This window comes from Hakea prostrata, chromosome 6 (assembly GCF_041222555.1).
Source record: "Hakea prostrata isolate BN-2017 chromosome 6, UWA_Hpros_2, whole genome shotgun sequence".
Lineage (NCBI taxonomy): Eukaryota > Viridiplantae > Streptophyta > Magnoliopsida > Proteales > Proteaceae > Hakea > Hakea prostrata.
The window spans coordinates 10,322,036-10,466,214 of record NC_142605.1 but is presented as its reverse complement, the minus strand read 5'-3'; the positions used below and the strand labels follow the sequence as shown (position 1 = coordinate 10,466,214).

General features: G+C 39.3%; 2 protein-coding genes and 1 non-coding gene across 4 annotated transcripts; 1 reads left to right on the top strand and 2 right to left on the bottom strand.

The window, feature by feature from the left end:
• Positions 1-26,890: 26,890 nt before the first annotated feature.
• On the bottom strand, positions 26,891-28,274 carry LOC149012224 (uncharacterized). The gene is made up of 3 exons (XM_089157922.1): positions 28,020-28,274; positions 27,560-27,932; positions 26,891-26,920 (listed from the first exon to the last, which is right to left on the bottom strand). The coding sequence occupies exons 1-2, from the start codon at positions 28,074-28,076 to the stop codon at positions 27,561-27,563; spliced, it is 429 nt and encodes a 142-aa protein (XP_089014048.1). The 5' UTR covers positions 28,077-28,274; the 3' UTR covers positions 26,891-26,920; position 27,560.
• Positions 28,275-73,769: 45,495 nt separating this feature from the next.
• Positions 73,770-73,876, top strand: LOC149012223 (small nucleolar RNA R71). Its single transcript, XR_016174179.1, has one exon. It is a non-coding gene; the product is annotated as a small nucleolar RNA R71 (small nucleolar RNA).
• Positions 73,877-84,770: 10,894 nt separating this feature from the next.
• LOC149012222 (uncharacterized) lies at positions 84,771-127,338 on the bottom strand. Of its 2 annotated transcripts, none has more exons than XM_089158238.1 (7): positions 127,009-127,338; positions 126,571-126,712; positions 109,408-109,509; positions 96,820-96,953; positions 90,668-90,951; positions 90,488-90,578; positions 84,771-85,645 (listed from the first exon to the last, which is right to left on the bottom strand). In XM_089158238.1, the coding sequence occupies exons 1-7, from the start codon at positions 127,117-127,119 to the stop codon at positions 85,178-85,180; spliced, it is 1,332 nt and encodes a 443-aa protein (XP_089014364.1). In that variant the 5' UTR covers positions 127,120-127,338; the 3' UTR covers positions 84,771-85,177. The 2 variants fall into 2 exon arrangements, with proteins under 2 accessions (XP_089014364.1, XP_089014365.1); XM_089158239.1 differs by having other exon boundaries at positions 90,668-90,948.
• Positions 127,339-144,179: the final 16,841 nt, after the last annotated feature.

Genomic DNA, 144,179 nt, shown 5'->3' with positions numbered 1-144,179 from the left:
AACAAATCCAAAAGATTCTAATATAGAAACTAAAATCACACAATCTATGCTATTATAGAAGTAACCATCCTTACCTTATATAACTTGAAGAGAATCTCCAAGGGTCAAGGAGAATCTTCCCAAACTTGGCAAGAAGGTCCTAAACAAGTATATATATATATATATATACATATTAGGAAAGAAACCTAGAAGGTAAGAGATCAAACCATCCAAAACAGACCAAATATGAGGTTGCTATCCTCATTGGTTGATTGATTGGTCTACTGACCCAGTCGACCAACAGGGTCAGTGACAAACAAAAACATGGATTTCTGGTCTGAAATCCAAATTTTGTGATTCGAATCGCCACCAAACAAGAAAGGAATCATCATGATAGTATTCTAGTGCTAAGGAACAAACCTAACACTATCATTGATAAAAAATCTAAAGACACAAATAAGGAAACAAAACTTACCATAAATGTATCAGTCATGGTTTTTGGAGAAAGCATGGTATGATCAAGAAGAAAGAACTAGAGATTGATAGATTACAACTCTTGTAAAGAAAACACAGCGATTGACTACTAATATGATCAATAAAACAGATCTAAGAAGATCAAAATTTGAATTAAAAGATGAACGAAGACAAGATCATGATTTAGATCATGATTCCTTCAAAGGCTTGCAATGATCTTAATCATGATCATTGCATTAGCCATTAATCCTTAGGAAATCATGAGAGACGAGTAGAGGGATGCTTACAACAGAGAATGCAGCATCTTCTCTACTATCTCAGCCCAAAAAGGAAAGAAAAACTAAAGAAACTAAAGATGGAGAAGAAGAAGAGAGCGTAACATACCTTTCGATGCAAGAAGAGAAGAAACGCAAGAGTCCTTGCAAGAATCCAACCTTGGATGCAAAAGAAATAGTTGAAATGGAGCTTTGGCTCGTTCCAGAGGCTTAAGAGGTAGAAAATACGAAGTAGACTCGAGATTAGACTTAAATAGAGCAAGCAAAGACTTAATCAGCAAAACAGATCTTATTGGTCGATTGATTGGTCAACTGGCCCCAATCGACCAATCAGTCGACCAATGGAGACAGCAAGGTACATAAATGTATTGTTTTGGTCATAACTTCTTCGTTTGAAGTCCGACTGATCTGAAATTCGAAAGGGAACTTCACACAAACATACTAAGACTATCTAGAATGAATTGGACATCATCCATGGTCCAAAAATCAGTACTTTATAAATTGGGAACATGAGTTTCTAAATTGGAAACAATATGATTCTCATAGCAAACTCACCATGGATTCAAGGGAAGAATTAGAGAGAACAAGGCTAGAATGAGAGGAATCAAAATAGAAACTTACTAGAATGCTTATATCAATGGTCAACATAGAAGGCTAAAATGGCTAGAAAGAAAGGGGAATTGATTCGAATAGATGAAATACATTAGAACAGCAGTAAAGGCTAAGATCAAACATGTTAAATATCAATTAGAAAAGAAGCTACAGTAGAATGATCATGCTTTCCAAAACTCGATCAAAATCAATGAAGAATTGAAGAGATTCACCATGTGGTTTCAAGGAATGCATAGAGTGATTGGGGGTTCACTCTAAGACATAAAGAGATTAGAGAATAGGTAGTTATTGTAACATCCAGCCCAAACCTAGCCCGGACACCCTATTTATTTTGGGATATAAAAAGACTTGTTCAATGTTAGACCTTAAAAGTTGGACTTTAATTTCAATATTATTATCTTTGAAAACCTTAGGAAGCCATGTCAGACCTTTCCCTTAGGGTAGATCTGTAATGTCTGGCCTTATCCTAACCTTGGCCCGGCCCGGGACTTGTTATGTTTGTAGGTCCGAAAAACCGAAGTGGGGGAAATGAGACTTGTGGAACCTTTTGGTTGATGTTTTGGTGTCGGAACCCAAGCCCGTGGACATTGACGATGATGCCCCTCCCTTGAGGGCATTGTCAATGTTAGTTTTGAATCTGCGCACCGAAGAGGGGTGAATTAGTTGAAATACCAAATGAACTCATGTGCTCAATCCAAATATATTTCCTGAAACTAGACTTCTTGATGGACTTGTAGGAGAAAACCCCACTCCATTTGACCCCATATAGCCCTCCAAATCCCTGTCCGAAGTTGCTGAACTGTGTCTTGCAAATCCTGCTTGCGCATCATAGAAGGTGAGATTAGTTGGTGGACCTAATGACCTCCCATGCTTGATCCAAAGGTATTTCTGGAAACTAGACTTCTTGATTGACTTGTAGGAGAAAACCTCACTCAATTTGACCTTGTATAGCCCTCCGAATCCCTATTCGAAGTTGCTGAACTATTTCTGGATTTCTGCTGAAACCTGTTACCTGTTTTGGTCGATCATTTTGGTCGATACCATCAACCAAAACCAACGACCAAAGTTGCCCAGAATCGTGAAAAAGATGCTTTTTGGATATTCCTTCCTCTATTTAAGTGAAATCTTGGGCCTAGAACCATATTTTACTCATTTCAACACCTGAGAACGTGGAAAGGCTCCTCTTAGGCTCCTCCTTAGCTTGGGTGGTGATCTTCTACAAGAATCTTTGTCTCTTCTCTCCATCTATCATCTTCCAAGGTATGATTCTTTCTCTTGCTCTCTATTCTACTCACTTCCCTTCTTCTTTTACTGATGAGACCATGGCCAAGGTGCTGCAACCTTGCAAACACCTTGCCATGAACGTCTCTTCCCATTTATACTTGCTTTTCCTTCATTCTTGCTATGCTTCACTTGCATCTTGATCCTTACATATACATTACCATGATTCCTTGCTTAACAACTTGATTTCTTATACTAAACTGAGATGTGGAGTATGATTAGTCTAATCTCTGGCTTGCAAATGATTGTAATCATGTTCCTAACCTATTCCCCAACTAATTCTCTAGCTTCCCTTTCAATTACATCAATTTCTCATGAATGCTAGGATTCTTGTCTTTAGAACATAGGACCTCAATTTGGGGGTTTTCATTTGGACCATTGGATTGTGATAATACTTGCTAGGTAGTGTTCTTACATTGTTATTAATCATCCCTCCAAGTTTCAGATCGATCCGAACCCCGGAAGACCCATTTCGGACCAAAATCCCCAAAATCCACTATTCTGTCCCGAAGACAATTTTGGTCGATCCTTTTGGTCGATACCATCGACCAAGACCATCGACCAAACTTGTTGCTGACAGCAACCTTGCTCCGTTTTGATCCGTTTGACATCCGATCTTCCCGACTTCTTCTCTAACATATTATTGATGTTTGTTTAGGGCCTTAACAATTATTTTGGACTATTTCTTGGTACTCTCAATTCATCATCAACTCAACCTAAGGTAAGGATGGTTATCTCCATAAACATATAGATCATCAACTTATGATTTATGTTCTTATTTATGAATAGAATCTCTTGATTTCTTTTAATCGTTATAAGACTGTGATATACGTGTTAGAACAATAGTATTGAAATCTTTATACTCTTGTCATGTTACATTACTATTCTTGTTTACTTATGTCTATGATGATTCATTTCAATATCATGATTTAACTTGTATTATGAAGATATATTGGATGCATGAGAAGTGATGAACTTGAATATGTGATTGTCTAGGTATAACTTGGGATTGGGGAGTGTCCTATTGACACTTCTATCCTTGGACACCGGAGGGAATAGTATGGGATGTTCTCCGAAGGTGCCTATCGACTCTTTCCCTAGTTATTGGATGACATACATAGGATTGTCTAGTTGTTTGGCTAGGATGTCCCTATCGTATCAGACCCGAATCGGAAGGGCATTGAGACCGAACGACCCGTGGTAGCAATGGGGATTTGTGGGCACTCAAGACCGGTAACCAATCCGTGAGAGGTCATAAATCTCATTGTGGGGGCCATTTATTGGTAGGGTTGCATATGGATAGACTTGGGCTCACGGGCGCTCAAGACCGGTAACCAACCCGTGAGAGGACGTGAGAGCTTCCCGTTTACTATATGTGGATGACCAATAGGGTTGATGAGTCCGTAATCCGGGATTACGCTGACTCTAGTGTGAAGGATACCGGAAAGTATCGCCGGGGGCGAGGAATGGACGTATCTGGAACTGAGATGATATGACTGAGTAGATGACTTGCATTGGGCTAGGCTTTACTGTGACATGCGCCAGTACTTGACCAAATGGTGATGTGAGAGAGCGGTGACCGATCCCCTTACCACGGCTTTTGATGACTTTACCGATCTTCCCCGGGCATTCCCAAGATATGGAAATGGGAGAGTGACTGACGACCCAGAGAAGTACGGTGCTATGACTTAAAGCATGTCTACCCTAGATGACCAGCATACTTAGAGTTAGATTCATATTTGCATCATATGTCTCATATCATATTGCATCATGCTATGCTGCGCATCATATGATTTATGTTATTATGGAATAACTTTCCTTGATGAGTTCTTTCGAACTCACTCCTTTTGCAACATACTTTGTTAGACTTTCCTGCAGGTACTACCACTGTTGACTGTGGCAGTCAACCCTCTGGAGGCCGAGTTGAAGACTTGTATCATACTGGTGGCGATGAACCAGTTGATAAAGACGAGTAGACCGAGATCGGGACTTTTTGTAGTAGTTCGGTTTTATATTGTGTGTTAGGGATGGGATGTCACCTCATTCCCTTTTCAACCTTTTATTTGAATTGTCGGGACTATAGTTTAGTTGTTTAACTCGTTATTTGGTGAATCGGTTGTAACCTTTACTTTTAGTCGTTTCATCTTCTGCTAATATTATAGGACGGGTTTCCTCCCTCCATTTTACACTTGATTGTTTATACTAATAAAATCCTTTCCACACTCTGATGTTATTTGTGAATCCTTCTGAGGTACTTTCTCGACTTTTATTATTAAATTATTTGGATACAAGGAATTGTTCTTGCTTTTGATTATATTATTGTGCTAAGTGACTATGATCGTTCCTAAACTTGATCGGCGGGACAGTAATTCACTCCCCGGGTAATCCAGATAGGGTTTCCCCTTGGTGGATTTAGGGCGGGATGTGACAGTTATAGTAGTGTAACACCTTCTCCACAATCAAAACATCAAGATAGAACAATAAGAAGAAGAAAATAGAGAAGAAGGAGATAGAACACTGAAAATCAAGGTTCAACTTCAAGGTGTAACATTAAACTAACCTTTCTTCACCCAAAACAGATAGGGTGTCCTAGCTAGGTTTGGGCTGGATTTCACACTTCTCATACAACTCCTGAGGCACCAGACATGTATGCTCAGATGCTTGCTATGACTTCCATTCTAAAGAGGGTGGAGGTCAGATAGGAGCAGATGCATAGGCAGGAGAGAATGGAGACTCAACTCACACAGGTCATGGAGGATGTTAGAGCCCTCAGAGATCAAAGATAGTCTCCTAGATAGAATGTACTAGGATTTCCTTTTATGCTTTTATTGATGTAACTCTTTTGTAAAAACTTTCTAGAAATTAATGAAGTTCCATGTTGTTTCATTTTCTTACTGTGTATTATGCCTTTCTTTTATTGCATTAAGTTATATTTGTTCAATCATAAATATATTATGCTTCATTATTTATGTTTCTAGTCCAAAGTTCTCTATTATTTTCTTCTAAGAAAATTTGAGTCACTTCTGGATCTATGACTCAAGGATGTTCCATTATTGTTTCCTATGGTTAGGATTGTCCTTGAACTTGGCTTTGATACCACTTTGTCACATCCACCCAGCTGGTATCTGGCATACCCGAGTGTGTGATCCACAACCCCAAAGTTCAGTTCAAGGAAATCAACCTCCCACATTTACAATAATAAAATCAAGAACAAGACTAAAATCAATGTTTAACTATTTATACTGAATAATCAAGATAAGATTCAAAGAGAGTGTAAAGTATAATCATAGTGCGAAAAATGATACCAATAGAATAAATCAATGTAGAGTGTAGCGAAAAATCACTCTACAAAAGCAGCGGAAAAGTAGCTCAAAACTAAACTAAGATTACAACCGATTCCCAAAATAAAAGGGAAAGAAGTAAATGAAATCTAAACCAATATCTCTTTAAACTTGAACCAAATCCTTCAATGAGTATAAGTCTCAATATCCCAGTGCCGCTGCACTAGCATTAGAGTTGGACTAACTTTGATACGCTCCACAGTCACCTTGGTAGTCCTCACCGTCGTAGTCATAACAACTAGCACCTGGGGAGTAGTATGAATCATCCGGGGCAATCTTGTATAATTGTCCTTCATAGTCTTTAGAACCTGTAGATAGATCTAACAAATATGTTGCAAAAAGGAGTGAGTTCAAAAGAACTCAGCAAGGCAGTTTATTCCACATTAACACATATAACATGATAGCAAAACATAAATGATGCAATATGATATGAAACAGTCATGCAAGTATGATTCTAACTTTATGTATGTTGGTCTCTAGTGGCATACATGCTTTAAGTCATCGCACCATACTCCTCTGGGAGGGTCTCAAATCACTCTCCCTTAACCATCTCGGTATCTTGGGTTCTCCTATGGTACTTGGGTCTTGCATCCCTCTCGAACATTCCATGGCTGGGGTTTAGGTCATCGCTCTCTCACATCACCGTTGGTCTGAGTATTGGCGCATGTCAAGGTTAAACTTAGCCTAATGCAAGTCTTCTACTTAGTTATATCAAGTCAGGGTTAGATACTTCCATTCCTCGCCTCTCGTGATCTTTTCCAGTATCCTTCCCACTAGAGTCAGCGTATCCTATGGCTACAACCAACTTGAACTACGTACTCATCAACCCTATTGGTCATCCACAACTAGTAAACGGGAAGCTTTCATGTCCTTTCACGGGTTGGTTACCGGTCTTGAGCGCCCACAAATCCCCATTGCTGCCATGGGTTACTCAATCTCAATTCCCTTTCGAATCGGGTTTGATATAACAGAGTAATCCTAGCCAAACTCTCTAGACAAGCCCTAGGTATGTCAACTAATAATCAAGGAAAGAGTCAAGGGGCACCATAGGAAAGTGTCCCATACCACCTCCACTAGTGTCCAAAGACAGAAATGTCAAAAAGACATTCCCTATTCCCAATTACACTTAAACAATCACATTCCAAATCATTCATTCATAAGCACAACTGACTAATCAATATATAGGGAAATACCCATTCATACATGATCAAAATAATAATTGAATTACATGAGCAAGTCCTACTATAGTTACAGTACTTACAGCAACAATATAATCATAAAAAAATTATAGAACAGCAGTATGATCATGCTATCCGAATCAAATACAAGTAAACATGCCTTTTAGGTTATTAGGGAACAACTGTCCTTGCCTTATTTAACTTTGAAGAATTCCGGAGAAAAGAATGAGGATAGGTCCAAAGTTAGCAAATATACCCTAAAGAAATATAGGTTAAGCATTAGGAACAAACCCTCGAAGATTGGAAGTGAAACGGACCAAAATAGACCAATCTTGCAGCTACTGACATTGTGGGCAGCTCATTTGGGTCGCTCAGTCTGATCGTGATCAACCCCAGTGTTCTGTAAGGACATAAACCCTAAATTTTGATCCGAAACTCAACTTCCGGGATTTGAAACACTCCAAAATTTTAAGGGAAACTCTAGAATAATATACTAAGACTATCTAGCATTGATTATGCATCAACAATGATCAATAGAGTAGAATTCTAGATTAATCAAAAGCTAGGTTCTACCGAAATCAATCCTTGAATTTTACGGAGAGGCTAGAGAGAATGAGAATTCACTGTAGAAAGAAAAGAACAATAGATCTTAGATAGAAATAATCATGGGAATGATTTTAGCATGCTTTAGAAATCAAAAACCTAGAATGAATATTCAATCATGAATATCACACTTGATTTCTCTTCGAAATCATCATGTGGAGATTCACAAGGTTATAGAGTGTATGGAGATCCACTCTAGCACGACAGAGATTGGAGGATCAATTATGGGAATGACATAAGATCATCCTCCTAATCACAAAGAATAGAAAAATTCAATAGGAGAGTATATAAAGTGAGAGTAGGAGAGAATACCAACCTTAAGGAAGAAGAATCGCAGAAAAAGCTTTGAGGATTCGATGAGGATCTTCAAAATTCCAATGTGAGTGCTTGAGAGAGGCTTCCCACGTTCTCTAGAGGCTTTCGAACAATGTGGGGCTGATTACCACGAGTTCTATTAAATAGAGTTTAGAAAACCTAAAATCCAACAATTTACACATAAGCCCCTGTCACTGTGGGTCGCTCAACATGATTGACCCAGGTGATCGACCCAGGCTGAAAGCAAGCCCAAAAATAGGGAATTCAAGCTCCAAACCTCAAAATTTTCAATGGGGCTTCTCCCAACTCAACAAATGACTTACCTAGCATTGAGGGACCTTCCAAAACATGTCCAACGAGGCCTCAAGTCCATCAACCAAGCTCTTCAACACCAAGATGCAGTTTCTTCTCCAATTCAGACAAGGATTCCAAGTAGGGAACTCCGTCATAAATCTCCATGGGTTTTGGGTCAAACACCATGCCTCCCATTGAGATGGCCCACAATTTCCTTCTACCTTCACTTTGGGTCTTCGGACCTACAAACAAATGGGTTCCGGGTTAGGGTATGATTTCACAATTAGAGCCACGAGAGGAGGTTGTACGTAGAGATCTATTTGACTCTCCACGGGCAAAGTTTCTCTATGAGGCCTACTTCGAGGGTTCACCGATTGAGTACGGAAGGGTCTTACAATTACGACAACTTATGACCTTCCGTATTCAAAAGCGGTTTGACACCTTAGACTGGAAACATCTCTTCACAGAGAGACTTCTTGTCTACCCAGATTTAGTGAGACAGTTCTATAGCAACCTGGAGCACCACCGGGAGGGACCTGGGTGACTGGTCATTGAGTCACGAGTTCGCGATATGCATATTAGATTTTCCACTTGAGTATTGGCACACATACTACAGGTTCCACACTGTGCAGAGGATTGTTGGTGTATACCTGTGGGTATTGATGTAGACTTAGTCCTTCTTCCTTATGAGCTTCACGAGGTCTGTGCCACACTCTGGAACAACATTAGGTGTCATAGTCTGCGGAACAGCGCTAGGATGACTTTGTCAGCTAGAGTCATCGGCCGCATTGTCAGGTGGAACATCATTCCCAAAGCTGGACATCATAATCGGGTGACACAATGGAGGCCTTGGTCATCTACTACATTTACATGGGACATTAGATAGACTTGTCCTACATCATTCAGAATATCATGATCGATAGGGTTGAGCATCCAGGTGTTTGGAATCTTTTCTTCTGTCGCCTTCTGACACTAGTCTTCAGGCACTTCGATGTGGACTTGGAGAACACATAGATGCTTACTCAGGATTTAGGTAATGACATCAGGATCAGGACAGTCGGGGCAGATGCAGTGAGGTCCGAGGGTGAGGTTGATAGTGAGGATGAGTCTGAGGAGGATGAGGCTGCAGAGGATGATGAGGATGCTGGTCCAGATAGTGATGATCAGGCATGTGGGGATGCTGAGATGCACGAGGTTGATCTGGGTCATGAGGAGATTCGTGTGCCACCACACTTCGAGATTGGGGGTCCTTCTCATGCTGCTCTTGAGGCACCAAATATGTATGCTCAGATGCTTGCTATGACTTCCATTCTAGAGAGGATAGAGGTTAGACAGGAGCAACTAGAGACTAGGCAGGAGAGGATGGAGACTCAGCTCACACGAGTAGAGGAGGATATTCTAGTCATCAAGAGTCAGAGATGCTCTTCTAGATAGATTGTACTAGGATTTCTTTTATGCTTTTCCTAATGTAACTCTTGTATAAACTTCCCTAAATATTAATGAAGTTTCATTTTGTTTCACTTTCTTATTGTGTATTATGCATTTCTTTTATTGCATTAAATGTTCAACTATGGTTATTGTGCATTATTCAACAAAACATATTATGCTTCATTTATTTATGTTTGTAGTCTAAGGTTTTTTATTATTCACTTCTAAGAAAATTTGAGTCACTTCTAGATCTGACTCAAAGATGTTCCATTATGTTTCCTGTGGTTAGGATTGTCCTTGAACTGTGGGCTCTGATACCACTCTATCACATCCACCCAAAGATCAGTTCGAGGAAATCAACCTTCCACATTTACAATAATATAATCAAGAACAGGACTAAATCAATGTTTAAGTATTATAAATGAATAATCAAGTAAAGACTCAAGAGAGATTACATAATAATCAGAGTGTGGAAGATGATACCAAAAGAATAAATCAAGTGTAGAGTGTAGCGGAAAATTACTCTACAGTAGGAGCGGAAAAGTAGATCAAAACTTAAAAGGAAATTACAACTGATTCCAAAATGTAAGGAAAAAAAAAATAAACTAAATCTAAACTAAAGTCTCTTCGAATCTGTAAACAGTATGTCTAAAAGTAAAAGCTTCGATGCTCCATCGCCAACACATGAGCACTAGAGTTGGACTAATCTTGATAAGCTCCAGCTTTGTACTGGTAGTCTTCAAAGTCGTAGTCACAGTAGTTGGTACTTTGGGTACAGTATAAGTCATCGGCTTGGGCTTCGTAGTATTGGCCCTCATAGTCATCAGTACTTGCAGATAGATCTAACAACATTGTTCCAAAAAGGATGAGTTCAAAAGAACTCAGCAAGGCAGTTTATTCCACAATAATGCATATAACATGATTACAAAACATAAATGATGCAACATGATATGAGACAGACATGCAAGTATGCTTATAACCCACTTAAATTATGCAATTATATAAAAAAATTATGCAATGACCTCAATGCATGCAAGATATATATATATATATATATATATATATATATATATATATATATATATATATATATATATATATATAATATATATATATATATAAAAATGATGGAAGCAAATAGAGGAAAGAGTGTACCCAATGTATGAAATCGTGATAGAGCACGTAACAGTAAAATTTAACGACAAACAAAAAAAAGAAAAGAAAAAGAACAAGAAAATAACTATAGCAAAAGAGAGAGTTTAGGACGTATTTGAAGTGCAATCCACGTGATCTTTAACAAAAATTACACATGTGGGATCGGAGGGATGGGGATTTTTAAAAATTAACCTAAACAACCCAACCCAATCTAATGCAAATATTACAATTGAAAAGTCTTAAATACAATTATATCTAAGAAATAAAAAATAACAACCTAAACTAATTATCAAATCGCTACTCTTGTAGTTACCTACAAAACAAAAGAAAAAGAGATTAGTTAAATAATCAAAGAAAAAATAGGAGTTAAAAACTCTAAAATTACTCTAAAAATTATATTTAATTGACAAAAATCAATCCTAGCAACCATGCTTCGGTTCCCCGGCAACGGCACCAAAATTTGATCATGTCACTAACCAATCAAAAATAAAATCCTATACTAATCTAGGTAGCAGAAAGTACGGGGTCGAACTATGGGGAACTAAAAGGCTAAGTTACTAAGATTGAATTCAACAAAGCTAAATTTAAATTAAATTTATTAATTAATGCAAACACTTAAACTATGAATACATGAAAATCTTTGGGATTTCGAATCCCCAATGCTTTTCACTAACTGATATAACTCTACACTTCAAAGAAAATTAAGGATGGTCTTTCTAGGTATGACCTATCTTCGCAAGACTATCTGTCACATCCACCCAGTCGGTATCCTACCTGGTATACCCGGGTATGTGATCCACAGTCCCAAAGATCAAGTATCGAGCAACCATGCCTCCCACATACGCGATAACACAATCATGAACGATAAGTAATCAAGGTCAAAGCATATAATCAATGAAATCATGATAAGGATAAGAAACAATATAATCAGAACGTGGAAAATAAACGATACCAATGTATAATATCCAAAGGAGAGAAAGTGAGCGGAATTCTCTCCCTCAGTAGCAGCGGAAAGTATGATCAAATCAAAGCTAAGGTTTACAGATCCAAAACTTAAAAGATAAATATCTAAACAATCGTTTCCTCGGTCTTACACAAAATATCTTCATAAGTATAAACATATGAGACCAAGCACGGCCGCTCCCACACCAGTGTCGAACTAATCCTGGTACAAAGCGTAATCACCCTAGGTATCTTCACTGTAATCTTCATGGTAGCTAGTACCTTGAGGGTAGTATGCCTCATCCAGGTTCGTCTTTGGGTAGATGCCATCAAATCCTTTCGTACTTGTAGAATAGTCTATAAAACAATTGCACAGAAAGGAATGAGATCAAAAGAACTCAGCAAGGCAGTTATTCCATAATAACACAGATACATGATACAAAACATAACATGATGCAAGATGGTATGAAACAAATGATGCAAATATGATTCTAACTCTAGATATGCTGGTCTCTATGGTAGACATGCTTTAAGTCATAGCACCATACTTCTTTGGGTGGGTCTCCATCACTCTTCCCTCAACCATTTAAGATATCTTGGGTTCACCATTGGTAATTGGGTCCTACATCCCTCGGGACAATCCCTGGCTGAGGTTTAAGTCACCGCTCTCTCACATCACCATTGGTATAAGTATTGGCGCATGTCATGGTAAAGCCTAGCCCAATGCAAGTCATCTACTCAGTCATATCATTTCATATCCGAATACTACCCCTATGACTACAACCAACTCAGTTCAATATCCTTCACACTAGAATCACATATCCTATGGCACCAACCAGCTCGGACTATGAACTCATCAACCCTATTGGTCATCCAAAAATAGTAAACGGGAAGCTCTCACGTCCTCTCATGGGTTGGTTATCGGTCTTGAGCGCCCTTGAGCCCAAGTTTAGCCATTTGCAACCCTACCAATAAATGGCCTCTTTTGAGTATCCGCAATGTGATTTATGTCCTCTCACGGGTTGGTTACCGGTCTTGAGCGCCCATCAAACCACATTACTACCACGGGTCATTCGATCTCAATGCCCTCCCGATTCGGGTCTGATACAACAAGGACATCCTAGGCAACACTTCTAGGCAAGTCTTATACATGTCATCCAATAATCCGGGAAAGCGTCGATGGGCATCTTCGGAGAACATCCCATACTATTCCCTCCGATGTCCAAGGAAAGAAATGTCAGTAGGACATTTCCTAATCCCAAACCATACTTATCCAGTCACATTCTCAGTTTCATCATATCATACATAAGTAATTCTTCATCATATCGAAAAGTAAGTCATAACATCACATGATCCATCATTTGTAATTGACAAGAATGAATAGTCATGATAAGCAAGAGTATATAAACATGGTACTACTGTCCTAAAGTAAGTGCAATAGTCATATGATGTTCAAATACAACAAAGAAGCTGAGCCTACTAAGTTGCCAACATCAGTGTAAGATTCATATAGTCTATGTAATATGGTGATAACCGTCCTTACCTTGAGTCGAGATGAAGCTAATCCAACAATCACAAGAGAATGATCCAAAGGTAGTATATAGACCCTAGACAAACATAGATGAAAGATTAGAAAAGAAATTGGAAAAATCGGAGGTCGAACGGGTCAAATCAGCGAGTACACAGTTCAGCAACCAATTGGTTGACTGACTTGGTCGACTGACCTAGTCAACCAAGCAGTCGACCAAGTGAATAGTGCGGGGTTGAATAGTGAATTTTGATCTGAAACCTAGCTTCTGGGGCTTGGATCAATCCGAAATTTGGAGGGAGTGATAGTAATAGTATAAGAACACTATCTAGCAAGTAATTAGCATAATCCAATGGTCTAAATAGGAATCCCCAAATTGAAACCCTATGTTCTATATGCAAGAATCATAGTCTTCAATTGAAATCAAATGCAATTGTAAGGGGAATTAGGGAATTAGCTAGGGGAATTGATATGCAATAGATTAGGATCATATGCTATCATAGAAATCAGACTTAGCATGCTCTATAAATCAGTTTAGGATAAGATAACAAGATGCTAAGAAGAAAATCATGGAAATGCATACACAAGAATCAAAATGAGAGTATAGCATAGGTAAGAATGGAAGAAGCTTAAGCTTTAGCAAGGAATGAACACTTGAAGTGGTGGTTGCAAGGTTGCAGAATCAACTATAAGGTTACAACAGCAAGTAAGAGAAGGGATTAGAGTAGAATAGAGAGCAAGATAGAGGAATCACACCTTAGAGGTGATCTTGAAGACAAGATACAATGATTGGCAATGACTCATGCAATATTCCTTCACCACTACCAAAAGAGTGCCTTGGGAAGCTCTCCCCTCATTCTTGACAAGCTAAATGAGTAAAATAGGGTTCAAGTCACGAGGCTCACTTAAGTAGAGAAGAGAATATCCAAATCCCATGATTTAAAATCCTCCAATATTTAATATATTTGCCAACTTTGTTCTACATTATCTCTAATAACCAAAATCACCTTATTCTTGAAAAATACACAAAAATAATCAATTAGCTCTCTTTTTTTTTTTTGGTTTGCCAACCCCGGTTTATAAACCGGTGGTTCGACCCGCGTCGCACACCTGGCTGTGGTGGGTGAGTCTCCCAGTGGGGATTTTTTGCATCCACAAGGATTCGATACTGGAACCTTGCTTAAGCAAACCAAGCTGCTTACCACTTGGACCAACCCCCGTTGGTAATTAGCTCTCTTTTAATTAAATAAGTATGGGAAAGTAAATCAAATAAATAATGATAAATGCATGCTTATCATACAAGTATGTCCATACAATGTCTTAAAAGGAGCCATGCCTAACGTTAATTGGTAACTGTTGTTATAGGCAAACTCCACCAAGGCTAGGTGTTTATCCCAATTTCCACCCACTGCAGGGCAAAGTCCTTGGGTCTGAGCAATAGGATGCCATGACCAAGTGATTGGGGGCTAGTGATATGGTTGGACCGAACAAAAGACCAAATCAGACTGACCAGATTGTGACTGAGCCAATGTTGTCTCGTGCGTAGCAAGCAACATGTGCAGGTAGAACTGAAACTAACCTCCTCGTAGTGTGGAATCCCACCTAACCCTGACTTGGACACCCTATTTGTTTTGGATGAAGAAATGACTTGATTGATGTTTGACCTTGAAGTTGGACCTTGAGTACAGTGTTGATATATATGGAAGGTCCTAGGAAGTCAGGTTAGACCTCTCCCTTAGTATAGATCCAAAGACCCGAAGTGAAAGAAGAAGACAATGTGGGCCATCCAATTTTGAACCCATTAGGTCTTACCCAGAACCCATGGAGATTGATGATGGAGTTCCCTATTTGGAAACCTTACCTGTTTTGGAGATGAAACTACATCTTGGTGATGAAGAACTTGATTGATGAACTTGAGCCCTAGCTTGACATATTTTGGAAGGTCCCTTTGTGAAATCCCTCGGATTTCTACCCCTTTAACCCGTGGCTTTGAAACCGAGAAAACCGGGCCTCGAGTTGATGGCAAATGTGGGCCATTTAAGTGGAGCCCGAAGGGTTGGAAATGGAACCAATGTTGGTGGATGACCCTTGTGATGACTCATCAACTCTCCTAAAGTTTAATTGAAGAGAGAAGATTAATCATGATGGTGTAAAAAGGGTGATCTTGGAAGGGCCATAGATCGGTGATGGAGAATCCGATTGACGCGAATAAGGTATCAAAAAGAAGAGCATCCAAAGACCTTTCCAGCAAGCCAAAGATCTTCCAAATTTGGATCTCATTTGGCCCCTCAACCAGGGCCGGTTGGTCGGGCCGGTTGAAAGGCCGGTCGACCGCCCCTAACCCAGTTCGAGGCAGAATCGGGTTTTACCCTTTAAAACCGTATTTTGAAGCTCTCTTTCACTCATACTCGCATTTTATGTTGCTAGTATGAGGCTGAGGCTCAAGGAGGAGGAGGAGAAACCAAGGAAGAGGAAGGTTCCTAACCGTTTGGACGCGTGCCGGCACTCGGATCATTGCGAAAACGTTAGGAAATGTAAGAATCATCAAACCCTGTTCTTTGGGCTTTGTTTTAGGAGTAGTTCTTCGCTATAAATGTTGGATTTGAGTAGTTGTAACATGATAGGTGTTTGTAATGCTTGCAAATAGTTTCATTTATGTTTCCCTTTTGTTTGTGAGTGGTTTGTGCGAATCGTTGCAAACGATTTTGCATTTTGGCTCTCAGACTCAGCCGAGAGCACTCGCAAGAGCCCAAAATTGGGGCTTTTTGATTGAGATGGAATTAGATCAAATTGAAGGTATACTTAAGACCCTATTTCTGTCAATTAGACATTCCCAAAGTTTCTTTTCGATTCGACTTCGAATCGATGGTGAAATTTGATTTTTGCCGAAACTAGGTTGAGAAAGGTGGGTTTGAAACTAGTTGGCAGATTAGGCTTTTGTTGGGTGATTTTGGGAACTTTATTAAAACCCAATTGACTTCTAATTTATGTCTGATGATCCTCTTACATGATTAGGCTTATTTTGATTATAATCACGAACTCGTAAGTGTGACTTTGTGGAACTTTGGAGAGCTTATGCTAACTAAAAAGGTGAGGAATATACTCAACTTTATCTTGCATGTTTAATTATGTAATTAAATTTCATTATTGATATATTGCCTTGCTTTAATATTTATTATCTTGTGATTATGTGTGGGACTTTGCACGAATGAAGGGTAAGCTAGTATCTTTGCTTCTATTTTCAATATCTTTGAAAACACTATGAGAATGTATGAGATGGATGAGATTGAATGGATTGAGTGTTTTCTTTTCTTTTATTTTCAAATTCTAAATTATTGATATGAAGATATATGGATGATGTTGAATTAAATTACTCTTTTTGTTTTATGTTTCAAAATAAGGTTGTGGGTTCGCCCATTACCTTAGTGAACTTACATGAGTATGCATATAGACTTAAGTACATGAATGCTAAGTGTCTAGAAGTGTTTGGCTAGGTAACCTCATGAGTACTACTACCCTTCCGGCAGGGGTATTGAAGCCGGTTAACCCGTGATGTTAGTGGCTGGGTCCTGAGCGTCAAGCAGGCCCACTATCATCATAGAGAGGTAGGGTTGCATATAATAGATAAGGGCTCCTGGGCGCCCAAGACCGGTGAAATGATCCGTGAGAGGACATGGAGAGCATCATGTCCATTATATGTGGATGACCACTAGGTTAAGGAATGGGGATCCAAAAGATGCCTCTCGTTGAGGATTCCATTCATAGGTGGAAAGGTATTGAACCAAAAGGGCACTAGGCATGAGGGGAGATATTCGGACCATATGTAGTACGAGACCATATGACTTTGCACTGGGCTAGGATTATCCTTGACACGCGCCAATTTCATACCAAACGGTGATGTGAGAGAGTGGTGACCTATACCCCAACCATGGCTTGACAGGACTTTACCCAACAACCACGGAGAACCCAATAGACGTCTCTTGTTGCGGGAGAGTGACTGAGACTGCCCAAAGAAGATTGGTGTACAAAATTAATGCGTGTCTACCATAGAGACCTCATGATAGAGTTAGGAGCATAATATCATAATCATTCATACTTCATATCACTATCATTAATTACATTATCGATACTTAAGCTATTTGTGTGGTGTGAGACCCTGTGTACAAATGCATGATATGATATGGAATCTTGTGTACGAATGCATGATATGATGTGGAATCTTGTGGACGAATGTATGGTAAGATTTTGAGCTGACCTCACTGAGTTCTGTTGAACTCATTCCTTTTTATATATCTATTTCTATTAGAATATTTTGCAGGTTATGAGGACTCCTTCCAAGTGGAGGATTCGTCGCCGGCAGGCTTTCTTGAAGGAGTGACTGAAGAAGATGTAGACTTGCATGGAACTTCATGCCCATGCAAAGACTGTTCTTATGAGGTTGGATTCCATTAGGGAATCAGTTTAGTTTAAATTCCGCTATGACAATCTATGCTTCCTTCAAGCTCTGATGTCCATTTTGATTAACTTTAGATAATGGATGATTGTAACCTTTTGATAATCCAGATTTCATAACTTATTATTAGAACTTGATTTATTCTTGTCCTTTTAATTATGCTATATCCTGTGTTGTATGGAATTGTCGTCTTGCAGTGTATCACCCCCACAGGTATTCGGGTATGGCCGGATCCGGCTGGGTGGGGTGTGACAGAGGTGGTATCGAGCCTTGGTTCATCTCTGTGAAACCCATCCCTAACCTTGACCCGAAAACCCTGTTGTTTGTAGGTCCAACAACCTAAAGTAAGGCAAGAAGTCAACTATGGGCCATCTCAGTGGAAGACTTGGTGTTTGGCTTAGAATCCATGAGTGTTGATGATAGTGTTCCATTTATGGAAACTGCTCCCTGATGAAGATGGATTTAGTTGATGGACTTGGAGTACTCTTTGACTTGGTTCGAAGGCATTTCTACATACTAGGTAAGCCATTTGGTGTGTGTGCTAAACCCATTCATGTTTGGATTTGATCTGAGCCTTCATTTCCCTATTTTGGACTTGCTGTCCTGATTGGTCGACTGGGCCAGTCAACCAATCAATCGACCAATGAGATCTGTTTTGCTGATTAGGTCTTTGCTTGCTCTATTTAAGTCCAATCTCGAGTATACTTCATATTTTTTGCCTCCAAACTGTTTGGAACAAACCAGAGCCCTCTTCAAGTCATTTCCTTTGTATCCTTGGTGATTTTCTTGACGGATCTTCGTCAAATCTCTTGCATTTACACAAAAAGGTATGTGATCATCCTCCTTTCTTCTTCATCTTTGATTCTTCATTGTTTTTATTTCCTTTTCTGTTTGTGGATAGTAGAGATGATGTTGCATCTCTGTTGCAACCATCACTCTACTCATCTCCTCTCTTTTCCTAAGGATTTAAAGCTTGATGGATGATCTTCATCAAGATCATCACTCGCTTTTGAAGGAAAACCATGTATTCATCTTCTTTCTTTTTTAGATTCAATGTTCTTCAGTCTTAGATTTGTTTTTCTAGAAGATGTATGCATGCTTTCCTGAATCCTTTATTAGATTAGTAATCCATCATCCTATAGTTTCTCGTCCATGATTTTGCCATGATTTCTTCAAGAACCATGATTGATCTAATTATGGTAAGTATTTGTTTCCTATTTTGTAACATGAAGACTTGATATTATTAGGGTTTTGAAGTCCTCTATAGACCAACATACTATCCTTGCATATTCCCTCTTGTTTGAAGTCCTTTTGAATCACAAAATTTGGATTTTTAATCAGAAATCTCTGATTTTATCAGTCACTGACTCAGTTGGTCAACTAAGTCAGTAGACCAATCAATCGACCAATGAGGACAGTAACCTCATATTTGGTCTGTTTTGGATGATTTGATCTCTTTCCTTCTTGGTATCTTTCCTAATATAAAATATTTACTTGTTTAGGACTTTTTTTCCAAGTTTAGACAAGATCTTCCTTGATCCCCAAGATTCTTTGCGAGTTATATAAGGTAAGGATAGTTATTTTCCTTAATTACATGGATTGCATGATTTAGTTTCCATATTTGAATCTCTTTGATTTACTTCCATAAATAGATTCTTATATTGGCTTAATACTGATGCAACTACTTTGATTACAGTAGCATTACTTGTTTATGCTAATTAGTTCACATATGATTTACTTGCCAATCATATACAAGTTGGATGTTGTTATTGATTTCTTTCCATATATGAAGTTACTATATTTGTGATATGATTGATTTATGGTTGTGAATGATTAGGTATGGTTTGTAAAGGAGAGGTGTCCTTTTGACACCTTCGGGAATATTCTGTCCTTGGACACCTACGGGAATATTATGGGATGTTTCCGGAGATGCCCTTTGAACACCTTCCTAAACTGTTGGTTGACATACCTAGGGCTGTCTAGTAGTGTTTGGCTAGGATGTCCTGTTATATCAGACCCTAATCGGAGGGGTATTAAGACCGAACGACCCGTGGTAGCAATGGGGATTCATGGGCGCTCAAGATCGGTAACCAACCCGTGAGAGGACAGGAATCACATTGTGAGGGCCATTCATTGGTAGGGTTGCATATGGATAGACTTGGGCTCATGGGCGCTCAAGACTAGTAACCAACCCGTGAGAGGACGTGGAGGACGTGAGAGCTTCCCGTTTACCATATGTGGATAACCAATACCGTTGATGAGTCCGTAGTCAGGGACTATGAGGACTCTAGTGTGAAGGATACCAGAAAGGATTGCCAAGGGCGAGGAATGGACGTATATGGATCTGAGTTGATCTAATTAAGTAGAAGACTTGCATTTGGCTAGGCTTTGACCTTGACATGTGCTAGTACCTAGACCAATGGTGATGTGAGAGAGCGGTGACCTAAACCCCAGCCATGGAATGTCCCTAGGGATGCCGGACCCACTACCAAAAGGCGTTGTGTGATGAGACCTTCCTAAAGAAGTACGGTGCTATGACTTAAAGCATGTCTGCCAATAGAGACCAGCATACATAGAGTTAGAATCATATTGCATCATATGTTTCATAACACATTGCATATTACTTTGTTTGAAATACTGCTTTTTATGTTATTATGGATTAACTGCCTTACTGGGGTTTCTTTTGAAACTCATTCCATTTGTGCTATGTATTGTTAGATTTCTCTACAAGTTTTGAGTATCATGACTTCTCGTATGAAGAAGCACAAGGAGAAGAGACATATCTCCGAGAAGGTGATTGCGGTAACGACAATTACACTGAAGATTCCGCGGGTGGTTATGCTGCGTACGATGCTTAGTCCGACCATAGAGTGGAAGCGCCCTTGCGCCATTTTTTGAGATTTATACTTATAGAGATGTTCTCTATAAGATTGAGAACGATTTAGTCACTCATTGTACTTGCTATTGGGATTAGTTTTCATCCCTTTTCCTTTTCTTTTTGGAACTACTATTCCGCTGTCGGTAGAGTGAGATTTCCGCCTCACTTTACTTTGTGATTTGGACATTTTGATTGTCTTTCGTACTCTGATGATTTATGATTTATTCCTTCCTTATTTGGATCTCTTATTTATACTTTGCACATTGATTATTTATGTTCATGATTATGTTATTGTCTATGTGGGAGGTTGATTACCTTGATACTTGATTTTCGGGGCTGTGGATCACACACTCGGTCGGGTATGCCAGGTAGGGTACCGGCTGGGTGGATGTGACACATACAAGTCCTAACTCCATGTGATATAGTAGGGGCATCCTTGAGTCATAGATCCAGATGTCACTTAAATCTTTCTTAGAAGTGAGTAATAGAAAACTTGGATTATAAACTTGAATAAATGAAGCATAAAATACCAAGTTTGAATAATGCACGATAATTAAAGTTTACGACTTGTTCTTGGCTTGTAGTCATGGTTAAAGTTAAGTTTGTCAGTTTTAAGTTATTGTGTATGTGTGTTGAGTTGTGAGTTGAGTCTTGAGTTGAAAATTGTTGTTGTGAGTCGTCTTAGTTAGTGACTCTTTGTTGTGAGGTATTGTCGAGAGTAAGTTCTCATGAGTCTGAGTCGTGTTGTCGTATGAGTCTGAGTTGAGAGTCGTTGTTGGGAGTAATGGTCGTGAGTGGTTGTTCTGAGTTATAAGTCATAACTAAACATTTACAATTACTAATACAACAAAAGAAATGCATAATGTACAATAATATAAGTGAGACAAACTGAATTTCATTAATCACATAAGAGGTTTTTACAAGTCTGAAAGGAAATACATCTGTGAAAGCGTAAAAGGAAACTCCTAGCACTATCTATTTAGGTGATTGACCCCAGTGATCTGTCTGGTCCCTCCTGGATCTGAACTCCTTCTCCAGTCGTCCAAATCGTTCTCCCAAGGTATACATATAGGACCCTATCCTCTCCTATCGAGCCTTTATCCTCTTAAGCATGGAAGAAATCGATGACTGATGAGAAGCCACACCTGGAGTCTCAGAAGTCATATGGTATGGAGAGCATCTAGCCGAATTGTGTTGAAATCTCACAAATGGTGTGTCGAGAGAGCCTACCTTTGGTTCCATGGAAGAGATTCCTGTACCCAAGGTTGCATATCTCGGAGTGCTGCACGTAGAAGGGTATGTGTGAGATCAATGAGATACCCCGTATATAAAGCAAAGATTGTGTGTGGAGAAAGTTTACATTGATTTTGCGAAGAAGATGTCGTCAAATCTCGCGTTAGAGCGTCGCACATGGTTAGATTTGAGTTAGAAGTGTAGAAGAACCACCCCAAGATAAGAGAGAAGGTGAAAAGATGGAAAAAGGGGTGAAAAATATGTTTTTGGGGTTGTGGGCGCACTGACGCACGCAACAGACGCAAACGACCATGCCAGCACGCGCGCCGCACAGGTTGGCAGCGCAGTGCGGGTTGGCCTGCGTGGCCCTTGTCTCTGGAAAACAAAATGTTTACCAGAAACAAGGGACACCCGGTCGGACGGGCGGGTTTGACGTGCGATCGGCCCGACCCCCTGCCCCGAGTTTAAAAAAAAAATTAAAAAAAAATTTGCTTATTTTTTCTTTTCCTTTTGGGCCCCTGATTTCATAGATCCTCCCGGTCTCCTTTAAAAAAAAAATTTGAAAATTTCTTCTTTTGGGCATTTGATTTCAAAAACCCCTAGTCCCCTTGAAAAAAAAAAAAAGTTGAAATTTCTTTTTCCTTGGCCCCTTATTCCAGAGACCCCTTGAAGTAGAAGGAAATAATGATAATAATAATGATAATAATAATAATAATAATAATAATAATAATAATAATAATAATAATAATAATAATAATAATAATAATAATAATAATAATAATAATAATAATAATAATAATAATAATAATAATAATAATAATAATAATAATAATAATAAAAGTAAAAAAAATAAAATTTTGGGGGCCCTTTTAAGGACTTCAATTGGTATTTATGTTTGCTTTAAGCTCAAATGGATGGTTGGCTTGAGGTTAAATACAAGAGATGGATGTATTGGACTCATGCACTTGTGAAGTTGGATATGAAAGATTTTAGTGCAATCTTTGGCATGGATTGGCTGGTAGCTCACAAAGCAGCCATCTCATGTCTTGATGGGGAAAGTCCAATTTCATTCCTTTGATGGCCTTGTTTTCGAGTTCCTGGTGATGCGGGAAAACATCGTGGAGAAGACTATAGTGGTGGCGCTCCAGACAAAGGAACTAGTGGGGGTGCTAAACTATGGGCTTCCATAAGAAAAGAAGGAAGTGAAGTCCATTGAAGACATTGAAGTGGTGAAGAACTTCAAGGATGTTTTCCTGGCAAATTACCTGGAATACCCCAGGAAGGGAGTTAGAGGTTGTCATTGAACTAGTACTTGGAGCTGCACCTGTATCCAAAGCACCATACAGGATGGCATTGATGGTGTTGAAAGAACTTGAAGGCCAACTAAAAGAGTTACTAGGGAGAGGTTTCATCCAACCTAGTGTATCTCCTAGAGGAGCTCCGATGTTGTTCGTGAAGAAGAAGGATAGAAGTATGAGGATGTGTTTCGACTATAGAGAGTTGAACAAGCTTACTATCTAGAATTGATATCATCTACCGAGGATTGATGATTTGTTTGATGGGTTGAAGGGAGCCTCGATATTCTCTAAAATTGACTTGCGGCAGGGATTTGTAAGGTCGAATGGCATCACCTGGACAACTGGCTAATGCACTAGCTGCTTTCATGGATTTGATGAATAGGATATTTCATGATGTCTTAGACAAATTTATAATAGTTTTATTGATGACACCTTGAATTATTCTAAGGATGAGAAGGAGCAGGTTGAACACTTGAGGTTTGCTTTGCAAAGGTTGAGAGAGAAGAAGCTGTATGCGAAGTTTTCCAAGTGTGAATTTTGGTTTCACAAGAAATGTTCTTGGGTTATGTTGTACCTACAGATGGACTCAAAGTGGATCTAGATAAGGTCTAAGGCAATGGCGGATGGGGATCAACCTAAGTTGGTTACCTAAATTAGAGGTTTCTTGGGACTTGCCGGATACTATAGGAGGTTGCAGGAAACTTCTCTAGGTTATTCGCCCTGGTGACAAGGTTGACGAAGAAAGGTATCAAGTTTGTGTGGAGTATATCATGTGAAAAGAACTTCCAAGAGTTGAAGAAGAGATTGACCAATGCACCGGTTTTGACTGTACCTGATAACTTTAGAGGATTAACGGTCTACACGGATGCATCAAAGATCGGCCTTGGTTGTGTTTTGATGCAACACGGGAAAGTGGTAGCTTATGCATCACAACAACTCAAGGTTTATGAACACAACTATCCCACTCATGATCTTGGGTTGGTTGCGGTGGTTGTTGCTTTGAAATTATGGTGCCACTATCTTTTTGGAGAAAAGATAGCCATTGTTCACCGACCATAAGAGCTGGAAATTCAGAAGGAGTTGAATGTGAGACAACGCCGGTGGTTGGAGCTAGTAACATACTACTATTGCGATATCCAATACCATCTGGGTAAAGTAAATGTAGTGGCTGATGCCTTGAGTAGGAAGAGCACTCAAGGAGTGAATGATCTTAATGTTATTAGTAAGCTTTTGCTGATCTCTATTATGAAGTTGGAGTTGGAGATTGTGCCGAAAGGTTCTGAGGTAATCTTTACCGCTTTGACAATAAGGCCTACCCTAAGAGATAGGATCATTACCTTACAGCCTTCAGATCCTTTGTTGCAAGAGAAGTTAGAGATGATTTCTTCAGACCCTCAAGAGGTGATTGATTTTCTTTATCCTCCGACAATGCTCTAATGTACAGAGGAAGAATGTGTACCGGTGGATGAAGGCTTAGAAAAGAGATTTTGAAAGAGTTTGCAAAAGCTTTGGGTACCCAGTTGAGTTTGAGTACAGCTCATCATCCCCAAGTGGATGGACAATCTGAAAGAACCATTCAAATCTTGGAAGACATGCGTTGTGCTTAAGTAGTTGACATGAGTGGAAGTTGTGATGAAGCTAGAAAACAAAGAGTTTTGGGCCCTGAGTTGATAGAAGCTACTAGAGCTATGGTTGACTTGATCAGAGAAAGAATCAAGATAGCTCAGTCCAGGCAGAAGTCTTATACAGATAAAAGGACATACCTTGAATTTCGAGTAGCGAAAGGGCTTTTCTAAAAGTCTCACCAATGAGAGGTGTGATGAGGTTCAACGTCAAGGGGAAGCTTAGTCCAAGATATGTTGGTCCTTTTGAGATTATAGAGAAGGTGGGACAGGTTGCATATGGGTTGGCATTTCCGACATCTTTGGCAGGTGTACATAGTGTGTTCCACGTTTCAATGCTTCGTCAATGCAAAGAGAACCCGGAACACCTATTACCACAGGAACCTAAAGTATTGAGTGCGGATTTGTCTTATGAAGGAGAGGCTGCCAAGGTAATGAACCGAAAGGACAAGCAACTCCAAAATCAAACCATTCCTTTGGTGAAGATCCGGTGGAAGAATCACAAAGTAGAAGAAGCCTCGTGGGAGACAGAAGATGAAATGTGGGAGAACTATCATATCCACTTTGGCACCTCAGGCACCTCAATTTCGAGGACGGAATTTCTTTTAAAGGGGGAGGAATGTGAAATCCCCTGGATTTCTACCCCTTTAACCTATGGCTTCGAAATCGAGAAAATCGGGCCTCGAGTTGACGGCAAATGTGGGCCATTCAAGTGGAGCCTGAAGGGTTGGAAATGGAACCAATGTTGATGACTCATCAACTCTCCTACAGTTTAATTGAAGAGAGAAGATTAATCATGATGGTGTAAAAAGGGTGATCTTGGAACGGCCAAAGATCGGTGATGGAGAATTCGATTGACGCGAATAAGGTATCAAAATGAAGAGCATCGAAGGATCTTTCCAACAAGCCAAAGATCTTACAATTTGGATTTCATTTGGCCCCTCAACTAGGGCCGGTCGGTCGGGCCAGTTGAACGGCCGATCGACCGCCCCCAACCCAGTTCGGGGCAGAATTGGGTTTTACCCTTTAAAACCGTATTTTGAAGCTCTCTTTCACTCATACTTGCATTTTATGTTGCTAGTACGAGGCTGAGGCTCAAGGAGGAGGAGGAGAAACCAAGGAAGAGGAAGGTTCCTAACCGTTCGGACGCATGCCGACACCCGGATCATTGCGAAAACGTTAGGAAATGTAAGAATCATCAAACCCTCTTCTTTGGGCTTTGTTTTAGGAGTAGTTCTTTGCTATAAATGTTGGATTTGAGTACACTACAAGAAATAAGGGCTTTTGCCACGGAAAATTACCATGGCAAAAGCCCGTAGCAAAAAAATAACCCGACGGTAAAATTTCCGTTGGTTAGGGAGCCGTCGTAAAGAGATACGACGGTAATAACGGGGGGTCGGTTCTGCTCCCTTTAGCTACGGTAATTCCTTACTGTGGCAAATACTTACATTTATGCCACGGTAAGTGCTTACTGTGGCAAATACTTATATACACCACGGTAATTATGGATCCTATTTTTTGCTACGGTAATTTTGTACCGTGGCAAATACTTATTATTATTATTTTATTATTATTTTTTCCTTTTTTGGTGGGTTTATATTTATAAATCCAGCACAACAGAAAGGAGAAAAATAGAAGAGAAAAGAGAACTTCAATTGATTGGCTGGTGATATATTTTCAGAAAAGAGAATGAAAAAGAGATATTGTAATCAACATTTCTTCAAAGAACGCCTATACATTTCATGTAACTGAAGACTACATGACTTTGAAAGAAGGGAGAAGATTCTCTTCTCTTTACAGGATACCCAGAGATCAATTTCACAAAATGATCAAGAACAAATTCCTATCAGCTGCAGCATGCTCCCCTTTGAGAAACAGTTCCATCTCAACCTCTTGCTGACCCTTGTGGACGTCCATAGCCAATATTGATGCCAGATGACTATCATCACAACCAATAGGATCAGATACCAGGCCTTGTTCTGATTCTATGGAGCTTCTTTGAATGTTTGCAGTTGAGATCATTGGTGCTACCTGACAGATACATTGATCATGGTTCAGCAAAAGATCAGATGGAAGAAGCAGGACTTACTTCAAAACACATATCTGCAACTGTATTGTCTCTCATGGGAAGGGCTAAAGAAATACTTGGGCTGCAGTGATTACAAATAGAGATGTAGGCATAAAGAAAACAAATTGTCCTATTGATTTCCCTAGCTTTAATCTCAAGTGAAAAAAAGAAGTTTTAGAATGAATATCAAACGCACATAATAAAGTGAAACTGTGTCAGCAAATAAGAACCATCTGTTTTCCTTGCACATAAAATATGTGCTAGGCATCAAAGATATAAATCATGTATTTGAGTGGACAAGGTGGTGCCTTGGTCCACGCATCATCCAACTCCTTGGGGGCAGCTAGACCCAGTGACAGTCATGCTGCCAATGATTCTATAGATAGTTATGACAGAATTGGCATCTAAAACTACTGATTTAACTAATCAAGATATAATTGCAAGCAGAATGATAATGCATGATTGACAAAGGCACCCAAAGATGAAGCGGAAGGACATTCTATCCATGGAACTTGAACCTAAAGATAATGTTTCAACTAGAGAAAAATCAAAACCAAGAATAGGGATCAAGCAAGGATATTGAAAGTAAGAACCATACTCACCTCAAGTACGTCGTCGGTCTTGCATTAGGAACTCTATGTCAGCCCTGAGCGAAGAGTAGCCACCCTGGAGTGAAGATATCTCTTTAGCCTGACTAGCTAGCTCTTTAGCCTGACTAGCTATCTCTTCAGCCTGTGCCGATGTTGTTGCCTCTAATGTGTGTATCTTAGCCCGCAATTGTGTATTCTCTTTAACATATGACTTGTTGAGCTCTCTTGCTGTCCCATGTACTTGTGTTGGAGTTATTCCAACTCCACACATCCATACTCGACCATGGACATCTTCACCTACACAATCTCTAAAAACTTCATCTTGCACGGCAGGGTCCCCTCGCATTTCTTCAGGCAGTTCATTGAGTTGTTTTTCCATATTGGCCTACATTTGAAACACAAAAATCAGTTACAAGATATATTAATTGAAGCTATAAAATGATAGTACCTCATTTATGATTTAATAACTTACAATGATCAAGTTAGCAACCTCGTCTGTAGGGTCACGTGTAATCTTGAACATTTCCATACGAGTGGGAGGTTCTTTCTCTGGGTGCTCCTGACGCTAAATAATTAAGAAACAATAAAATATTATAACATGTGAACTTCCATAAACAACATCTGAACTTCCATAAACAACATTTATACTTTCAAATTACATCATATACCTTTTTCTCTCGAATTATAGCAAAAGAAGTCTTTCCTGTGTTGTACAATGATTTTAAAATTTTCCTATTGTCAATATTGCGGGCCGACACAACCTAAAATATTTTGAAACACACAGAATTAGATTAGAAATATTATTGCTAACATAATTTACTATTTTGTCACAAGATGAGCTAAATTCTAGGCATCATACTTGACTAGCCTCTTGGCCCCATGTCTCGAGGAGTATATTCCATTGTTCTAATGGAACACGCTTATCTAAATGGGCTAACCTCTCCTCATGTGTTCCGTACTTGTTGAACACATTTACCTTAAGCTCATGCTTAAAATCCTTCCATCTTTCATTGAGCTTAATTTCCACCCAACTCCTTAAACCATCAGGGAGATTGAATTTTTCCTACAAATATAATATGGTAAAAGTTAGTCTAGCTCTAGGCAATATATGAATACAAACATCTAAATATAGGTAAGAAATATGATATGGGAAATATATCTTACATATATCTTATCCACCGCGTCATCTTTCAGAGGTTGTGGGATTTTCCTCCAATCAGAATAGGATAAAGGAAGTAGGTGTGCATCCCTTGCTTTAACTCCAACCCAAGTCATTAACTTTGCAGTTGTTTCGTTGCAAGGTTGACCATTATCATCAATTTGTACATCAAGTTTGCCTACGAGTTCTTCAATCGCCTTCCCTCGAGCTGGCCCTCTTCCAGATTTCTTGCCACCTAAAAATATTCAATTCTAGTGAGATACACATATTAACTATTAGTTAAACAAACATAAATTTGCTAAAGATGTTTAATCTCTTACCTGTAGACCCTGAACTCGAAGATGGAGGAGAGAACTCATTGTCACTCATGTTTGGCAACAACCTGCATGAAGTAGCAAATAATTTAACAAGAAAAGGAAGAAGTACATCCACATATGCTGATGGAACTCTGATCATGACTGTTATTTAAGACTTTTATTTATTGACACAATATGCTCAAAAGCTTCAGTGAAGACCCCAGAATTACTAACATTAGAAGAGAAATTTTTGAAGATACAATTTTGATAGACTGCCATATTGTCTTGAAAATGCGGATAAACGAGTTTCGTTCATTAACAATAACTCTCTTTCGTAGGCGGGCTTTCAACAGCTTTCTTTTTGCTAATACCATAATTGTCATTAGTCGGGGCCAGCAAGGTGACTCTTGCTCTTATCAAACAGGTAGGAAGTTCATCTCCTAGTCTATGACCAACATGGACTGACTGGAATGCCTCCACATGGTCATCGACAGAAGGAAACAAAAAATAAAGAATGATTAATGACTACCTTAGTCTTTATGCTAGTGAAGGTCACCCATCAATCTTATTGTTTGAAATAGAAGTATGGAATACCTGATTGAGCAACCACAAAACCAGTGACCTCACTCACACAAACACTTCAACAGAGGAACACACATAAACACAACTATGGTCATATTAGGAAAAAATAAAATACAATATAAAACCAAGAATAGAGTGGGCAAAGAATTATCATAATCTAATTAAACCAATCATCTAATCCAAATAGAAATATTTCATGATAGGGAAAATAGAATGAAGTTGGAAAATATGTAAATCTGCTGCAAGGTCATTTGAAAGGCACCATCAATGATTCACATCAACTCATACAGCTGATCAGCTTATATTACTCTGTTTCCCGGAAGGAAAAAAGTATTATTATCTGTAAGAGTATTAGAGTACCGAAGAGGCAAGATGATCTTCCATACTCATCTATAACAGTGTTATCATAAACCTTTCTGCTTTCACGGTGGAGAAAGTCCTCTTATTATTCCTTAAGTGGTAGGTAATACAGACTCAAAAACAATTTCAGCTACAACAGGGGATGTCAAGCATGAAACTCGAAACCACATTATACTTTGGCTCGTGTTGATTGAGTCAATAAACCAAAACTGAACCAATATACAGTAGTAATCACGATGCTAAATACAAGGAAACACTTATCGAGCCAAATCTGCAAAAGTAAATAGTTTAACAAAGGTATTCAGACATCACCGTTACTACAGTATCCAATATTTGAACAGAAGAAAAGAAATGGACAATTACTAAACACCAATCACGATTACTCCGTTTTCAATTAAGAAAAGACGTGGGAACCACTGTTGGAGAAACTTGAGTTGATGAAATAGTAAGTGGAAACAGATAATATAGATCTAAGGGAAAACGAAGCAATGCAATCACCGATGGAAGACGAATACTAACAGTTGAAACGAAGAAAATATAGATCTCAAGCAATGCAATTGGTTGAGCATATGAGAGAGAAATCGAAGACTAACCGTTGGTTCGCTGCAATCACCGACGGAAGATGAAGCTTGCGTCAATCAACAATCACTTCTTGCAATCACCGACGGAAGACGAAGCTTGCGTCAATCAACAATCACTTCCTGCAATCGCTGCAATCACCTATGCTTCTCAGCTTCGTGCGCTGCTGCTCCGCTGGAACCACTAAAACCCTAGACTCTAATGCGGGAGGAAATTCCTTAGTCCATCAAAAACCGCAAATCAAAAGTTGTAAATGCCTCAGCTATGTGAGCAGACGGGTCAGATCTCCCAATATTTCCAAGGATTCGCGGTCATTCATCACTTCTGCTCAGAGAAAGGTCAATCTGTTCTTCACTTCTGCTCAGTGTATCGTAAGAGAGGGTTTCAAGACATTTGAGAAAATTATTAGGAGAGCTTAATTCAGATTTAAGGTTTATCACAGAGAAATAAAGTCATATTAGCTTCGCGCGAGAATAAATAAAAAGCGCGTAAAATCATCTTTTTGAAATAAAATGAATACATATACTACGGTAATTAGTTACCGTGGTACATATTGTACTATTTGTATAATTGATCTTTAGTAAAAACTATTACCACGGTAAGTACCAACCGTAGCTTCTGTATTAAACGCTAAAATATTTACTACGGAGACCAATTCCCGTAGCATATAAATTACTAACATTACTAAGCACAAACTATTGCTATGGTAAGTACATACCGTAGCTTATATTCTAAATATTAAACTATTTGCTAGGGGACACTGTCTAAATACTAATATTTTAAGTGGTCCAAGTGTTATCGACTTAATTATTCTATTTGAAAATTACCGTGGTAAATGATCTAAGCAAGGGGTGATAATCTATTTGCCACGGTAATTTAGTACCATAGCAAATGTCTAAGTATTCATACCATATATGAAGTTTTTGCCACGGTAATTTTTTACCGTGGCAAATAGTGTACTTGTTATATACAATTATCACAAACGTGGTATATATTGAATTTTTGCCACGGAATCGTAAATATTACGTTTATGTGGAATCCGTGACAATTACATGGCCTTTTGCCACGGTTACAATTTTCCGTGGCAATTGCCACTTTTTCTTGTAGTGGTTTGTGCGAATCGTTGCAAACGATTTTGCATTTTGGATCTCAGACTCAGCCGAGAGCACTCGCGAGAGCCCAAAATTGGGCTTTTTGATTGAGATGGAATTAGATCAAATTGAAGGTATACTTAGGACCCTATTGCTGCCAATTAGACATTCCCAAAGTTTCGTTTCGATTCGATTGTGAAATTTGATTTTTGCCAAAACTAGGTTAAGAAAGGTGGGTTCGAAACTAGTTGGCAGATTAGACTTTTGTTGGGTGATTTTGGGAACTTTATTAAAACCCAATTGACTTCTAATTTATGTCTGATGATCCTCTTACATGATTAGGTTTATTTTGATTATAATCACAAACTTGTAAGTGTGACTTTGTGGAACTTTAGAGAGCTTATGCTAACTAAAAAGGTGAGGAATATACTCAACCTTATCTTGCATGCATAGAACAAAATTCCATCGAAAGTTGCGAAATTTCCACCGAAATTTCCCATTTTGGAAAATGCGAAACGAAACTCATGAGGACCGAAAAAAAGTCCTCAGTTTCGATCGAAACTGTCGAAATTTTGTCGAAACCTCGAAACCTGTCGAAACTTGGTTCAACCTAGTTGGATCAACTGGTTTATGAGGGAAGAAATTCCCAAATTTCGTGGGAAACTTGAGAAATTTTGTGGAAACTTGGGAAATTTCGTAGAAACTCGGGAAATTTTGTGGAAACTTGGGAAATTTCGTGAAAACTTGGGAAATTTTGTGAAAACTTGGAAAATTTCGTGAAAACTTTGGGAAATTTCGTGGAAACTTGGGAAATTTCGTGGAAACCTGGGAAATTTTGTGGAAACTTGGGAAATTTTGTGGAAACTTGGGACTTTTTCCTGTAAATTTTGTAGCTTTCCCAAATTTTCAATTTTTTTGTTTATTTCATGTTTCCCCAAATACTCACGACAAATACCCCCTCCATCAGGACTTCCCTATCCAAAGTTGGTATTCCCTCATGTTGGTTATCTTAAGCATATTGATGACCAGACTCATAAAGTTACAGTTGTCGATTAACTTGACAACCATAGGCATAAAATGTCATGGGATGTCTATGTTCGTTGGTTGGAGGAGAGGATGTTACAGGCATAGTACTACTCAGCTCACAAGATGACTCCACTCCTGGCACCCCTCTTAACACTAAGTTGTATTTTCCTTTTATTGTCAACTATTTTGAAGTTAGAAATTATATATTGAATGTTATGTGCTAGTTAAGTTTATAATGTACTTTTTGGACAACTCTACATTGATGTTATGTACATTGAATGACATATCTACATTCATTTTTTTAGCACAATACAACAAATGTATTCTTTATACTCTAATTATCTTAAATACAGGATCCCACCCCAAAATACTCTCTAAAACCTGTCGGAACTTGATGTCGAAACTTGTACGGAAAAGTCCTCGGTTTCCTCGAAATTTCCCAAGTTTCCACCTAAGTTTCCCATTTTCACCCGGTCAAAACTTGAGTTTCCCTCAAATTTTTTACCATGCTTGCATGTTTAATTATGTAACTAAATTTCATTATTGATATATTGCCTTACTTTAATATTTATTATCTTGTGATTATGTGTGGGACTTTGCACGAATGAAAGGTAAACAATTATCTTTGCTTCTATTTTCAATATCTTTGAAAACACTATGAGAATGTATGAGATGGATGAGATTGAATGGATTGAGTGTTTTCTTTTATTTTCAAATTCTAAATTATTGATATGAAGATATATGGATGATGTTGAATTACATTACTCTTTCTGTTTTATGTTTTAAACTAAGGTTGTGGGTTCGCCTATTACCCTAGTGAACTTACATGAGTATGCATCTTGTCACGTCCTCCCAGCCGGTACCCTATCTGGCATACCCGAGAGTGTGATCCACAGCCCGAAGATCAGGTATCGAGTGATCAGCCTCCCACATAAACAATAACATAATCATGAACAATCATAATAAAAGTGCGGAAGATAAACCATAGATCCAATAAAGAAAGAATGAATCATAAATAAATCAGAAAGGTAGATATAATCAGAGTATCAAACAGATAAGTAAAGTGAGGCAAAAATCCCACTCCACAACCAGCGGAAAAGTAGCTTTAAAAAGAATAAACTAGACAAAATCTAATCCCAGTAGCAAGTACATTGGGTAACTAAATTGTTCTCCACTTTATAGACAACATCCTTATAAGTGTAAATCTCATAAATGGCACAAGGACGCTTCCACTCAATGGTCGGACTAAGCATCGTACGGAGCATAACCACTCGCGGGATCTTCAGTGTAATTGTGGTAACCGCAATCACCTTCCTGGAGATATGTCTCCTCGCCTTGCGCTTCTTCATAGGGACCGTTATAGTATTCAGTACTGCAGGATAGTCTAACAAACATTGCACAATAAAGGAATGAGTTTCAAAGAAACTCGGTAAGGCGCTTAAAATCCATAATAACATAAATGGCAGGATTCCGGAACAAACATAAATGCAATATGATATGAGACAAGCAATGAATGAATGAATCTAACTCTATGTATGCTGGTCTCTATTGGCGGACATGCTTTAAGTCATAGCACCGTACTTCTTTAGGAAAGTCCACTCACATCCTCAACCATTTAAGATATCTTGGATTCTCTCACGGATCATTTCACCGGTCTTGAGCAGCCGATTGGTAATGGGTCCTTCATCCCTCGGACAAACCATGGCAGGGGGTTAAGTCAACACACTCTCTCACAACCATTTGGTATAAGTACTGGTGCATGTCGTGGTAAAACCTAGCCAAATGCAAGTCTTCTACTTAGTTACATCAAGTCGATCCAGATACGTCCATTCCTCGTCCCTGACGATCCTTTCCGGTATCCTTCACACTAGAGTCCTCATAGTCCTTGACTACGGACTCATCAACCCTATTGATCATCCACATATGGTAAACGGGAAGCTCTCACGTCCTCTCACGGGTTGGTTACCGGTCTTAAGCGCCCGTGAGCCCAAGTCTAACCATATGCAACCCTACCAATAAATGGCCCCCACAATGTGATTCCCTGTCCTCTCACGGGTTGGTTACCGGTCTTGAGCGCCCATGAATCCCCATTGCTACCACGGGTCGTTCGGTCTCAATACCCCTCCGATTAGGGTCTCGACATAACAGGACATCCTAGCCAAACACTACTAGACAATCCTAGATATGTCATCCAACAGTTTAGGAAGGTGTCCGAGAGGGCATCTCCGGAAACATCCCATAATATTCCCGTAGTAGTCCAAGGACAGAAGTGTCAAAAGGACACCTCTCCTTTCCAAACCATACTTAAGCATACACATGCATCAATTCATATCATCACATATATGGTAACTTCATATATGGAAAGAAATCAATAAGTACAATCAACTTGTATATAATTGGTAAATAAATCATTCATGAATCAATTAATCATAAACAAGTAATGCTACTGTAATCAAAGTTATACAACAGTAGTATATCATTGTAAGAATCTAATTTAGGAAACATGTCATTGATATTCAAATATAGAAACTAGATTCATGCTATCTATGTAATTAAGGAAATAACCATCCTTACCTTTTATAACTTGCAAAGGGATCCTAAGAAATCAAGTAAGATCTTGGCAAACTTGAGAAGAAGGTCCTAAACAAGTATATACAACATATTAGGAAAGATCCCTAACAGAAAAGATACCAAAACATCCAACACAGACCAATTCTGGAGTTGCTGTACTCATTGGTCGAGTGGATTGGTCGACTGGCCCAGTCGACCAATCAGTCGACCAATGCAGACAGTAGCCTAAAAAAACAGAGTTTTAAGATATGAAATCCGAATTTGGTGGTTCAAAAGGGTACTAATCAAGGGGTAAACTACATTAGTAGTATTCTAACATATAGGGGACCTCAAAACACCAATCAAATCAAGACATCAAGATCCAAATTAGGAAACAAAAAGTTACCATAATTAGATCAACCATGGATCTTGATGAATTCGAAATAGAAATCAAAGACAAGAACAATAGGAGGATGGATCATTGCTTCAGGTAAAGGTATCATGAAAACATACTTAGATCTTCAAGGAAAAAGGCTTAGAAGCATAAATCTAAATAAGGAAATAAAACCTACCATATATGTAACTACCATGCTTCATGAAGAACACATAGTATGGTAGAAGAAAACAACTAGAGATTGATAGATCATGGATCATGGAAAGAAAACACAGTAATTAACTACTAACATGATCAATATAGAAGATCCAAAGAGATCAGAATTCAAATCAGAAGTTTAACAAGATTAGATCATGGTTTGATCATGATTCCTTCAAAAGCTTGCAATGATCATGGTTAAGATCATTGTTCTAGCCTCAAATCCTTAGGATGATCATGAGAACATGTTCAGAGATGTTTGCAACAAAGAATGCAGCATCTCTTCTACTGTCTCAACTCAAAAAGGAAAGAAAAACAAAGATGGAGGAGAAGAAGAGAGAGTAGACATACCTTTTGATGCAAAAGGAAGAGTTTCGACGAAGATCCGTCAAGAAAACACCAAGGATGCAAGGGAGATGACTTGCAGAGGTCTTTGGTTTGTTCCAAAGAGTTTGGAGGCAGCAAATACGAAGTGGACTCGAGATTGGACTTAAATAGAGCAAGAAAAACCTAATTGCCAAAGACAACACTCATTGGTCGAGTGGATTGGTCGACTGGCCCAGTCGACCAATCAGTTGACCAATGCTGACAGCAAGTCCAAAACAGGAATTGAAGGCCCAGATCAAATCCAATCCTAAAGGGGTTTTGCACACAAGTCAAGTGACTTACCTAATAGGTAGAAATGCCTTCAAACCAAGATAGAGAGCACTCCAAGTCCATCAACTAATCCGATCTTCATCAAGATTCAGTTTCCATAAATAGAACTTCATCATCAACTTTCATGGATTCAAAGCCAGACACCAAGTCCTCCATTGGGATGGCCCAAAGCTGACTTCTTACTTTACTCCGGGTCATCGGACCTACAAATAACAAGGTTTCCGGGTCAAGGTTAGGGCTGGGTTTTACACATCTAGACTTAAGTACATGAATGCTAAGTGTCTAGAAGTGTTTGGCTAGGTAACCTCATGAGTACTACTACCCTTCCGGCAAGGGTATTGAAGCCGGTTAACCCGTGATGTTAGTGGTTGGGTCCTGAGCGTCAAGCAGGCCCACTATCATCATAGAGAGGTAGGGTTGCATATAATAGATAAGGGCTCCTAGGCGCTCAAGACCAGTGAAATGATCCGTGAGAGGACATGGAGAGCATCCTGTCCATTATATGTGGATGACCACTGGGTTAAGGAATGGGATCCAACAGATGCCTCCCGTTGAGGATTCCATTCATAGGTGGAAAGGTATTAAACCAAAAGGGCACTAGGCATGAGGGGAGATATTCGGACCATATGTAGTACGAGACCGTATGACTTTGCACTGGGCTAGGATTATCCTTGACACGCGCCAATTTCATACCAAACGGTGATGTGAGAGAGTGGTGACCTATACCCCAACCATGGCTTGACAGGACTTTACCCAAACACCATCGAAGATGATGCTGATTCTGTGACTACCAAGTGATGAATCAATCTCTCTCTCTTTTTTTTTTTTTTTGGTTTTGAATGCACCAAACTTTGTAGTTGCTTTTTCTCTTTCTTCTTCTTTTTTTTTTTTTTGATACACTTTTTCGTACTTTGGATCAGATATGAATGAAGAATACTTTGATTCACTAAGGCATGAGTTTGCATCGTCTTTTCTTATAGAATTTGTCAAGTATGGGCTCTTGGAAGCATTAGATTGATAATACATACTTCTTAGAAAAATGTCTAAATGTAGGTTCTTGGGAGAGGTTCCCAGCGTAGGTACTCTCCCCAAGAAGTGCACATGAATAACCTAAGAAATTACCAAGTAAATGACTAAGTATGAGCTCTCAGGAGGAGTTCTCTAGGAACATGCCCTCCTTATGAGGAGCAATCACTAAAGAAGGCAAACACTTAGTTATTTGTATGAGTTGGTAATTCTTACTTGTCTTATGATGTTGTTCATTTATTGGTAGAATCTTCTTAGATGTACAATATTCCATGCATAAGCAAGCTCTCTATTAGTCCCCATGTCCTTGAGTCTATAAGTTCCTGGCTGGAGTTCACGCAGCACAAGTACCAGATGAATCTCCTTAGGCCAAATTAGAACCCTTTACTTGGTTCAAACGGTCTGCTCTAGTTCATTGGTCTGAACCGCAATGACGATAACGAGCCTGATTTGATCATTGCTTCTGTTCTTATTTCCCCTTTGTTGCTTGGCATGAGATGGGAGAGATTGATTGACTATATTGATAGAGAGGGTAGCTGGAGGTGGGAGTGTTTCACACGTTACCTTCCTCCAGAGGTTTGCATTAAGACTGTAAGTCATAGGCCTCTAAGTTTGATAGATGGCGTGATGTTTGAATTTAGAAGCCTTCGAGTAATGGGATCTTCTCGGCCAGAAGTTTCTATGAGAGCATCATGGATGAACAAAATTCTCGATTGTCCCATTGAGTAGGTGCAGGGCTTCGGAAAGCCATTTGGAAGTGTTATATACATTATGGTTCAAGCCATTAAACCAGTATGAATCATACAATTGAGAACACTTGGGCTAAAACTCGATTCGAAGGGTTTGTCTAGCACTTCTCGACATGGCACTTCTAGGAAGAACACTGGATTTGAAGAATACTTCTCCGTGAATGCCATGTGGCGTATCGGCCTTCTCGGATAAACCCTTGTCAAGCATCCGAGATGCTACATCTGGGCAAATGTTGTAAGGGGATTTGGCTCATCTTTATCCAAACGTCCATCAAGGCATTAAATTCAGCATTAAATGCTCTGGGGCACATTAAATGTCCAACGCTCATCAGGAAGCCTCTCATTCGCTCAAGCTTTTTCAAGTGTTGTTCCCTTAAGTTTTGTTTGCGGATTAAGGGATAGCTGTCACATCTGAGCCCATGTGACTTTGAGCTTCTGATCAGTTTGGGATAAGGTGCAGCTACCTTGAAGATTCTCTAGGAAGATTGAGTTATTAACTTGGTGATTAAGTAATCCATCGTGCATACCTCAACCCTTCATCCTGATCTGGAAGATTGGAGGGCTATGATGCATATTTGCCACATCAGAGGTATGGAAATCGTATATAAGCAATACATTCAGCACAAAGATGGGTAAGCCTAGTTACAATAACTCTGGCATTTTTCTCCTATAAGTTCTAAAGAAGACATTCCTTCTTGGAGCATTTATTCCCCTATATGAGGATTTGTGTTTCCTAAGTTTGACTAAATCATTGGAGGTGGCTTCTCATCCTCAGAGGCAGCCCACTCTCTGTCACATCCTCCCAGCCGGTACCCTAACTGGCATACCCGAGAGTGTGATCCACAGCCCAAAAGATCAAGTTTAGGAACGATCATATCCATTTAGCACAATAACAAATCAAAAGCAAGAACAAATCATTGTATTCTAATAAGTTAATAATAAAATTCAAGAAAAGATCTCAAAAGAATCACTAAGAATATCAGAGTGCGAAAACATGATACCAAATCAAAAAGACAACTGTAGAGTATAGCGGAAATATACTCCACAACATATGCGGAAGGTAGATCGAAATCTAAGTAAAGCTCTAAGCTAATACAAGTAAAGTAAAAGATAAGTCTAGAAGAAACAAGAGAAATCTAATCCACATCTTCAGTCGGCTCGTCTTCATCTTCTTCACCTTGCCTTTCCTTATATGGACCGTCATCATATTTCAAACCTGTAGAGAAGTCTAACAAAAGATATGGTACAAAAGGAGTGAGTTTCGAAAGAAACCCAGTAAGGTAGTTAAATCCATAATAACATAAATGGCAGGATTTCAGAACAAACATAAATACAATATGGTATGAGACAAACAATGAATGTATGAATCTAACTCTATGTATGCTGGTCTCTATTGGCAGACATGCTTTAAGTCATAGCACCATACTTCTTTGGGAAGGTCTCATCACACAACGCCTTTTGGTAGTGGGTCCGGCATCCCTCGGGACATTCCATGGCTGGGGGTATAGGTCACCGCTCTCTCACATCACCATTGGTCTAAGTACTGGCGCATGTCAGGGTAAAGCCTAGCCAAATGCAAGTCTTCTACTTAGTTATATCAAGTCAGATCCAGATACGTCCATTCCTCGCCCCTGGCGATCCTTTCCGGTATCCTTCACACTAGAGTCCTACATAGTCCCTGACTACGGACTCATCAACCCTATAGGTCATCCACATATGGTAAACGGGAAGCTCTCACGTCCTCTCACGGGTTGGTTACCGGTCTTGAGCGCCCGTGAGCCCAAGTCTATCCATATGCAACCCTACTAATAAATGGCCCCCACAATGTGATTCATGTCCTCTCACGGGTTGGTTACCGGTCTTGAGCGCCCATGAATCCCCATTGCTACCACGGGTCGTTCGGTCTCAATACCCTTCCGAATCGGGTCTGATATAACGGGTTATTCCTAGCCAACACTGCTAGACAGCCCTAGGTATGAAAATCAATAATTCAAGAAGGTGTCAATGGGCATCTTCGGAGAACATCCCATACTATTCCCTTCGATGTCCAAGGACAGAAGTGTCAAAAGGACACCTCTCCTTCCCGAACCATACTTAATCAATCACAATCACAAATCAATCATATCATACACATTTACAGTATATAGAAAATATACCATAATAAGATTCATCTCATATACAATTGACAAATAAAGACATTCATAAACTAAAGAAAGCAAGTAAATAATGCTACTGTAATTGAAGTAAATACAACAGTAATATATTCATAAAAGAATCTAATTATGGTAACAAATCCGAAAGATTCTAATATAGAAACTAAAATCACACAATCTATGCTATTATAGACGTAACCATCCTTACCTTATATAACTTGAAGAAAATCTCCAAGGATTAAGGAGAATCTTCCCAAACTTGGCAAGAAGGTCCTAAACAAGTATATACAACATATTAGGAAAGAAACCTAGAAGGAAAGATATCAAAACATCCAAAACAGACCAAATCTGGAGTTGCTGTACTCATTGGTCGATTGGATTGGTCTACTGTCTCAGTCGACCAATGAGTCGACCAATGGAGACAGTGGCCTACAAAATCAGAGTTTTAAGAATAAAGAACCGAATTTGGTGGTTCAAAAGGGTACTAAACAAGGGGGAAACTACTATGACAGTATCCTAGTATATAGAGGACTTCAAAACACTAATCAAATCAAGTCTTCAAGTTACAAATTAGGAAACAAAAGTTACCATAGTTAGATCAATCATGGTTCTTGAAGAATTCATAGTAAAAATCATGGACAAGAACGATAGGATGATGGATCATTGATTGTGATAAAGAAATCATGAAAAGCATACATAGATCTTCAAGAAAAATAGATCTAAGACTGAAGAACATGAATCTAAATAAGGAAACAAAACATACCATAAATGTATCAGTCATGGTTCTTGGAGAAAGCATGGTATGATCAAGAAGAAAGAACTAGAGATTGATAGGTTACAACTCTTGTAAAGAAAACACAACGATTGACTACTAATATGATCAATAAAACAGATCTAAGAAGATCAAAATTTGAATCAAAAGATGAACAAAGACAAGATCATGATTTAGATCATGATTCCTTCAAAAGCTTGCATTGATCATGGTTAAGATCATCGCATTAGCCATTAATCCTTAGGAAGATCATGAGGGATGAGTAGAGAGATGTTTGCAACAGAGAATGCAACATCTTCTCTACTATCTCAGCCCAAAAAGGAAAGAAAAACAGAGATGGAGAAGAAGAAGAGAGTGTAGACATACCTTTGATGCAAGAGGAAGAAGATTACTTGAGTTCTTGCGAGGGATCAACCAAGGATGCAAGGAAATTGATTAGAATGGAGTTCTAACTCGTTCCAGAGGCTTAGGAGGCAGAGGAGACGAACTAATCCCAAGATTGGACTTAAATAGAGCAAGAAAGACCTAAATCTGGAAAACAGATCTCATTGGTCGATTGGATTGGTCTATCGCCCAATCGACCAATCAGTCGACCAATGGAGACAGCAAGGTACAGATTGCACTGTTTTGGTCATAACTTCTTCGTTTGAAGTCCGATTGATCCGAAATTTGAAAGGGAACTTCACACAAACATACTAAGACTATCTAGCATGAATTGGGAATCATCCATGGTCCAAAAATCAGTACTTTATTACTTGGGAACATGAGTTTCTAAATTGGAAACAACATGGTTCTCATAGCAAACTCACCATGGATTCAAGGGAAGAATTAGAGAGAACAAGGCTTCTCTCTAATGGAATATCAAGAACATATCAGAGGCAAGAATAACTAAATAGAAAATCAAAAGAATACTAATCCTAGAATGAGAGGAATCAAAAATAGAAACTTACTAGAATGCTTATATCAATGGTCAACATAGAAGGCTAAAATGGCTAGAAATAAAGGGGAATTGATTCAAAGAGATGAAATACATTAGAACAGTAGTAAGGCTAAGATCAAACATGTTAAACATCAATTAGAAAAGAAGCTACAGTAGAATGATCATGCTGTCCAAAACTAAATCAAAATCAGTGAAGAATTGAGGAGATTCACCATGTGGTTTCAAGGAATACATAGAGTGATTGGGAGTTCACTCTAAGACATAAGAAGATTAGAGAATGGGTAGTTATAGTAGTGTAACACCTTCCACAATCAAAACATCAAGATAGAACAGTAAGAAGAAGAAAAGAGAGAAGAAGGAGATAGAACACTGAAATGAAGGTCTAACTTCAAAGTTTAACATTAAACTAACCTTTCTTCACCCAAAATAGATAGGGTGTCCTAGCTAGGTTTGGGCTGGATTTCACACTCTCACTCTCTGTGATTCTCAGAAACCAGATTTGGACCAATAGTGGACTAGATTGCAACCAAACAGATTTCAGAACAACATTTGTCATCGTCTATGGGAAGGATTTTGTAGTCTTCTCAAGTGTGTTTTACTTTGTTGAGAAAAGATGGTAGGAGAACATTCTGACAATCACGGTTCCAAGTCTCCGGGACATCCATGCATTAAAAAGAAGGTGGTTGTTCGAAAAGGGGGAACCTCAAAAGATACTACTATACCTCTGGCACGTGAACCACCATCAGTTGGTGTAGGAGCAGTATCACATGTTGAACTCCCTTTACAAGGGCCATTACCAACTTTGACACCTAATCCCACACAACTGCAGGATCTTCAGCATAAGATGCTTGATATGATGGGTTCCTTCCAATCAATGGTGAACCAGTGGAATCAGGTTATGCCACCTTCAAGACCAACAGTTGTCTTGCCCGAAGTAATGGTTCCCTCCCTTGTCTATCAGCAAGACAAGACCTAGGGAGATGAAGCAGCTATGCTTCCCATTCATTCAACAAAAAACAAAGGGAAGGGCAAAGTGCTTGATGAAGGTGGTCATCGTTCTGTTTTTGATAGATTGGGGACTTAGCCTGACAGACATTCCTTTCTCGGAGCTGGCAAGAAGGTGCTTCACTCCTCAAAGCCACGAAATTTGTTGATGGAACATGTGGTTGAGTCTAAAGGCTCTACGTTAGAGGAAAGAGGTTCCAAAATGATGAGCACATTTATGTGTGGAATCATAGGACATAAAGCATGTATTTTACACACATTGAGTGGAGCTACCTTGGGTTTTATGTTGTTTTTGCAGATTTTATGAATTTTTAGGACTTTAGCGAATATTTGGAGTTTTGGGTATGAAACATGCGATTTTATATGTCAAGAGGTCCGTTCAAATTCTCAAGTACGAAAATGGGCCTGATTTGGAGCATGATGGGCTAGAGATGCAATTATGGGCCAACTCTAGAATATCTTATAAAATTAGATTAGAATTTTTATTTTATTTTTTTCTTATTGTAATTGGATGAATGTATGGGGCCCACAAGTAGTCAAAGATTAGGATTTTCTATTTTTTAAGAAGATTTCATTTTTTTTAGATTTTTTTTTTATTTCTCTAATTAGTTTTCTCTCTCTCCCCACTTTCTATTCCTTTCACTAGTTTTTTTCCTTAATTAACCTAAAATCACTTTCCACTCTATTTTTTTTTCTTCTTTCCTTCTTCCACTTTTTCTTTCTTTCTTCCACTTTTTCTCCTCTCTCTCTCTCTCTCTCTCTCTCTCTCTCTCTCTCTCTCTCTCTCTCTCTCTCTCTCTCTCTCTTCCTTAGGATTTCTAACAAATTTAGCTCTTTCTTTATTTCTTTTTCTTTTTTTATTTTACTCCTATTATTATTATTATTAGTGATATGGAGAAAATATAACCGAACCTAGTTTAGACTTGGTTCGATCCTCAACTGCGGTCGGGACGAAAGGAATCGACTCGCTTCCGAGCGAGTCGGGTCCAGGAGATAGCTTGCTGAGGAAGAAAACTAACTTAGCCACAATCACGCCCTAATCCGATGCGATCGGAATAGGTTTATCAATCTAAAGATGGCTAGCGATATTTGGCTGCTGTCATCTCATCACTATTATATGGATAACTACCATATAACGATCGTATTATCAAAGGAGTCATCTACTAGTCCAACCTAGTAGAGATCTATCACTCAACAAATCTATCTGTTGAGATCCAATGACTATCGGAAGAAGGTTCAAATACATCCAACGAAGAAGATTCAACGGTACACTCTATATAAGACATCACCTACCCACAAGGTAGGGACAGACGAAAACACACAGATACATACAATCTGAATCGTATTCTCGTTATTCATTCCTTAGCTCTATGCTCTAGCAGAGCCGTTTGTGATTAAGTTCATCAACTGACTTAGCCTTCGGAGGTGGACTCCCGATCCCAACGGTCGAGCCACGTTTGACGCTTTATTTTGCAGGTTACTCTCAGGAGATCTAAGGGCTGAGCAGATTTTGCACGCATCATTTGGCGCCGTCTGTGGGAAGCATTTCAGAAAGCTATGGTAACTAGATCAGTGGTAGCAGCAGCAGTTGCTGCGGCCCAACGAGAAGCTGGCGTCCAAATTCCCGGAGTGAACAATCTAGATATTCCACAGGGAAGTCGACCCCCTGAAGTAGATGGTGGTCAGGGGGGTAATAATTCTCCAGATCCACTCCAGTATCAACTGGATCAACTGAAACTCCAGATGTTGGAGATAAGTCAGGCACTCCATGTGCTAACCAGACAAGTGGTGATACCACAAGCACTCGATCATCGTGATGCAGAAAGACGTGCATTACAGCGGGATCAAAGACTGATCGATGAGCAGAATGTCGGTCAAAATTTCCGGGAAGGCGACCGATTGCGAGAAAGAGAACCTAGGAGAACTAAAGATCTCCCTAGGTGAGACGATCGGTTCGATAGACCGCAAGGAAGTACGACCGATTCAAATACAAGGTTGGTAGCAGGAGTACGAACTCACTCACCAACTATCAGACGCATCGCTAGAGAGAACGATCGTGTTGCTCGAGGTAATGATCGGGTTGTAGGAGATCGGTCAGCACATATTGGTCAAGAATTGGCCAACATCAATCAAAAGCTTGGACAATTGGCGAGGGGAAGAATAATCGATGATATCTATTTATCTATTCGGTTATCCGAAAAACTCCATTTGTCGGGCCCATAGCCGGATATCAGTTTCCTCATAATTTCCGTTTGCCAACTTTTTCCACGTTCGATGGTTCGGGAGATCCCACAGCCCACATCAATTATTATCAGCAGACTATGGTAGTTGCAGGTATTTCTGATGAAGTCCTTTGCAAGGTCTTCGGTTTGTCTTTGATGGGAGCGGCACAAAAATGGTTCTTGAATCTCCCGTCACAAAAGATCGTGGATTTGATGAATTGGCATGCAAATTCATAGGACGATTCCAAAGTGGAATCCAAATAAAAAAGACCGAGGAGACCTTGTTTACTATTAGACAAGGGAAGAGTGAATCGATTCGGGAATACCTGAAAAGATTCGACAGGGTTACAATGGAGATAGAGAATCTAGATGAGCAAGTAGCTAAAACTGCTTTGTTCACTGGACTCACTGACCGACGACTCTTGGAGTTATTACTTCAAGATATGCCTACCACTTATGCTGAACTAGTGCAGAGATGCCAAAAGCAGGCAGAGGTCACGGAGATCCTAGACGCACACCAGGGGGACAATAAAGCCTCTACAAAAGAACAGAAGGCTCCTGAGAACAAGCCGAAGCAGAATGTTCATGATCGAGTCGGAAAGCCTCATTAGGCGTGGCAGCAAAGATCTCCCGGTAAAAGTGAGTATACTCCACTAAATACTCCTCGGGCTGGTATTCTAAATATTATCAAGAAATCGAATATCTTGAAGTGGCCTCCAAAGCTTCCTACAAAGCCTGGGGAGCAGGATCGAGAAAGGTATTGCCGTTTCCACAAGGATTACGGTCATTATACCAATGATTGCAGACATTTAAAGGCAGATATTGAGAGATTGATATCCCAAGGACACTTGTCCAATTTCGTCAGAAGAAGATGAGAGGAACCGCGAGAAGCAGGTACCAAAAGGGACCGTTCGGTTAGCCCACACCAATTGACGGAGGCCTCCTAAATCTAAGAAAGGTAAGGAGGTGATCGATGCTACTCGGTCACCAATCCTAACAATTTTCCGAGGTCCCGAACCTGAGTCACTCCGGAAGCTGAAAGCAAAATCCAAGTTCATTGGGACCGGAGAAACGCAGAAGCGTAAAAGGCCGAATGGTGAGAGTTCGATCACCTTTGGCAAAGAAGATGAAAGAGGCGTCACCTCATGATGATGCCATAGTCATCAAGGTAGAGATTGCGCACCGAGAAGTACACAGGGTGTTAGTTGACACGGGGTCTGCTGCAAACTTTTTATCTTATGCAGCTTATCAGAAGCTTAAAGTCGATGAAGACCTGATGGAGCCATCATCCACACATCTATATGGCTTTGCAGGATCGTCGGCAATTGCGGAAGGATCAGTACAATTGGACCTGTCAATTGGAAGCTTGCCCAAGGAGGCTACCGTTCGGGTAAATTTCTTAGTGGTTCGAGAGCTCCCGGCTTACAACATCATCCTCAGGAGACCATCCTTATCGAAGTTAGGTGCTATCGTTTCAACGAAGCACCTGAAAATAAAATTCCCGACAGAGATGGGGATTGGTCAAGTTTCATCTGACCAGAGAATTTCTCAGCAATGTTATGTTGTATTTAAAAGATAAGGAGGGCCCAAGAAAGGTTATGGCGTTACCAATTGAGGTACGAGATGATTGGGACGAGGCAGAAATGCAAAGATTTGAGCCGGTAGAAAAATTGGAACAAATCCAGTTGTATCCCGATGATGAAAAAAGAGTTACTTATATCGGGTTTGAGCAGCTGGAAGAATTCAAAGAGGAGTTGAAGTCTTTTCTTCAACAAAATAGTGATGTGTTCGCGTGGTCTGCGGATGACATGCCAGGAATTGATCGGAAAGTTGCAGAGCACAAACTTTGGATAGATCCAAAGGTGAAACCAGTTATTCAGAAGAGGAGAAATTTCTCCATAGAAAATTCGAAGCCGTTCGGGGCGAAGTTGAAAAATTGAAGAACTCTGGTTTCATTGAACCCATTGAATGCCCAATCTGGTTGGCCAACGTGGTAATGGTCAAAAAGGCAAATGGGAAGTGGAGGATGTGTACAGATTACACATATCTCAACAAGGCTTGCCCTAAAGACTGATACCTGTTGCCTAGGATTGATCTGTTGATAGATGCAACAGCAGGATATGAAACATTGAGTTTTATGGATGCCTACTCAGGATATAACCAAATCCTCATGAACCAGAAGGACGAAAAATTTACGGCTTTCATGACTGATCGTGAGAGCTTTTATTATAATGTCATGCCGTTCGGCCTGAAGAATGCAGGGGCTACTTATCAGAGGGCAATCAACAAAATCTTTAAAGACTTGATTGGGAAGAACGTGGAAGCCTATGTTGACGATATGCTGGTAAAAAGCACTGCGACGACGAAACATATTGAAGATTTAACAAAAGTATTTTCAGATCGCAAAAATACCAAATGAAGCTGAATCTGGAGAAGTGTGCCTTCAGAGTTTCGTTAGGCAAATTCTTGGGCTTCATGGTATCACAAAGAGGTATTGAGGCTAACCCAAACAAAATACAAGCTTTGGTTGATATGGAAGCCCCCAAAACTGTTCGAGATGTGCAATGCTTAACGGGGAGAGTAGTCGCGTTGAACCGTTTCATCTCACAGTCGGGAGAAAAGTGCTTACCTTTTTTCAAGGCACTCAAAGATTTGAGGGGCAGTAAGGAGGCAAAGTGGAATGAGGAATGTCAAAAAGCTTTCAAAGACCTGAAGGAGATATTGGGAAGACCACCGCTATTGTCCCGACCCGAGAAGGGAGAAGTTTTACAGCTGTATTTGGCAGATCTCCTTCGGCGGTAAGCGCAGCCCGCGTTAGGGAAAAAGACAAAAAGCAGTGGCCAATCTATTATGTCAGCCACGTACTGCTTGACGCGGAAACACGGTATTCTCAGATCGAGAAGCAAGCTCTGGCTCTGATGCTAGCAGCTAGAAAACCACAGCCATACTTTCAGGCTCATCCAATCGAGGTATTTACTACTTTCCCCTTTGTAAAGTTCTTCGTAAACTTGATTTGTCTGGAAGAATGGTAGCTTGGTTGGTTGAACTCAGTGAGTTCCAAGTAAGCTTTAAGCCTCGAACGGCGATTAAATCTCAAGCATTGGCGTACTTCGTAGTAGAGACCACTGCTATCACACCCCACCCGCCGGTCTCGGTTACCCGCCCGACAACCAGTGGGAGTGATCCGTCACAAGATCCACGGTTTTAGTCTATCAACAATAATAAATACAAATATAGACAATCAAGAGCAATAAATGTTCAATAAATGAATTAAAGAATTACAGGAGCCCAAATACTCCAATAAAAATAATAAGTGAAAGAATAATGAATTAAAATGAATACGAGTTCAGCGGAAGCAATCAAAAGAGTTATATTATTTTCTTTCCAGTTTCCTTTTCTAAGGCTAAATAATGTTTTTCATGAATCTCTAGAAAGGGCGTCCTCCAGTTCTTCTCCATTCGCTGAGCGAACTGTCTAACCACTTTTCGTCTCTGTCCATCAATAGGTGCGATAAGCGCACTCCATGCACTCGCAGGAGCTCCCATACAAACTATCTCCATTTCCCACTGCCGGTGCCACATCCTCTTCATACGGGAATGTTCCTTCATAGGAAACCAGTCCATCTTCCGGCATAATTCCTCCATCTCAGGCAGGCTAATAAACATATAAAAATAAAGGAGTGAGTTCTAGAGAACTCAGTAAGAACAATTACAATTCCCATCAATTATCCAACAAAGCATAAATGCATAAATGATATGAATGAGTGCAAAGTATGAATGACTAACAGTTGACATGGTTTAAGATATACACCAACCCTCCTCTGGGTAAGTCTAGTCACTCTAATCCGGCAAGGACTGGTTACCTCTGTAGGGATCCTGGGTAAAAGGGAAAGTCCACACTTGGCACTCAAACCATGGCTGGGGTTAAGTCAACACTCTCTCACCATGACCATTGGTAATGAGTACTGGCGCATGTCGGGGTTTCTAATCCAATGCAAGGTCATACAGGTAACATGTCTACATGAAGTCTAGATACATCCCCTATAGCACCAACTAACTCGGTTCAGTATCCTTCGCAACCTAGGAATGAGAATCCTCAAGGACTGGCTACCGCTGTTGGACTCCATTCCATTACCCTATGGTCATCCACATATTATTGGGGCAGAAGCTCTCATGACTCCTCACGACACCCGGTCCGTTCCTTGGACGTCTATGAGCCCAACCCTAACATATGCAACCCTACCATTTACATGACTAACAGTGGACCAACATCACATCATTGTCATCACGGGTCATCCGGTTTCAATCCCCCTACCGAAAGGGTAGTAGCATCTGGGGTTCCTAGCCATGCAATTCTAGACTCTACCTAAGAATGTCATCCAATAGTCATGACAGGGCTAGAGACATCAGCAGGCATGTGTCCCATTTCACAGCCTTCTAATATCCCAAGCTAAGATATCCTTAAGGAAAACCTCATCCATTAGAACCTCATACTATGCATCATCAGTATATCACATTCATAACCAACAAAGTATATATGTATTTAACAAGACAAACAATAGTAATATAACAAGATCAGTATGTAATACATGACTACAGAAGCATATATAATGAAAGACTAATGCTAACAGACACTGGACTAGCATGTTTAAGTCTATTCATAAAGATAGGATTGAATGTCCTTACCTGCATATAAGTAAATCGTCTGTAAAACGGAATCCATAAACTATTACAAGACTTTCTTTTCAAACAGAGAATACCTAAACACAGAGTTACAATAATGTGTAAGTTAATTGAATCAAAGTGGATCAAAACCAAAAGTCATTTGGTCACTGTTTACCAGCCGATCGCTTGGGCCGGTCGCTTAGGTTGAGCGACCGCTACTAGTGACCGCCCCAAAAACAGAGAGTTTCAATCCGAAACTCAGGCTTCTGATCACCTGTTTTCAATCCGGATTTCGAGTGATCATGGCCTAAATCTCGAATCTAACACTCCTATAGCCAATGGGTGAAAGGAAACCTAACAATTACCATCATTAGATTACCCAGAACTCTCCCCTTGACTGGATTATCCTTTTCACGAAAGCAGGGTTTCGTTTTTGGATGAATCACCTCAAGTAGATTGGAAAGAGAGTTACAATTGATCAAAAGGGTAACCACCATGATGAGGGGATGGTTAACACGAAATTGAAAGACAAAGGAGATAAAGGATGAAGGTTGAATCCATTACCTCACTTCCGAATACAAGAAACAGGGAAGGATTGATCTCCAGATCACTGCTAGCACTTCAGATCCGCTTTCGGCACTTCTCCGCAGCCGTCTGACCTCCAAAAACGGTAACCACGAATAAAATATTCGTAAGTTGGACGAGGGTTACCTTTTATAGAAGTCAGGGGGCAAAATAGGGCAAAACCTTGAAAACAAACCAGGCGGTCGCTTGGTTTGATCGACCGCCACTAGCAACTGCCCCCATGTATTTTGCCATACAAGGGTGCTTTTTCTAGGGGGTTGATATCCAAGTACAACCTAGCCCTAAAGAAGAGATGGGGGAGATCTTACCTTCATTTCGGGCATCTCTAGACATCACTTGTCTTCCAGAAGACCAACTACCAAGCAAAGCACGCTCTTCAGACAGGGGATCCAGATCCAGATCCAGGGGTTTAGGGTATGGAACATGGACTTCTATCCGAACACTCCACAAACTTACCAGACTAGACCTTCGGGTTCTCGGACCTGCAATACGGATCTCGGGTTAGAAATACGGGGGTTGTTACTACTGCACCGATGGAGGAAATTGCCGAACCCACTATTCCAACCGTATGGGAGGTGTATGTGGACGGTTCGATTAATAAGCAAGGAGCAGGGGCTGGAATTCTCCTGAAGAGTCCAACAGGATTTATTATTCGATATGCATTAAGATTTGCATTCAAAGCAAGTAACAATGAGGCAGAGTACGAAGCCCTAATAGCTGGACTTCGATTGTCAAAAGCATTGGCAATAGCAGACGTGACTATTTTTAGTGACTCACAGCTTATTGTCAATCAAATACAAGAGGAGTATGGTGTTAAAGAACCCCGATTACAGAAATATCAAGAGATTGTACAAGCATTGCAGAAAGGATTCAGGAATCTGAAAGTATGTCAGATCCCAAGAAAAGAAAATACAATGGCAGATGAGCTATCCAGATTAGCCAATGCCAAAGAAAAGAATTTAGACCCTTCGGTCTACATAGAAGAGATAACCTTCTCGAGTTATCAGGAGACCGAAATATCCTATATTGAAGTAGAGCGTTGCTGGATGGATCCGATCGTAGAATATCTAAGAGATGATAAATTACCAGAATATCCAAAAGAAGCAAGATTAATAAAGGTGTGCTTTGCATGATTCATTATGCAGAATGGAAGGCTATACAGAAGATCTTACTCCGGACCCCTTTTGAGATGCTTGGGTCCTAAAGGATCGGAATCAGCTCTGGCCGAGGTGCATGAAGGAATTTGTGGTGCCCACATGGGCGGTCGGGCCCTGGCAAACAAAATTTTGAGGCTCGGGTTATATTCGCCTAAGCTCCAACAAGCTGCTATGGAATATGTTCGTTGGTGTAGCAATTGCCAAATCCATGCTACAGTATCTAAACGCCAGGTTGAAACCATGACTTCGATTCTAGACCCCATCCCTTTTGCGATGTGGGTAATCAATATCATGGGAAAATTCACCAAGGCGTCGAGCGGAAGAGAATATCTTATAGTAGCAATTGACTACTTCACCAAATGGGTCGAGGCTAGCGCCCTGGCAACCATCACTGAAAGAAAGGTGGAGAAGTTTGTGCTCAAGTCAATCATATATCAGTTCGAGATGCCAAAAATAATCGTCACCGATCATGGCACTCAATTCGATAACCCACAATTTGAACAATTTTGTGGGACTTATTTGATCGAGCATTGTATGTCATCAGTGGCATACCCCCAAAGCAATGGCCAAGTAGAGGTTACAAACCGAACGTTACTTGAGGGAATAAAGAGAAGACTTGAAGCTAATAAAGCCTTGTGGGTCGAAGAATTGCAAAATGTACTATGGACCTACCAAACTCTACGGTTCGGACACCCACAGGAGAAACTCCTTTTAAATTGGCTTACGGATCTGAAGCGTTGGCACCTGTCGAAGTAATGGCTGGAACACTACAAGAAAGACAGTTTGAAGAAAAAGTGAACGAACAAGGATTGCTAGATAGCCTTGACTTGTTAGATGAAGTTCGTGCAAAAGCAATAGCGCAAACTCAACATTATCAACGAAGGCTAGCGTCACACTATAATTCCAGAGTAAGGAATCGTCGATACATAGGAAGAGACTTGGTATTGAGAAATACCTTAGCTTCAGATCCATGCCATCAAAGGAAATTGGACCCTTCATGGGAAGGTCCATATATGGTTATTAAACCGGTCGATTCGGGAGCTTATAAGCTAAAGAACATGACAACCCAAAAGGAGCTGGATCGTTCGTGGAATGCTAGATATTTGAAGAAATATTATCCTTGAAGAGATTCTCATTTTCATTCATGATGTAACAAAATTCAACTCAATCAATACAATTCTCAGTTTTCAACATACTGTCTTTTGATTGGGGGCATCACACAATGCTCAAGATCAGATCCAGCGACAAAATAAAAAAGTACACTCTATATAAGACATCACCTACCCACAAGGTAGGGACGGACGACAACACACAAATACATACAATCTGAATCGTATTCTCGTTATTCATTCCTTAGCTCTATGCTCTAGCAGAGCCATTTGTGATTAAGTTTATCAACTGACTTAGCCTTCGGAGGTGGACTCCCGATCCAAGCTGTAGGGCCACGTCTGACACTTTATTTTGCAGGTTACTCTCAGGAGATCTAAGGGCTGAGCAGATTTTGGACGCATCAATTAGTATTATTATTATTATTTTATTTCCTTATTTGTTAATCATTCTCCATCTCCTATAAATATACCCTCCCCTCTTGAGTCTAGTTTACACTTTATTTTTCTCTTTAGTTTATTTAAGTTTTGCACCTTATATTCTCTTTAGCTTGCTCTAGGTTTTCTCTAGTTCTTTGATTACTTTGTGGGTTCTAGGTTTTAGATTGAATGTTTAGATTTTAACTTTCTATGTAATGCAAGGAATGTTGAAGTTGAGTAATTTATTTTATGCGAGTGTACTTCCTTTCTTTTTAGCAATGCAATTTCAAGTTCAAGTTCAAGTTCAAGTTTCAAGTTTGATGATTCGTTTTTCTCTGGGTCTAGCAATTGCAGATCTAGATTATTCTAGATATGGTTGTTAGGGTTGGTTGAGATTTGAATCGTTGGTTCAAGTTTTTTTTGAAGATTCAAAGATGCAAGTAAGTAACCTTCGCCAATAATCTTCTCTCCCCCCTCCGTTCCCAATCCTGTCTACCCCTCCATATTCTTAATTTAGGATTTTCTTTCAGCATTTATTTATTGTTCTCCTTTCCCCTGGGTCCTTGATCAAAGATGATTACAGTCGTACCTCTCTCTGGTTAAGGTTTCCCTTTTCCTTTTTGTGAGACCCAGCCCTAACCTTGACCCGAAAACCCTGTTGTTTGTAGGTCCGACAACCCTAAGTAAAGCAAGAAATCAACTATGGGCAATCTTAGTGGAAGACTTGGTGTTTGGCTTAGAATCCATGGGAGTTGATGACAGTGTTCCATTTATGGAAACTTGTCCAGGACTGAAAAGGAAACTACATCCTGATGAAGATGGGATTAGTTGATGGACTTGGAGTACATTCTGACTGATTTGAAGGCATTTCTACATACTAGGTAAGCCACTTGGTGTGTGTGCAAAACCCCTTCAAGTTTGGATTTGATCTGAGCCTTCAATTCCCTATTTTGGACTTGCTGTCCTGATTGGTCGACTGGGCCAGTCGACCAATCAATCGACCAATGATGTCTGTTTTTCTGAATTAGGTCTTGGCTGCTCTATTTAAGCCCAACTTCGAGTCAAATTCATCTTTTGTGCCTCCAAACTTCCTGGAATGAACCAGAGCTCTCCTCAAGTCATCTCCTCTGCATCCTTGGTGGTTTTCTTGTTGGATCTTCGTCAATTCTCTTGCTTTTGCATCATAAGGTATGTGATCATCCTCCTCTCTTCTCCATCTTTGGTTTTCTATAGTTTTTCTTTCCTTTTCTGTTTGAGAACTATAGAGTTGATGTTACATCTCTGCTGCAATCATCACTCTACTCATCTTCTCTCTTTTCCTAAGGATTTAAGGCTTGATGGATGATCTTAATCAAGATCATCACTTGCTTTTGAAGGAAACCATGTCTTCATCTTCTTTTCTTTTTAGATTCAAAGTTCTTCAATCTTAGATCTGTTTTTCTAGATGATCTATACATGTTTTCCATGAATTCTTTATGATATTAGTAATCCATCATTCTTTAGTTTTCTCTTCCATGAATTTGCCATGATTTCTCCAAGAACCTTGACTGACCTATTTATGGTAAGTTTTTGTTTCCTATTTTGTGACTTGAAGACTTGATGTTATTAGTGTTTTGATGTCCTCTATAGACCAATACACAATCATTGCATATTCCCTCTTGTTTGGTGACGATTCGAATCACAAAATTCGGATTTTGAATCAGAAATCTCTAATTTTGTCTGTCACTGACTCTGTTGGTCGACTGATTGGTTGATTGAGTCAGTAGACCAATCAATCGACCAATGAAGACAGTAGCCTCTGTTTTGTTTTATTCTTGGTTGATTTGATTCCTATCTTCTGGAGATCTTCCCTAATAAGGTATGTACACTGTCTAGGATCCCCTTCCATGTTTAGAAAATCCTTGATTCTCGGGATTCTTTGCGAGTTATTTAAGGTAAGGATAGTTATTTCTTTAATTACATAGATTGCATGATTTAGTTTCCATATTTGAATCTCTCTGATTTATTTCCATAAATAGATTCTTATATTGATGTACTACTGATGCAACTACTCTAATTACAGTAGCATTACTTGTTTACATTATTTAGTTTATGCATGACTTTACTTGCCAATTATATATATGAGTTGAATCATGTTCTTGATTACTTTCCATATGGGGAGTTACTATATTTGTGATGTGATTGATTGATGATTGTGAATGATTAGGTATGGTTTGGAAAGGGGAGGTGTTCTTTTGACACTTCTGTCCTTGGACATCAACGGGAATATTATGGGATGTTTCCAGAGATGCCCTTTGACACCTTCCTAAATTGTTGGTTGTCATACCTAGGGTTGTCTAGTAGTGTTTGGCTAGGATGTCCCGTTATATCAGACCCTAGTCGGAACGGTATTGAGACCGAACGACCCGTGGTAGCAATGGGGACTCATGGGTGCTCAAGATTGGTAACCAACCCGTGAGAGGACATGGATCACATTGTGGATACTCGAAAGAGGCCATTCATTGGTAGGGTTGCATATGGATAGACTTGGGCTCGTGGGCACTCAAGACCGGTAACCAACCCGTGAGGGGATATGAGAGCTTCCCGTTTACCATATGTGGATTACCAATAGGGTTGATGAGTTCGTAGTCAGGGACTATGAGGACTCTAGTGTGAAGGATACCGGAAAGGATCACCAGGGGCGAGGAATGGACGTATCTAGAACTAAGTTGATGTAACTAAGTAGAAGACTATCATTTGGCTAGGTTTTAACCCTGACATGCGCCAGTACTTAGACCAATGGTGATGTGAGAGAGCGGTGACCTAAACCCCAGCCATGGAATGTCCCGAGGGATGCCAAACCCACTACCAAATGGTGTTGTGTGATGAGACCTTCCCAAAGAAGTACAGTGCTATGACTTAAAGCATGTCTGCCAATAGAGACCAGCATACATAGTGTTAGAATCATAATGCATCATATGTTTCATATTACATTACATCATACTTTGCTTTGAAATCCTGCAATTATGTTATTATGGATTTAACTGCCTTAATGGGTTTCTTTTGAAACTCACTCCTTTTGTGCTATGTATTGTTAGATCTCTCTACTGGCTCAAAGTATTATGATTGCTCGTATGAAGAAGCGCAGGGAGTGGAGGCATATCTCCAAGAAGGTGATTGCGGTTATGATGATTACATTGAAGATTCCGTGGGTGAACATGCTGCGTGCAATGCTTAGTCCGTCAATAGAGTGGAAGCACCCTTGTGCTATTTTTGAGATTAACACTTATAGAGATGTTCTCTATAAGATTGAAAACGATTTAGTTACTCATTGCACTTGTTATTGGGATTAGTTTTGATCTCTTTTCCTTTCTTTTTGGAACTAATTTTCCGCTATTGGTAGAGTGAGATTTCCGCCTCACTTTACTTTATAATCTTGACATTATTGTTACCTTTCGTACTCTGATGATACATGATTTTATTTCCTTCCTTATTTGGATCTCTCATTTATACTTTGCACATTGATTATTTATGTTCATGATTATGTTATTGCTTATGTGGGAGGATGATTTCCTCGATACTTGATCTTCAGGGCTGTGGATCACACACTCGGGTATGCCAGGTAGGGTATTGGCTGGGTGGATGTGACACTTTTATTGCTTTGTTATTAACTTTCTGCAATTTTTTTCTTTAGTATCCGTTCCCTCGATCGGTGAATTGTAAACTATGGCAAAAGGGTTCACGGTCAAAGTCATTGTAATTATACTCCCCTTCCCTAGATCCAAAGCTGACACTCGGATCAATTCCCTTTTATTTTTATTTATTAATTTATTGTTCGCATTTTTGTCCTGCCTTTTATTTATGCGTTGGTTATGTTTGCTTTATTTTTCATCTCAATTTGATTTCATTAGATGAATGGATTACCGCTTGTTTAGTTTAATTAATTAGTTAACACATTTGAATCAATGCACTCTCGCATTACCATTAAGAGGTTAAATTCTAAGTGGCATATCTCCTTGAGATTGACCCATTAGCTACACGATACTATGCGCTTGCAGTTATTTTATTTTGCAAACACAAAACTTCTATGTCTGTTCGAGACGAAAGTCTCTATCAACAAATTCAGGACATGAATGAGCGTCTTTATCAGTTAGACAAGAAGGTTCCTGATGAAGTGCAACTTGTGCTAAATCAAGACCCTTTTGTACCAAAAATCATCGCAGCTCCCTTACCGATAGGTTTTCGTACTCCTACTTTTACAATTTATGATGGAACTACAGATTCCGTGGCACATATTAGTCATTTTACTTCTATCATGACTTTGTGTGGAGGAGGAGACCTATCAAGTGTAGATGTTTTCCAACTTCCTTAACTGGACCTGTCACTACATGGTATTCACGCCTACCCAAATATTCCATTCATAACTTCTCAGAGTTAGGCTATGCCTTTATGGCTAGATTCAAAAGTGGAACTAAGAAGGACCAGATAGAGGACAACCTACTGGCTCTTAAGCAAAGGCATTTAGAGTCTAGTCGAGAATTCATCACTTGCTTCAACAATATATCCATTCTGACTAAGGATCTTGACCACAAAGTCGCATTCATTGCCTTCAAGAGAGCTGTAACTAATGAGAAGTTGGTTACATCTATTGTTGAGAAAAAATCCAAAATGCTGGTAGAAATCTTGGATTTGGGGTACGACATGGCAACCATGGAGGAAGTCTTGGAAGCTAATCGTAGTGATTATAAGGATAGAGAAAAGCCTTTCACCCGGAAGTCCCCGAATCAAGTTATAAGCAGGGATCACAAAAGAAGGATCAGAAAGGGAGGCAAGAATGGAGAAATAAGCGAGTGGATGATGATGAAGTTTTTACTCCATTGAACAAGTCACGCTCTGTGATTTTAATGCAAATCTGAGACTTAGGGTTACTCAAAACCCCAGGAAGATTGCATGCACAGCCAGAAAACAGGGCCAACATGTCAAAGTATTGTCTCTACTATAAAGACAAAGGGCATCATACCAATGATTGCCGAATGCTTAAGGTAGAGATCGAAAAGTTGATTGCCCGAGGGAACTTGAATCAATATGTCAAGTCTGCTCGTCGTGGAGAAGACTCACCTCCATTGAGAAGGCACAGCAGGACTCCCCCAAGAGATAGGACAGAGTCAAGTGGAAAGGCTCCAGTGACTCCAAGGGATGAGGATCTTCCAAGGATTAATACGATCTTTGGAAGAACTACTCTGAAGTCTATTAAGCAAGTTAAACAAAGTATCGTGTTGTAAGCGCCGTTGAGCCCTCAACTGTAACTCGCTTTGTTCAAAGTGAACCAATAACCTTTGCCGAAAGGAGCTGGTAGATGTCCACACGCTTCATGAGGATGTGATTGTTATCAAGGTTAGGTTGGCAAACCACATGATCTGTAAAGTTTTAGTTGATACTGGATCATCAGCAGACATTTTGTCACTGGATGCTTTCCGATTGCTTAAGATAGATCAAGATGCATCTAAGCCAACCACAACTTTGCTTTATGGATTTGCGGGAAGTTCTACCACCATAGAGGGAGATATACAACTTGATCTGAAAGTGGGAACATTTCCCCGACAAGTGACTTTGCCAACCATGTTCATGGTTGTGTGTAGTCTATCAGCCTACAATATTATTTTAGGCAGACCAAGATTGACTGTTATGGGGGCCATAATTTCTCCCGGACACATGATGACAAATTTTCCAATAGAAGAAGGTGTTGGTGTCTGTAAGACAAATCGGCGACAATCCAGGAATTGTTATCTCAATTTCATTCGAAAGCAACCAACATCACCCCTTGCTGGAATGGCGTTAACGATAGAAGTGCGTGATGATTGTGATGAGAGCCAACTACAACGAGGAGAGCCTATTGAGAAGCTCCAGAGAGTTCCTTTAAGTGTTGTCCATCCAGAACGAGGGACACACATTGGTTTAGAACAACAAGAAGAATTCAAATAGAGGCTTGAAACTTTCCCAGCCCAAAATGCTAATGTTTTGCTACTCCAGTCATACAGAGGAGAAGGAATTTTTCTGTTGAAAAGCATCAAATCATTTAGGTTGAGGTAGAAAAGCTAGAAAAGTCTGGTTTCATTTGCTCAATAGAATGTCCAACTTGGCTAGCTAATGTTGTGATGGTGAAAAAGGCAAATGAGAAGAGGAGAATGTGTATAGATTACACAGATCTCAACAAAGCTTGCCCCAAGGATTGTTATCCTTTGCACCGTATTGATTTGCTAATTGATGCCACAACTAGGCATGAGGTGTTGAGATTTATGGATGCCTATTCGGGGTACAACCAGATCATGATGAAGCTTGAAGATGAGATTCACACTACCTTCATGACCAGTAGGGGGAGCTACTACTACAAGGTTATGCCCTTTGGCTTGAAAAACACTGGAGCAAAATATCAGCGTGCAGAACAAGATTTTTTGCAGACAAATTGGACACAACATGGAGGTTTATGTAGACGACATGCTGGTCAAGAGCATCCGACAAAAAGATCATATCCAAAACTTATAGGAAGATTTTGATGTTCTTCGAGAATATAAATGCGACTTAATCCTAAGAAGTGTGCTTTCGGTGTTTTGTCCTGAAAGTTTCTTGGTTTCATGGTGTCAGAAAGGGGTTTCGAAGCCATCCAAAGAAAATCAAGGCTATTTTGGACATGCAACCTCCACACAGTGTGAAAGAAATTCAATGTTTGACAGGGAGAGTTGCTGCCCTCAGTCTTTTCTTGGCACACTCTGGAGAGCGTTGTTTACCCTTCTTCACAGCATTGAAAACACTCATCCACAAAGGAGCTCATCTGGACCGATGATTGCCAAAAAGCTTTTGAGGATCTCAAACTCAAGCTAAGCACTTCCCCTATTCTCACTTGTCCATGTCCTGGAAAAGGACTTTTTCAGTATTTGGCAACATCATCCTATGTTGTAGGCTCAGTTTTAATCCAAGAAAATAAAGGCATCCAGAAGCCTATTTATTATGTTTATCATGTTCTTTTAGATGCTGGAGACTAGGTATCCTGAAATAGAGAAACAAGCTATAGTTGTAATGATATCAATTAGAAAGCTTAGGCCCTACATTAAGGCTCATCCCATACCAGTACTTACAAATGCACCCTTAAAAAAGATTCTACATCCCCTAGATCTAGCAGGCATAATGGTCTCTTGGGCCATAGAATTGAGTGAGCATCAAGTTGATTTCAAATCAAGAACCGCTATTATGGGTTAGGCATTAGCTGATTTTGTAGTTGAGAATCCTCCACTGGATGGTGTACTAAGGAAGAACAATAAATGTCCTTGGAAACTTGGACACTCTTCGTGGATGGAGCCCGTAATGCAGGAGGAAGTGGGGGCAGGCCTTGTGTTGCAAAGTCCCAGTGGCTTTACCATTAATTATGCACTTTGCTTCATCTTTTCTCCAACAAATAATGTGGCTGAGTATGAAGCTCAAGTGGTAGGATTGCCCAAAAACTTGTTTGCTTGTGTCTAAAAATGCTACGCAAGTGCACGTGTCGCAATCAAGTAGTAAATAATAAGTAGAGTATCGATCCCACGGAGAATTTTATCGTTAACTAAAATATAAAATGAAGGCTAATTTAAACAAGATTGACAAAATTACTTTGTGATTAATGAAGTAAATAAACAAAGGACAGGTAAATTAAACTATAGATCTTAAATGGAGAATATTTAGTAGAAGGAACTAAAATAAATGGTATGAATGTTGGGAATCAATTTCCCCTCCCTTGAATTTGGGCTGTGGATGTTACAACAACGTTGCAGCACAGGGTATTATCAAAGAACCTAGAACAAAATTGAATATGGGTATCTTCCAATCCACATATACACTAACATCCTATTTCAAAGCCCTCATATTCATATGGAGAACTGAACTGAGTATGCAAATTATGCCCGAGTTCCAATAATGGTTACGTGAGGCAGGTGAGTATTCCTACCCTACCTACTAATTAGCTAAACCCAAATAAGGATTAAGCTAACTCACACTACTCAACAATTATTTAGCTCTAATTAACTTTCCAATTAACTAAAACCACAACATTCATTCACGAATGATCAATCAATAAATGAAATTACTCAAAAACTAGCATGTTGAATACATTGATAATAAACTTTGCTACAACATAGCTACAGCAAACTGGATAATTACAGCTCAAATCATAGGTTCGAGTACTCTCATCATCCCAACAAAATAAGAAATTAGCTCATATTAAGCTTCAAACATAGAGAATTAAATGTATCCATTAACAAAGTTCATCTAGAATATGAAGAAGTAATAACTATAAAACCAAAATAGAAATCTGGGAGATGCTTCCACAATGCTCCAGCCTCCTATCTCTAGTAGAGCTTCTTCATGCACGAGCTCCACCTCCATCTCCCTCTGCCTTGGGTTCTTCTCTCCCTCCTCCTCCTCTCCTTTTTAGCTCATGCGCCTCCTTCCTCATTTCCCCAAATTTTCCTTAAGTGATAGGGTAGAAAATGGGTTATAGGATTAGAACATTCCCTTCAAATATCAAGGGCTGAAATCCTTCACGTAGTGACAAGAAGAAAGTCCAATTAGTTAGCCCTTTTTATTCATTTCACTAAATGGTACCACGTCTATTCAATCTGAGAATATTATGCTATTTTGATGATACAACATTGTTACAGCAAGCTGAGAAGATATGTTCTTTTTTCCTCTTCTATGTTTCATGTCATATCTTCATCCTTCATGGTTCTTCTCCTACAATGCCAAGAGAAAGAGGACTAATCAAATCTATCCATTAATTCAAGAGAAATTCATGCAGGAATGACATAAAAGACCTTTACAAAATTTAAAATACTAAGACCCACTAAAACAAAATTTAATGTTAACTAACACTAAAACAAATATAAAATACTCTTGAATCAAAGCTATCTCAAGTATAAAATTACTAGAATTAACTCTATTTCATAGAGTTATCACACCCCCAAACTTAAGATATTGCTTATCGTCGAGCGATAAAAAAAGAAAGAAAGAAAAACACAAAACTAAAATGCGATGGAAAATATTAAGAGACCAAAAGAAAAGAAAAGACAACAACCTAGCTTAGTAATGCAATAGGATAGAAGTTAGACAGAAGTTGCCTCTCAATCTTTCTATAATTTTCAGTTCCAATACTTCCTGCCAATAACACTTAGATGTCATACTTTTACTCATAAGGACGCCCTCAAGTGTGTGTGTGAAAGTTAAGGATCTCACCCCTGATTACCCTAGTCCAGCTGAACTATGGTCATCAAGTTTAGTTCATTGGTCTCATAAGTTGACTAAATGATTACCTCTCCACTAATTAGGGACCCATATCCTTTTACACCCTCAAAAACCCGTTTTACAATATTTTGAGTGTTTGACTCCCAAACTTTATCTAAATGAACTTTCTCTTTTTCTTTTCTTTTTTTTTGTCATTCCTACCTTTTTACGCGAATACCAACATTTGTGATGAAGGTACCCGGTTACTCAACAAGATAGAAAACAAAAGTGCACATGCATGCTCATATTTCAGGCCACTGTTTGACGCAAAAGTAAACATGGGTTACATGCGTACTCCTGGTTACTAGGCAGCCTAAAGTAGCGGAGCATTATTCTCCTTTTGGTGCTTCTTCTTCTGCTTTAATTTTTTTTTTTTTTTTTGCATACTCATATTCCGGGCCATTATTTGATGCAAAAGTAAACATGGGTTACGTGCAAACTCATGGTTACTAAGCAACCCAAAGCAGTGGAGCATTATTCTCTTGGGGGAAGGGGGGGTCAAACCTTTGCCAATAACACAATGCACATAATTTTTGGAAACACCCAAATTGGGACCCCTAATATGTCAATCTCAAGGTTCTCGTTCAACCAATTTTGAAATCCTAAACTCTCACATTGATCCAACCTTCCTAGGTTCTCCAAGGTTCGAAGCATCACTTGGTGCTCAATAATAGGACATTACAAATATGAGTAAATGAAGACATCAGATCATTATAGCAAAGTTGTGCTAAGACCTCCCACCAAAATCAGATTAAGAGGCACTGACATTCTTGTCAACTAATTTCCATTCAAATCACATAACAACCCAGATTGACTACATTTTTTTTTAACATATACAGAAATGCACACTATATACAAGAAACATCAACTAACATTGCTGCAAATAAAGTGAACAAAAACATTAAGAAAGTAAGACCACATTGAAAAAATAAAAAATAAATAAATATGACAAGATGACACATGAACATTGCAACATGCAAAGCTTACCCCCAAACTTAAAGTTAGCAGTGGCCTCACATCTAAAAAATAAGGGAAAAATGGATAAAAATAAGTAGCAGAACAAGACTTCCCTTAGCTGCTGCAGATCGAGAGGTGGTTTCATTTTGTTTTGTACCTGTGCTGTACTGCAACTCGAGCAGCCCAATCACACAAAAACTAACGCTGGAATGGAACACTGTTGCAGCAGAGTAGGAAAACGAAGTGGAAATGTTGTAGGAGTTTAGGGTTTGGGTTGTGGTGGAGTTGGCTGCAAATGGGTTGGTTTAGTGGTGAGGTGTGGTTTAAAATGGGTTGGTCAGTATGGCATTGCATTGGGTTGGGAGTGGTTTAGAGGTGTGGGAGTAATGGTTTGGCTCGGTTAAAGAGAAAACTGGGTCGGGTTGAAGCGGTTGGTCCTTGTTGTGGCGTTGCTGCAGCATGGCTATAGCATTGGTCATAGAATGTATTCCAAATCAGATAATGCATTCCCATAACTATAAAACAAACTTTACTATAGCTTTGCTGTAGCAAAGGTAGTGAATTTTTCTGGGCAAATGGCAAATGCTCTGTTCAGCAGTTTAATTTAATGCTCAAAGTTGCAAAACACCCACACATCCTCTTTGTGTTCCCCCCACACTCCCTGCAAGTCAAAAATACATGTCATCTAGTCATCTTGCATTTTTACTATCAAGTTTAAGCTAAGAAAAAAATTCTAAACTACCCATAAACAAAAGCTAACTCTACTAAGAAACTACTCGACCAATGTCGACCAATGAACAACAACATAATAAAAAAAAAAAAAATTGGGTTGCCTCCCACAAGAGCTTGTTTTTAAGTTGACAGCCCGACTACTTCAGTCACATCCCCCTAGCTGGTACCATAACTGGCATACCCGGGTGTGTGATCCACAGCCCCGAAGATCAAGTATCGAGGAAATCATCCTCCCACATATGCAATAACATAATCATGAACGGAAAAAAACAAGTGTATTATTATAAACAAAAGATCTAATCAGGAAATGAATATCAATATAATCAGAGTGCAGAAAATGATACCAAATGTAAGCACATCAAAAAGAAGTAGAGTGAGGTGGAAACTCACTCCACAGTTACAACGGAAATGTAGTACATAAGTCTAAAAAGAATTACAACTGAGTAAGAAAGAAAGTCAACTGAACTACGAGTTTTCTATCCTATAGATAACATCTTCAAAATAGTGAACTTCATCAATCCAACATAATGTTCCAACTCTACGTTACGTCTAATCGTAGTACGCAACTTGATCGCTCGAGGGATCATTAGTGTGATCTTCATAGTTGCCAGTACTTTGCATGAAGTACTCTTCATCGGTTTGCGCTTCCTCGTACTGTCCTTCATAGTAGTCAGTACATGTAGAATAATCTAACAAAAAGATTGCACAAAAAGGAGTGAGTTTGAATGAACTCAGCAAGGCAAGTTAATCATAAAAACATAAATAACATACAGCAGATCATAATAAGATGCAATGAAATATGAAACAGATAATGTATGTATGCATCGAAACTCTATGTATGCTGGTCTCTATTGGTAGACATGCTTTAAGTCATAGCACCATACTTCTTTGGGAAGGTCTTAGTCACTCGGCTTCGGTTGGTAGTGGGTCCTTCATCCCTCTCGGACAATCCATGGCTGGGGGTTAAGTCACCGCTCTCTCACATCACCATTGGTCTAAGTACTAGCGCATGTCAGGGTCAAGCCTAGCCCAATGCAAGTCTTCTACTCAATTACATCAACTCAAATCCAGATACGTCCATTCCTCCCCTCTCGGGATCCTTTCCGGTATCCTTCACACTAGAGTCAGCGTATTCCCTTTCGGACTACAGACTCATCAACCCTATAGGTCATCCACATATAGTAAATAGGAAGCTCTCACATCCTCTCACTGATATAACTCACCGGTCTTGAGTGCCCATGAGCCCAAGTCTATCCATATGCAACCCTACCCATAAATGGCCCCCACAATGTGATTCTCGTCCTCTCACGGGTTGGTTACTGGTCTTGAGCGCCTGTGAATCCCCAGTGCTACCACAAGTCGTTCGGTCTCAATACCCCTCCGACTAGGGTCTGATATAACGGGGACATCCTACCCAAACACTGCTAGACAGTCCTAGGTATGACAACCAATGATTCAGGAAAGCGTCAATGGGCAACCCTGAAAACATCCCATATTATTTCCGATCATGGTAAAAAATTTGAGGGAAACTCAAGTTTCGACCGGGTGAAAATGGGAAACTTAGGTGGAAACTTGGGAAATTTCGAGGAAACCGAGGACTTTTCCGTACAAGTTTTGACATCAAGTTTCAACAGGTTTTAGAGAGTATTTTGGGGTGGGATCTTGTATTTAAGCTACGTAGAGTATAAAGAATACATTTGTTGTATTGTGCTAAAAAAATGAATGTAGATATGTCATTCAATGTACATAACATCAATGTAGAGTTGTCCAAAAAGTACATTATAAACTTAACTACTTAAGCACATAACATTCAATATATAATTTCTAACTTCAAAATAGTTGACAATAAAAGGAAAATACAACTTAGTGTTAAGAGGGGTGCCAGGAGTGGATTCATCTTGTGAGCTAAGTAGTACTATGCCTGTAACATCCTCTCCTCCAACCAACGAACATAGACATCCCATGACATTTTATGCCTATGGTTGTCAAGTTAATCGACAACTGTAACTTTATGAGTCTGGTCATCAATATGCTTAAGATAACCAACATGAGGGAATACCAACTTTGGATAGGGAAGTCCTGATGGAGGGGGTATTTGTCGTGGGTATTTGGGGAAACATGAAATAAACAAAAAAATTGAAAATTTGGGAAAGCTACAAAATTTACAGGAAAAAGTCCCAAGTTTCCACAAAATTTCCCAGGTTTCCACGAAATTTCCCAAGTTTCCACGAAATTTCCCAAAGTTTTCACGAAATTTCCCAGTTCACAAATTTCCCAAGTTTCTACAAAATTTCCCAAGTTTCCACAAAATTTCCCAAGTTTCCACAAAATTTCTCAAGTTTCCCACGAAATTTGGGAATTTTCTTCCCTCATAAACCAGTTGATCCAACTAGGTTGAACCAAGTTTCGACAGGTTTCGAGGTTTCGACAAAATTTTGACAGAAACTGAGGACTTTTTTTCGGTCCTCATGAGTTTCGTTTCGCATTTTCCAAAATGGGAAATTTCGGTGGAAATTTTGCAACTTTCGATGGAATTTTGTTCTATGTTTCTGATAATGTCAAAGGACAGAAGTGTCAAAATGACACCTCTCAATCCCAAACCATACTTAATCAAACACATTCTCAAATCAGTCATGACATACAAAATTAACAACTCATCATACTGAGAGAATGTAAAAGCATAATCCAATCATTAAACCATATGCAGTAATAAGCATTTCATATAATCTTGAATAATGAAAAAGAATACATAAGTGAAGTGCTATTGTACTTACAGTAGTACATCAGAAGTATAAAATACAAGAACAGTAAGTAAACTCAGAGTTTCTTAAGTTAGAAACCAAAGCATACGCAATCTATGTTATTATGAAATAACTGTCCTTACCTTGATTATCGTCGAAGATAATCCAAAGATCAAAGAAAGAGGCTCCAAACTTAGTAAGTAGACCCCTAACAATCATAGATACAACATTAGGAAAGATGCATAAAAGATCAGAGAGCAAACGAATCAAATAGAGCGAAAAACAAAGCTATTGCCTTCATTGGTCGATTGATTGGTCTACTGACCCAGTCGACCAACAGAGTCAGTACGAAACAAGTACGGAAAATTTGATCCGAAACTCAATCTACAGGGTTCGGAACTTCACGAAACTTGGAGGAAAACTATAGGATAGTATTCTAACACTAAGGGAGTAAAGATCAAGCGCTAATAACAATCAAAAACATTACCTTCAATTAAAATCATGGTTTTCCCCAATTGGGAGAAAAACCCTAGAATTCGATAAAATACACTATGGAAATCACAACAAAGGCAAGGGATGATTTAGATCTCATCCAAGAAAAAGGTAATCAGAATTAATCATAAGTACGTCATGAAAATTAGATCTAAATGGTTACGAAATCAGATCCATAAGAAGAACTAGGGTTTCAAACGGATCTTACAAGAATTAGGGTTGAGATCTCTATGCCGATCTTAAACCCTAAAGAAAAGAATAAGATTATGGAAGAGATGGTTGCAAGAATGCAGCATCTTCTTCCCAATCTTGATTAAGAATAAGATCGAAGAAAGCAAATTTTACAATTCAGAAGAGATACTAACCTTAGACTGGTAGATCGGAGATGAGAGACTTTAGATTTGTCAGAGGGATCTTCGAAATCACCGAATAGAGTTTCAAACGAGTCTTCCCACGTTCTCAAAGTGTTTAGGAGGCAGAGGACACTAAGAAACACGAAGTGTGTTTAAATAGAGAGTGAAAAACCCTAAAATTGGAGTTTCTCGGATTTAACACACCATTGGTTAATTGATTGGTCTACTGACCCAGTCGACCAATCAAGTCAGCAAGGTTCAAACAGGGAATTGAAGGATCAAATGGACACTAAACCTCAAGGGCTTTTGCACACACATCAAGTGACATACCTAGTGTGTAGAAATGCCTTCAAACCAAGTCAGATAATACTCTAAGTCCTTCAACTAATCTCATCATCAGACAGGTGTAGCTTTCTTTCCAAATCTGCACAGACTTCCAAGATTGGAACACCAACATCAACATCCATGGGTTCAGAGTCAAACTTCATATTTCCTACTGAGATGGCCCATAGTTGGCTTCTTCCTTTACTCTGGGTCTTCGGACCTAAAAACAACCAGGTTTCCGGGTCAGGGTTAGGGTTAGGTTAGGGCTAGATTTCACAACTTCCCTTTTTCGGCATCTTGAAGGATGATCTACGTCTAGTGATGCTCTATCATTCTTCCCAATAATGCTTCATTCACTACATGCTCTAGTTCCCAAGGCCATTTAATGATTTCTTCTTGCGCACCTTCCATAATTGGACTCAAACTCCTTTGTTGCTTCACATACCTGTTGCAACATTCCTCCAACCAAATTTTAAGCTCGTATACTGAAGGACTAATCCCTTTGATCTCTATTGTATTCCATCCTAATGCTCTTCTATACTTCTTCAGCACTTCAAGTAGCATATCTTCCTGCTCCTCTGTTAGCACTGCTGAAACAATAACAGGGAGTGTCTTGGCTTCACCTAAATAAGTATACCGAAGGTGTTCTGGAAGAGGTTTGAACTCTAACATAGGTGGCTCTTCAATTGATGGTTTAGGGGGTTTAGTTTCACACTCAGATAATCCAAGAGGCTCAAATTGACTCCCTCTAAATGCCTTAGCTGGTCTTGCCTCTAACCAAGCCATATATCTACTTGCTTCATCATCCACTTGTTCAATTTCTATTGGCAATGAAAGTTCTAGTGCGTTTTTAATACACTCTTTCTCCAACTCTTCTAAAACCAGCTCTTCAATGACATTTACAATAAAGCACTCTTCTATTGCATCTGGGGATCTCGTTGCCTTCAAAACATCGAGTGTGACTTGTTCTCCATTAACCCTAATTGTCAATTCTCCTTTCTCTACATCAATTAACGTTCTCCCTGTCGCCAAGAAAGGTTTTCCAAGAATGATGGGCACATCTCTATTGGTTTCAAAATTAAGAACAATGAAGTCAGTAGGGAAGATGAAGTTATCTACTCTTACCAACACATCTTCAATTTTTCCTTCTGGATGAGCTAAAAATCTATTAGCTAGCTGTAGTTGGTCTTGCTTCTCAAACACCAAGCTTCTTGAAAATTGACATTGGCATAAGGTTAATGCTTGCTCCAAGATCACAGAGGGCTCTCCCAATATAATTATCTCCAATAGCATAAGGGATGGTGAAACTTCCAGGATCTTTTAATTTTGGAGGGAGTTTGTTCAGCAAGAAGGCACTACTCTCTTGCATCATTGCCACTGTTTCAAACTCTCTAAATCTCTTTTTCTTTGAAATGATGTTTTTCATGAATTTCACATAATTTGGCATTTGTTCAAGTGCTTCTACCAATGGTATATTAATATGCAGCTGCTTTAAAACATCCAAGAATTTCTTAAATTGATGGTCTTGTTGCTGCTTATGAAATCTTTGAGGAAAAGGTGGTGGGTTAATACTCTGTTTTTCTGGAAAACTTTGTTGCAGTGATGCTTTGGCATTCCTTTCAGCACTTTGTTTTTTAAAATTAGTGTGTTCCTTTTGAACAGTAACCGTATCTTCCTTCTCCCCTTTTTCTTGGATAGAAATAAGCTTCTTCTGTTGGCTAGACTTTGAGTGAGGTTGCTCTAGAGGTTTTCCACTCCTTAATGAAATAACTTTACAATGCTCTTTGTCTTCATGCCTATGATTTTCGGTGTCACTTGGCAATGATCCTTAAGGTCGATTGCTTAAAGCACTAGCTAGTTGTCCTACTTGATTCTCCAGATTCCTCAATAAGATGCTTGACTTTGAATAATTGTATCATTCTTTGCCATATACTCCTTTAATAGAATCTCTATTGATGAAGAGGGTTCCATAGGCTGAGTCTTCACTTGCTGTTGAACACTTGGAAGATGATGAGGTCGAGTTGGGATGGAAGATGGACCAACATTTTGTCCTTGAGCATTCCAAGAAAAATTAGGGTGTTGCCTCCAACCAGGATTATAGGTGTTGGAATAAGGGTTATTAGCTTTGTTGAAATTACCAACATAGTAGGCAGATTCTGGGTTGGATGGACAACTATCAAAGAAATGCTCCCCTCCACAATATGTACAAGAGACTGTTGTATTTTGTTGTGTTTGTATAGCTGCAACAAGGTTCACTAATTTTAGCACACTAGTTGAGGACCCTTGTGCAGTTAATGTAAAATCCAACTTTTACCTAACCTTGACCCGACCCGGAAATTGTTGTGTTTGTAGGTCAGAAGACTCGAAGTGGTGGTAGAAGGGACTTGTGGACCCTACTAGTTGATGACGTGGTGTCGGAAACTCCATTCTATGGACATTGATGATGTTGCTCCTTCCTTGAGCACATTATCAGTGTTAAGTTAGAATCTGCGAACTGATGAAGAGTGAGACAATTGAGATATCAAACGGACTCCTGTGTACAATCCGAAGGTATTCCCCAAACTAGACTTCTTGAGTGAACTATAGAAGAAAACCCCATGCAATTTGACCTTATATAGCCCTCCAAGTCCACACCTAAAGTTGCTGAACTATTCTGAAAAAATTCTGCAGAAATATGTTTTGGTCGATACTATTGGTCGATACCATCGACCCAATGTATCGACCAACAGTGTTACTGAATCCGGATTTAAAGATTTTGTGGAATATTCCCTACTCTATTTATTCCATCCTCGTGTTTTGAACCCTATTCTAATCATTGAGGCACCTGAGAACGTGGATGAGACTCCCAAGAACTCCTCTGTGGTAATGATAAAGCATCTTCCCCACTAATCATTGCCAACCACTCACTTCCGCTCTCTTACTCTACTCTCAAGGTATGGCTCTCTCTCCTAGTCTCTTTCTCACTCATCTTTACTCTCATTTTTTTACTGTTTGGACCATGGCCAAGGTGCTGCAACCTTGCAAACACCTTGCCATGAGTCTTCTATACCTCATACATTGATGTTTTCCCCAACCTTGCTATGATTTACTTACCTCTTGACCATTAACTATGCATTTCCATGATTTGTTGCTTACCAACTTACTTTATTTACCAAAACTGAGATGAAGCCTATGATTAACCTAATCTATACCTTGCATATGATTTCAATATTGCTCCTAAGTTATTCCCTACCTAATCCACTATGTTTTCCCCCAATTTGTATTAAGTAATAACCAATGCCATGATTTCCAACTCTTGAACTTGATATGCCAATTTGGGGGTTTCCAATTTGACCATTGGATGATGTTAATTCTTTGATCATTAAGGTCTCTATAGTGTGTTTAGACTGTTCCCCAAGTTTCGTATCGATTTGAGACCCGAAAGACCAACTTTGGGCCAAAACCCAAAAATCCAGCTTGCTGTCCGAGACCCTTTGGGTCGATACTTGTTGGTCGATACCCTCGACCCAATGTATCGACCAACAGAGTTGCTGTCAGCAACTTTTTCCTAGTTTTGATTCGTTCGATCTCCAATTGTTCTGATTTCTTCTCTAACCCTTCATATATGTTTGTTTAGGGTTTTAAGACTAATTGGGCCACTTACTTGTGATCTTGGGCCATCTTCTTCTCCAACTCAAGGTAAGGATAGTTATCGCTACAATCACTTAGGATGTGTGATTTTGACTTGATATTCCTAACATAGTGAAGATAGTCTCTATCTCATGTTCTTACCATTTTAGACTTGCTACATATGTCTTATAATAGTAGCATTGTGTTTACATTAGTTTTATTACAATGCCTTATTATGTCTATCAATTTCAATATATGATGAATTATGTCAATGTTATGAATAGAATGTTTACTATGATGTTGTATCTTGTGAATTGATATGATGGACTTGGGCATGTGATTGCTTAAGTATAACTTGGGATTGAGGAGTACCCTACTGGTGCTTCTGTCCTTGGACATCGGAAGGAATAGTATGGGATGTTCTCCGAAGATGTCCATCGACGCTTTCCCGGGTTATTGGATGACATACATAGGACTTGTCTAGTGGTGTTTGGCTAGGATGTCCCTATCATATCAGACCCGAATCAGAAGGGCATTGAGACCGAACGACCCGTGGTAGTAGTGTGGATTTGTGGGCACTCAAGACCGGTAACCACTCCATGAGAGGACATAAATTGCATTGCGGATACCCGAAAGGGGCCATTTATTGGTAGGGTTGCAAATGGCTAGACTTGGGCTCACGGGCACTCAAGACCGGTGAAATGATCCGTGAGGGGACATGAGAGCTTCTCGTCTACTATTTTTGGATGACCAATAGGGTTGATGAGTCCGGTGAGTAATATCCGTGACTCTAGCGTGAAAGATACCGGAAAGGATCCCGAGAGGGGAGGAATGGACGTATCTAGAACTGACATGATATGACTAAGTAGATGACTTGCATTGGGCTAGGCTTTACCTTGACATGCACCAATACTTAGGCCAAATGGTGATGTGAGAGAGTGGTGACCGAAACCCCCAACCATGGATTTGTCCGAGAGGGATGCAGGACCCAATTCCCCCCGGTGATGAGTGACTGAGACTACCTAAAGAAGTATGGTGCTACGGCTTAAAGCATGTCTACCATAGATGACCAGCATACTTAGAGTAGAATCATATTGCATCATATTTCTCATATCATCTGCATTATTTTATTATTGTTATCATGTGGCTTATGTGTTGTAGAATAACTACCTTGCTGAGTTCTTTTGAACTCATTCCTTTTCTGTTGCAATGTTGTGTTAGACTACTCTACAAGTGATTATTCTGATGGTATGTTCCCCGAGGCGGACCCGGATACCCCATACTACTATCTGGAGGCTAGCTACCATGAAGACTTCGGTGATGGTACCGAAGAAGATCCTTCGGCGTATCAGGGTTAGCCCTTGGATAGTTTGGGAGCAACCGTGTTGGATCTCTATGGTCTTCACTTTTGAAGAGAACTTATTTATTGTGGAGGAGACTTATGCGCAGATGCCCATTCCCTTTCTTTTATGTCTGTTAAACTTGGAGGAAGTGTAATAACTTTTGAATTATCTTTATAACTTGGGATTTGTAATTAATTAGATTTGACCTCACTTCCGCTTGATTGAAGGAGTGGATTCCGCCCACTGCCTTCTTAATTTTATCTAATAAGATATTTATTTCCGCACTCTGATTATCTTTGGTATCTCATTTCAGAATTCTATTATTATCAATTGTTTAGCTTGATATTGATTGTTCATGATTGTATTATCATCGATGTGGGTGGTGTGGTCCCTGGACTATGGATCTTTGGGGCTGTGGATCACATCCCGGGTATGCGAGATGGGGTACCGGCTAGGTGGATGTGACAGTTAAGGCTGCCATTGCATCCAACACATAAATCCCTACTACTCTCTTATTCACAGTTGCTCTCTCAACTGGCCATTGGTAGTTGTTGTTGGCCATTCTCTCCAAAATCTCATAAGCTTCATTGTAAGACTTAGCCAATATAGCCCCATTCGTTGACGCATCCACTATGGACCGAGTTTGTCCATTTAAACCATTGTAGAAAATCTCCATTTGAATCCAACGAGGAATTCCATGGTGAGGACATTTATGCAAGAGCTCCTTAAATCTTTCCCATGCCTCATGTAAAGATTCACCATCCAATTGTTGAAAATCAGTGATATCATTCTTGAGCTTGGCATTCTTTGTTGGAGGGAAGTACTTCCTCAAGAACTTCTCTACTAAATCATTCCATGTGGCTACGAACTGTGGGGGTAAAGAGTTCAACCATGTTCTTGCTCTATCTCGCAGCGAGTAAGGGAATAATTTCAGTCTCAAGGCTTCTTCAGTTGCTCCAGATATCTTGAAAGAATCACTTACCTCCATAAAGAGTCTAAGATGAAGGTGAGGATCTTCCGTTGGCATCCCACTAAATTGTCCCACACTTTGGAGCATTTGGAACATCACAGGCTTAAGTTCAAAATGTAGTGCTTGGATTTCTGGCCTTACTATGCTAGGATTCAGCTCATGCAACATCGATACAACATACCCTCTAATGGCCCTATCTCTGTCATCACCCTCAGCTGCCATATTATTCTCATTATTATTCACCCCATTTCTCGCTGCTTCAGACATTGTTTGAATTGCTGCTAAACCTCGCTGCTCCCTTCTTCTAGCTCAAAATGTCCTTTCGGTTTCTAAGTCAAAGGGTATTAACTCTTGATGAGGCAGTGTATTCATACAAGGATCAAAGCACCTGATAATAAAAGAAAACTAATATCAAAGTAAATAAAATGTTGTAAATAAAACTAGAAATTACTTCTACACCGATTATCAATGACAAAATTCCCCGGCAACGGCGCCAAAAACTTGTTTGCTTGTGTCTAAAATTGTTACGCAAGTGCACGTGTTGCAATCAAGTAGAGTATCGATCCCACGGAGAATTTTATCGTTAACTAACAATGTAAAAGGAAGGCTAATCTAAACAAGATTGACAAAATTACTTTGTGATTAATGAAGTAAAATAAACAAAGGACGGGTAAATTAAACTAGAGATCTTAAATGGAGAATATTCAGTAGGAGGAACTAAAATAAATGTTATGAATATTGGGAATCAATTTCCCCTCCCTTGAATTTGGGCTATGGATCTTATAGCAATGTTGCAGCATAGGGTATTATCAAAGAACCTGGAACAAAATTGAATACGGGTATCTTCCAATCCACATGTACACTAACATCCTATTTCAAAGCCCTCATATTCCTATGGAGAACTGAATTGAGGATGCAAATTATGCCCGAGTTCCAATAATGGTTACGTGAGGCAGGTGAGTATTCCTACCCTACCTACTAATTAGCTAAACCCAAATAAGGATTAAGCTAACTCACGCTATTCAACAATTATCTAGCTCTAATTAACTTTCCAATTAACTAAAACCACAAAATTCATTCACGGATGATCAATCAATAAATGAAATTACTCAAAAACTAGCATGCTGAATACATTGATAATAAACTTTGCTACAGCATCGCTACAACAAACTGAATAATTACAACTCAAATCACAGGTTCGGGTACTCTCATCATCCCAACAGACTAAGAAATTAGCTCATATTAAGCTTCAAACACAGAGAAATAAATGTATCCATTAACAAAGTTCAGCTAGAATATGAAGAAGTAAGAACTATAAAACCAAAATAGAAAACTGGGAGATGCTTCCATAATGCTCCAGCCTCCTATCTCCAGTAGAGCTTCTTCATGCATGAGCTCCACCTCCATCTCCCTCTGCCTCTGGTTCTTTTCTCCCTCCTCCTCTCCTTTTTAGCTCATGCGCCTCCTTCCTTATTTCCCCAAATTTTCCTTAAGTGATAGGGTAGAAAGGGCTGTAGGATTAGAACATTCCCTTCTGATATCAAGGGCTGAAATCCTTCACGTAGTGACAAGAAGAAAGTCCAATTAGTTAGCCCTTTTTAGTCATTTCACTAAGTGGTACCACGTGTGTTCAATTTGAGAATATTATGCTATTGTGATGCTACAACATTGTTACAGCAAGCTAAGAATATATGTTCTTTGTTCCTCTTCTATGTTTCATGTCATATCTTCATCCTTTATGGTTCTTCTCCTACAATGCCAAGAGAAAGAGGATGATCAAATCCATCCATTAATTCAAGAGAAATTCATGCAGGAATGACATAAAAGACCTTTACAAAATTTAAAATACTAAGACCCACTAAAACGAAATTTAATGTTAACTAACACTAAAACAAAGATAAAATACTCTTGAATCAAAGCTATCTCAAGTATAAAATTACTAGAATTAACTGTATTTCATAGAGTTATCAGTAGGATTGCACTTGGCTAAATCCATCTGTGTTAAAAGCCACAAGATATACAGTGATTCACAACTTGTAGTAAGTGAAGTTCAAGGCATCTATGAAGCAAAGCAAGAAAAAATGGCACAATATCTAGTCAAAGAAAATGAACTCAAGGCTCATTTTTCTCATTGTTACATCACTCAAATTCCTAGAGAAGATAATGCAAAAGCTAATATTTTGGCTAAGCTGGCATCAGCAGGCATTAAGGACGTTGAAGCCTCTGTTCAAGAGATTCTTCATGAGCCAAGTATTGAAGCTTGAAAGATGATGGATATTGATGAACTAGAGCCATCATGGATGGATGAGTTGATCTCTTATCTTCAACATGACCAACTTCTAGGTGATAAGGCACACACGTATCATCAAAAGGAGAGCAACTAAATCCACTCTAGTAGAAGGAGTATTATACAAGAGATCCATTGAATGACCACTTTTGAAATGTGTGGGTCTTGTAGGTGCACATTATGCTCTGACAAAAGTACATGAAGGTACTTGTGGAGCACATATGGGAGCTAAAGCCTTGGCAATTCAGAATCCTCTGACAAGGAATTTATTGGCCAACTATGGTGATAGATGCTCAGGACTATGTTCGCCATTGTGTGCCATGTCAACTTCCTTCATCAGTGGAAAGATCTCTAGCAATGCCATTGGTTTCTATTTTAAGTCTAGTGTATTTTGCACGATGGGGAATGGATATATATTTTACGTCTATTTCCACCGCTTTAGGTGGCAGGGAAATTCTTAATTGTGGCCATTGATTATTTTACCAAGTGGGTGGAAGTTGAGCCTATTGCTTCCATTATTGAAAGGCAGATGGAGAAGTTTACTCTGAATAAGATCATTTATCAATTTGGTCTACCAAAAATACTGTTGACAAACAATGGAACTCAATTTGATAATCCAGCTTTCAAAGAATTATGTCAAACTTATCATATTGACTTTCGAAGAGCAACAATGGCTTACCCTCAATGTAATGGCCAAGTGGAGGTTACTAATCGTACTCTGCTTGATGGAATCAAGAGATGTCTAAAGGAAAGTAACCAACAATGGGTGGAGGAGTTGCCTCATGTTCTTTAGGCTTACAGAACTTCATTAAGAACACCAATGGGGAAAACATCCTTCAAGCTATCTTATGGCACTGATGCTTTGGTCCTAGTAGAGGTGTTAGTAGGATCTCTCAGGTCAACTCATTACAACAAAGAAACAAATGAAGAGGGTCTTCAAGCTAATTTGGAGTTCATTGATGAAGTCTGAGAAGCAACGCTTTACCAGAATATGGCTTTTCAGAAAAAAGTTGCTAAATATTATAATTCCCGAGTACGGAGTAAGACTTTTTGGCAAGGAGACTTAGTGTTCCGACAAGCTGACAATTTATGCCCCAAGAGGAAGAAATAAGTTATCACCTAGATGGGAAGGCCCTACCTTGTGGTGCGTGAATTATGGCCTAGAACTTATAAGCTTAAGGATCTGGAAACAGATAAGGAGCTTGTTCATGCATGGAATGCTATGGACTTTACTTTAAGCAAGTAAGAGTTTATGACTTCTTGGCATGCTACTCAATTTTTTATGATTCTTTGCAACCATGTTCTTTTTCTCTTTGCAAATAGTGACTACTCAGAACTATTGTTGGGTACATGTACTTAGCGTTTTGAGCACAAAAGATGGAGTTAATGGTTGTTTCCTAGTGCACATACTTAGTGAATTTTATGAATAATAATGTATATGAAGTATGGATCAATGTACATTGTGCTTATCCACTATCATTTAAAGAAAAACATGTATGAATGCACAAAGTGTGAGAAAAAGATGGATTCTATTGACATTTGTCTTGTCTTACAAAAAGCCTCTTGGGAAAATTTCAAAATCAAAAGGATTACAAAAGATAAAAAAGAAGGAAAAGAACAACAACATTCACTCAGTAGTAGTCTTGTTTGGCTCAACAACATCATCACTTTCAACATTTACAACGATAACTGATGAGTTGGCTTCAGTTTGGGTAGGAGGATCTTTGTCACTTGCTTCCTCAGGGAGTGGATCTTTGTTTGATTCTGGGAAAGGAGTCCCAGGAGTTAACAAGCTGGAGACATCAACAGGGGCTTGATTTGCTGAAGGCGTAGAGTTAGGAGCAGGAGCATCAACTGTGGAGATCATCCAGCTGAACACAGGTAGTTTCAGCCTTTTGCAAGTGTTAGCATCAAAAAGAGCTTGACAGCAGAATTCCTTTATGGTCTCCTCAGGAAGTTTTCCACCATTAGGGCAAAGGCTGAGTCCATGCCTTGTCCAAAGCTAGACAAAGATACCTAGATGATATCATTCTTGTATTCTTCTTAAAGCTCGAAGTCTGTGAGGACTTCTTCTCTTATAGAAGCAGCCTGCTCCTTGTGCTTGGTGACTTTTTGGTCCATCTCCCTACAGTTCTAACTCCACTATTTACTTCTCAGCATCTAGCTTGCCACAACATGAAGCAAGAGTGGAATTTTCACCTCGAAGCTTGTCCATTGTGGGCTCTAAGTTCTGCATCTCTAGCCTCAGCTTTACTAGTTCAGCTTCCACCTTGTCTTTGTCAAGGATGGTCGCGTTTTTGGCTTCCACTACTTCAATCTCCCTTCTCTGAGCTTCATGCTTAATTGTTTTGTAATAGTCACAGTTGGCGCAGACTTCACTCAGTTTCTACCTGGTTACCTCCGGGCCCTTTGTAATCCTCTCTAGCTCCTTGCAGGATTCTTCATGTTTAGTTGCGAGACGATCACACTTTTCATGATTAAAACTCATGTCACATGTGAGCTTCATCACATCAGAATGAAGATCCCTACTCCTAATTAGTCCCTCCACAAGATTTGCAGAATTGTTTACACTCCTGCAAATGAAAGGAAAATAAAGGCACAATAAAATGCAAGTAATATTGGAAGAATTGAGTCATTAAAAGTTAGACTTACATTGCAATCTGTGAGTGGAGGGATCTTGGAGACGTCTCCAAGCGACGTTTTTTATCTGTTGTAGGAATCCCAAATTCCAGCCATTACCTGGATCTCCCTATTTCTCCACAAATGCTTTCCCCCTCAGCAATTGTAATATCCAGCCCTATTCTAACCTTGACCCTGACCCGGATCCACTGTTGTATTCAGGTCCGAAGACCCGAAGCGGTGGAAGAAGAGATTTATGGACCATTCTGATTGATGATCATGATTCGAGACCGAGCCCATGGACATTGACAATGATACCCCTTGCTTAAATGCATTGTCAGTGTTTAAGGAAAGTCTGCGCATCGGAGAAGATTAATATGGTTGATGTACCAAATGACCTCTTGTGCACAATCCGAAGGTATTCCCCGAAACTAGACTTCTTGATTGAATTGTGGAAGAAAACCTCACTCAATTTGACCTTGTATAGCCTTTCAAATCCCTACTTGAAGTTGCTGTTCTAAACCTGAGTTTTCTGCTGGAAATATTTTGGTCGATCCTTTTGGTCGATATCATCGACTAAGGACCATCGACCAAAATATCCCAGTCTGCCAAGTTAATGATTCCATGGAATATTCATTTTCTATTTAATATGACCTCGAGCCTTGAGCCTTTTGCAATCATTTTCTCACCTGGGAACGTGGGGAGAGCTTCCCAAAGCAGCTCCTTGGTTAGTGTGAAGGGTACCTCATCAAAGACACTTAGTTTATCATTGATTCTTGTCTTCATCTTCCACACTAAGGTATGACTCCTCATTCCACTCTCTACCCTACCATTTTCTACTCTTTTCTATTGTCATCTTGCTGATGAGACATTTGGAATGGTGCTGCAACCTTGCAACCACCACTCCAAGTGCCTACTCATGTTCAATCCATGATTTCCTTAGCTATTCATTGATGCTATGCTTATATCTCATGCCTAGCATATGTATTCCATGATTTACCTATTAACATCATGCCATTTGATATCAAACTGAGCTATAGAGTGTATTATGTTCATGTTTAACATTGCCATATGATTCCAATCGAATTTCTATTAGTTCCTCTAACTATTGCATGCTATTCCTCATCAATGCAATCAATTCCAACTCATGCCATGATGTTTATCACTTGAATTTGATAGCTCAAATTGGGGCTTTTTAATTAGACCATTGGATTGGGTTAATTCCCTGATTTATAGTGTCCTACTACTGTTGTTAAGTATGCCTCCAAGTTTCAGATTGATCCGAACACCGGAAGACTCATTTCGGACCAAAATCCCCAAAATCCACTATTCTGCCCCGAAGACAATTTTGGTCGATCCTTTTGGTCAATACCATCGACCAAGATCATCGACCAAAGTTGTTGCTGACAACAACCTTGGTCAGTTTTGACCCAAATGACATCCAATCTTCCCGACTTCTTTTCTAACTTATTATTGATGTTTGTTTAGGGCCTTAACAATTCTATTGGACTATTCTTGGTATTCTCAATCATCATCAATTCATCCAAGGTAAGGATGGTTATATCCATAAACATATAAGTCATCAAATATTGAACTGTGCTTTATTTAAAGAATGAAATCCCTAAATTTCCTTTCAATCATTATGAGACTGTTACATATGTGTTAGAACAGTAGCATTTAAATCTTTATACTCTTGTTGTGTTACTTTATCATTTTGATTTGCTTATGTTTATAATGATTCGTTTCAATATCATGATTTGATACTATTATGAATATGCATTGGATGCATGAGAAATGATGAGATTGGATGTGTGATTGCTTACGTATGACTTGGGATTTGGGGGGTGTCCTACTGACACTTCTGTCCTTGGGCATCGGAGGGAATAGTATGGGATGTTCTCCGATGGTGCCTATCGACACTCTCCCGAGTTATTGGATGACATACATAGGATTGTCTAGTTGTGTGGCTAGGTTCATCCTTGTCGTGTCAAACCCGAATCGGAAGGGCATTGAGACCGAACAACCCGTGGTAGTGTATGGTTGGATGGGCGCTCTAGGCCGGTAGCCAATCCGGTAGGGGACATAAACCATGCTACGGATACCTGAAAGGGGTCATTTATTGGTAGAGTTGCATATGGATAGACTTGGGCTCACGGGCGCTCAAGACCGGTAACAAATCCGTGAGAGGACGTGAGAGCTTCCCGTTTACTATATGTGGATGACCAATAGGGTTGATGAGTCCGAAATCTGGGATTTCGCTGACTCTAGTGTGAAGGATACCGGAAAGGATCACCGGGGGCGAGGAATGGGCGTATCTGAACCTGACTTGACTACTGAGTAGATGACTTGCATTGGGCTAGGCTTTACTGTGACATGCGCCAGTACTTGACCAAATGGTGATGTGAGAGAGTGGTGACCGATCCCCTTACCACGGCTTTTTGATGACTTTACCGATCTTCCCCGGGCATTCCCAAGATATGGAAATGGGAGAGTGACTGATGACCCAGAGAAGTACAGTGCTATGACTTAAAGCATGTCTACCCTAGAGACCAGCATTCATAGAGTTAGGCTCATATCTGCATCATATGTTCCATATCGCATTGCATTATTATATGTTCTGAATGTGTACGATTTCTAATTATGGAATAACTTCCTTGCTGAGTTCTTCGAACTCATTCCTTTTTGTGCAAATGTTTTAGATTACATTCCAGGTACCGAAGATTACGATGGCACCTCCTATGAGGCAGACTATGATTCCACATACTACCCTCTGGGTAGTGGGGTCGGTGAGGATCCGTATATTGGAGCCAAGGAGGATTACTATCCGCACCAGGGTTAGCCCCACAGTTGTGCGGGAGCGGCAGCGTTGGGTTTACTTCATCCGTACTGTTGAGGAGACTACCATTAGTATAGAAGAAACCCTAGCATAGTGCCCCATTCCCCTGGTGTATTTGTGGAACCTTGGATCTTGAAATTAACTTGTTTTTGAATTATTCTTGTGACACTTGGATATGTAACTAACTTGATTTACTTCTTTTCCGCTGCTCTGAGAGGGTGGCTACCACACCTTCTCACCCTTTATGATTTTGATCACACTCTATTATTATCTATATTCCGCACTCTAATTTAGTTAATCTTATCTTATTCATGATACTTTGTATTAGTTGTTTTTACCATTGATTATTACTGTTCATGATTGTGTTACCGTGTATGTGGGAGGCATGGACCTCAGATCATTGATCCTTGGACTGTGGACCACATCCCGGGTATTCCAAATGGGGTACCGGCTGGGTGGATGTGACAGCAATACTCCACCTTGGAGCCTATCTTTGGGGAGGCATCATCTCCCCTCCGAGAGCTGTTCTGATAGCACCCACACTAGATGTGGTGGGCACATTGTTGTTGTTGCTCTTGTGTTGCTATTCTTGTTGTTGTAGCATTTGAGGAGCAGGGGCATTGGTTGTTGAACTTGCCCTTGGTGCCCTGGTAGTAGCACCCCCAAAAGTCCTCTCCATGGGAGTTCCCCTGAGAAGTGGCTTCACGGGTGCTTTCGTAGGGGGACCTCCAAGACCCTTTTGAGAGGCAACTTCTGGCAGTCTTGGTCACCTTTTCCTTGCCCTTGTTGGCTAATGGTGACCTAGGGTGCTTGCAGCTCTCCCTAGTTTGGGACCTAGCCTGTGCAGGTCCCGAGAACTCCCTTCTCGGGGAGTAGAGGGTGCTGGCCTTCTTCCCTCACATGAAGCCCTTGCTGCTGCCCTAGCAGCCTCTTCTTTGGCTTCTCTATTAACTTCTACTAGGGTCTTCATCTTAGACACTGAGGGCACTCTTGCAACAGGTCCCAACAACACAGAGGTTGGGAGGGATTGCCTAGATCCAGTACCTTTGGTCTTCTCACATTTGTTTCTTGTTGCAACTTGAGCAGCCAAGTAACTCTGTAGAAGCGTGTTGTGGTCCACAACCATTGTTGGATCTGCATACAACATGAACAAGTTAAACATAGAGTAGTATTAGTAAAACAAATAAGAGAACATATAACATGAGTTAAGAGAAGGATGGCACAGGGGGCTCACCGTCCATTATACCCCAAATTATCAGAGGGGTAGCAAAGTCCATCTCTCTTAAGGGTTGTCTACCAGTCTTAAGAGACCATGAGCCCAGGCTTATTATGTGCGACCCTACCAATGAATGACCCCTATAATGTGATTATGTCATCTCATGGATCGGATACTGGTCTTGAGCGCCCACAATCCCCATTGCTGCTTGACATCAATACCCTTCCCGATAGGGTGAGATGATGGGGTTTCCGAGCCAAACTCATCTAGGCAAGTCCTAATTATGACATCTAAGTAATCGTGGAAAGTGCCAAGGGGCAACATAGGAAAGCGTCCCATACCACCTCCACTGGTGTCCTGAGTTAGAAATACCAAAAGGGCATTCTCCATTCCACAATTACAACCTAGGCAATCACATCTCAACATGATTCCACAAATATATCATATCAAGGTCCAATCACAATAGAAACAATCACATTCATACAAGTATGCAAGTTAACATAATGAAACATATTCTGAAATTACAAAAGTATAACAAATATAGAAAAGTCCTAAGACAGTAGTTAACACATACATACAAGTTCTAACATAATAAATAATGTAATCATGTCAATTGTGAGTGAACGTACTCACCTTATGATTGATCCGTAAACTCCAAAGAAAGAAGATCAAAGGATAGGTCCAAATTCACCAAAGATAACCTAATCAAACAAGTATTGAACATAAGGAACAAACCCTAAAGGATTGGAGATGAAACGGGTCAAACGGGGCAAACTTGCTGTCACAGGACCCCTTGGTGGCTCGGCTTGGGCATATTTTGTAACCGCCCAAAAGTGAGTTTCCAATTTTGGCCTTGGCCTATTATTATTAATAATTAATAAATGGCAACAGACTCGAAGGGTTTGGGCAGCATGACTCCTAGGATTATGCGTGGAGCATTTTCAACAACATTCTCTAATAGAATTCTGTCTCTTTATGTTCTATAACTCAGTTGGATAAACAAACATTGAAGTGGTTTCTTTCAATATTTTCTATAACGTGCTATGGAGTTTGGATCATACGAAATGATGCCAATTTTAATAACACTGAACCTCACCCACAAAAAGTTCTTGATTTCCCTCAGAAATAGACAATGGACCTCTCCTTAAGTCATCCAGGAGGGGGGACCCTGGGCAATATATGTTCCCCCACCTCCCCTCTAAGCAACAGTGTATGCTTTTGTAAGGCCATTACTATGTATGACTTTCCTAATAACTCATTCTTACTGTGTGCAGGAAGTTATAAGATCAAAGTCATTGCCTAGGATGCTGTTGGGGAATCGTCATGAAGGGTGTACTTTCGAAATGCATGGTATGGCATCTACCTGAAGATAACCAACTTAAACTGCTTCTTTGTGGGATGCCAGAGGGGTTCAATTGTGCGATTCAACATGGGGTCAAATTAACTAAAAGTGTGGAGCAACAACAACCTTATAACTACACCACATTTTAAACCTTGTATCATTAGTCATGCAGGAAAACACAAATGGCTTTACGTGTAACTACTCCAATCTTTCATCAATCGGTCTATACTGAGTTCATTAGTCTATTGCATCCATATGTTTCATGCAGGAACCCAACTTTGTAAATGTCATTCCACATTGATCTCATCGATGAGCTAAGTTTTTCTAATTTTCCTTTCAAAATTAAATCTGTACCATTGGAATTGATCGAATAAGAAGACATGTTTTCAAAATAAAAAGATTCATCACCAAAAAAAGGGGAAGATTACGTTTTCAGAAAAATTATCAAGGAAGAACAACAATATTTCCTTTTACAGGACTCTGAGATGGACTACAAGTTATCTAACAGAACAATGAGTTAGTTAAGGTCGTTGACCCAAAAAAAAGTTAGTTAAGGTCATTTCTGTTTCTCACTAGGTGTTACAAGTGATGGTTGCACCTGCTCCTAAATCCCATGTGAAATCACTGAGAATTAACAGTCAATTAGGGGCCGGGTTTTTGGTCGAGCTACCGGCTGCCAGTCCAAGCTTCAACTTCAGCTTTGGTCCATATGCTCAGATTAAAAGGAATGCAAATTTGGATACACAGTCATTAGGCCGCCTAGACAGAAAACCTGGGGACGGAGAGGAAGCAAACCACTTTTGGAGAAGGAAGGTTTACATTGTAGCTTACTATGAAGGTTCACTCCTTCGGAAACATGTCATCTTGGTAGAGACCAATTCAAATCTACCATTCTCCTCATTCAAGTCAATATTCACTACAGCTTCAAATTTCATAGGGCTGTTATTTCCTTGTTGAAGCAATGCTTTTAGTAAAATTAACCAAATCCTGTAGAAGTCTGGGCTTTTGACCCCTTTTTGGAAACTTGTCGGTCTAGGGCTTTCATAAGGCACATTTAGTGATTGAGAATCAACAGCTACCCCATTTCCTGCAGCAGCAACTTTGGAGTGAACGGAAGAGGCTATTGGATCACAAGGACCCAGCATATGATCTGATCTGGATCCTGTGCTTTGGTTCTTCTGGTTTTGGGATCTATAGCAGGAATAGACCTTGTCAGCTGTGATGTTTGCAAATAGGGCTTCTGCAGCCTTGTTTCTCACAAGGAGTGGGATGCATCCAGAATGCTCCCACACATAAAGCTGCACAGAGAAAAAGAGAAAGAAAAAGAAGGGGGAGATCAGTGATGCTTTTAATTATAAGCAAAAGAAAGGAGCATCGGCAATGGCGTATGATTATTAAAAAGAACAATATGTCAAGCTCTATGAGTAAAAGTAAGATTGCCTTACCAAGGGGTAGAAATTACAGATGGAAATAGGAAAAGGGAAAAACTAAATGCCACTATGCTTAATCAAGTATTACAGTTCAGTATCTAACTACACAGCAATAAATTGGTGGGCCACATGGCATATAGTGAAGCACAAGGCTTCACCATACATAGTGAAACTTGGAAGAACCAGAGGGAAAACTACACTCACACTCTGCCCACTGAAGCATTATGCTTCATTAATTGCCACATGGCAGTACATAGGTGGGGTCACAGGGCATACTGAAACTGATGTAGATTCATTAATAAACAAAGCTTACTTTCTTAGAAATAAGTCTAGCATTGAGTTGTATACTTGTAGGGCCTTTGATCCCATGGTTTTTCAATGTAATAGGCAACTTTTATTGGCCCAGAGTATGGGTGAAATTAGTTGCGTCTGAGATTAGCTAGTTTATTTTTGTGTTATATATATATATGGGAGGGTGGGGTTGTGTAAGTTGTGGTCCAGACTAGTGCCCAATAATTCAAGCAAGAGAGACCTTCTAACTTGAACCCTTATTAGGAACCTTCTGTTATTATATAAAGCAACATGAGGGTGCATGGAGCGCACAATTCTGCTGTTTGCAAATTTGCTTGCTTCTCATGGAGTTTCATTACTGTTTGATCTAACAGTGGAAGGTCGCAAGTTTGATCCCCACTTGACTCCTTATGGTGGAAGCCCAAGAGGGTGATACCCATTGTGTTCTTCATCCTTACATCACTCTAGAGCATTAGGAGGTTACATTCAACAATTAGTCCAGTTTTGAGCAAGTTAAGCCATTCAATTCTGTTCCCTTAAACTTCTAATTTCTAGTTCCCCAAGTCTACCTCCGCCATTCCAATCTACCAGTCAGAACAGGCTAATACCTTGGTCAAGTTCTAGTCCATCCAGGATGAGAATTCAACCAGCATCTCAGTGATATAGAACATGGGCTGAATTCAAACCGGTTTTCATCGAAACAACTGCGCCAAGTCAAATCAGTGCAGCTAAAAGGACCAAAAAGAGGTCAAAACACTGTTCACGTGAACAGTGTCACAGCCCTTTTTTGGCCTTGAAGGAATATCATCTAAAGATTTAGTGGGCACAAGAGGACATTGTGGAAAGTTACAAGTAGAAAATAAAATCGAGTTACAAGAAGTTAGGTCGAATTGCAATGATCTTTTGTCTCTGCTTCCTAAACCTAGGGATCGAAGTTGGCCTTGCAAAATTATCCCAATGTTGTTCTTTGTGGTTAGGAATATGTCTGGTTTATGTTTCGGAAGTCTGCCTAGGGAATTATGTAGATGAATGGTTAACAGGGTCAAGTGTCAAAGCTAACAGGAAATTAGTCTAGAGTTGGCTGTACTCTCTTCTTTTCTTAATGCATTTTTCCTTTGTCAAATAATGAATAAAGAGTGGAGATTATGTGAAGATCCTTCATGAAGACTGAAGACTTTATATAACTTTATTTAGTTTCTAATTTAGTTGTTCCTAAGTTTCTAAAAGTTAAGTTTCTAGTTTCGCATTCAAGCATGGGGCTGATTCATGAAGCCTAGTTTTTTATTTTTAATTGATCAAGTTTCTATTTCTTGTTCTTGAGAATATTAGCTAGATCAACAAAATATCCTCAGCCCATAGTTTCTATATTCTACATAACTCAGAAAGCAATTATTAGCACTCTATAAATACGTAATAGGCTGTCTCAGCCCTAGTTTTATGTAATTGATTACTGAAGCTTTGCTCTATGTCATTTTCTTGTCTCTTCTTTTGAGTGCTATGAAGGGTGAGGACCTTGCTATTGAGAGCTAAACCTAGGTTGAAGAACCTAGCTGAGAGAGCTGAACCACCTTTATCCCTTTACTTTCTATGTTTTCCTATTTCTTCTATTCTTCTCTTGTTTGAGCCCAACCTGATTTCAAGACCAGCATCAGTTTCTGTTGCTTTTACAGTTATCTACCTGTTCAAAATCTACAGATTTCGGCTCTGTTTCCGACCCTATACTGCTACTACCTAACAGCCAGACCTTCTAATCTGTTTCACATCTTTCTATATCAACTTTAGTAGGACTGCAAGTTTGGCCCTGACGGCCCGAAGCTGCCTTAGCGCACCCAAAGCCCAAGCAAAGCCAGGATCAGAATTCAAGCCCTGGGGGTAGATCAAGGCTGCAATATTCTGGCCCAGAATTAGGGTCAGGGTTGGGTCAGGATTCGGTGTTTGACCAGGCCAAGCCCAGGCCTACCACCCTGTAGGATATTTTGGTAAATGTACGCAACAATATGAAATTATTGTTGTCAAAGATCAGGGCCACAATATTCTGGCCCTGAATTAGGGTCAGGGTGGGGTCAAATTTGGGTGTTCGACCTGGCCCAGCATAGTCCTACCACACTGTTGAATAATTTTGGTAAATATACAGTGAAAATATGAAATTGTCATTAAGGTCAGGGTTTTAATGAGTCCAACACGACCTAACCCTGTTGCAACCCTAGTTGAGTATTATCTCTTAAGCATGTTCCATTTCCTAGTTCAAGATCCTGATCCAGGACTATTTGAAACTTTTCAAATATCTACGACGTTAGATAGCTAGGAGAAGCTGTAGGAAAAACATACTTTAAATGAAACATACTTTCCATAATTTTCTTCCACATGAAGCTGTTCCAAACTGTTGGATAGGTTGGTTCCTTTTTGGAATTCTGAAATAGGCAAACAGTAAAAACCACCACTGATAATGCTCCAAAAACTTAAGTTCAACCACAGTGCAAGAACACCATCATTTTAAACAGTATCAAAACTACGGTCAATATGCAAAGAAAGAAAAGGAAAAAGAAAGTGTTCTATGGAGTGACAATTAATTATTTCTAATCATTGATTTAAAGATGAAAATATTGACCATTAAGAAAAAGGTTTAAGACAACTACAAAAGAAAATGCAAGTCACGCTAGATTTCATGAACCTTAGTTTATAACGAAGTATTGGATTGGGAAAGTGGAAGAAATAAAAGAAGTAGAGGAAGGCCTAAAATGACCATCCAGGAAGTAGTAAAAAAGGATATGCATGTGATGGAGCTTGAGACTAGTAGAACCACAAATAGAGTTTTTTGGAGGACAAAGACTCATGTTGTTTCCCCTTGTAGGGGGGGGGGTTCCTAGGATGCTTTTCTGACTACTGCTTTGACTTATTCCCATTATTTTTCGTCCTTTTCTCTTATTCCTCTTCACTTCTAATTTATTTACCAGTTGGATCCATGTAGCCAACCTCGTTGAGTTGGGATAAGGTTATAATTGTTGTTCTTTTTCTGGATTAAGGAAATAGAAAAATTATGGCTGAAGAACTGGTAGAAACTGAATTTCATTGTGGGAAAAAAATGAGAAAAGGTAGAATAGTTGAGAAATGATGAGAAAATTCCTCATTTCTGCCAACCATTGAGTCCAGGGAGAACAACTTGCTGAATGGATCTATAACCTAGAAAAATGAGACCTAATAAGTACAGTTATTATGAAATACGGCCTGCTTGGTTGTCAATTTTCTGGACCATCGCATTTCCTTATCCTGCCTTTCTTCTTTTTTTTTCTTCTTCTTCTTCTTCTTATTATTATTATTATTATTATTATTATTATTATTATTATTATTATTATTATTATTATTATTATTTTTTGTGTGTGTGTGTGTGTTGAGACTTGAGAAGGGGGGGGGGGTTGGCTTCTACGAAAGCCCCAATTTCATGGAGGAAGAAGAATGAAATAATGTCCTGCTAATCACCACAAAATGACACAAAAAGTGTGATTGGATTATGTATAAATTTTACAGGTGAACATAGTACCTACTTGCATGAACTAGACACAGCAAAACCTCACATATAAATGAAGAAAGTCAAGAAAACACTTCAATAGCATCACTGGCATGGTTCAAAATGCCGAAATCTCACAAAATGTAGGCCATCTCAACTTTGGTGAGACAGAGACATGGCAGGAGAGGAGATATACTCAGTTGATTGAATCTCGACGAAATCTCACCGAAATTTCGGTGAAATTTTGGTGGAATTTGGAAAATTTCAAGGGTCATATAATATAAATTGTAATTTGTAATTTTTAAATTTTAATTCAGATTTGACTACTCTTGCATCTTAATGAAATTTCAATGTTCTCTTGTATATCCAGTTTGTGCTAGGTTTTAGTCAAAAATTACATTGTTGTTATATTTATTGTCCTCAAAATTCAAATAATGTTGTACACAGAAATCAGACCCAAAAAAGCACCTAAAAGTTAAAACCCACCTAAACACTCAATTGGAATATAGTACAATGACGTACAATGTTTCGCTGAGATTTTGGCGAAATCTCAGTATCTCTATTCTCTCAACTTTGTTGAGACAGTAAGACGAGATGAGATTTTGAACATTGATCACAGTTATGTCACAGAATATCTACTGACAATTACATAGAAGAAATAGATCAAGTCCTTGATATTGATAGAAAATTTAGCCTAAGTTCATTGCTTCAAGTGTAAGCCTATACAATTAAATCATTTTAGTGGGAATAGATTCAGATAATGCATGGAACTCAGCGCAATACAACACATTAATAAAGACATGTTATTCAACAGCTTTCTTTCCTAGATTTGATTAGAAAAGGTGGCTCACCTCAATAATTTCAGAAAAAACATAATTTCAAGTACAAAATGAACTTGTGAAAGAGATAATTACCAGAAATGGCCGATATATTAAGCATGCAGTATGTTGGTGGTTTGAGCTCCTCTGACAGTAGAGTGGAACCATGTTATTCTGTGGCAAAGACCTATGAGAAGAAAACGATGTACCATTCCATAAACATATTGGCATTGTAAAAACAATATTTGTAGAAAAGTTGAAACAGATCTTTCATACCCAGAATCTGAAACTGTTGGAGAACCACATAAATTGCATCCAGTACAGATGAGATCTTCAACTATTTTATTTTCTCCCTTCAGAAACAATCTTCTACCGATGAACATCCATTCTTTCTCATACCCTTTATCATTTCCCAGTGAAGACGGCATAAAAATCTCACCGACACTAGCAAAAAACCTTGCATTACAGCATTCAGTTAGGGTTGATACTTCTGAGATTGAAACACACTCTACAAACTTTATGCCTTCATGCACCTTCCAATTCTTCGGTAGTTTCTTCTGCTATGACATTTTCAAAGAGTAGAAATCTCAGTATACATTCAACTGTGCTAAATCATGATTCTCCATGTAAGTTCTTCTATATCATTTCTCTCATTAAATGCAAGAAACCTTATTAAAAGAACGATGGGGCAACTAAAATTTTTTTGACTGACTAACATTTAACACATCAGGAAAGAAAACATAATTGGGGATGGGGAAATGGTGAAGAGATTCAGAGTGGGAAATTCTCCAGGAAAAGCATGAGCCTAGAGGCAGTTTATGTACATTACCTTTATCACTACCAGCAAATGAATGCATTTTTTAAAAGATGACCAGATCATGCTAGAGATAAAAACAAAATAAATCACTCATGGATAAAGAATCAGCCTGTTGAGTTTGGAACCATTTTTGTCCCCCTACAATGTTGTGGCACTATAATGTGGGGTCCAATCTCACTATAATACCCAATGGAAGGAGTAGTCAAAAGTTTCTGACCACAATGATTGACACTGCTAAATCCTAGGGCAGAAGGAACCTTGCTGAGAGAGAGCTAATTCCACCTATCCCTTCCTCTTGTTTGATATCTACTTGTTCTGAGGACCAGAACCTGCTTCTACTGAAGAGGAATCCCCAGGCCACCGAATCACTTCTTGTTGCTGCTGAACTTGAAGGAGACCAACGAAGGTGCCATTAATCTTCCAAGCAATCAATAGAATCCTTTACAAGAATCTCGATGGTATTAATATGTTACTTGCATGTTCATATCTTATTGGCTTGTATTGGACACTACATTTCAATCAATCTGGGACAATCCATTGTTTTTACACGAGACATTGGTATGTATCATATTGATATGCTACCGATACACATAGACCAATACAATGCAATAGATACATTAACCTCGTGAGGTGAACTATTCAAACATAAAGCCAAGGTGGGATACATATGGAAAATATATTATGGCTGATGGTTAGACTGGATCTAACTTGACAGCCTGTCATCAACTTCATGGTCAGCTTTAGTGATAAAACAATCTCCTTGAATTCATTGAATGCATCAAAGGACTTTTTTAAAGGATGCATTTTCATACAGGAAATGAGGAAAGTTGTGGAGGTAAGGCCAAAAAATGTCATGCAAGTTGTAATAGAAAACAGTTTTACCGACCAAAAAGCTAGAGAGAAATTGATGAATAAGAAAAGCTAAAAGATCCACCTCTTTTGGACGCCATGTGCAGTGCATTTCACCTAATACTTGAGGACATAGAGAAGAAAATTTTGGTGCCAAATTTGAACATAAGAGAAAACAAGTAACCACCTTCGTACATAAACATGGATTATGTGTTACAAACGTAAAAAATGCAATAGTTATCTAGTGGGGCCTGGTTTCATGGTTTGAGATCTCGATCTCGACTTAGATCTTGGCCAGCCAAAAAACCGAGATCTCAGCCAAGAGTTGTGAAAAAATCCTGCTCAACTCAAGTGAACTGAAGGGACCATCTTGGTGGATTTTAGGGCTCAGGTTGGGCTGAAATTTGGTGTTTAGCCTATTTTAGGCCTTCTAAACACAGTGGTGGTCTTAGATTTGTGAGAAAACAAGTGTATATATGAGCTCGAAATTGACCCTAACTTTGAAACCGAAATGCTGGAAGAATGAACATGCAGACTTATAAAAAATGAAATACACAACCATTATTTTGATACAATTGAAAACATTAAACATTAAACATGTTCAGTTGTTCACATATCCACATTATGATATTACAACATAGGCGTACTTATATAAGTTACAACACGAGAGTACAAGAATGAAACGAAATCAATAAGGCATTATAGAGTCAAACATATATTACAATCATTTTCAAAATAAGTATTTTTCATTATTTTATAATATATTTTTTTTAAACTCTAAAAAATGAAAAAATATAAATTCATAACAGAAAAATAATTATGTCCCATGACATTGTAGATCGGGCAAAAATATTCAACATACATTTTAATCCACATTCAAACACCTAATGTAGAACATACTAGTTTGAAAGAAAAAGAAAAAAAGAAGAGAGAGAATCCGTGGAAGGAAACTCACCTTCCTCGAAGAATGGCTTCAAAATCATTTGATTCTTGTTGATCACTTGTTGTAAATGAGCTAAGTCAAGCGTTGATGCAATATAGGGGAAGATCCAACAGTTTTTCGACAAAAAAAATCCAGTCAAAAATGGAAGAGCAAGAAGTAGGAGTTGAGAGAAGCTGAGACAAAATAACTCATCTCGTGTTGACTCGACAAGAGAGAGTATAAAAAGGGCCTAACTCGAACCGATATGTCTTGAATTGACCGAGATCTCAGCTGAGATTTTGAACTCTCTGGGTTTCACAAGGGATCTCGTCTTGGTATTTCAAAATATCAAAGATCTTGGCAAGATCTCGCTAGTCCTCAAACCATGCTTGGTGTTTTTCAATATGCCACCAACTACATTACATAGAAAAGCTTTTAAATGAAGGTTTTCTATCTGAGGACTATGTTCGTTAGTGGCTAGTGGTCGACTATGTTTGCAAGTGACTAATGGTTGTGTTTTTCTTTCTTTCTTTCTTTTTTGGGGGGTGGGGGGTGGGGGGATGAATATTGAGAAAAGGCAACCCAAGAAACCAACAATTCTGCTCTGTGATCATGAGCAGGGTTTCACCTGCTTCATATTATACTAGTTCTCCATCATACCCAATTCATCGACAAACGACCCATTTAAGTGTGAATATCGTGGAAATCCAAACCAAAGAGACATGTTGTAAGCTTCATGGTCACCCAAAGGAGGTGGGCATGGTGGGAAACGAAACTCTACTTGGCCCTAGGCTCATCCCATTGAGACCGCTAATGGCACCACTCTGCTCTTTTTTCCCTTGAATAAGTGGTTTCTCTCCAACTTATTTTACACAACTCCACTCTTCTCATCCTAGCACCTTCTCCTTCACATGCCTCCCATCTTGCCAAGCCATGTATATTTCTTATTTCCTTCTATTCCTCTCTTTGTGGCCTCTTGATTCTGGAGCCTCAAATTACATGGTTAGCTCCTTAGAGTTGCTTAGCAGAATCTTGGAAGAAGAATGCTTTTGAAAAACAAGGCCTTGGATCATATACCCGATTGTGTCTCTTAGTGGCTTCTTGGTTCTGAAGTCATGAATCATATAGCAAACTCCTCAGACTTGCTTCAGGCAGTTAGTAAACTGAATCTTAGCAGACAAATGCTTTTAAACAGAAGCCTTGGATCATGGACCTTCTACTCTACCAGCTTCCCATCTTCTTCTTCCCTCTTGATCTCGATTATGCCCTACTTTTTAATAAATCCCACATCTCTCTTCACTATTAGACCTCCTCTTAGCATTTTCCACAGTTGTGGCACCACATCAGAGAATAAAGTCTCCACACATGGTACTCCGTGGGTATTTGGCTCAATCCAAAAAACAGTGCTACTCAGAGTTGGGTTAACCGGTCCCAAACTGTGAATACTTGACATGGTGGCAGATATGGCCCTAACCATGGAGATAATTGGAAGAAAGAGGGAGGACATGTAGGGATAAATGCAGTTTCCCAAACTACTTTTTAGGCTAAGGTTGTTATCATGATTGGAGGGAGGCGAGGTCTTGCAAATATACATCCCTAGACCCTCTCCTATAGGAGAGAAATGGTATGATAAAAAATTATTGACCGCAATTAGAAATCCACGGTGCTATGTGGAAAAATAGGATGATAACATTACTATGCCAGCCACTTATATTAGAAAAGTATTGTATTGTCTTTTCATATTTCTTTCAACCTCTTGACCCCCTCCAAGCAATATAATTTTCTCGTTTAGCTAATTATTGGGATATACGTTGATGTAAGACTATTTGTCATATTTGTCTAGTCTAGTTTCTTCTTTCTTTTTATCATAGTGTTGGTTGAGTTCTACTAGAAGTTCAAGTCTATTAGAGCTTTTGTTCATGTAAATTTCTATTTCTTGGTACCCAAGTAAGGGTATTTATGTAATAGTGTTCTTTCCACTTCATTATAAATACAGGGCTTGAGATCACACTGATCAATTCAATTCAAGCCATTCTACCAAAATCGTATTTCTCAACATGGTATCAAAACCTAAGTTCGATTAGGGAAGAGAAAGAAGACCTACCTCCACCGCCGCTGCAACTGTTCCGTCGCCGAAACCTCCAGCTGCAACCCAAGATCATCGCTCAGTCCTAGAAGCCATCGCAGAAACCTATCGCCCAACACTCAAACCCATCTCTGCCTTTCTCTTCCTTCCACCTTCTGTCTTCTTCTTCTTCTTCTTCTTTTTTTCTTTCCTGACTTCTTCTTCTGAAACGAGAACTCCTTAAAAACCTATTCAACCCTAGGGCTTCGTTGTTAGATTGCTAACTCTTTGTACTAATCCGCTGGACAGATTTGAGACTAAAAGATGCTAGTTCGGCAACAATAGTTTATTTGGTTTTTTTTTTCCCTTTGAATTCGAACTTTTGATTTCTTCTAATGGTGCCAGTTACAGCCACCGAAATTTATCCTGGTTTGGCGAAGTGAATAATTTCTGGCTTATTTGTTCCCCTCTTGCATCACATTTTTCCTATTATGTTGTCATGGTAATCGGTAGGCCTTCTAACTCTAAACCCATATTTTGGTTTTTTCCTCCTAACCTATAGTTCTATTAGCCCCAAAAAAGATAGAAAAAAATAATGATGTTTCAGTGGCCTTGTTTGTAAATTCTCATATTCGCAGGGACCTCATTTGTAAAGTCCTATATTCTCAGGGACCTCATTGTGAATTTGCATATTTTCAGGGATCTAATTATAAATTTGCATATTTTCAAGGGACCTATTTGTGAATTGCATATTTTTAGGGACCTATTGTGAAATTTGCATTTTTTAGGGACCTATTTGCAAATTCACATTTTTTTCAAGGTGTTCCTTATATGCACCTTTTGAATTCTATCATTCTCTAGATTTGTTTGGGTGGTTTGGCTATTGCATTCTGCGACATTTCAGTTATTTTGAAGGGTGAAGACTAAAGAACTACAAACAATTTTTAAAACATAGCAACTACCGATGGTACTACTGCTCCCACTAGCTCCGAACGTTACCCCACTCTTCATCCTCTTTCAATAAGATTTGATGGAACAAATTATTTGATTTGGTCTCGATCTGCTTAGTTGACTAAGCAGATCGAGACCTTAAATTGCTTAAATTTAAGGTCTCTCTCAAGTTCTCTCCACTCACCTTTCTTTCCCAAAAAACCCAAGTTCTCTCCACTCACCTTAAAGCAAGCACCTAAAGACAGACATAAGGAACCATTAGTCCAAGCCATAAAGAAAGGAAAGAAAGGGTACTTACAACAAGAAACTAGGTTAGAAAGGAAGGTGCTCTCCTTTATCCGTCCTTACTAGCTGATATTAATCTAGCAAGAAAGGCAGGATGAAAAGACAAGGTATTTATAACCAAAAAGTTACTCATACACAACAGCAATTTAACTCCTGCCCTGATACTATTGCAAGCTAAGCTTCTTTAAAGGGAAGGGAAGCCCTACCTTTTACTCATCTTAAAGCCCCATATGAAGTAGGCAAGGCTGCCATGAATTATAAATCCAACTCCAATGTGGAACTGTGACAAATTAATATGATAATACACACCTCAACAAATTGTAGTCCTACATAAAAGAAAGGGGAGAAAAAGGGGGGGAGTAGGCAGGAGCAATTCTTAGGAAACATATCCTCTGCAGGAAAGAGCTTGAAAGTGAGTTAAAACAACTCAAACTATAATGCATCACATGCAGACCTCTCAAGACAAAGGCACATAATGTGTATTGATATCAATAAACATAAGAGGACAAAACATTATGCATTTAAAAGTTCATACTGACATACTGTACTTGACAAGTGTGCAATTCAACATGCTGAACTGAGGATCCAAATTGCTGCACCCATTCTACAACTCTTCTCAGCTTCCCTAAAGTAGTTTTTCCAACTCGACAATCTGCCAGCAAGTCATCTACACCTACATAAGTCTATAATAAGTATAACACACTTATGAAGGTGGTTAACACAAATTAGTGCAACAAATAATTATACTGGGAAACGTTCTAGGAGATGAGTAAGAGGTTGAAAGATTCTTGGACTTTCAGCAGATTTTTCTCTTTTCAAATAGTACCATGCCAAGACTTGCTAAGAAAAAACTAGCCATCATTGAGCAAATGGGTATATACAGAAGTTTTTGCACTCTGTGGACCTTCATAACTTGCTTTACCCAAAAAAATACCAAAAAAAAAAAAAATGCAGCTTAATTTTATGGTTGGATTTATTTAAGAAATACAACCATTGAATTGCCGTAATAACTAATTTCAGAATATATAGAAACTGAGCTGATCAGAGAAAATAATTATGTAAAGTGGTCTGAAGAAATTTCCTTTAGGAATATAGCATTGAATTCCTTGGCGTTCAGTAAATTGGATACTAACGCTGTGAAACCCGGCCCTAACCTTAACCCGGAAACTCTCTTGTTTGTAGGTCCGAAGACCTGAAGTAGAAGTGGAAGTCAACTATGGACCATATCAGTGGAAGACATGGTGTTTGACCTAGAACCCATGGAGATTGATGATGGTGTCCCATAGTTGGAGACTTTGATGGAATTAGAAAAGAGACTACACCTTGATGAAGAGAAGCATGATTGATGATCTTAGAGCTTGGTTAGACATGATTTAAAGGCATTTCTCTACGCTAAGTGAGTTGTAGGTTGAGTTATGAGAAGCCCATTTGATTTTGATAAGAGTTGGAGCTTCATTTCCCTGACTTAGGCTTTGCTGACAGCCTGGGTCGACTTCTTGGGTCGACTGGGCCAATCGACCCACAGTGATAGAATCTATCTAAGATCCTCTGTTTAGGTTTATGATGCTCTATATAATTGAACTTCGTATTTCTTAGCCTCCTTTGTTTTTAAAACCCCTAGAGAATGTGGAGAACTCTTCTCAAAGTCTCTCCTTGGTGTTGGTGAAGAACTCTTGCAAATTCTCAAGTTCCTCATCTCTTGTTCACTATCAAAGGTACTATAATCTCTCTTACTTGATACTGATTTACTCTTGCTATGATCTATTCTTTGTACTGAGATTTTGAAGAAGGTACTGCATCCTTGCAATTATCTTTTCTACAATCTCCATTCATTCTTATGGTACTATGATCTTCATATTTGATCTTAGCCATAATTCTTATGATTTCTTCATGAAACTATGATAATACTCTTGATTTGATTTCTCTAACATAATTGATACATCTTCATGATTATTCTTATCCCTGATCTACTGTTTTAATCTACTAGAATGAGATCTTAACATCTCTAGTTCTTCTCTTGAGTTCATAGTTTGTTTTCATTGAAAACTATGATTTTTACCAAATTAGAAAGTCATATTTCCAAATTAGTAAGTATTAGTTTTGATCATTGTTTGGTGTCTAATACATGTTAGTTAGTCTTAGATTACTGTTTTAGAGGTTCCCTCCAAGTTTCGTAGTGTTTCGAATCTTGTAGAATGAGTTTCGGATAAAAAAATCAGATTTCTATTGCATACTGTTCATTTGGTTGATAGGACCAATCTTCCCAGGATGACAATAATGGATTTCTTCGTCTGTCTTGATTCGTTTGATGTCTATTCTTTTAGTATTGTCTCCTAATGACTGTATAATGATTGTTTAGGGTTTGTTTGCTAATTTTGGATCCATTATCTTGTTCACCCGGAATATCTTTGAAGCTAATTAAGGTAAAGACACTTGTTTCCATATTAACATAGATTACGTGAATCTTAGTTTCTATTTTGGGAATTTCATAGATTCACTACCATTCTTATACTTTCTTAATATGATGCTACTGCTGTAAGTACTTCAAGTATAGTTGTGAAATCCAACCCAAACCTAGCCAAGGCACCCTATCTGTTTTGGGTAAAGAAGGGTTAGTTTAAATGTTACACCTTAAAGTTGGACCTTGATTTTAGTATTATTATCTTTGAAAGCCTTAGGAAGTCATGCCAGACCTTTCCCTTAGGGTAGATCTGTAATGTCCAGCCTTATCCTAACCTTGACCCGGCCTGGAATCTGTTATGTTTGTAGGTCCGAAGACCCGAAGTGGGGGAATAAGAGACTTGTAGACCCTTTTGGTTGATGATTTGGTGTCGGAGCCCAAGCCCATGGACATTGACGATGATGCCCCTCACTTGAGAGCATTGTCAGTGTTAGTTTTGAATCTGCGCACCGAAGAGGGGTGAATTAGTTGGAATACCTAATGAACTCCTATGCTCAATCCAAAGGTATTTCCCAAAACTAGACTTCTTGATGGACTTGTAGGAGAAAACCCCACTCAATTTGACCCCATATAACCTTCCGAATCCCTGTTCGAAGTTGCTGAACTATATCTGGAAAATCCTGCTTGCGCATCGAAGAAGGTGAGCCTAGTTGGTGGACCTAATGAACTCACATGCTTGATCTGAAGGTATTTCTGGAAACTAGACTTCTTGATTGACTCATAGAAGAAAACCTCACTCAATTTGACCCTGTATAGCCCTCCGAATCCCTGTTTGAACCTTGCTGTCCTGATTGTTCGACTCATTGGTCGATTGGACCAGTAGACCAATCAATCGACCAATGAGTTCTGTTTTTGCTAATTAGGTCGTGGCTGCTCTATTTAAGTCCAAATCTCAGGATTACTTCGCCTCCTATGCCTCCTAAGCCTCTGGAACGAGTTAGAACCCTAATCTAATCAATTCCCTTGCATTCCTTGGTGATCTCTCACAAGACTTGAAGAAATCTTCATCCTCCTGCAGCAAAGGTATGTCAACTCTCTTTTCTTTCTTCTCCATCTCTGATTTTCTTTCTTTAATCTGTTCTTGGCTGAGATCAGGAAGAAGATGATGCACTCTTGCAACCATCCACTCCATGATCTCATCTTGTTCCTTGAGATCTATGATCATCATCATGATCTCAACCCCAGCCAGTTGAATTCTTGAAACCCTAATCTTGAAACCCTAACCTTTGAAACCCTAACCTTGTGTGATCATCCGGAGAACCTTTGGTAACCTCCCATGTGAGGGAAACCTCATGGGTCATATTTATGTTAATCTAAATTTGACCTTCTATGATTTTCTTGTTTTAATTTGGCCAATCATTAATTCCCTTACATTCTGTGATCTCAACCTTTTCCTACGAGCCAAAAAAGGTGAAACCCTAACTTCTTGGATCAAACCAAGAACCCTTAGTTTGATCTTGTTAACATCCAATCAATGTGTTTCCCTTACTAGAATTGTAACCTATCAATCTTTAATTCTTTATCCTTGATCATACTATATTTTCTTCATGATCCATGTTTAACCTAATTAGGATTTCTAAATTATTCTTTCTTCGTTCTTGTTCTTGATTGAGATCAGGAAGAAGATGCTGCAATGTTGCAACCATCTATTCCATGATCTCATTCCATCCTTTGAGATCTATGATCATCGTCATGATCTCAACCCTAGCCAAAAGGGAGAGATTTTGAGGGGAAATTCTTGGGTAACCCTCATGAGAGGTTAACCAATTTGGGAACCCTTTTATTTCTGTTAATTCATTGGACCCTCCCCAAAACCTTTCTTGATTGTAAATTCTTTGCCCTAGGGTGAATCTTTATTCTCCCTAGTCTTTCCGTGGGATACACGGATCCTTGTTAGTAAATCCCTAATCGTATGATTAGAATTTCTTTCCTTTCACTTTAATTGAGAACCTTATTTTCTCTCATTGGTAGACCCTTCCTAATTCCATTCTTGATTTTGAAATACTAATGAGATGTTCCTTTCCATCTTGGGTTGTTTTTGTGAGAGTTAATTATGGGTACCTCTCATGGGAGGTAACCAACTCTCGTGAGAAGTAACCATATATGAAACCCTAATATTCTTTTATCTGTTGGAAACTCCCCAACACCTTTTTAGATTGTGCATTCTTTGTTTCTCTTGCCCTAGGGTGAATCATGATTCTCCCTAACCTTTTCCTGAAAGCCATAAAGGTTGAAACCCTAGTTTCTTGGGTTAGATCAAGAACCCATCTTTTTACCATGACTTGATGATTTTATCTTCCCATATGATTCTAATACATCCTAGGAAGTTCCCCTTCGAATTTCGGATCAATCCGACTTCAAACGAAGAAGTTATGGCCAAAACAGTTTTCACTATTCCGTACTGACTCGATTGGTCGACTGGGTCAATAGACCAATCAATCGACCGATGAAGACAGTAGCTTCAATTTTCGCTCAGTTTGATTCGTTTGCTCTCTGATCTTTTAGGCATCTTTCCTAATGTTATATCTATGATTGTTAGGGGTTTATTTGCTAAGTTTGGAGCCTCTCTCTTTGATCTTTGGATTATCTTCGGCGATAATCAAGGTAAGGACAGTTAATTCCTTAACTACATAGATTGCTTGTTCTCTAGTTTCTACTTTATGAAACTATGAGATTACCTACTGTTGTTGTACTTTAATTCTGATCTCCTACTGTGGGAATAGTAGCACTTGTTTATGTCTTTTTATTATTCATGATATATGAATTACTTATTATTGCCTAATCTGATTTTTGCTTTTACATTCTCTTGTATATGATGAACTACTGGTTGTGTATGTCATGACTGTTCTGAGAATGTGTTTGCTTAAGTTTGGTTTGGGATTGGGGAGTATCCTTTTGATGCTTCTGTCCTTGGACATCGGAGGGAATAGTATGGGATGTTCTCCGAAGATGCCCATCGACGCTTTCCCGAATCATTGGTTGTCATACCTAGGGATGTCTAGCAGTGTTCGGCTAGGATATACCCCTGTTATATCAAACCCGATTCGGAAGGGTATTGAGACCGAACGACCCGTGGCAGCAATGGGGATTCACGGGCGCTCAAGACCGGTAACCAACCCGTGAGAGGACGGGAATCACATTGTGGGGGCCATTATTGGAGGGTTGCATATGGCTAGACTTGGGCTCATGGGCGCTCAAGACCGGTGAAATGCTCCGTGAGGGGACATGAGAGCTTCCCGTTTACCATATATGGATAACCAATAGGGTTGATGAGTCCAGTGAGTAATATCCGTGACTCTAGTGGAAAGGATACCGGAAAGGATCGCCCGGGGCGAGGAATGGAAGTATCTGGACCTGAGTTGATGTAATTGACTAGATGACTTGCATTGGGCTAGGCTTTTCCCTGACATGCGCCGGTACTTATGCCAAATGGTTGTGAGAGAGTGTGTTGACTTAACCCCCTGCCATGGTTTGTCCTGAGGGATGCAAGACCCATTACCAACCGGCTGCCCAAGATAGCTTAAATGGTTGAGGGAACCCAAGATATCTTAAATGGTTGAGGGTGTGAGCGGACCTTCCCAAAGAAGTACGGTGCTATGACTTAAAGCATGTCTGCCATAGAGACCAGCATACATAGAGTTTAGATGCATTCATACATTATCTGTTTCATATTGCATTGCACCTTGTTATGGTTTGCTTCCATGTTATTTATGTTGTTATGGATTAACTTGCCTTACTGAGTTTCTTTCGAAACTCATTCCTTTTTGTACAATCTGTTGTTAGACTTCTCTACAGGTTCGGATTTCTTTGACGATTCGTACGAGGAAGCGCAAGGTGAAGAAGATAAGACTGAAGAGCAAGAAGAGCTGACTGAAGATGTGGATTAGATTTCTTTTGTTTCTTCTAGACTTATCTTTTACTTTACTTGTATTAGCTTAGAGCTTTATTTAGATTTCGATCTACCTTCCGCATGTGTTTGTAGGGTATATTTCCGCTATACTCTACAATTGTCTTTTGATTTGGTATCTTGTTATTCCGCACTCTGATATTCTATAATGATCCTTCTGAGATCCTTTCTTGACTTTTATTATAAATTACTTGAACATTATGATTTGTTCTTGCTTTTGATTATGTTATTGTGCGAAATGGATATGATCGTTCCTAAACTTGATCTTTTGGGCTGTGGATCACTCCCTCGGGTATGCCAGTTAGGGTTACCGGCTGGGGGGATGTGACAAGAGTAGTACCTTATTTATCTATCTCTTTATTACTTGAATCATGAATGATTACTTATACTTGTCATTTACATATGCAATTGATCATGTTTATATGTATCTTTTTATATGATGAGATATCAGTTGTATATGTTATGATTGAATTGGGAATGTGATTGATTAGGTATGATTTGGGATTGGGGAATGTCCTTTTGACATTTCTGCTCTTGGACATTAGTGGAAATAGTATGGGATATTTCCGATGGTGCCCTTTGAATCTTTCCCGGATTATTGGTTGTCATATCTAGGGCTCGTCTAGCAGTGTTTGGCTAAGATGTCCCTATTATATCAGACCTTATTCGAAATGGTATTAAGACTGAGTAACCCGTGGTAGCAATGGGCATTTGTGGGCGCTCAAGACCGATGAGTATATCCATGAGAGGACATAAATCACATTTTGGGGACTATTCATTGGAAAGGTGGCAAGTAGTAGACTTGGGCTCATGGGCGCTCAAAACTGGTGAGTATATCCGTGAGAGGACATGAGAGCTTCTCGTTTTCTATTTGTGGATAACCAATAGGGTTAATGAGTCTGTAGTCCGAGAGGGATACGCTGACTCTAGTGAGAAGGATACCGGAAAGGATCGTGAGAGGCGAGGAATGGACGTTTTTGGATCTAAGTTGATATAACCAAGTAGATGACTTGCATTTGGCTAGGCCTTTACCTTGACATGCGCCAATACTTAGACTAAACGGTGATATGAGAGAGTGGTGACCTAAACCCTAGCCATGGAATGTCCGAGAGGGATGCAGGACCCATTACCAACCGAAAGTGAGTGATTTGAGACCTACCCAAAGAAGTATGGTGTTATGACTTAAAGCATGTCTGCTAATGGAGACCAGCATACATAGAGTTAGACTCATACATGCATTGTCTGTCTCATATCATATTGCATCATGCTATGTTCTGCTATCATGTTATTTATGTTGTTATGGAATAACTTGCCTTGCTGAGTTCTCTTGAACTCACTCTTTTCGTGCAAACATCTTTTGTTAGATTATTCTACAGGCATTGACGACTATGACGGCCAGTATGATGAATCGCAAACCGATAAAGCATACATCACTCAAGGTGCTAGTAGTTATGAAGCGGCCGTGCTTAGTTTCTAAAGTTTATGTTTACAAAGACATTCTTTATAAAGTAGAAGAAACTCTAGTTTAGTTAGATTATTTCTTTCTTTCTTTTGAAATCAGTTGTAATCTTCTTTTTGACCTTCGAGCTACATTTCTGCTGTAACCGTGGAGTGATATTCCGCCTCACTTTACATTTTGATTTATTATATTGGTATCATTTCCGCACTCTGATGTTATTTCGTTATATTGTTCTGATCTCTTAATTAACATTGTTAACATTGATTTATTCTTGTTCTTGTTTATATTATTGCGAATGTGGGAGGTTGATTTCCTCGATACTGATCTTCGGGGCTGTGGATCACACACTCGGGTATGCTAGATAGGGTACCGGCTGGGTGGATGTGACAAACGTTCTGATACAATTACGTATAGATAAAAATAATAAAATATGAAAACCATAATAAAGTTCATGTTAGAAACCATGGTTGTCAAAGCATCCGCCTAGGCGGCAAGGTGGTTTTTCAACCACCTTGTTTTGAACCGCTTAATTGACGCCCAAGCTACAAAGGAACTCCAAGGCCCAAAGTGAAGCATGAGCCATACTCAACATTAAGAATCAATAAATGAGTAAATGCCTAGGCGGACACTTTGACAACCATGGTTTGATGAGATGAACTTATGTTTGTATTCTTTTTTTGAATAACTTCTCATAATTATGATTCTTGAATGTTTTTTTTTTTTTTTTGTTTGGATGAATGTGACTATTGAATATTTTTTTACCTTATTATAGAAAGTAGTGGTATTTGAAAAATTTTTACCCAACCATATTAGTCACCTTATTGTCGCCTAATCGGTTTGGTCGCTTTGCCATCTTGACAACCTTGTTAGAAACACATGCTACTTTTAGCTTTTACCACAACAAAAAACGAATAAGAAACCTAATTAGAGAATCACAAAAGATGAGGAAAAATGTACTATAGAGTCTAGACTGTATTCTGGACTCATAATGTCAACAATCTATAGAAGAAAAAAAAACAACATAAATGAAAATACAAAGATCTAAGACCTAATATACTAATTAAAAAGCGAAGAACAATAATTTCTGCCAACCTTTTCGGCTAAATTTTGTCATTTTAATATTTTTTATTAAGAAATTTCTTAAGTTGGTTTCACATCATTTCTGGTGCAGTAATTAAAAAGTGAAGGAAAAAATAAATTCTGCCAAGCTTTTCTACGAATATCTGTCATTTTAATATTTTTTTATTGAGAAGTTCTTTGAGTTGGGTTCACATCATTGCTGATGTTAGCTGTGGAGAATTTTCATTTTGTTTTTAGCTAAATTTCATGTGCCACCCTTTCTAGATATCATAATATAATGTACCTCCCACATTTGAAAAAAATATTAACCGCAACCCTAAAACTAATGCCATTAACTTAGAAACTTAAAGAAAAAACAAAAAAGACTTTTACCCTCGTTATAGCATTTCATATAAGGCATTCAATTGATGATTCTACCCTTACATTCCTCTTCTTCCCCTTCTTCCTCCTGCTTCCTAGAACAACACCCCCTCCTTGATCAATAATCATGAAGCTACCATTGGATTCAAAGGAAAGATAACCTTGAAAGCAAATAGCAGAAATAGAAAGCTTTAATAATAAAAAATTGGTAGAGATTAAAAAAATATATAAAACATCCATTTCCCATCCTTCTTTCTCTTATTTTGATTGCTTGATCTCTTCAGTTCATATTTCCATTTCCAATTCCACCACCACCACCACCAACAACAACAACAACAAGCCTTGTCCCAACTAAATGGGGTCGGCTACATGGATTCTTGCCCTCCAATCAGTTATGTTCAAGGCCATGCTAGATACAAGGCCTAAGCTATACATATCCTTTCTCACCACTTCTCCTAAGGTTATCTTAGGTCTACCCCTCGCTCTTCTAGTTCCTTCAATATGGATTTTATCACTTCTCCGAACAGGAGCATTTATAGGTCTCCGTTGAACGTGGCCGTGCCACCTCAACCGACTTTCTCTAAGCTTATCACTTATGTGAGCAACTCCCAGACCAACTCTAATAGGATCGTTTCTTATCTTATCCAACCTAGTTTTGCCACTCATGCATCTTAGCATCCTCATTTCTGCTACACTGAGTTTATCTATATGATTCTTTTTAACAGCCCAATACTCTGCACCGTACATCATAGCTGGTCGAACAACGGTCCTATAAAATTTTCCTTTAAGCTTTAATGGAATACGCCGATCACATAAGACCCCGGACGCACCTCTCCACTTCGTCACCCTATTTTAATTCTTTGGGAAACCTCATCTTCTAAATCATCTCTTTTACTTATGATTGAACCTAGGTACCTAAAACAATCACTCTGAGGAATCTCTTTATCGTCAAGTATCACCACCTCATCATTTGCCCGATCATGACTAAAGTTACAAACTAAATATTCTGTCTTCAATCTACTAAGTTTAAAGCCTTTTGATTCCAAAGCTAATCTCCATGATTCTAATTTGGTATTAATCCCCACTTGGGTCTCATCATTCAACACAATATCATCTGCAAAAAGCATACACTAGGGGACCTCATCTTGAATGTCTTTGGTTAATTCATCTATTACCAGTTCAAGCATAATTTGGACCAGTCATATGAGCTGAATCAACTCAGGCTAGATCTGATTCGCCCAATTTTAATAGTTGAAAATGAGTCCAAGTTCTAGAAGGTCTCTTATCGTTTTCTAAAAAACCCACTCAGCGTTTAGCACCTTCATCTTTCTAGGGTTTTACATTCACTTACATACTTCCTCACTTACTGCGGGACCTGAGATTGAATAAAAAGATCCTTTCACTTTATTTAATCACCCGTTTGAGGCTCAGGTTTGTATTTATCTTATTTTCTCCATATATTTCCGTTAAGATGGAAAAATGAACTCAGGTTATTTTTGGACCATTTCTAAATTTCTAAGAATTTCTTTTTAACTACCAATGTGTATTGTGGGTCTGTATAATTTTTCAGTTCTGTGCCGATACTTCTTTTTGGTTTTGATCTCTTGTCCAAATAGTGGTAGGACTTTTCACTGTATGGATAACATGAATGCTTCTCTAGATAGGTTGTATACCAGTAGAATAGGCAAGCTTGATCACCCAAGATCTATGCTAGTTTGCCATTGAAGGGAGACTCTCAAGGAGAAGATGGTTCCTTTTTTTTCTTATAATGATTCAGGGGTTTTGGCATAGAGGGTAAAAAGGTAATCTCAGTCTTTGTCAACAGTTGTTTAGGGATTAAGGACTGCTGATGTCAGCACTCTACAGGGCTTAACTAACGAAGTGGCTTGATCTGATATTAGAGCATTTGAGCCGGGGGGGAGGTATATGATATTTATTCAAAATGATGGTGGTTCGTTATATCTTATATGTTGTGCTATCTAAAAAGGGGGGTACATGAAATTTACCCTTCTGCTTCTGTTTCAGATATTTCAAACCTTTCCAGGTTCTTTGCAGACAAAAATGCAAGTTACTATGTTTACATGATCGGGAAGGGAATACGTCATTGTGATGTAACCCCTAAATTGAGGGCCAGTCTTCAGAATCAATTCAATTGAATCAGCAATACAATTAGGGTTCTCTGAACCCAGCAGTTATGGTATAAGGGTTGTATTGATTTAGGGATCAGGAAAGTGTAGACAAGGACTTGGCAAGGGTTTAGAAGCCACGGTGTAAGAAATCTAAATCTGAAGTGGGTTATTTTGAAATTCAGATTCCAGTCCTAGGGTTTGGGAACCTAGAAATTAAGGTTTTCTAATTCTAGGTTCTAGGGGGTGGCTAGGGCTAGGGTTAGTTTTGAAGGTAAAGGAGGGATAAGGGATGATGAATCTAAAAGGCAATTGGATTCAGGTGAAGGGTTTGAAAGGTCTAAGTGGGAGAAGGCTAGGTTTTTCTAGGGTTTGGGAAGAAGATAAAGTGCAGAAAGTCTTAGTGTTTTGAGAAGAAACTAAGGATGCGAATGGCGATTGAATGTTAGGACAAGGGAGAGGGTGAGTGCACCATAGGAGATTGGCAGGTGGGAGAAGGAATGGGAGACCTAGGCTTTAGGATCGGGAAAGAATTATGGCTGCACACCAAAAAAGGAAGAAGGCGCAGGTTGGGGGGGGGAGGAGTTGCCCGCGGGGGGCGGTCGGGGGAGCGGTGGGACTGGGTAGGGGGGGCCGGCTGGGGGGGGAGCGGGGGGGGGGGGGAACAGAGGGGAAGGGCAGGGCAGGGGGGCTGGCCGTTTTTTTTTTATTTTTATTTTCTTTTGGGGGAGGGGGAGGTAAGGACTTCAGCAAGTAGAAACCGCGCCGCGGTGTCCCGGCCCTGCCAATAATTTCTCCTTCAAAACCAAGTTTATTCAATCAATTGTAAGCTGTCCCCTTTACAAGCAATGGGCTATTTTATGCCTTACATGAAGATTTATACTAGGACTCCACATTAGAATAACGCAGGAACCTTATGCATTTTATGTGAACAACTCACAATCCAGATGGATCTTTAAGTTTACTACCTGTTATTAAACCTTTACAAATTACAAGCAAAGGAAACCTATACCATTAGACCTGGACCCATGGAGAGAAGACATCAGTTGAAAACATCATCATTATGAAGGAAATGATGGTCCGAACCTCCAAAGGGTTTACACTTTCATGATTGGTAGGATATCACTTCTAACCATATCACATGGGGCCCACCGTCGGTTGTTGTTTTATTCTGCCCAGGTTTTATTTTATTTCCTGAGCTCCTATTTATTAGCTTAGGATATTACTTTCTATTTTCTGCATTTTTTATTTGTATGTAGCTTGACTAGCAAGCAATACTTAGGGAGATTTGTTTCCTTTCCTATTACTTAGGTTTAAAGTGAGTGTATTTTAGGATAGTAATATTTGAACATCATGAACTACATTTAGGGATATTTGAGGATCTCTGTAATCTAGAAACTTTTCAATAATAGATACACTGCTGGGGGAGAGCTGCATCTGGCATAACTCCTTATTCCCTCATCCTACTATATGTCTCTTCTCTACCACTTCTTCTCTCTTCCTTCAGTTCTCTATAATTTCTAGTTATTTTAATTTCAATTTTGCCAATGATTATTTATGCGCCAATAACTAATCTGCAACAATGACAATTCCTCTAGCTAAAAGAGTTCCAGAACTTCTCTAAGTTTGATAGATTCAACAAAATCACACAAATATACGATAACTTAATCAAAGAAATATTAACATCCTATCTAATAATGACTCGTATGAATGGCAGTGAGAAGAGTGTAATACCTTTGGAGACAAGATGCTGATAAGGGTGAATCAAACGCAGTAGTGATGATAATTGGACTGTTCTGGCCTCCACAAGTTCCCCAAACCTTACAATTTTGACATCTGGAAAGAAAGTATCACTAGTGTAAACTACAAAATGCAAAGGAATAATGACACAATAGAAGAATGAAGTGCAACATAAAGTAGGAATAAGTTCAAATAAAAAGACAATAGAGCACGGAAAATAGACTAGTAGTAGACTATAAAACCAGGGTTTTAAAGTATCAACAGTTAAGATACAAGCCGAAACATATTAGCATTGATCAGTACCAATACGATACGCTCCAATACTTATCTTCTTCTTTAGAAAAATAGTATGTCTCAATTGGTTTGGTACTGTGTCAGTCATTACAGACCAATATGATATGATACATACCAATATGGTTGATGAGTTGATGCCAATGTCACATGTTGGTAGCTATTAAAGGCACATTTGATCAATGTCTTGTATGAATCTCAGGATCTGTAATCAAATTCAGAACAGAAAAACAGATAAAGGAGAAAACAAAAGAAGGTTTCACATGCAAGTTTAGGGAAAGAAGGAAGACCGCAATTAGACTTGCTTCTAATCTCAGGAAGCTGCATTATTTTTTGATAAAAAAGATAACTCACAAAACGTACTGTTCTGCCCTGAAGTTAAGACAGAATAAAAGACAAAATCTCGCCAAGATCTCGCACGAGATCTCGCTTTTGTGAGGTCTTGAGACGAGAATCATGATATCTAAGGCGAGTCTTACGAAATGCAAAGTCTCAACCAATATCTCGGTCCACCCATTCTTTTAAAACCCAAGTTTCAAGTGAGACGGGTCAAGATCGACCTGTCTCGCCTCATCTTGTCTCCCAACTCGTTGACAGCTTCCCAAGTTTCATTTTTTTCCGGATTGGGACCTCTTCTCGCCAATAGCTTCCTTGAGCCACAACAGCTATTCATGGACCCAAGCCCAAACTGCAAAAGAAATCCCAAGACCCAAAATGATAAAAGAACTCTCTATAGGCCATGGGGTGCTGCCCCCACTCCCTGCGCCAGGGCAGCCCCCCAAACCCCCCACCCTCCCAATGGGGAACATGTCTCCCGTGTGCGTCGAGGGGAAGGTCATCGGCAACAGAATGTGAAGCATGAGCTATACCGAACACTTTTCTGTTATGAATTTATGATTTATATTGAATTTATGATGGTTGTATTATTGTATTCTTGAGAGTAAAGAATGTGATGTTCTATTGTACTCATATGGATGGAATTTTGTTGCTATTTAAGTTATTTGATGTATTTTATCACTTGCTTTTCATTTATATGTCCTAAACGCTCCATATTTCATGTTTTATAAACTTGCAAGTTCACCTCTGCAGCATCTCGGTTTCAAACTTAGGGTCGAGTTAGAACATACTTAGGGTTGTTTTCTCACAAATCTAAGGCCCCCAATGTGTTTAGAATGCCTAAAATGGGCTAAATTCCAACTTGCCGAACCTGACTCTTAAATCCCCCCCCCCTGGGAGATGGACCCTCGATTTCACTTGAATAGGCCCCAAAAAATACCAGATCTTGAGGCAGATCTCACTTTTTCTCAAGGGCGAGATCGCCCTCAAGAGTGAGATCTTGAACCTTGTACATACCAATATGGTTGATGCCAATGGTCACATGTTGGTAAAGCTATTAAAGGCACATTTGAATATTTGATCATCAGAACTGTAAGAATCATAGGATCTCTAGTCAAATTCAGAATAGGATAACAGAGAAAAGTGATAAGAGAAGAAGAAGGTGTCACATGCAAGCTTAGGGAAAGAAGGAATACAAAAATTAGACTTGCTTCTAATCATAGGAAGCTTCTTTATTTTTTGATGAGAAGTAATTTAAAAAACGTATTATCCTGCCCTTTGTAAGTTGAGACATAGAAGACTAAAAGAAGCTTAAAACAAGGACAAAACTACAAAAAGAAACAGCCCTATCACTGTAACCCCAATGTTAGGACAAAACTGCACTGCAAAACCTTTGTCAAGACAGTAGTTTGTTCATGAGATTAAAGATTGAAGGAGATTTAGTAGGAAAAGAAGATTTCAATGAAGAGGTAGGTATAAGAAAAACTTGATCTTTGTGTTTAAATCACAGTTCCTAATCCAACTTTTTCATTATAAACCCAAGTTATGTAAAACTATGTTTGTTAATGCACCAAACTTGATTATTTGCAAGGGTTTGTACTCAAGTCATTTGGTGTTAGCTAGTGCCAGCCCAAGATCCCTTAGGATCTCTTCTTATCCCTTGGGATCTCTCCTTGCTCATCTTGCCTCTTTTATGTATTTTATATTTGGTATTTTTGGACCTATGTAAGGCTACCTTGTATCTACCTAAAAGCAATACTATCTCTCTCTAGCTGCTTCTTCTCCTCTTCTTTTCTTCCTCTCTTCTTCTTCCTATTTCTATTTTCTAACATTCAGTTACATGGAATCAGAGCCATCTTAATATCAGCCAATGCCTACATTTTTTCTCTTATTTCCAGCCTCTTCTTTTCTTCCTGGCATTGGTCTCTATATACCCTTTCTAAAGCATAGTACTTCAGAGAAAGGGGTGATTCTTCACACCTGTATTTATATCTGCAACTTGTTGGTAAAATTATGATAGTGTAAATCTGTTATTCACAATAAATGCAGATTGTTTGTGGTTGGTTTGAGGAATGTTGGTGCTGATGTGGAGGATCTCAAGAGGAAATCATTTATTATGGATAATTGATTCATCAATAGTTCTGGCCTACCTTTCGACCATAGTTGTCTAAGCGTCTGCCTAGGTGGCAAAGCGGTTTTTCAACCGCTTAATTGACTCACCGGGGAGCGGGACCCCATGCCCGTCGGCAACAGAATGTGAAGCATGAGCCATACTCAACATCAAGAATCAATGAATCAGTAAATGCCTAGGAGGATGCTTGACAACCATGATTTGATGAGATGAACTTATGTTTGTGTTCTTTTTTTGAATAATTTTTCATAATTATGATTCCTGAATGCTTGTTTTTTTTGGATGAATGTGACTATTCAAAAGGCTTTAAACTTAGTAGATCGAAGACAGAATATCTAGTTTGTAACTTTAGTCATGATCGGGCAGATGATGAGATTTGACGATAAAGAGATTCCCCAGAGTGATTGTTTTAGGTATCTAGGTTCAATCATAAGTAAAAGAGGTGATTTAGAGGATGAGGTTTCCCAAAGAATTAAAATAGGGTGGATGAAGTGGAGAGGTGCGTCCGGGGTATTATGTGATCGGCATATTCCATTAAAGCTTAAAGGAAAATTCTATAGGACCGTTGTTCGACCAGCTATGATGTACGGTGCAGAGTGTTGGGCTATTAAAAAGAATCATATAAATAAACTCAGTGTAGCAGAAATGAGGATGCTAAGATGGATGAGTGGCAAAACTAGGTTGGATAAGATAAGAAACGATCATATTAGAGTTGGTCTGGGAGTTGCTCCCATAAGTGATAAACTTAGAGAAAGTCGTTTGAGGTGGCACGGCCACGTTCAACGGAGACCTATAAATGCTCCTGTTTGGAGAAGTGATAAAATCCATATTGAAGGAACTAGAAGAGCGAGGGGTAGACCTAAGATAACCTTAGGAGAAGTGGTGAGAAAGGATATGTATAGCTTAGGCCTTGTATCTAGCATGGCCTTGAACAGAACTGATTGGAGGGCAAGAATCCATGTAGCCGACCCCATTTAGTTGGGACAAGGCTTATTGTTGTTGTTGTTGTATTTGTATTGAGAAGTAGTGTAAAAGTAGTTGAATTGAAAATTTTTGACCCAACCGCTTTAGTCACCTTATTGCCGCCTAGGCGCCGCTTTATTACCTAATCACCTAGGTGGAGCCCCATCGCTTTAATCACATTGCCGCCTTGACAACCATGCTTTTCCCGGTGGATATTTCTCACATCTGATTTTCAGGTAACCTTTTTGACCATCTATTGAAGTAGGATTTACTAAAATGGGTGATGAAGAGAAAAGTTCAGTTGTGACAGAGCCACAGAGGTTGAATCCTCTTCTTCTACTATAATTACTAACAAGAATCTTGATGGAGTTAGTAACGATCAGTAGTGGCGTAGGGATCAGTAGGCCCAGCTAACAGATCCACCTAAGAGTGATTCTACACGAATTACAGTTGATGCCCATCTTCTTGGACAAATATTAAATTAAGGAAAATCATGTTACAGATTTGATGACCCACATTGAATACAGTTAAAGAAGTCTGGGACTATTTAGAAGTTTCATATTCTGGGTGTAAAAACTTAGCCTGAATCTATGAGTTGTCTCAAGATTTGTATAGATCTGAGAGAAAGGGGGCAATCCATTACTCAGTACTTTGCTGATTATAAATGAACATATGAAGATTTGAACTCCTTGCTGCCCATTGCATCTGACGTGAGAAAGATGCAACAGCGAAGAGAGAAACTGGTGGTTATATGGGCTTTCTTGGTGGGCTTGGACTGGAGTATGACTCGGTTCCATCTCAGATTTTGGGAGGGAAAACTATTGCATCCCTTACAGATACTTCTGCTCTTGTTCTCCATGTTGCACAAGAGAATTCTCAGGATACACCATTCACTGACACTTCAGCCCTTTTATCACAAAATGGGAATAATAGCACCAGTCGTGGGAATAGCAGAGGTTGTGAAGGTAATTTTGGTCATGGTGGGGGCTGCGGGACACAGAGAGGTCAGATTCAGCATTCTGATAGTCAAGGGGCTGCCAGTGTGTGACATTATGGTGGTAAGCCAAGACATAGTCAGAAGTTCAGCTATAAATTAGATGGGAAACTTGGACAGCAACAGTCAGCCAATTCAGTGACTAGTACTGATACTCCAACATAGTCTAATACTTCTGAGGGGAAGGTGATATACATGACAGAGGAAGAACTTACTGGGTACAATCAATTTCAAATTTCACAGCCTACTTCTTCCACTGCTACTCTAGTTTAGTCAGGTAATGCAACTGCTTGTCTCTCCACTACTTCCCATCCATGGATTATAGATGCCGGGGCCTCTGATCATATGTCTGGAGTATCAAGTATTTTCTCATCCTTGTCCCTGTCAAACTCCAGTGTTTCATTAGCCAATGGGTCTTTAGTGAAAGTTAAAGGCGCCGGTACAGTGCAACCAAACCAAACCTTGTCCCTAACATCTACCTTCCTAATTTTCCATTTGATCTTAGTGAGCTTATCAAAACTTTTAACTGTTTTCAGTAACTTTCAACCCAAATTCTCGTATTTTTTCAAGATGTTGCTAAAAAGAGGACTATTGGTAGAGGAAGTGTGGAATCCAGCCCAAACCCTAACCTAGACACCCTGTCTGTTTTGGATGAAGAAGGGCTTGTTTGTTGTTTGGCCTTGAAGTTGGACCTTGAGTACAGTGTTGCTACCTTTGGAAGGTCCTAGGAAGTCAAGTCAGACCTCTCCCTTATTGTAAATCCGATGTCCCAAAGTGAAGGAAGAAGACTTTGTGGGCCATCTCAGTGGAAGGCATGGTGTTTGAATCAAAACCCATGAAGATTGGTGATGGAGTTCCCTTTTTTGGAAACCTTTTCTGTTTTGGAGATGAACTGCATCTTAGTGTTAAAGAGCTTGGTTGATGGACTTAAGGCCTAGTTGGGCATGTTTTGGAAGGTCCCTCAATGCTAAGTAAGTTGCTTGTTGAGTAGGGAGAAGCCCCATCGAAAATTTTGAGGTTTAGAGCTTGAAATCCCTATTTCTGGGCTTGTTGTCAGCCTGGGTCGACTGGGCCAGTAGACCCAATAATCAACCCACAATGACAGAATCTGGCTAAGATTTTCTGTTTAGGGTTTTGATGCTCTATTTTGAGACTATGTGATTTTCAGCCTCTTTTGTTTCTAAAACCTATGAAGAACGTGAGAAGAACCCTAGAGCCTCCTTCTCAAGCCAAGGAAGATCCCCAAACATTCAACCAAGTTTCTAATTTGATTTCTCTCTTTCAAGGTTGGTATTCTACCTTTTTCTTCTCTAATCTCTTCTCTCTACTGTTGTTTCTTTTTTTTTTTATTATGAGGAAGGTATTACACTACTGTACTGACCCAACCTCTGATCTCCTTTTGTCTTAGAGTGAATCCCCATTCACTTTATGCATTCCTTGAAGCCATATGGTGATTCTCATTGATATTGATTGAGTTTTGATAGCATGATCTAATCCTACTGTAGTTTTCCATTCTAATATGTATTAGACTTGTTTCTTATCAATTTTCCATGGCTGATCTACTGTCTTCTACCTCTTTGAATGAATCCCTATTCATTCTAGCCTTTCTGTGTTGATCCGTGGTTTTAGCCTAATAGGGGTTTTGTTAGAACTCTATTTCATTGACCTTTCTTGATGCTTAGACTTTCATAGATAGTCTTAGTATGTTTTTGTGGAGTTCCCCTTTGAATTTTGGAGTAATCGGACTTCAAACGAAGAAGTTATGATCAATTTAGGGTTTGTTGTTCAGTACTGTTCACTGGGTCGACTGCCTGGTCGACTAGGCCAGGCTGCCAGCCAATTGACCCACTAAGTCAGCAACTCCAATTTTGCTCTGTTTCGACTCCTATCTCTTGGATTTACTTCTTATGGTCTATACATGTTTTCTCAAGCTTGTTTAGGTGATTTTGGATTTGATCTCTGGTCTCTTACTTAAAGATTATAATTTCGGAATACGAGGTGAGTATTCCACTCACAATATGTCTATTTACATGCCTTTTTGTTATATGACATGAATGCATGATCTAGCTACTTTTGTTTTGTTTTCTTTACATCATAATACTTCTGTAATTACAGTAACATGTTCATAATGTTTTTTACATATTGGAATTGATAATTAAATGTTGTGAATGTGATATGGACTACGATGTGAATATGAATGTGAATGTGATGTGTATGGAATTATGTTATGATGTGAATGCCTAGGTTGTAGTTGTGGAATGGGGAATGCCCTTTTGGCGTTTCTGTCTTTGGACACCAGTGGAAGTAGTATGGGACGCTTTCCCTGACTACTGGTTGACATACCTAGGATTGGTCTAGAAGTGTTTGGCTAGGAAACCCTTGTCATATCTGACCCCATCAAAAGGGAATTGAGACCGAGTGACCCGTGGCAGCAATGGGGATTTGTGGTCACTCGAGATTGCAGGAAGCATGAGAGGACATGAATCACATTGTGGAGGCCATTCATTGGTAGGGTTGCATGTAGTAGACTTGGGCTCATGGGCGCTAGAGATTGCGGGAAGCATAAGAGGACACGAGAGCTTCTCGTTTACTATATGTGGATGACCAATAGGGTTAAGAGTCTACATAACCGGGAAAGAGACGGTGACTCTAGTGGGAAGCGAGGAATGGACATATCTAACCCTGAGTAGATGTGAGTAGGTGACTTGCATTAGGCTAAGATTAACCCTGTGCATGCGCCAATACTTAGACCAATGGTGATGTGCGAGAGTATTGACCTAAACCCTAGCCAAGGTATGTCCGAGAAGGTTTCAGGACCCATTTACCAAACGGAGAACCCAAGATGTCAGGAAGGCCGAGGGAGAGTGATTTGAGACCCCCCTAGAGGAGTATGGTGCTATGACTTAAAAGCGTGTCTGCCAATAGAGACTAGCATACAAATATAAAGTTAGAAGCATACTTGTATATGATAAAACCCTACTAATACTTCCCAAAATCCATACAAGAATGGAAGAAATAACAAGATAGACTCTGGTTTCTATGGTGCCAGTCACCCCCACACCTCAGAACTCTTATAAGACATTCCATATCCTCTCCACTCACTTGTCCCTCTATTTATAACCCTCAATTTTCCCTCACTAACCCTCATTCTCTCACTCTTCTCCCTTTATTTATATCTCAACTAACCCTAACTAACCTTCATTCCACCTGGCCTCATCCTAGGGTCCTAACACTACCGGCCCCTCGAAAATCACCTTGTCCTCAAGGAGATGGAATTGCTGAAGTTTATTTGTGTGATGGTGCCGCATAACCGTAGTAATTCAACATCATCCTCCCAGGCTGAATAACACACACACTGCCCAAAATCAGACTTGGAGCGAAGCACTTGGTCTGGAAAAATTATTTTTTTTTGCCGGCAACGAAATTAATCCCCATCGCACCACTACAACTCTCACAAAGCCTGCATGTCGTCTCGATTTTGCGAGGTTGAAGAAGATGAATTCCTGGTTCGGTTCTGTAAGTGCTTGGTTTGGGTTTGGGTTTTGACCCGTTTGAATTATTTGGGTTTAAAGTAATGCTGATAAGGCTTGGATTTTGGGTATAAGAAATGGGCCAGACCCATGAGTGTTAGGACCATAGGATGAGGCCAGGTGGAATGAAGGTTAGTTAGGGTTAGTTGAGATAATAAATAGAGGGAGAAGAGTGAGAGAATGTGGGTTAGTGAGGGATAATTGAGGGTTATAAATAGGGGGACAAGTGAGTGGAGAGGATATGGAATGTTTTATGAGAGTTCTAAGGTGTGGGGGTGACTGGCACCATAGAAACCAGAGTCTATCTTGTTATTTCTTCCATTCTTATATGGATTTTGGGAAGTATTAGTAGGGTTTTATCAATTGGCATCAGAGCTGTAACGATCCAAGGAAGTGAAATGGCTTTGTCACTGTTTTCTGGTGATGGAAAGGCGCACGAGTGGTTAATAGAAGTCGAGAAATTTAGCTGACAACACCAAATTGAGTGTGAATATTGACTCGGAATAGCTCTCGAGCATTTGGATGGGGAAGCGTTAGAGTGGGTTTACCGGAGAAATTAATCGGTGCTTGATTGGAAGGGTTTCAGAGAAGCCCTGCAGATTGAGTTCAGTGATGACAACCTGGAAGAACCTAGGGATGACCAAGCAGAACTGATGGAAAGAATGCCGAGTGAAATCGCCAACAAAGATAGGTTGACGACTACGGTAGTTCCATGCCAGGTTGGGAGAAGAGAGAAGAAATAACAAGATAGACTCTGGCTTCTATGGTGCCAGTCACCCCGACACCTTAGAACTCTCATAAAACATTCCATATCCTCTCCACTCACTTGTCCCTCTATTTATAACCCTCATTCTCTCACTCTTCTCCCTCTATTTATTATCTCAACTAACCCTAACTAACCTTCATTCCACCTGGCCTCATTATCTCAACTAACCCTAACTAACCTTCATTCCACCTGGCCTCATCCTAGGGTCCTAACAGTATATATTGTTTCATATCATTGCATTTATGCTTGCCTTTGAGTGTGTGTGAAGATGTTTATTGTGATTGGATTACTTACAAAGTTCTTTTGAGCTTACCCTTCGGGGGACTTGTTTTTAGATGACCTTGCAAGTTCAGAAGAGAACCCGTGCTATGGTACGGAGGACCCTTCCTTATATGGTGCAGTTCCGGAAGTTTCTGGAGAAAGTCATGACCAATGGGGTAGCCAGCTCACAGGCTTGTACTGTTTTGATGGTTCCTATTGATGGCAGCTGACATTGTCTTGTTCGCCGATGGGATCATGAGTTAGATGCTGACCTGAAGCTACAAGAGTATGACTCGACGGTGAAAAAGATGAAGATTGAAGAAGAAGAAGAAGAAGAAGAGCCAACAGAAGATGTTGATTAGATTTCTCTTATTTCTTCTAAACCTTTACTTTTATTTGTACTAGCCTCGACTTTGCTTTAGATTTCGATTTACCTTCTGCATTTGTTTGTGGGGTATATTTCTGTTATACTCTACAATTTCTTTTGATTGGTATCTTATTATTTCCACACTCTGGTATTCTTTGGTGATCTTTCTGAGATCATTTCTTGACTTTTATTATTAAATTACTTGAATACAATGATTTGTTCTTGCTTTTGATTATGTTATTGTGCTAAGTGGATATGATCATTCCTAAACTTGATCTTCGGGGCAGTGGATCACACCTCCGGGTATTTCAGATAGGTTACCAACTGGAGGGATGTGACAGGAAATGAGTCAAGGGGGTTGCATTTTCTTGAGGATACCAAGTCTCCTATTGCTTGTGCCAGTGTTGCTTCTCCTCATCAAATCCATTGCCGACTTGATCACCCATTGTGAAACCCGGCCCTAACCTTAACTCGGATACTCTTTTGTCTGTAGGTCCGAAAACCCGAAGTAGAATTGATAGTCAACTATGGGCCATATTGGTAGAAGACATAGTGTTCGACTCTAAACCTATGGAGATTGAAGATGATACCCCATACTTGAAGACAGTGTTGGATATAGAAAAGAGATTACGCCTTGATGAAGAGAAGATTGGTTGATAACCTTAGAGCTTGGTGGGATATGATTTAAAGCCATTTGATTCCGAGTAGTGGAAGGCCCTCAATTCCCTGATCTTGTCTTTGTTGTCTGCCTGGGCCGACTGCTTGGGTCGACTGGGCCAGGCTACCCAACCAATCGACCCAGAGTTGCTGAACTCGAGCAGAATCTTCTGTTTAGGTTATGTTGCTATATATACCCCATGACTTCGTGATTTTAGTATCCCTAGCCTCCAAAACACTTAGAGAACGAAGGGAACTCATCTCCAAGCCTCCAAAAGTGTGAAGGAAGACCTAATCTTGCAAACTCTCTCTCTTGTTCTTCAATCAAAGGTTAGTATTCAATCTTTTGTGTTCTTGATTCATTCTTTCCATGATCACTCTCATCTCTAAACTGAGATTATGATGAAGATGCTGCAACCTTGTAGTCATATCTTTACAATCTCTTTTCATTCTCTTATGCCATGATCATCTTACTCATTCTTAATATGATTTTTATGATTTCTTCTTAAACTATGATCATATTCTTATTTTGATTTATTTTAGCATTGTAGATGCCTCTCCATGATTATTCATACCTCTGATCTACTGTGTTCTTGTACTAGAATGAGATCTTATCATCTCTAGTTCATCTCTTTCGTTCATAGCATGTTTCCAATGAAAACCATGATTTTTACCAAAATAGAAACTATGATTTCAAATTAGTAAGTAATGGTTTTAATCGTTGTTTGATGTCTAAATTATGCTTTTTAGTCTTAGACTACTGTGTTAGACATTCTCTCCAAGTTTCGTCACATTCCGGATTGTGTAGCATAGGTTTCGGATCAAGATTCTCTTTTTGGATTCGGATTTGCTCTTGGGCAGACTGCCTGGGTTGACTGACTCAGTCAACCTAGCCAATCAACCCGTAAGAACAGAATTGGATTTCTTCGTCCGTTTCGATTCGATTGATGCTTATTCTTTTAGGACTACTTCCTAATGATTGTGTGATGCTATTCTAGGGTTTGTTTGCGAACTTTGGATTCATCCTCTTGTCCGTCCGGAATATATTCGAATCTATTTAAGGTAAGGAAAGTTGTTACCATATTAACATAGATTGCAAAGATTTAGTTTCTAATTGGGGAACTAATTAGATTTGCTACTGTTATGTTAGTTTCTATTATGATATGAATGCTGTAAGTACAGTAGGATCTTATTTCCTTATTTATCTTATGTACTTGGATCATGTATAAATACTTATTCATGTATGTTGCTTATTTATTTAATCATGTCTTATTATACTCTTTCATATGATGAGATATCTGTCGTGGATGATATAACTGAATTATGATTGTGATTGTTTAGGTATGATTTGGGATTGGGGAATGTCCTTTTGACATTTCTGTCCTTGGATATTATTGGAATAGTATGGGATATTTCCAGTGTTGCCCTTTGACACTTTCCCGGATTATTAGTTGTCATACCTAGGACTTATCTAGCAGTGTTTGGCTAGAATATTCCCTGTTATATCAGACCCAATTCGGAAGGGTATTGAGACCGAACGACCCGTGGTAGCAATGGGGAATCATGGGCGCTCAAGACCGGTAACCAACCAGTGAGGGGACATGAATCACATTGTGGGGGCCATGTATAGGTAGAGTTGCATATGGATAGACTTGGGATCATGGGCGTTCAAGACCGGTAACCAACCCGTGAGGACATGAGAGCTTCCCGTTTACTATATGTGGATGACCTATAGGGTTGATGAGTCCGTAGTCTTGGACTATGCTGACTCTAGTGTGAAGGATACCGGAAAGGATCGCCAGGGGCGAGGAATGGACGTATCTGGATCTGAATTGATGTAACTAAGTATATGACTTGCATTGGGCTAGGCTTTTACCCTGACATGCGCCAATACTTAGACCAATGGTGATGTGAGAGAGAGGTGACCTAAACCCCTAACCAAGGAATGTCCAAGAGGGATGCAAGACCCAACTACCACCGGCAGACCCAAGATGCCAAGATGGCTGAGGGGGAGTGATTGACCTTCCTAAAGAAGTATGGTGCTATGACTTAAAACATGTCTACCTATAGAGATCAGCATACATAGAGTTAGATTCATACATGTATTGTCTGTTTTATATCATATCACATTATGCTTTGTTTATACGATCATGTTATTTATGCTATTATGGAATTACTTGCCTTGCTGAGTTTCTTTTGAAACTCACTCCTTTTGTACAACATCTTTTGTTAGACTATTCTACAGGCTTTGATGACTATGAAGCGCAATATGAAGAAGCGCAAGATGAAGAAGCATACCATACGCAAGGTGTTGGCAACTATGAAGATTACATTGAGGATTCCTCGATGGTCTCACTTATTACCAAGATTAGCCCTACTATGGAGTGGGAGCGTCTGAGCGTAATTGATGAAGTCTATGTTTACGAAGACATTCTTTACAAATTAGAATAGACTTAGCTTAGTTAGATTATATCTTTCTTTCTTGTCTTTAGAATCAGTTGTAATCTCCTTTGACTTTCGATCTACATTCCGCTGTACTCGTGGAGTGAGATTCCGCCTCACTCTATATTTGATTTTATATATTTATTGGTATCATTTCCGCACTCTAATGATTATCTCGTTACTTTACTATGATTCATTTGAATAATATTGTTAACCTTGATTTAGTCTTGTTCTTGATTATATTGTTGTGAATGTGGGAGGTTGATTTTACTAAATACTGGATCTTGTGGACTGTGGATCACACACTCGGGTATGCCAGATAGGGTACCGGCTGGGTGGATGTGACACCCATCCTTGGAAAGTTTAAAGAAGTTAGATCCCACATTTCAGTCTTGATCTAGTTTTAAATATGAATCATCTTCAGTTCAAGAAAGTCACCCTTGTTAGTTACCCTCCCGAGTTATTAATAGATCTGTTTTTTTCCTTTTGCATAAGTACATTCTAATGTTTAAGGGCCTTGTGTTGTTTCTTCTAAGATTGGTTTCAGATATTTCGCAACAATTGTTGAAGACCATTTCAAAGTCACTTGGTTATTTAATGAAGAATTGTTGTAACCTAATTTCTACATTTGGGCATTTATATCTGAAATCAAAACCCAGTTTGATGTGAATGGGAATGTCTTGTGTAGTGATAATGCAAAAGAGTACTTCGCAGCCCCAATTTCTGAGTTCACGACCCAAAGAGGTATGCTTCATGAGTCTTTCTGTTCTAACACACCACAACAAAGTGGTGTAACAGAAACAAAAATTTGCCACTTAATGGAGGCCACCCAATCCTTGATGTTTGAAACAAGTGTTCCTCAAGTATTCTAGCCTGAGGCTTTCTAATAGCATGTTTTCTCATAAATTGCATACCTTCATCCGTTTTACAAGGAGGTTACTTGTGAGGAGATGTGGTTATGGCAACTTCTCTCTCCATTGGGCTTCAAGGCTAGAACTCTTATGCAACTACGGTGTGATAATGAGGCTACAAGTCATATTACTCCTAATCCTATGTTTCATGAAAGGACGAAGCATTAAGGTGGGTTGTTACTTTATCAGAGAAACGTGGATTGATTGCTCCTAGTCATGTCAAGACCACTGAACAACTAGCAAATATTTTCACTAAGTCTTTAGGGATTGAGAGAATTTAGTATATCTGTAACAACTAACAAGCTGGGCATGATCAATATATGTGCTCCAGCTTGAGGGGGAGTGTTAGAGAATATTCCCCCTTAGGATCTCTTCTTATCCCTTGGGATCTCTCCTTGCTCACCTTGCCTCTTTGATGTATTTTATATTTGGTATTTTTGGGCCTATAGAAGGCTACCTTGTATCTACCTAATACCTAAAAGCAATAGAATACAGCCTCTCTTCTCCTCTACTTCTGTTCGTCTCTCTTCTTATTTCTATTTTCTAACATTCGATTGACACCCCCAAGTTTGCTTGGGTTTTGGATGGCTAAATTGGGAATTATGAGCATTACTTGTTTTGGGTGTTTTACAGAGTCCAAAAATTCAAGGGCAAAAAAAAGTGAGATGGAAGGGGGATAGGAGATTGCTAGCCTAGCAAATACCTAGAAGAAAAGCCTTGGGGTGAGCTGTGATGATGGTAGATATAACTAAAGGCAGGCTAGATCCACAGCTTGGAGGAATCTCAACTTGACTTCAATAGAAACCCTTTCAGTCGAGCACCTGGAGGTACCCTACCAATACTAGAGCATGTTTAAATCTTAGAAAACAAGCACATAGGCTGCAATAGTTGATTTTATTAATAATCTGAACTGTGAAGCTATTACATGTGATGGGTGGCTATTCATAGCCTTAAGAACTATTAGTTTCTAATAAAATAGGACTCCTATTTGTACTCCAACAACTTTGAGTAAATTTAAAACAAAATAATATAATCAGACTTTTTGTATTTCAACCCATAGAAAGACTCTCTGCCACTAAGCTCTGATAAAAACTAATTAAATAAGACGTACCAACTCCAATAAGGACCAATTGGATAATATGTGTCAACTCTAATAAGACTAGGCAGAAATAAAGACTAAGTAAAGGAATTTTTGTACTCAAATCATGTACCTACGCTTTAGGTCATTAAGTTGGCTGATTACAAAGGAAATGCATTCAATGAAGGCCCAATACCTATATGAACCAACCCTAGGCCTATTCCTAGAAAAAAGGACCTAATTTGGGGCTGGATCTGCATCACACTTAAGCTTATGAGCCACTGTTGCAAAGGGTATGCTAGTAGCCTCATGATTACATGCCTTTGCTTTTAAAGTAATAGAGACGGTAGTGGCTTTCACTTGCTTGGATTCGATACAAGAACTTCCCTCTATCCCATGGGAAAGATGTTGTATGTGTTGGTAGTAGGCTAAGTTATTGAGTATGAACACTTCTTTGAATTGGCTCATCCTTATTGAACAACAGTGGTTGCTCCAGTGTTCCTCTACTGCAACCTTAAGGCGTAACAGCTTCTACAGTTAGCAACTGCGATCCTATTTTCATTAGCACCTTCCAGCAAGGAATTATTTCATGTGCAAGGCACTCAACAATGGATAAGGTCAGCAAATCATCTGCAAAACTAGGCCCAAACAAAGGTCATCAAGTGATGTCTAGAAACCGTATCTTCGTTGCATGAATGGTGATTTTCCTAAGCAATAGCTGAATGGTGGCATAATACCACCCACCACACTGACATCCAGCTTACTGTTTACTCCATATGAAGTGGTGTATAGACAATAACCACCAACACATATATTCTAGCTTCCCAAACACTTGTTCATATGGAATTCAACAAGATACTTATGGACCATAAATCATTGATGGAGTAAGTTAACAAGAAACTTATGGAATCATTGATGCAGTAGCCTTAGCTTGTCTGGACCAACATGATCCACTTTGGAGTCCTAGAGAGAACAAGGGCTGCTCTTAAACTGATTTTCCTGTCTGGGAAGGGCTGAATTAGCAATATTTGATTTACTTTATTTTGGTAGATTACGAACAGTTTCTTAGGTAGTTTCCTTTTTTTAAAACGTGGGTTAGCATGTTAGTTTCTTATTTGAGTTGATTTTTACTTTAGTTAGGATTCTATTTTTATGCAACGGTTATATAGCCCATGAATTCTTACAACTGCGGGGAGTACAGCTTATCAATTAGCTTCTTATTTGAGTTTCTTTCTGTTTTAGTTAGGATTCTACTTTTATGCAAGGCTTACTCCCCATGTATTCTTATAACTGTGGGAGTACAACTTTTCCAAAAAAAAAAAAAAAAACCTTACCAGTGGAGAGTACTAAATTATGAAATTTGATTATTGTAAAGAATTCAGGAGAGAAGCTCCAGCATAAGTGTGTGTGAATGTTATTTTCCCCCTCCCCCCTTCTGTTCCTCATCCTTCTAACTTCCTCAGTGAAGCCCACAACTGCAGATGGCTCTTGGTCTGCACCAATCATTAATCTGATTCTTGCAAGAGAATTTGCACCAAGACCAAAACCAAATTATGCAACTTGCTGATAAACATCACATAGAGGGGGAATTCCAAGTAATTGATATAGTATATCTATGCCTCCAAATGTACCACCAAGCATTGGAGGCTGTTCAACAATCAGTGAAAACCAGGTTCTAGATACTATGGTCCTTTCAGAGTATTTTAGTGCATTGATGCCATAGCCTATGAAATCAATTTACCAGTTCTCTGAAAGATAGATGCGGTATTTCATGTTTCTTGCTGAATAAAATGGGTTTCGCAGGCAAGCAGTTACTAAGCCCCGTACCCCCACTCAACAATGAGAAGCAAGTGCAATATGAACCAATTGCTGCTCTTGACCACAGGGTGTTCTAGTGCAACAAAAAGAGGATGACTCAAGTGTTAGTTCAACGGTCTAATTATTTGCCTTATAATGCTAACTGGAAGGACTGGCAAGAGCTTCAGCATCAATTCCCTACATTCGAATCTTGTCTGAAAAGGTTGATTTCCAACATGGAGGATATTGGAACTTTACATCTACAAGTAATGTGAGTGATGTTTAAGGTTGTCTAGCTTGGTGGAGTTGACTTCTTATTACTGAATTCAGTTGTCATTTTTCAATTTAATTCCAGGTTGTAGAAGTCTAGCTAGCTTATCTTTTTTTATTGTGGGATGGGGTTGAGATAGGTAGTATTGTAGATACTATTTATTTCTCGTGGAAAATAAAAGAATACCCCTGTTCTGTCCGGAGTCTTATGCAGCATGAACTGTTGCTTGTATTAATTGATTTCTTCTCCCTACTTCACTCTCTTATCACTTTCTAATACTCTGGGGTTTCCCCATTAAAATATTCCTACTGATCCAAACAGCCCAAAAGAAAAAAGAAGAAGAAAAGGAGAAGTGATCTTACTTTGCAACAGAATGACATCACCAGCAAATACCATCGATCCCATTTGTTTCTGCCATATTGATACAGAGAAGAAAGGCCGTGTGTCATCTCCAACCTGAATGTCAGTCCTTAATAATGCCCCTTCTTTTGGAGACTTGATCCTCTGCACAATCAGCTTAATGGTTATGATAGAGTAATTGGGAATTGGTATCTTCAGAGAACCAGAAGTGTCAAAACAAGAAATCTAGTTGAAAGGGAAGTATACATTCTACTCAAAGATAATCTATCAAAGCGGTAATTTGATTAAACGAAAATCAGAATATTGGTTTCTTAAAGCAACAACATTTTCATCCATTATTGCCCAACAAGACTAGGCAAATGCAGAAGCACAAAATCCTCAACCCAACACCGAATGACTCAGGAAGCAATATAGCGAAAAGAAACACAGACAGCACTTACTTGGATAGGTGTCCGCTTGTGAACAAATACAAGCAGCTGAACGTAGTCTCCTACGTGGGAAACGGCTTTCGACAGATGGATCAGTGGTCCATACCACCCAATTGCAGCCATTGATCTACAAGTAGTAAATCCTTCACTGTGATTCTCTGCGTTTGAAGTTCGACGCTATGTACTTCATCCCAAACAATAGATATTTCATAGTTCAATCTGCCTATGCTTCGTCAAATTTCCGGCAGAGATGTACTTCCCGTGTCTTGGCACCCGAAGTTTGAACTTCGAACTCTGAACTCTGAAGTCGAGGACGGATTTTTGAGCCTTTTTTTTATTTTTTAATTTCTGCGCTCGAGATTATTTGATATTCGACCGAAGCCATAACTTCTCCAACTAATAAGGCAGCATTTGTTGACCAAAAAAAAATAACGCAGCATTTGTTTGCAAATGTAGGATGGGAAAAAAATGGTGGGAAAAAAAAAATGTGGGTTCCATATATAGTGGGGTGAGAGAGAAGAAAAGGAGATGAAAGAATTTTATGAAAAAGTAATGGTGGTGGTCCCACTTTTTACTTTTTCCAATTTTTCCACAAAGTTCCACCGAATATGTGGGGTTTTAAAATGGCTTGAGGTGGGAAAGTTGGAGTGCTACATCAGCAGACAAGTTTCCTTGAGGCTGCGTTTGTTTGCAAAAGTGGGGTGGGAAAAAAGTGGATAGGAAAAAAAACTTGTGGGCCCCATGTGTAGTGGGGTGAGGGAGAAGGAAAGGAAATGAAAGGGTTTTGTGGAAAAGTGGTAGTGGTGGTCCCACTTTTTACTTTTTCCAACTTTCCCATTAAATCCCACCAAATATGTGGGGTTTTAAAATGGCATGGGGTGGGAAAATTGGGCTGCCACATCAGCAGACAAGTTTCCTTGATTCAAGGAAACTTGTCTCTCACTTTCCCACCCAAAGCAACCAAACAATCTACCATTTTGGGATTTAAGGAAAAAGTAAGAAATCTATACATTTTTCAAGAATTTTCCCACCCCTTTTTTCCCACCTCACCTTTATTCCAGCAAACAAACGCAACCTGATTGTCTCTCACTTTCCCACCCCAAGCAACCAAACAATCTATCATTTTGAGATTTAAAGGAAAAATAGGAAATCTACACTCTTTTCAAGAATTTTCCCACCCCACCTTTATCCCAGCAAACAAACGTAGCCTTAGAGTTGTTAGTCATTACCACTAACCCAAAGATTCATTTTTTGATAAAAAAAAAACCACCGTCTCAAGTAGTTTTTGAGATCACGAGTTTGAATCTCCTCCTAGCTTGAGGCAAAAACCAATCTTATATTTAAGGGATAATTATTATTGCTCCCTTTGTACTTTGGTTTTATTACCAATCAAATATCTTTTTTATGAAATTACTGTTGCTCCCCTCACTTCTAACGGTGTTAAGTGGCTATTAACATTAAATATGCAATGTATAATTTGCCTTTCATTAAAATTAAGAAGTTAAAAATATGACATTACCCTCATTTATAGAAACTATATTAAATGTCAATTATATCCTTAAAATCTTATATTTTAGAATCAATTTTGGCTTTGGTGGGACCACACACTTATGATTGTTGAAACTCCAACGTTCTACTTAAGTTTTTCACAATCATAATAATGGAAGTTTTACAAACAAATTAGAGTATAAGATGCTAATTGATAGGAAATTTGATAATGGTCAGCATTTATTAGGTGATTTTCAATTTTCAACTTTGAATTATATTTGATATTTCCTAATATTTTTAGTTTGTATTTAAATTGTATTTAATCAGATATTTCTTTTATTCGGCGATTTCTTTTTAGAGAAGAAAAATCAGATGTTTCCTATATTCGTGGTTTCTTTTTAGAAAAGTAAAGTTAATTTAAAGTTAATTTTTTCTTATAGTTAATTAAGGATAGTATTATAATTTGACAAAAGAGTAAATAAGTAAAGAGATAACTGCATGGTTATTTTTGGGATTTTGAAAAAATATATAGATATCACATCATCAATAAACTGACGAAACTTAATGGTAGGGGGCATTAGTAATTTTAGACAAAGTTAAAGGTTGGATTAGTAATTTTCAAAATACAAGGGATAAAGAAGTAATAAAATCAGAATACAAGGATGCAATAATAATTATCCCTATATTTAAATTATACGTAATAAATATCTCCATGAGAATGTAGTCACACTTGCTTCCCAAAAAAAAAAGAAAAACGTATGGAAAATATGCCACTTTTTTTTTTTTTGGTAATAGGAGATTTTATTAAAGCGAAAAACCATGCATACACCCTAACTTCAAAACATCAAACAACGAAACCAACTTAAATACCGGGGGAGGGACTTGTCTATATAGAAAAGTATCCTTCGTTAAAGCACCTTCCTTTGCTAAAGTATCAGCTGACATATTTGCTTCGCGATGGACATGGCCTAGAGAAATAAAATCAAAAGACTGGACAAGTCCAAGGATGTCAGAAATGAGAGGATAAATCTTCCAGGGCGCTTCAATAGGCTGCTTTTTTAGGATGGCAATCAACGCTTGGTTGTCACTTTCGACTTCTAGATGAGTCAATTCAAAATCCTTTGCCCAGATTAAGGCTTGACGCATGGCCATTGCTTCCAGGGTAAGAATATCCCGACAATGCGAGCCACTCTCAAAGCCATACAGCATCTTCCTAGAATTGTCTCGAGCTAAACCGTCAAAGCCCCCTAGGTTTTGTTCCTTGAAGAAAGAGCCATCGACATTGATTTTAATAGCTAAGGGGCTTGGCGGGACCCACGAGATAAGAAAGGGGTGAGTCAACTTGGTCTTCTCCTTATGCCTATAGGAGGAATAAAACTATAGAGCTTTCCATATGTGAAGGCTATGAGCCGGCAGAGGCCTAGTGGAAGAGTCATCAAGCATAGTATGATAGTTTTTCCATAGGAGCCAAAGAATCAAAGCGTTCCACAGCACCTTGCGTTGACCTTCCAGAGACGACCACATGGATAGAAGATGTATAACGAGATCCTTGACAGTAGTTCCCAACGTCATCTCAGAGTAATGGAGCTCTGACCATACTGACCGCATTGATGGACAAAATAAGAGTATGTGGTCAGGGGAGGCACCCTCAAGGCCACATAAGCGGCAGGAAGAAGGACAAGCACATCCTCTAGCAGCCAGAAGAGGTGTGGAAGGCCATTTCTGATGCAGGAGCTTCCAAAGAAAATGCAAAGTTCTTGGGGGAAGAGGACAACTCCAAAGTTGGCACCAGATATGCGACTGGGAAATCTGCTCCTCCAACAAATAACTGTGTGAAGTGGCCAATCTATAAGCAGATTTAACTGAGTGAGACCTTGATGATGTCCCTTGCCAAACAAAATGATCCTTGATAGGGATAGAAGGAATAGGGATGGCCACAATTTTCTTTACCGTATGGCGTAGCCACCATCTATAAAGTAAATGTTGATCCCAAGTATGAGTGCTTTGATTAATTAATTGCGCTACTGAAACTAGCCCCTTTGTTGCAAAAGGATAACAACCTCTGTCATGAGCATGCTCAGGAATCCATGGACAGGTCCAAGGATTTATTTGGGTTCCATCTCCTACTTGAAAGAGTATTCTGCGTAAGATAAGATCTCTTCCCTTCAATATAGACCTCCAACCCCATGAATCCGTTGGATGCGGTTGGACCTCCAAAAAACTGTGATTCCTACAATATTTTTTAAGCATTAAACGACCTCAGAGTGAATCAAGGAACTGGAGAAGTTCCCAAGCCTTCCGAGACAGAAGAGCAAGGTTAAAAGCCTGAAGGTTTCTAAAGTTTAGACCACCTTCAGATTTTGGCCTACAGAGAGTTAACCAATCAACTGTATGCACATATTGTTTGTCTCCATTAGACCAGAAGAAGGATCGCATGAGTTTTTCAAGGTCCAGGACAGTAGAGGTCGGTAGTATGGAAAATATGCCACACCTTGAGATTGCTGACCAATTCCCCTGATAGCCTCGTGCATTACTATTAACGTGGTGATAATGATTATAACAAGGCATCTATATTGATGATATGAATAGTCCCTACCAATCTATATTTGAGCTTGATAAAAGCCATTTTGATAATGTTTTCATGGTCCATGAGTTATATCATTATATTAGAAGACAAAAGAAAGATCCTACTAGACTTGTGACCATGAAACTTGATAGGAACAAAGCCTATAATAGGCTGGTATGCGTGTTTATTGAGATTTTACTTAGGTTGGGCTTTTATTACCACTTCATGTGTCACACCCCACCCGCCGATCTCGGTTACCCGCCCGACAACCCGTGGGAGTGATCCGTCACAGGATCCAAGGTTTTAGTCTATCAACAATAGTAAATACAAATAAAGATAATCAAGAGCAATAAATGTTCAATAAATGAATTAAAGGAATTACAGGAGTCCAAATACTCCAATAACAATAATAAAGGAAAGAAATAATGAATAAAAATGAATACGAGTTCAGCAGATGTAAACAAAAGAGTTATATTATCTTCTTTCTGGTTTCTTTTTCTAAGACTATAAACTTAGACTCAAGTTTATCAAGGTGAGGAGTCCTCCAGTTTTTCTCCATTCGCTGATCGAACTTTCTAACCACCTTCCGTCTCTGACCATCAATAGGCGCGATAAGCGCACTCCATGCACCTGCAGGAGCTCCCGCACAGGCTATCTCCATTTCCCACTGACGGTGCCACATCCTCTTCATACGGGATGGTTCCTTCATAGGAAACCAGTCCATCTTCTTGTACAACTCCTTCTTTTGTGTAGGCTAATAAACATATACAAAATAAAGGAGTGAGTTCTAAAGAACTTAGTAAGAAACAATCACAAATCCCATCAATTATCCAACAAAGCATAAATACATAAATGATATGAATGAGTGCAAGGTATGAATGATACTATGATTTCTAATTATGCAGGTCTCTAACAGTTGACATGCTTTAAGATATACACCAGCCCTCTTCTGGGTAGGTCTAGTCGCACTGATCCGGCAAGGACTGGTTACCTCTGTAGGGATCCTAGGCAAAAAGGGAAAGTCCACACTTGGCTCTCAAACCATGGCTGGGGTTAAGTCAACACTCTCTCACCATGACCATTGGTAATAAGTACTGGCGCATGTCGGGGTTTCTAATCCAATGCAAGGTCATACTGGTAACATGTCTACATGAAGTCCAGATACATCCCCTCTGGCACCAACCAACTCGGTTCAGTATCCTTCGCAACCTAGGAATGAGAATCCTCACAGACTGGCTACCGCTATTGGACTCCACTCCTTAACCCTATGGTCATCCATATATTATTGGGGCGGATGCTCTCATGACTCCTCACGACACCTAGTCCATTCCTTGAACGTCCATGAGCCCAACCCTAACATATGCAACCCTACCATTTATATGACTAACAGTGGACCAACGTCACATCACTGTCATCACGGGTCACTCGGTTTCAATCCCCCTACCAAAAGGGTAGTAGCATGTGGGGTACCTAGCCATGCAATTATAGACTCTACCTAATAATGTCATCAAACAGTCATGACAGTGCTGGAGACATCAGCAGGCATGTGTCCCATTCAACAGCCTTCTGATATCCCAAGCTAAGATATCCAAAAAGAATACCTCTTCCATCAGAACCATATACTAATCATCATCAATACATAACATTCATAATCAACAAAGTATATATGTAAACAAGACAAACAACAGTAATATAACAAGATTAATATATAAGACATGAATACAACAGCATATATAAAGAAATACTAATTCTAACAGACACTGGACTAGCATGTTCAAGTCTACTCAAAAGATAGGATTGATTGTCCTTACCTGCATATAAGTAAACTGTCCGTAAAAAGAGATCCGTTAACTATCACAAGACTTTCTTTTCAAATAGAGTATACCTAAACACAGTGTTACAATATTATATGAGTTAATTGAATCAAAGTGAATCAGAACCAAAAGTCATTTGGTCACTGTTTACCAGCCGGTCGCTCAAGCCGGTCGCTTAAGTTGAGCGACCGTCACTAGTGACCGCCCCAAAAACAGAGAGTTTCAATCCGAAACTCAAGCTTCTGATCACCCGTTTTCAATCCGGATTTCGAGTGATCATGGCCTAAGTCTCAAATTTAATACTCCTAAAGCCAAAGGGTGAAGGAAATCCTAACAATTACCATCATTGGGTTACCCAGAACTCTCCCCTTGATTGGATTATCCTTTTCACGAAAGCAGGGTTTCGTTTTCAGATGAATCACCTCAAGTAGATTGGAAAGAGAGTCACAATGATCAAAGAGGGTAACCACCATGATGAGGGGATGGGTTACCACTAAAATAAAAGACAAAGAAGATAAAGAATGAAGGGTGAATTCATTACCTCACTTCAGAAAGCCAGAAAAAGGGAAGGACTGATCTCTAGATCACTGCTAGCACTTTAGATCCACTTTTGGAACTTCCCCACAACCGTCTAACCTCCAAAATTAGCAACCACGAATAAAATATTCGTTACTTGGACGAGGGTTACCTTTAATAGAAGTCAGGGGGCAAAATAGGGCAAAAACTCCGAAAACAGACCGGGCGGTCGCTCCAAGCGGTCGCTTGGTTTGATCGACCGCCACTAGCAACCACCCCCATGTAATTTTCCAAACAAGGGTGCTTTTGCTAGGGGGTTGATATCCAAGTAAAACCTAGCCTTAAAGAAGAGATGGGGGAGATCTTACCTTCATTCCGGACATCTCCGAACAACACTTGTCTTCCAGAAGACCTACAACCAAGCGAGGCAGGCTCTTCAGACAAAGGATCCAGATCCATGGTTCAGGGTATGGATCATGGACTTCTATCTGGACACTCCACAACTTTACCCGACTAGACCTTAGGGTTCTCGGACCTACAATACGGATCTCGGGTTAGAAATACGGGGGTTGTTACATCATGTCTCCCATTATGGGCAGTGCGAGAATGGTCAGTTACCATGTTTTTATTATTGGGGCACCAAGAAGTGCAGTGCTTCCTAGCCAGGGTATTCAGAAAGGAAATCCACTTTCACCAACTTTATTCATTATATGTTGTCATGCCTTGAGTTGTCTCTTATTGAAGACTAAAGCAGATAACGAAATCTTTGGTATTTGGGGTGAGATAACAAGCTCCAAGTATTACCGTATAGATTATTTGTTGATTATTATCTCCTTTTCTCAAAGGTAAATATACACAAGATCCACCAGTTGTGTGATTTAGAAGCCTTATAGCAAAGCTAAACAGCACAATAATTGGCAAAATGAACCAAAAACCAAGGCCAGAAAGCCAAGCTAGGCTACTACTAAAGAGGGGACTAGGATGTTGATTTCATGCATTGTAGGTTTATTGCATCAAGAGCTATAAGAAGCAATCAGATGAATAGCAACTGCGCGACAGGATGTAGGAATATCATAGGAGGCATACGAGGAATCACAAGTGTAGCTCAAATATTTGGGTAAAGCTGAGGTAGGGATCAACCAATTGTCATATATCATCAATTTGGCTCCACTTTGTCAGTCATAGAGTTAAAAGAGAAAGAAAAGCAAAGGAGAGAGGAAGAAAGAGAAGCAGGATGTGAGAAGAGTGAAAAAGAGATGATAGCGGCACAAGCCATGAGTTGGCTGCCACCGTCCAACTTCACTCCATCATATAAAGAGGTGGAAGAGAAGGAGAAGTAGAGACGAGGGGAGGAAAAGAGAGTTAGGAGGCAGAAAAAGGAGAAAGGGGGGGGGGGGAGAGATGACAAAGACAACAGCCATGATCCGCCATTGTCATTGTGTTGACTCCACTTTGTCAAACAAAGAGGCAGAAGAAAAAGAGGTGTAGTGGTGAGGGGAGACAAAGAGAAGCAAGCAAAGGGAGGGAGGGAGGCAGGGAGGGAGAGAGAGAGAGAGATGACAAAGGTAGTGACCATAAGGCAGCTGGCCACGATCATGAATCCTACTCCACTTAGTCAGACAAAGAAGCGGAAAAGAAAGAGAAGCACAAGCAGCATACAGAAGAAGAAGTAGACATAAGGAAGAAAGAAGAGAGAGAGCACCATGCACATCTCTGTGTTCCCCATAGCTGTTTTAGGAGCACAAGATCAATGCAAGTATAGAGAAAAATGGCATGGTACTGATACATCCAAAAATGATCAACTCTTGGATTTCTGCAAAACAATGTCAAACGTGGGCTGATTCAGTGGTTGGGAAGCCATCTACGAAGGCTAAGTCAGTAGGAGCACCACAACAAAACTCTAACAAGTTGTAGAGCTTAATTGAAAGGTGAGAATGGAGGAAACGATTTAATTACCTTCTCTTCGTGTTATGCTTTGATTTATATAGGGTTTACCTCTTACTATCAATCGTTGGATCAATCTACAAGTCTCATTATTAGTTGTCTGCTCATAGGGTCCCCCCCCCTCCAATGTGAGTTACTTACAGTTTCCATATAGAGCACAATCTCCTATCCCAAGTTAGTGGGATCACGTCCCCTTCTATAATCGTTGGGTTCCTTCATGCTTACAATACCTTTGGACTTAATTCTTGAACCAGTCCCAATTGGGATGATTGAACCGATTGTGGTTCGACCTAGTTGATTATTAGTTTTTACTTACCACAAGCCCCGCCCCCCGGATCAAATGATCTAGATCAAGACCGATCTAGGGGTGTCAATTTGCAGCCCGAACCGAACGTGAATGAGCTGTGTTTGGGCTGAGGGTGGCAATGCCCGCACCAACCCGAACCCATACCGCAACCCGTTATACCCATTTTACAACCCGTTATATAGTTTAACATTAAATATTGTTTAAATCATCATATTATCACCAAGTAGTTGGTATAGACTATCATAAAAATTGAGCATGAATTCAAAGATCAAATAGTCATTCTACTATTGTAAGAGATAATTAGAAGGATTAAAAATGTCCCATTGAATGTACAAAGTTTGTTTAAATTAAGTAAATATTTATCAATTATGAGAATGTTGATTAAGTATGATTATATTTATCGAGTGGTATTTCTTTTGCATATCAACTAAATACCAACCCAAAAAAGAGATGGATTTCATAGAAGGGGGAAAAAATAAACATTCTCACAAAATAAGAACCCAATTTCAAGAAAATCAATCATAGCACAAGTTAGAATTTACAAGGTTTTTTTGTTTGAAGATTTGTTTTAGGACTATCCAGTGGAGCCTAAGGAATGAGCTTGCAGTTTCTATGTTACTACTTATTATTTGAGTTCTTAATTTCTATAAGGTGGGTGAGATTTCTACAACATGAAATGACTTTTCATTTTTTAATTACGATTGCTCAATAGCAATTTTGTTTTCCATAGAATTTTGGCTCTTGGTGTAGGATGTTCAACTATTTATTTATTTATTTATTTTTTTCTTGCATACCATAAATTATTAGCCCAAACCGTTATTTTGCTAACAAGCCGTGTTTGGGCCGAGTGTTTTTGAGCCCGAAACCGTTAAACTCAGCTCAAAACCACCCCAAACTGCACCGTTGACATCCCTAGACCGATCGTTTGGTATGCCTTTCTCGATCACGAACCATGAGTGTAGCAAAGGAAAGTTTAAATGATCCTAGGTCTCTCGAACATCCTCCAAACATTGCATTTATTGGCATAAATGTTATGCTCTTAAGCCATAGTTGTTCAATGCGAAACACGCTTTTCTTGCCACGTGTTCATGGGGAACATGCGCCACCATGGCACTCTTTTTCTTGAATTGTCACTTACTTTTGGCCGTTGATCCTGGATTAATCTTGTTTGTTGAATGCTTGATCTCGAACCGTCACTCATACTTGAACATTGATTCAAATTAATCTCATTTGTATAGTATCTATTTAAACCCCTCCGTACTTTAGTTTCATCTTTACTTTGCCATTTTGCGATTTCTTCTACTTCTACAGTCTTCAACAAGCTTTATACAATTCCAAGTCTTCCAAATTCAACTTCAATTCGTTTAAGATCAAATAAGTAAATTCTTCCATTCCTTAGCTCAGTTTCTTTTCCTCCTTTTCTTCTTCTCTTCTCTACTTCTAGGTTCAAGACTTCAGCTGGTTTAGGGCCTCATTTTGTTTTCTTTATTAGAAAAACCCTTAAAACATACTCATTTCCTGATCATGGGTAGTGGGAGAATGTAACAACCCCTATAATTCTAACCTAGGTTCCGTATTGCAGGTCTAAGTACCCGAGTTCCAACCGGAATAAACTGTTGACTATATGGATTGAAGCTCATGATCCATACCCTGAGCCCATGGATCTGGTTTCTGACGATGAAGAACCTTCCATACTAGGAACCCAAAGGAGACCAGTAGAAACCTTGATGGACTGGGAAGGTGGATTTCTAGCCTGAGTCAAGTAGTTTGAAGATGTCCGAGATCAAGGTAAGAATCTCCCACATGTTGGTTTAAGTTAGGTTAGTGTTGGGGATCAATCGGTTGAGCAAAGCACCCAAGTACTGAAAAGTACTAGGGGCAGTTTCTTAAGGTGTTAATTGACCCAATCAACCTCCCCAAGCAACCGGCCAAGTCTAATTGCGGGATTAAGCCCTAATTTGCCCCCAACCCTCTATAAATAGCCATCCCTAACCTAATTGCGTATTATTTTATTTGTGGAGGCTATTATGGACTATTAGGAGGCAGAGTACACGTGTTCGGTGGTGACAAACGCTCGAATCACGGTGAAGCTTTGATTCTTAATCTGTCTTGTGAATCGATTTCAGGTTGGTTAATCACATACTCTCCCTACTTATCTCTCTTTAGTAGTAATGTGCTTTTCTTCTCTCCATGATTTTGTAGATAGTGAGTTCGATGGTTAGAATCTTTCAATCAATGATCGCTACTAGATCACACCCGAAGATGGATTCTCATATCCGAATCAAGGGTTGCTTTAGTTGAAGGAGATGAAGTGGATTCTAAATCTTCTTCTTTTGTAGTTTTTAGATTGAGATGGACTCTCTAGTATGTTAAGGACAAAATTCAGATTTGGATCATCCCAAAATCAGATCGAGGATGAGTGATCAAAAGTTGAAATTTCAGACTTGAGAGTCTGCTTGAAAGGGGGGGGCTCGCTTAGGGTGGTTGCCATAAGCGACCGGTTGGGTCACAGTGGCACTGTCAGCCTGGTCTTTGCTTTGTTTTGACTTCTATTCTTAATGAATCTTTTTAACCCTAGTCTAGGTGATCTCTGAGGTTTACTGGACTGGTTATTTGTGAAGTTTGATTGCACTTAAAGAAGTTTTTCCACTTCAACGGGTAAGGTTACATTTATGTTTATCTGATATGACATGTAATGTGATGAACTGTGTATAACTTTGAATGCATAAGTGATCTTATAACTTGCTGTTACAATAGTTTGAATGATTCATTGATAATAATGTGTTGTGAATGATGATTAAATGTACTTGAATTACTATATGGTGTTGAATGATGGATATTGTAATTTGTAACTATGATTGAGGGTATTTTTATTGGGTATCCTCACTTGGGATATCAGGGACTGTGGTATGGGACGTTGTTCTCTGATGCCCCCAACACTATCATGGTTGTCGGATTTCATACCTTGGAGGTCTAGATTACACGGTTAGAAACCCATACATGCTACTACCCTTTCGGCAGGGGTATTTAAGCCTAATGACCCATTATAATGGTGATGTGACTTTGTTTCATCCTACAGTGGTAGCCAGTCCGTGCGGAGACTCAGTGGTCCACTGTTGATCATGCAATGGTAGAGTTGCATATGTTAGGGTTGGGCTCATGGGCGTCCAATAAGTGACTTGGGAGTCGTGAGGGAACACGAGAGCAACCACCCCAACAATGTGTGGATGACCATAGGGTTAGGGAATGGAGTCCAATAGAGGTAGCTAGTGAGTGAGAATTCACATTCCTAGGTGGAGAAGGCTATTGAACCGAATTGATTGGTGCCATAGGGTAAGTATCTGGATAGTATGTTAATGTATGACCTTGCACTGGATTAGAATCTCTGACATGCCCCAGTACTCATGACAATGGTTGTGGTGAGAGAGTGTGGACCTAAACCCCAGCCATGGTTGTTTGACGAGGACTGTACCCCTTGCCTGGGATTCCAATAGAGGTAACTAGTTCGTGAGGGATCAGAGTGACTAGACCTACCCAAGGGAGGGTTGGTGTTATATCTTAAAGCATGTCTTCCATACAAGAGACTTGCATGGTTAGCTATTAGATGCATCCATACTTATGCATATCATCTTTCACTTATGTTACTTACCATGATATAATGTTGACATGTATATGAGATCTGTTGCCTTACTGAGTTCGTCATAACTCATCCTTTTTGTGGATGATTGTTATATTATTCATATGGCAATATTGAAGTGGGAGAATTCTGTATGACTGGGAGGAGCCTCATGAAGAGACTTTGGAGGCGTCAGTGGGAGGTAGCAATGTATAGCATGAAGCCAGCTATGGGTGCATGGAGTTTGCTTACAACTCCTATTGATGGCAAAAGAATCTAGGTGGCTCGCCATTTCGATAAGTCGATGAAGGAAGGTTGGATGACCCCGTTCATCAAGAAATTAGAAGAGAAGATTGCCATCCTTGAAAAAGAACAAAATAATAATTAAACTATGATTTATTCTGCTTTTGCTGAGACACCCTTTTTTGGACATGTTTATTTTATTCATTTCCTTCCATTCTTTCCTCATTGGATTTTGAAACATTGTATATCCTTTTTATTTAATTATTTAATTGTTCTTGCTCTTGATTAGTTATTATGTGCATTGATTATCACTGATGGCTAAACTGTGGATCTTGTGATTGTGGATTGCACCCACGAGTTGTCAAGCAGGAACGATACCAGCGGGTGGGGTTTGACATTCACAAACAAATAACCAATCACAATCCAAATCAATACATTGCGTGATGCGATATGATATGAGACAAAATGCAAGAATGCAACTATACTCTAACAGATACTAGTCTCTTATGGCAGATATCCATTAAGATGGACCACCAGCCTCCTCTAGGAAGGTATCATCACTTTGATCTCTCATAGGTTGGTTATCGGTCTTGAGATCCCAGGTAAGGGGTCCAGGCATCCCTCTCGGACTATCACCATGGTTGGGGTTTAGGTCTCCGCTCTCTCACCACCATTGGTATGAGCATTGGCGCGTGTCAGGGTTAGACTTAGCCCATTGCAAGTCAACTACTCGGTCACTTCAACCTAGGCTCAAATACTTCCCCTCATGCATCTCACAACTTGGGTTTATTGTCCTTCCCTTCCAGGGTCATCGTATCCTATGGCACCAACCAACTTGGACTACGCTGACTCTTAACCTATTGGTCATCCACATATAATGGACGGGAAGCTCTCATGTCCTCTCGTGAGTTGGCTACCGGTCTTGAGCGCCCATGAGCCCAAGTCTATTATATGCAACCCTACCAATTAATGGCCCCTCACAATGTGGTTGTGTCTTTTTATGGGTTGGCTACTAGTCCCACCACCCCACATTGCTGCCACGGGTTACTCGGCATCAATACCCATGCCAATAGGGTGTGATATGATGGGGTTTCTAACTATACACAACTAGACTTCCTAGTTGTGACATCCAGTGATCATGAAAAGTGCCAAGGGGCATCATAGGATTGTGTCCCATACCACCTCCACTGACGTCCTAAGACAGAAACACCCAAATGGTATTCCTCAATTCACAATCACAACATAAATTCGCATTACAGGATGAATTCAATCACATTATCAAGTCAAGAGTCAATCTAAGTCCATTCAGTCACATGTTGATTATATATCAATAACATCATTAATAATCTATATTCTAAAATTTCAAAGTCATAGTAATCATTCCTAAACCCTAAAACAAATTTATGTAATCATATAATCAAGTTCCATAACAAACACGAATGTAACTATCATTATGTGCAAGTGAACATTCTCACCTTGCTATCGATTTGCAACCTTTGAAAATTAGGTCAAAGACTAAGTTCACGCTTCCCAAAAAATCCTATCAACGTGTTGGTTCAAAGTTAGGAACAACCCTAAAGGTGTCACACCCCACCCGCCGGTCTCGATTACCCGCCTGACAACCCGTGGGAGTGAACCGTCACAGGATCCATGGTCTTACCATCAATAATAATAAATGCAAGTAATAGATAATCATGAGCAAGAATACGTGCAATAATTAATAGAAAGATTACAGGAGTCCAAATACTCCAATAAAGTCAATGAATGAATCAAAGGAAAGAAACAAGAATCAAATCTATAATCGAGTTCAGTGGAAGCAAAATAAAAACAAAACTAAATAATCTTCTTTCCAATTTCTTTCTCCATATCTAAATGATGCCTGGGCGGAAAGCCTGAAACATGCGCAAGGTCAATCCGTCACATAGAGCAGTTTTAAAAAATTAAAAAATTAATATAAAATAGGGATAATTACTGTTGCCCCCTTGTACTTTGATTTTATTACTAATTTATCCCCTGTACTTTTTAAAATTACTATTCCAACCTTTAATTTTGTCAACAATTACTAATGCCCCCCTACCGTTAAGCTCCGTCAGTTTACTGATGATGTGGCATCTATATATTTTTTCAAAATCCCAAAAAAACCCTGCAATTATCTTTTTACTTATTTGCTCTTTCTTCAAGTTATAATACTACCCTTAATAGGAAAAAATTAACTTTAATTTCACTTTTTTTTTTTAAAAAAAAAGAAACCACAAAATAAAGGAAAAGATGTGATTTTTTTTCTTTAAAAATAAATCACCAAATAAAGGAAAGATGTAATTAAATAGAAACTAAAATATTAAGAAATATCAAATTTAATTCAAAGCTGAAAATTAAAAATCACCTAAAATATGCTGATCATTATGTATTAAAACCAAATTTTCTTTCAATTAGATCTTATATGCTAATTTCTTTGTAAAACTTCCATCGTGGGGATTATGAAAAATTTAAGTGGAATGTGAAAGTTTCAACAATCATAAGTATGTGGTCCCACCAAATCCAAAATTAATTCTAAAATATAAGATTTTAAGGATATAATTGACATGCAATATAGTTTCTATAAATGAGGGTAATGCCATATTTTTTACTTCTTAATTTTAAGGGCAGAATAGACATTTCATATTTGATGTTAACAACCACTTAACACCTTTAGAAGTGAGGGGGGCAATAGTAATTTCACAAAGAAGGGGGTTTGATTAGTAATAAAACCAAAGTATAAGGGGGCAATAGTAATTATCCCCATAAAATATCCCTATAAATCTGCAATTCAGCAAAACATCTACTCATGTTTACATTTAATGCTTTTTATTTTATTTTTATAATTTCAAGGTTCTCCATGAACCACGTGTGTGGTTCAAAGCAATGTCAAAAAAGATTAAAATTCATCTTGATCACCTCATCTTCTACCAAAAAAAAAAACTTCTTCTTCTTCACAGGAAGCTCGGTGACTTCGGTCATGTTTGCATTTCATCAGTTTTCGGTGCACCACAACCATCGACTGTAGCGTAATACAGGTGGACTCAAGCTTTGCACGGCCATAAGTTCAAATACAAAGATGAGTAACCACATATGTCGAACACAACCCTGCAATTTTTAATGGAAATTGGCGATATCGCCAGTATTTCGCCGAATCGCCGGAAAATCAACGACTTTCCGTCGATTTTCCAGCGATATATTTCAAATTCAATTTTGGTGGTGGATTTCAATTCATCCACCACCAAGATGGGTGCCGAACTATTTATCCTTGCAAAAACCTAAAAATTCAACAATTTACACATAGGCCCCTATCTCTGTTGGTCGCTCATGTTGGTCGGTCAGGTGATCGACCAACACTAATAGCAAGGCAAGAAATCAGGTTTTCAAGCTCCAAACCTCAAAATTCCAAAGGAGCTTCTCCCAACTCAATCAAGTTACTTACCTAGCATTGAGGGACCTTCCAAAATATGTCCAACTAGAACTCAAGTCCATTAACCAAGCTCTTCAACATCAAGATGCAGTTTCTTCCCCAAATCAGACAAGGTTTCCAAATAGGGAACTCCATCATCAATCTCCATGGGTTCTGATTCAAACACCATGTCTTCTATTGAGATGGCCCACAATTTCCTTCTACCTTCACTTCGAGTCTTCGGACCTACAAACAAATGGATTTTCGGGTTAGGGTTTAGGCTGGATTTCACATCTTTGGAAGGTTCTATAAAGTCAGGTAAGACCCTTTCTTAAGTTGGAGAAGGACCCAAATAGAGTTGGGGGCTTTCGGAGACCAAAAGTCAGCTTTTGACCAAATGGTACTGTCACATCTGGCCAGCTGGTACCCTATTTGGAATACCCGAGTGTTTGATCCACATCCTTGAAGATCAAGTTTAGGAATGATCATATCCATTTAGCACAATAACGTAATCAAAAGCAAGAACAAATCATTGTATTAAGTATTTTACTAACAGAAGTCAAGAAATGATCTTAGAAGGATCACAAAAGAATATCAGAGTGCAGAATAACGAGATACCAAATCAAAAGACAACTGTAGAGTATAGTGGAAATATACCCCACAAACATATGCGGAAGGTAGATCGAAATCTATAGCAAAGCTCTAAGCTAATACAAGTAAAATAAAAGTCTAGAAGAAACAAGAGAAGTCTAATCAACATCTTCCATCGACTCTTCTTCTTCTTCAATCTTCATCTTCTTCACCTTTGGGTTATGCTCTTGAAACTTCAGATCAGCATCTAGCGCACGATCCCATCGGCGAACAAGACGATGCCGGCTGCCTTCAATAGGAGCCATCAATGCAGTTCAAACTTGAGTGTTGGCTGCCTGCTGGTCAACACCTTGTCCATCTCTTCGTTTGGTAATGGGTCTGGCCTCCCTCAGGACATTCCATGGCTGGAGTTTAGGTCACCACTCTCTCACGCCACTGTTTGGTCTGACTACTGGCGCATGTCAGGGTTAGGCCTAGCTCAATACAAGTCTTCTACTTAGTTATATCAACTTAGGTCTAGATACGTCCATTCCTCGCCCCAGGCGATCCTTTCCGGTATCCTTCTCACTAGAGTCAGTGTATCCTATGACTATAACCAACTCGAACTACAGACTCATTAACCCTATTGGTCATTTACAAATAACAAACGGGAAGCTCTCATGTCCTCTCATGGG

What these genes read in the sequence shown, in the direction of transcription:
- LOC149012224 (XM_089157922.1), bottom strand. Translation starts at nt 28,076, where the DNA reads ATGGAAATGTTCAAGATTACACGTGACCCTACAGACGAGGTTGCTAAC. An exon ending in AGGTTGCTAACTTGATCATT is followed by an intron (nt 27,933 to 28,019) that starts GTAAGTTATTAA and finishes TTTCAAATGTAG; the next exon opens with GCCAATATGGAAAAACAACT.
- LOC149012222 (XM_089158238.1), bottom strand. Translation starts at nt 127,119, where the DNA reads ATGGCTGCAATTGGGTGGTATGGACCACTGATCCATCTGTCGAAAGCC. An exon ending in TCAGCATCTTGTCTCCAAAG is followed by an intron (nt 96,954 to 109,407) that starts GTATTACACTCT and finishes AGACTTATGTAG; the next exon opens with GTGTAGATGACTTGCTGGCA. An exon ending in CCAACAGTTTCAGATTCTGG is followed by an intron (nt 90,579 to 90,667) that starts GTATGAAAGATC and finishes TTCTTCTCATAG; the next exon opens with GTCTTTGCCACAGAATAACA.